General features: G+C 50.1%; 2 protein-coding genes across 2 annotated transcripts; one reads left to right on the top strand and one right to left on the bottom strand.

Annotated features, from left to right (window-relative positions):
- Window positions 1-3,357: 3,357 nt before the first annotated feature.
- On the top strand, window positions 3,358-55,809 carry VAPB (VAMP associated protein B and C). Its single transcript, XM_042930556.1, has 6 exons — window positions 3,358-3,552; window positions 32,072-32,224; window positions 45,603-45,706; window positions 49,046-49,126; window positions 51,029-51,205; window positions 54,151-55,809. Exons 1-6 carry the CDS (start codon window positions 3,495-3,497, stop codon window positions 54,307-54,309), a joined length of 732 nt encoding a protein of 243 aa, XP_042786490.1. The 5' UTR covers window positions 3,358-3,494; the 3' UTR covers window positions 54,310-55,809.
- Window positions 55,810-72,905: 17,096 nt separating this feature from the next.
- APCDD1L (APC down-regulated 1 like) lies at window positions 72,906-82,511 on the bottom strand. The gene is made up of 3 exons (XM_042930098.1): window positions 82,354-82,511; window positions 79,011-79,563; window positions 72,906-73,652 (listed from the first exon to the last, which is right to left on the bottom strand). The coding sequence occupies exons 1-3, from the start codon at window positions 82,509-82,511 to the stop codon at window positions 72,906-72,908; spliced, it is 1,458 nt and encodes a 485-aa protein (XP_042786032.1).
- Between the last annotated feature and the right edge of the window lie 39,385 nt (window positions 82,512-121,896).

Below are 121,896 nucleotides of genomic sequence, written 5' to 3'. Positions count from 1 at the left end.
AATCTCCCCGGTTTTCTGACTGTGACTGAAGCTAAGAGTTGAAAGAGCTAATCACTTCCTTTCTGGAATGGCTCCAGCGAACCTGGGTGCGGCTGGCCCCACCCCGCAGTCCTCTGTCCTCACTGCTACCTAAGTGGAGCCGCCACTCAGCTCTCCAAGGCCCTTCTTGGGGCGCCGTGTCACAATCACATGCAGCTGATAGTGTAATTAGCAAGGATATCAGCAATGATGTCACCATGTATATTGCTTGTAGATTCCTTGTAACACGCGCTGCATGCTAACCTAGCTCTCTGGAGAAACAACAACAACAACAACTCTGATTTGTAGTTCTTCCAGATTTCTGCGGTGCAAACACTCCCACCATGACTGATTTTAAGCAATTTATGGGATGTCACTGAACGGAGTTGAGAAGTGACGTGCACCGTTGGCTCTTACAAGCTGATATGAGCTCACTCCAGCCGGGCCCTGCTTGTCTCCCACATCCCACTGGCCCTGCCGTCCGGCAGGATGACGTGACCACATCAGACCCAGAATACCTTCTTGGAGGCTCTGTGTCCTGGGACCACTCTTGGCACCATGTAGTGTCAGTGAAGGTCCAGCCAGGAAAGCAGAAATTCCAAGGGTTATCTTGACAAAGGTAGTTTAGTGTCAGGGAACGGTTAATCAGGTAACGGAAAATGTAAAAGCCAGAAGACACTGGGGGTCACGAGGCTAGGAAAGTGAGTGGGGGGGGGGGTACTGTTTAGTGGGTGTGCAGGTCCAGTTTTGCAAGAGGAAGAATTCTGGAGATGGATGGTGGTGTGGCCTCACAACAATGTGAACGTATTCCCTATCGCCGAACGGCACGCTTAAAACAGTCAAGCTAGTAAATTCTATGTTACGTGTATCTTACAACAATGAAATGCATTTCTAATGTTGTCTGAGAATTTTCTAGAATCAGATGAAAGATACCCAACGGCAAATTCAGAAAACCCTGCGAATTCAAGCAGGATACATGCTCTACAGACTGAACATCCGTATCCTCCCCCAGTTCATAAGTTGAAACCTAATCCCCCAGGTGATGGTGTTAGGGGGTGGGGCCTGTGGGAGGAGCTGAAGTCGTGAGGGTGAAGCCCTGGTCAATAGGATTAGCATTTTTTCTAGAAGGAGCCCCAGAGAGCAGGAGAAATGTCGGGCTGTGAGCCAGGAAGTGGGCTCTCACCAGACAGGGAGTGGCTGCGCTTTGATCTTGGACTTCCCAGTCTCCAGAACTGTGAGAAGTCAATGTTATTTAAGGCATCCAGTCCATGCCATTTTGTCATAGCAGTCTGAATGGGCTAAGACAATAAATAAAAAGCTATATCATGGTAAAACTGCAGAACCCCAGAATAGGTGGAAAAACAGATCACCTTTGAGGGGACGATGGGGTTGTCATCTGGGATCTCAACAGTAACAGTGGTAGCCAGAAACCCGTGAATGATACCTTCCGGGGTGTTGAGAGAGACCTGTCGCTCAAAAGCCTGCCAACGGATGTTTCAAGAACAAGGGCAAAGTAAAGTCATTTTCAGATTAACAAAAACGGAGAGAGTTTGCCTCAACGAACTCTCCGTGAAACAGAATTTAAAGAATGTACTTCAGTCACAAGGAAGTGAAAGTGATCCTAGTTGTTAAGTTCCGAGATGCAAGAAGAAAAGATGAGCAAATTATTTTGAAAGAGAGAGAGAGAGAGAATACAAGCAGGGGAGGGCCAGAGAGAGAGGGAGAGAGAGAGAATCCCATGCGGGCTCTGTGCTGAGACCATGGAGCCTGATGCAAGGCTCGAACTCAGGAAGTGTGAGATCATGACCTGAGCCGAAACCAAGAGTTGGATGCTTAACCGATGGAGCCACCCAGACGCCCCTAAAACAATTTAGTAATGACTCATGGCATGAAAAGGAAAAAGTAAACCTGAAATACACCGTAATGAAGGCGTATAATTTGGGGGATGGGTGGTTAGAGTTAATGTGTCCCAAAGTCCTCAGATTTCAAGGGAGCATGGTAAAGGCATTTTAAAAATTGGACTTTCATAAATACCCATGTCACAGTTTCTAGGGTAATCAAGCAAACAGCAGAAATAGTGTGTAAGAGGAAGAAAAAGAGAAAGAGGAAAAAAAAAAAACAGCCCTAAAGAAGAAGGGAGAGGAAAAAGAAAAAAACAGGCATGTTTTTAGAAAGACATTTTAGAAATAGAAAGCACAAAATAAGACAGTAGAAATGAATCCCGATATATATTAGTAAATATAATAAGTGTAAATGGACCAAATGCTCTAGTTAAAAGACAAAGATTATCTTTTTAAAAACTTTTTTTTACAAAAAATTTCAAGTGTATGGAAAAATGGAAGGAATACTACAAAGAATACCACAGTAAAGCCAACTTTAACTATTTGCTGTTTGTTTCCTCTACATGTGTATACATATAGGAGACTAGTAAGAACACATATTTTATGTAGCGAACATTACATAAGGACATAATATTTAAATGGGCATTAATGTAGTGTCCACTTTGGAGGCTGAGCAGATCTGGGTTCCCAGCAATCTTTAATAGCATAGTTTATTTGCGTGGTTATCTTTCCAAAGGCTGTCCTTCCAACAGACTCTAGTTGGAGGGTAGGGACCAGGTCAATTTCTCTGATCCTTGTATTTGTAAATATTGGTGGCGTCTATTAAGAAAGGATGCAGCACTGTGCTTGTAACATGGTAAACATTTAATGGAGAGTAGTTTTCATTACATTCGATGCTGCTGTTATTGAAGGCGCTCAGCAGAGTGGCACAAAAGAAGCAAGCAATGGTGGTAGCTCACTGTATATTTATTGCCTGCCATGTGTCACAGCGCCTAGAACACACCATTCACTTATAAACATGTTTATAATAAGAATAAATAGTACTTTCATTATTATTCAAAGTCTCTACCAGTGCCTGGCACTACACAAGCAAGGGAAAAGTGGAAGTTTCTTCTTATGGAGTAAAGCACTTCACACAATGGCTGGCTCCCACGTGTCCCGAATAAACAACCTCCGGGATGACTGTTCTCAGGGCTGAGCGGCCCGGCCCGGCCCCGCCTCCAGACCTGCACGAGGCCCCGCCCCCTGCCTCCCGGTGGCCCCGCCCCGCGGCCAACGCCGCGCCTGCGCACAACCCCGGGAGGGGCCCCGCGCGCGCAGCTTCCCGCCGCCCGAGCGCGCGCAGGGCCGAACCGGCCAGCCCGCTGCGTGCCTGCGTGCGTGCGTCGCTGCGTGCGTGCGTGCGTGCCGTGCGCTCGCCGGGCACCGCGGCCTCGCCCTCGCCCTCCGCCCCTGCGCCTGCACCGCGTAGGCCGCCCCCCCCCCCCCCCCCCGCGCGCACCCCGTGGACGACCCCCGCCCGCATCCCGGCCGGCCCCCCCTTTCCAAATTTAAAGGGGGCGCAGCATTAAGGCCTCCCGCCTCAGGTGACCTCTTAGGGGTCTCCCCGCCAGAGGTGCCCCGCCGCTGAGGAACATGGCGAAGGTGGAGCAGGTCCTGAGCCTCGAGCCGCAGCACGAGCTCAAATTCCGAGGTAAGCCGGAGGCCCGCCATGTTCGGCCGCGGGCCCGGCCCCGCCGCCCCGCGCCCCCGCCCGCAGGCCCCGGCGGCGCGGCGGTGACGTGGGTCCCCGCGCGGCCCGCGGTCCCCGCCCCGCCCGACGGCGCGTCCGCCCCGCACACCGAGCCCGTCGGGCAGCCGGGGCCTCCCCGTGCACGCCGTCCGGTCAGGGGCTCTTCCGGCCGAGGGTCAGCTGTTTCCCCCCCCCCCCCCCCCCCACACACCCCTCCCGTGGGGCCGACCTGCCCGGGGTTCGCCCACCTGTCGCCGCCCCCGAGAGGCCCGCTCCGACGCCCCCCTTCCCCCGCCCCGCGGCGGACACCTGCAGCCGTTCCCCGTCACACCCCTGCTCCGCGTCTGCACGGCGCTCACACCATCTCCGAGGGCAGTTTTACGCACTCGTGTGCTGCGTTCCCACGCTAGAAGGGAAACTCCATGAGGACAGGACTTGGCCGTTTCTCCGCTGCGTGCCCGGCGCTCGTCGGGAGCCCGGGGGACGTCTGCTGCGCAAATGAACGAAAAGCCCCTCGGCGGTTCTGATGGGACGTGGCCCAGCTTGCCTGCCTCTGCCTTCCTCGTGCCCGGGGCTCACGTCCGTGCAGCGGGGGGTGGGGGGGGGGGTGGGGGGCAGGGGCGAGCCGGAGGAAGCCTAGTGCGCCACGTGTGCCTGTGGCCAACCGGGGCCCTTTGGATCGCCAGGCTTCACGCCGCCCGTGTGTTTTCTCCACTGCAGTGTAAGCGTCGTGGGGCAGAGGGGGCCGCGTCAGGCTTGCCCGTTCCTACTTTTCAGAGGTGTTGAGTAAACCGTGTGTGCTCGCTCCGTGCTGAGCCCCGGAGAGACCAGGAATGGACCGCAGACAGGTCCCCAGCTGTCATAGTGCTTACCTTCTCGCGAGGGGAGACGAAGCCGCAAAGCAAAACTCTTTTCAGGTAGTGCTGAGGTCTGGGAAGGAGATCCAGCGGGTGATACGGGGAGAGGACACCTTGTGCGGGGTGGCGAGGGCGCGGCTGGAGCTCAGGCGGAGTTTGTGGAGCCAATGCTGACCGGAGGCACCCTGCTTCCTGTGCGTTGGCAGGAGGTAGTTTAGGGTCACTCTGACTTACCCAGAGAGACCCTGTTGGCATGTGACACATGTGAACTCAGACTTCAGAGCTTAGACTCTTTTCTTGATTGATTGATTGATTGATTATTTATTATTTATTTATCTAGAGGGAGAGCACGCAGGGGAGGGGCAAAGAGAGAGAGAGAGAGAGAGCATTCCAAGCAGGCTTCGCACTGCCAGCGCAGAGCCCCACGTGGGGCTCGAACCCACAAACCATGAGATGACCTGAGTGGAAATCAAGAGTTGGACCCTTACCCAGCTGAGCCACCCCGGTGCCCCCCAGAGCTCACAGTCCTTCACGATTATGCTGTCTGACCCCTGGGAAATACTCCCGAACTGTGGCTGTCACTTTGCCTCCCAAAATAACAATCGGAAACGATTCTAAATGTGTAAAGAACCGAAGGGTTTCCGGCTGAAAGGAACATCAGACAAAAACAAAAAAGCCCCACGAACCCAACGTGGATGGCCCTTCGGTGACAGTGCTTCGGCTTGCGTGGTGGTCTCCCGGCCTCATTCTAGAGCAGCCAGGCTGGGAAGGGGACCCGAGTAGCTACAGTGAATGTGGAGGGCGACGGTTTCCACTTGAATTGTCCGAGGTTCTGTACCCCAGAAGCAGGGGCTGGCTACTCCTGAGTATTGGCCCTTTCATTCATCTTGTTCACACACGTTTACTGAGTGCCTGTTCCACGTGTCAGAAACCAGGGGAGATGAGTCACCTTCTCCCTCAACCCCTCACTCCAGGACTTAAGGGAAGGGGGCAGATGACAGAATCAACCAGGACAGTGCCATGATCTCAGGTGATCGTAGAGCTCCGAGAGCACCAGGGAGGTCCGCTCCTGAACAAGATGTCATTTGAGCTGAGTTGAAAGGTCAGCTGGAAGCAAACTAGAGGAAGAAATGGGTGGGGAGTGTGTCAGGCAGAGGGAATGCTATGTCTGGAGGCAGGAAGGCCGAGTGAGCCCCTTTGGGGTGCCACTGGTAGTTCTGAGTGACAGCAGCAAGTGGCATTCGCTGGGGTTGCGAGGCAAGGTAGGGCGTGAGGCTAGCTAGGAGACAGGAGTAAGGCTCAAGGCCTGTGCGCAGACACAGCCAGGATCCAAATTCAAATTCTGTTGCTTCTCCTTAGGTAGTCCCTTGATTGATTCCCACCCCCCCGAACCTGCCCCCGGTACATAACACTCCGGTAATGTTGTGTCATGGAAAGAGGCACTGATTTGAGAAAATTGAAGTTTTTGTTCTGGTTCTTTCACTTAAAGATGTTTGATATTGGGCTGGCAACTTCACTGCACGAAGTCTGGGGTGAACTCAGTCCGTGGGATGGAACTCACATCTACCTAGCCTCCCGTAGAAAGTTTTGTTGTTGCTTTGGAGTGATGTTATGGCTGTTCAGCAGCTTTGTAAATGCACAGTATTTTACAGAGCTTGGTGGTTGTATTTAGACAACTGGTTTCATCATTTCAACTTCTTTACCTGCGAGGTGTAGCTAGAGAAACAATGACCCTTCTGGCCCTAGGTTGGCCAAAGTCATGATGGCCAAAGTCACTGGATATTTGTGCTAGGAGAGTGGTCCAAGAAAAGTCAGGGTGTCAGATTGTTGAAAAAGCTGTTGGCTCATGACTTCAGAAAAGGCATCTGCAGGCATATGTAGATACTGCTTTATGAGATTGGTTTATTTGCTTTAAGCTGAGGGCTAAGACAATTTAGAATAGAGACTCTGTCCTCTGGCTTGCTGTATACAGTTCATTCATTCCAGGATGAGAATTGCCACTTTTAACAGATGTCTTCCAAGTTACTTAGGGTAGGACTCTGACTTCAGGTGGTTTACTTCGATGACTCAAACCTGCAAGCTCACTTAATAAGGCATTAATTAAAATGCCTAAAATAACACATTATCATCCAAAGGAAAACAGTTAATTATCTTTTATTTTTATTTTTTTAAAGTTTATTTTGAGAGCGACAAGGAGAGAGACCAGGCATGGGAGAGCAGGGGAGGGGCAGAGAGAGAGGGAGAGAGAGAATCCCAGGCTGTCAGCACAGAGCCCAATGTGGGGTTCACGCCCATGAACTGTGAGATCATGACCTAGGCGGAAACCAAGAGTTGGACGCTTAACTGACTGAGCCATCCAGGTGCCCTAAAAGTTAATTATCTTTTAAAGGAATAAAAGAATCATCTTTTATTTATTTTTTTAAAAATATCTTATTTATTTACTTAATTACCTTAGAGAGAACATGTGCACACATGTGCACGAGTGGGGAGGAGCAGAGAGAGGGAGAGAGAATCCCAAGCAGGCTCCGTACTGTCAGCACAGAGCCCAGTGTGGGGCTCGAACCCACAAACCATGAGATCATGACCTGAGCCGAAATTGGGAGTCTGACACCTAACCAGCTGAGCCACCCAGGTGCCCCAAGAGTCATCTTTTTTTTCTTTTTTTAAATTTTTCATGTTTAGTTTTGAGAGAGAGAGAGCGCAAGCAGAGGAGGGGCAGAGAGAGAGAGGGAGACACAGAATCCAAAGCAGGCTCAAGACTCTGAGCTGTCAACATAGAGTCTGATGCGGGGCTGGAACTCATGAACTGTGAGATTATGACCTGAGCCAAACTTGGAGGCTTTAAGCAACTGAGCCCCCCCAGGAACCATCTTTCAGATTCAGCCTTAGATGATATGGGATTATATATGTTTGAATCTTTTTCATTTTGGACATTTTTTTTCTTTCTTTTTCTTTCTTTTCTTTTTTTTTTTTTTTCCTTGAGTTTATTTTGAGAGGGGTGTGTGTGTGTGTGTAGGGGAGGGGCAGAGAGAGAGAATCCCAAGCAGGCTCCAAGTTGCCCGTGCAGAGCCTGATGTGGGGCTTGAACTCAAGAACTGTGAGATGATGACCTGAGCTAAAACCAAGAGTTGGACGCTGAACCGACTGAGCCATCCAGGAGCCCCACATCTCGGACATCTGTGTGATTATGTTGAAGTTAAGGATGTTACAGAGGAAAAGAACATAGACTTATGTGACTTGTTGTTCAGACTTCCAGAAAGTGCCGGGCTGCCGGTGTTAAGTATTAGAAGGAGAAGGACTGCAGGCTTCCTGGAAGAAGCGTGGCACCGTGACATCTGCCGTGTTGAAATAGTAGAGGCTCATTTGGGCTGGAGGACCTTTCTGAAAGAGTTGAGGGTCTTCGGAAACCTGTCAAGTGTGTGCTTTGCATCGTGGCTCTTTCTGTTGATCTCATTTCTTTCAAGGCCTAACTACTTTCCTGTGCGGCTCCCAACTCTGAGGTCCCACTCGTTGCCCAGCTCAGAGGCAGCTTTCTGAACAAGTCACTTTCAGGGCGTTTTGGTCTCTTATTTTCTTTCTGTTCTCTATCCCCTTCTATCGGATTCCGTCTGCGGTAAATAGTACGTCTTGTGTTTTTTTGGTCATTGTCCAGGACTCTTAATCCTTCTTCACATCCTAGCCCATGATACTGTCACATGAGAGTGGTCTGTTAACCGTCCTCATGGGTGATTAGTTAAGGTTTAAACCTTTACTCTGTGGATCTTTGCTTTAGTCTGAGACTAAACCCCTGGCCTTCAAGAAGTCTCGCTGTTGGTCAGTAGGGATGGTGCCAGTAGACTGGTTGGTTAATTACCACCTTGGGGAGAAAACAGGAACCTGGGCACAGTGGATGGAAGATAGGTTCGGGAGCCTGTCTTTTGTGTGAAGAAAGCATGCTGGGAATCACTAGTCCATCCCCTTAAGTTAATGTGTAATTCAATATTGTTTAGGAAGCCAAAAAATACAAAACCTTGTAGATATAGTCAGTTCGATGCAGTAATTATCTTTCAGATGCTAAGTACAACATTAGTTCTTTTGCTTTAGTATAGCACTGATTTCCTTAACATTTCTTGATCACGTAGAACAGACTGTGTTTTACAGCACAACAAAATGTCAGCAGTGTGCTTAAGATTCTTTATGGTCGTGGTTTCAATCCATCCTGAATAGATTATCTTCATTTATTTAATTATTAACCAGCTTGCTCATCAAAAGCAAGTGGCATTAAACTTACTAAGCTTTAATCAAACTTAAGTCTTCTTAGATTGTACTATTTACTTCTGACTTTATGTTCCTGGGGAAAAATGTGAACCAGAAGTTAACTTTCTTTTATTCGCTTACTTACCGTCTTCGTGGTTAACTCCTTAAGTGGAAAAAATGGGTAGACTTGGCCATGTCCTCGTATCTGGAAAATGGTGATAGTTCCTAGATGTGTGTGGTTGTAACTTGCATCATAGTTATCTTCATAATTACCTGGTAGCTTTGCATCTGTGTGTGGATTTATTAAAATAATTAGTCTGAGCTGATGCTTATTAAAGACATGAAATCTTAAACATTATTGTCACTGTCTGTTATTTATTACAATGGGATAGCGTCTTTTTTTCTAATGCTGAGGACAAAATACTGAGAACTTTGACCCTGCGATATGACCACTGCGTAGTTGAAAATTAGGGGAAGAGTCAAGGGAGTAAACTATGTTGGTTACTCCTGGTAACTCCATGCAAACCATAATAAACTGCACATAACTCCATGGATACTCCATGTAACTCCATGTAAACTATGTTGGTATTCCCCTGAGGCTCGGTTTTTAAAATCTGAAACTTGAATTTTTACATAAGGAATCATCTCCAAAGAGCGCCTCATCCACTCCCCATCTGTACTTGAAAAATTTGCCGTCTGAAGGCTGACCATGATTTGGAACAAATGAGCGCAGCTTTCAGCAAGGTGACAAGAAAGAGTGCTGAGTTCCATTAGTCAAGACAAGGTTGCCATAGAGTGTCTTTAATAAAATAAAATAAAAGCCTTCCGCGCAGTAATTTTGCAGCAGGGATTGTGTTAAAAACAAAGTTACATTATGCTTTCTAGGCTCGCTTCCTCGTTTTCTATCCTTTTAGGCCCCTTTCAGGCTGTCACCAGCATAGCGTATCTGCGCTTGCTTCGGCCCTTGCTCAGTGGCTGTGTGCCTTCTTTGAAGTTTCTACCTGACAGACCTGGGCTGCTGGCTTTACAAAAACAAGAGTCGTTTAAAGAAGCTTTGTTTATGGAAACAAAGTTACCGGACTTGACAGACATTTTAAGATTTTTTTTTTTTTTTTTTTAAATCAGCGGGGCATTAAAGTGTCTCTAGAATATCTGTTTTTCAAAATGTTAAATGCGTTAACAGAAGCTGTTGATGTTTAGATACAACTTAAAGTGCTTTAGCGTTTCTTGCCTTGCCTGGGAAAAAAAGTCATTGAGAAAATGGCACGGTTCCGTGGGAAGCACTCCTGAAGTGCTTTCTTTTCATAACGCTTGAGACAGAACTGTAAAGCTGTAGAAACACCACCTTAGAGTTTTCCTTTATCCTCTCAGAGGGTTATCATCAGTCTTTGACTAGTAGGTTGGTTTTCCTTTTCATCGGTGTCAGATAATGTCTTCATCGGACTCTGTGGTTTATGGGCATGTGTCCACGTCCGCGTGGGCAGCCGTGTTGCTGGTGGGTCCACATTGTTGCAGATAACCTGTGATAATGTTTGAGTTTGTATACGGTTGGCAGGTCAGTAGGCTCCTGCAGCGTCAGCCTATCTGGGAAGGGTGGTTAGGGAAATACACATTTGGGGGAGAGATAGAGACTGATGTTTGTGCCTTTTGGATTGTTCTCCAAGGCAACAATGGACCCCGGGACCATTTACCTCCATGTAAATTGCTCGTGATGCGGCTTGGAACCTTTACAACTCTGAGTCGCTTGGATTGTCTAAGGCTTGGAGAGTGCCAGAGAACGGCGGAACGGAAAGCTGAACCTAGCGAGCGTATTTACTTGTAAGGGGCTGAGTGGGCGACTCCCCCTGCTGCCCCTCTGGGTTGGGCGTGGAGTCAAAAGCAGTGGCCGTATGCGGATGTTCATTTGGAAGAGCAAAGGTGGGGGAAGGACGAACATTTCTGGAAGGTGGATGTTTAATTTCCAGGAAATAGTGCACAGAGTGTAAGGACTGTCCATAGATGCTTTCTGTTTTCTATCTTGTTTAACCCGCGCCACAGTCCCGTGAGGTCAGTTACTCGGTGGTTAGACAGCGGGCCCCTGAAGGAGGCTGCGGTGGTAAATGGTGGTGCAGGGATTTCACCCTGGCGTGCCTGGCGCTAAAGCCCGTTTCTTTTCGGTACGTCCCCGTCAGCTCTTTAGAACGAACTCATAAAGGGATTCGTTCCTGGGGGAGGAATGCAGAGGATTCATAACCGTTAAGGAAGTGTTAGTAGCTGTCAGGATAATTTCTTAAGAACGTTAATTAATTAAAAATTATTCTTCGTGGAGTTTTTTATGGAGGATTCTGGACCGTACTTTTTATTTAAAAAGTTCATGTCGATGACTGTGTAGCATTCTTTGGTTTACCTTGTGAATATTCACTTTTTATATCAGATCTCGATGGTACTTAATGATTCTGTGTATGTAGAAAACATTAGCTTTCGAGTAATTTGCAGCTGTGTTATTGAGTCTTTGGATGGTAGTGTGAAATGTGTGCGTGATAGGGAAGTCACAGGTTTGCAGTTTTGCGAAGTGGCTTCATAGAAGGTAAGATAGGAATATCTAACATAAATGACCCTTCAGGTGCCACCTTCGGCTCTGCTGGTGGGGCTATAAACCCTTTAGTCCCGATGCTCCTGCTAGGCCCCTGCCTTCAGCCGGAAGCGAAAAGGTAAGTTAATAGATAACCAGAGGTTTCTCGACTGCCAAAAGCGACTGCTTCACGGGGTATAGTAACAGAAAGTGCTGTTTTATTCTGTACGAGGTGTGCTTTGGGAAGCCTCGCTCCCCCGCGTGATGACCTACACGCAGACACGTCCAGCTGGAGAGGGTTTGGAGACCTGCACGGATATGATGATTGTGTGCGTAACAGACGATCGTCCAGTTGTGAATATTTTGGGTGTCTTCCTTTTCCACAGCTCATCCTTTGAGGTTTTCTTCATGGACAGACCACGCCTTCTTGTCTGGTGGAAGGAACAGAACATGGCTGGTGGAGGGTGGGTTCCACCACCACATAGTGAAAGCTTCCTGTGGACCAGGCATTGGGTCGGGGACTGAGGAGTCCTGGCTCACAAGGTTCCCAGCCTGTAGGTGGTAGAGGGCAGGGCAGACCCTGGAGACCGCGCACTTACGGGCCGTCTCCACCTGGGAGCTTAGACGAAGCTGTGCGGGTTCCTCTTTGGGGTTTCGATCTCACAGGGAAGGGGGCATCTGAGATTTGTGACTTGGTGGGCTCTTACTGTGTGCGAGGCATTTTTCTGTACCTGCTCATTCATGTAGTTCTTACAACAGCTTAGGAAGTGGAAACGGTTAGGATGTTCAGGTTCAGGAACCTGAATTAGGGGTGGAGCTGGGATTTGAACGAGATCTGCCCGCAAAGCCCGTGTCCTTTATCCTTATGTTGGCTGTATCTGTTCCCTTCGCGACCAGTGGGCGTGTGGCTGAGTAGGAAGGCCCTAGGTTTTCTTATTTATTATGTTGTTAGGAAGATGAAAGGGGGTCTGGAAGTAGGACAGTGGGCCTCGAGAAGGAGAATTGAAAGAGAAACGAGAGAAAAAGAAAGGAAAGGTGCTTCCTTGTAATCTCGGCCCTTAATGGCCTCCTTGCATGCTGACATGAAGCGCAGAGTTGTTCTGGAACCTTGGAGTGCCTGACTGACGTTAAACATACCTTTCTTCCAGTTCTCTTCTCCCCTAAGAACTCACGTTCTAACTCGATCACTTCTGACCGTGTCATTAATGTGTTAGCGTTAAAAATTGTGTCCTGGTATTATCACCGCATCTTCCCTTCTGCCACCCGTCGCCTACGTGGAGCCCTTTATTTTCTAGTGCCTGCGACCCCCGTATGATTGTCGCTTAGCTGCTACTATTTTCCTTCGGTTGCATCATTCAGCAGCTATGGTAGAGTAGAAAAAAGGGAAGGAAAGGAATGGTACCTGCCTGAGAAGTCAGTATCATCATCATCTCCGGTTTAGAAGTGAGAGGACCTAGGCCTGGACTCTGAAGAGGTGTAATTTGCACCAGAGTCTCTCAGCGGCACAACGTGTGTGTTTTGTATTACGAAGGGAGGCTTTGTTGCCTCTGGCGCTCTCACTTGGGAGACCCTCCGCTAATCTCACTGGCTTTGATTTCCTCTTCTGTCGGATGAGGGGGCTTGACCTGAACATCACTGGCTGTTCCATCCAGCTCTAGCCTTGAGAACGGGACATTCGAGTCTATTTTAGCTGAAGCAGAAAGATGGAAAGCCCCTTGAGGGCAGAAACTGGGGCTTGTGTCTCCCATAGAACCTACTAGTGCCTTAGTGGGCGCCCGGGTATTTAATTAACAAACCCTCTTGGTCCTGTTTAAAAGTTCAGTCAGTGTCAGGATTCTGTCAACCTTTCCTGAGTATTCTTAGACCTTTTCTCATCTAGCTTTTTTCTGCATCTCCTCAGATGGCACAGATTGTATATCATTTGCATATTTTATGTCTTACCCTTGGGTGCTTCATTTTCTAACTGCTTTATTTTCTCTTCTAGAATGCAAACTCCTGTAGGTTTTGTTTCTTTAGTTTTTCCAGCAATGACTAATAGAATATGCCTTCTTTTTTTCCAGGTACTTTTTAAGACCCTCACCTTTCCTTTTTTGTTTGTTTTTTTTGTTTTGTTTTGTTTTCTTCTTTTTTTTTTTTTATGGAGCAGTTTTAGATTCCCGGTAAAGGTAACAGGAAGGTACAGAGATTTTGTATATACCCTTTGTTCCCACAGGCATAGCCTCCTCCCCCGTTATCAACACCGCCCATGGGAGTAGCACATTTGTCACAATTTATGAACCTACACGGCTACATCATAATCACCGAAAGTCCATAGCTTGTATTATGGTTCACACTTTGGGTTTGGACAACGTATAATGATACGTATCTACCATAATAATATTATGAAGAGTAATTTCATTGCCCTAAAAATCCTGTTTTCAACCTACTCATCCCTCCTCTCTTCTCTCCAGCCCCTGGCAACTACTGATCTTTTTACTGTCTCCATAGTTTTATCTTTTTCAGAATATCGTGGAGTTGGAATCATAGAGTATGTAGCTTTTTAGATTGATTTCTCTCACTTAGTAATGAATATATTCTTTTCCTATGGTTTTCTTCCACTAACCCCAAAGAAAGGACACAACCCTGGACATGGTCATCTTTTTAGTATTCCGTAGGACCGTTTGAAATAGAAGCATACATAAGACTAGAAAGAGAGATTTGCTGAAAAACCAAAGGTTTGTCCTTGTGGAGGCTTATTTGAATTCTCATTCTGTTGGTTGAATTGATTTGTTGGCATATAAATGTATCCTGATGGACTGCTCTGAAAATCTAAGTCCATGCTTTTTGACCTTTTTAAAGTCAGACACTGCTTTACTAATTGGATGAAGGAAAGCCATGAATCACTCCTTAGAGAATCTGCAGGTGTATTCATTCAGAACTTCTCGTGTAATTTGGGGACAGAAGGATCGCAGTTCCCGTGGGTGTCTCGTTGACCTCCGGTGTCAGAGAATGGCGGAGGGGGAGAAACGTGCGAGGTGGTCTGGAGAAGTCCCGAGGAACTTCGTCAGTTCATTTGGGTCTTTTTATTTTCTCCTCTCGTTATTTTTTTAAACGAACGCGTCTGCTGCCTTTCTCCCGCAGAGATAGTTTCTGTCTTTCTTTACTGTCCGACGCTGAGCGCGGTGCTGGGTGCTGGCGGCTTAGTCATTTGCGGTGCGCACCTGAGCGTCGTCTCGTCCACCTCGGTCTCGGTTGCCCTCCCTTACTTGTTCCCCCTTCCCGTTCCTTCTTTTCCTCACAAGCTCCTGGATGTCGCGGTCCTGATGGCCGTTTCCCCGGCACCCGGGCGCCCCCCTGTTGCTGCCTCAGCACGCGCCCCTCTGCTCCCGAGCCCTGCTTCCGTCCCCAGCCTCGTCCCCGCGGGCTTCTCCCGCCCAGGGGCCCACTTTTGCCCGCTCCCCCTGGGGTCCTGCTGCGAAGGCTCAGGGCGACAGGCGTTCTCCGCCTCTTGTCGCTTTTCCTTCTCAGCGTCCCGCACCGTCCTCCCTCGTCCCCGCTGGGGAGGTCTTCCTTGGCACTTGCGGGCGACCCGGTGACCGCCAGAGGACCGCAGGCCTGACCCGAGCCCACACGCGGGGCCGCGGGGGCGGGGGGCGCAGTAGGTGCCGGGCCGCACCCCTCGCCCCCTCGTCGTTTTCTCTTCACGGCTCCTCGTCCCGCAGAGACCGCTGTGTGAGCGGGGCCCGCGTCCGCGCGGTTGACCAGTTCGGTGACTCAGGAAGCCCGCGACTCAGATCTGCCCCTTCTTCCTTGTTCCTCCGTGGCCGCCTCGCTTCCCCCGGGTGGCTGTCGTACCTCTTCGCTGGCCTTCCCGTCCGAGTCCTCCGTCTTATCTCCGTCCTGGTGACGCTTTCACGTGCGCAGGTCCGGCTCGTCTCTGGCTTGCCTGAAATCATCGAACGTCTCCCCGTCGTCCAAAGAGTGAAGCGTACGTTTTTTAACAAGACCCGGAAAATGGTCCGTGCCGGTCGCCCTTGGTCTCCGGCGTCTTCTCTCCTCCACTCGGGTGCCAGCCGTTCCTTCTCCCCGGTGCTGGGGCTCTGCAGAGGTTGTCTCCGCCACGCAGAATGGGTCCATTCCTCCCCCTGTGTCGCTGCTCCCTGCCACGTACCTCAGGGCTCGACACGGCGTCCGTCCTTGAGGTTGCTTTCCTGTCGCCCTCGCCACTCACGCTGTCCTGTGTCCTGTGCTCCCACACTTCCATAGTAAGGAGTGTTTGGTTTCTTGACCCCCTTCCTCGTTGGCTTACAAGCCCTTTGTGTTTCGTCCCCAGACGCCGGTGCCCTGCACGGTGCACGGCCCGGGGCAGGCTCTCCAGGCGTTCGTTGATGGTGTCTGGGCTTAAGAATATTGAGAAAGGGGAGCAGGGAGAGGAGAAGACTTTCTGCGGGGAAGGATGGGGAGGCCCACCCATCAGCCAGGCTAGCCGGGAGCAGCTGGGCCGTGTGGACCCCGTGCCCTCCGCTCAGAAATATTTAAGGTTTCCTACCGTGCTGGCCTTCCGTCCGTCTGCACGCTTCTCTTCCCACCCGTCCTCCCCGCCCTTTCAGAGTCAGAACTGCTCCCTCACCCTGTATCCCTTACCCGCTCCTTTCCCGTCGCAGATGGTATCTTGCTCGGTTAGCCAGCCCGTTCTGGTGTCTCACACTTGGCCTCTACTTACCTCCTGCCCGGTGCCTGCAGACGTGCTTCCGTTGCCCTTCCTGAAAAGAAGTCGCGGACCCCAGGTCTTCCCCTGCGTACGCGGACGCCCAGTCTTCCGTCACAACTAAACTTCTGGAAACACTGACTCTCGGTCACTGGCTTACGCCTTCACTTCCCTGTCGGTTCTCAGGCCTCACCGCTCCACTGAAACCTCCTGTGCTTCACCGGGTTTCTCTCTGCGACATTTATCTTTGACTTTTCCCGTGAACTGCCCACCTCTTCGTCGTTTCTTTTACCGGGTGTTGACATTACCCAGGCTCTGTCCTCGTCTTCTCCATTTAACCGTTTTCTTTCTGCTTTCTCATCAACAGCGCCTTCGGCTGTCCCTTCTGCACAGAAAACTTGCAAATTTGTATCTCCAAGCAGGTCTTTTGATCTCTGGGGTGTGCCTCCTGCCATCCCTGCCTGTCTGGTTGTCATGCAAGTGCCCAGACTCCACGTATCCCGCGCTCTGCGTGCAGAGTTCACCCACGTGTTCCCGTCCAGCGGGCCTTTCGCGTCTTGGGAATGGCCCCTACAGTCTGCTGGGTGATCCACAAGTCCCAAACTCCTGTCGCCCCGAGGCTCCACCTCGACACCCGCTCAAGCCGTCGTATTCAGCACCACGTGCCCCCCTTTGCTCCTTCGATCTCCGCTGCCACATCCTGAGGATAGGCCCCTTCCCTTCCGGATTATTCCTCCTGTCCCAGCTCCGTTCCTGATTCTCCCTGCTTCCCTCACCCTTCAAACTATCCTGTATACAGTTTTCAGAGTTATTTTTCTAAAATTGAAATTTGATCGTGTCATTTCTTTATTTTAAAGCGTTCATTGGCTCCCTAGATCACAGGGGTTAGTGTTCAGAATTCCTAGGCCACGATCAAAGCCTTTCAAAATTGGGCTTTCGTCTTCCTTTTCTTGAACAGTGTCAGCTTTTATTTTCCATGTTAACAACTATAGTATTTATATGCTGTTCAGAATAAGAAGCCCTCAGACACGCACACGCACACATGCGCTCACACTCATATACATAGTCAAATATGTGCAAATACATGCCTTCTTATTTCTGGTTTATACTAAGTGCTGTAGAGGCAATGGAAACTTTCAGAGCCCCTGTCAGAAAAGAGAAGTCCATGTTTTTCTTCACACTTACCTTCCTAGAATTATTTTTTTTTAATTTTTTATTAAAATTTTTTTTAATGTTTATTTATTTTTGAGAGAGAGAGACACACAGAGTCTATCTGTGGGGGAGGGAGAGAGAGAAGGGGAGACACAGAATCCAAAGAAGGCTCCAGGCCCCAAGCTTCCAGCACAGAGCCCAGCACAGGGCTCGAACTCATATACTGTGAGATCATGACCTGAGCTGAAGTTGGACATTCAAGCAACTGAGCCACCAGCCCCCCCCCCCCCCCCCCGGAATTATTTTAATATTCTTCCTTTCATTTCCTCATGCAGAGCTCATTGTCATACTTGCATAGGGTTAAGGTAATTAGTTTTTACAGTTTACTTTTACTTAAACTGTAAGGTTTTTATTGTATTTTTTATTTTTTTAAGTTTATTTATGTTGCGATTTAGAGAGAGATTGAGCGGGGGTGGGGGGTGGGGAGCGAGAGCGAGAGAGAGCGAGAGAATCCCGAGCTGGCTCTGTGCTGTCAGCAAAGAGTCCGGTGCGGGGACTCAGTTCCACGAATCATGAGACCAGGTCCTGAGCCGAGACTGAGAGCTGGAAGCTCAACTGACTGAACCACCCAGGTGCCCTGAACTGTAAACTTTTTAAAGAGCATGTGTCGGCTTCATCCACTTCCCTCGTGCCGCCTCGGCCGTGACCCTCCGTTTTCCTCCGTAAAGACCCCACTTCAGTCACTTCACACTGCTTTCACCAGGGCTTTCCTCCAGCCCCGAAAGCGTGTCGGTTCATCTTTTCAGACTCCAGCCCTTCCCTCGGCGTTCAGCCCCCCACTCTCCCCACCCTCCTGTGTTTCCGTAAAATGTTACGTGTTACCTTTAATATAGCATTCAGCGCAGTGAGTGGTGATATAAAACCCTTGAGTTAAAAGAGTGTGAACTCTGGGGCCAAACTGCTTGGATGTGAATCTCGGACCCTATGTCATATGGGTCATAAGATCTTTGGTAAAGTGTTTAACTTCCCTGTGCCTCGTATTCTTCACTATGGGTCATGTTAGGATTAAATGAGTTAATACAGGTGAAGTGTTTAAAATAGACCTGGCACATAGATACATTTATTTATTTATTTATAAATGTTTATTTTTGAGAGAGAGTGCGCGCGAGTGTTTTTGCAAGTGGGGGAGGGGCAGAGAGGGGGGACAGAGGATCGGAAGCAGGCTCTGCACTGACAGCAGCCAGCCCGATGTGGGGCTTGAACTCATGAACTGCGAGATCATGACCTGAGCCAAAGTTGGACGCTCGACTGAGCCACCCAGGTGCCCCTATTTATTCATTTTTCAGAAGATTTCCTATCTTAGTTTTTTAATATTATCTCTACCCACAACTCGGGGCTTGACTTACAACCCCGAGGTCCAAGAGTCGCATGCTCTACTGACGAGCCAGCCAGGCATCCCAGACCTGGCACGACTGAATGTTAACTGGTGCCTGATCATTTCTTCCCCCTCCCCCTGCAGATATATTGCCCTAGAGCCTCAGTCCCACATTCCTGTTTCCTAATTCTGGATGGGTCCTGGAATGGTCCTCCCAGCATGCTTCAGGTCTCCCCGGGCTTCGGGTAGGAGCAGCAGAGCCATGTCTGTGGCTGGGGGCTTAGCACAGCTGCCAGGTAGTTCATTCATCAGTTCCTGTTTGAATGCCTGTAACGTGCTAAGTATCGTTCTGGATACTTGAGAGACCAAGGTGAAAAACTGACAAACCCTTGCCTTAGTGAGCTCATCTTCCAGTAGGGACGAGGGGCACTAAATAAATACACAAACAGGAAATGTGTATAACTTGGTGCCAGATAATAGTAGCCGCTGAGTGGGGCAGTGGGAAGGGAGGTGTTGTGCACAGGTCAAAGGGGTTTGGCAGTGGGTTTTCTTTTCAAGAGGCTGACTGGAGGGGCGCCTGGGTTTAGTCGGTGAAACATCTGACTTTGGCTCAGGTCGTAATCTCATGGCTTGTGAGTTCGAGCCCCTTGTTGGGCTCTATGTTGACGGCTCGGAGCCTGGAGCCTGCTTCAGATTCTCTGTCTCCCTCTCTCTCTGCCCTTCCCTGATCATGCTCTGTCTCTCTCTCCTTCAAAAATAAATAAACATTAAAAAAATAAAAGAAAGAAAGAAACAGAAAGAGAAGGAAAGAAAGAGAGAGAGAAGGAAGGAAAGAAGGAAAGCAAGCAAGCAAGCAGTGACTGGAGAAGGCTGTGTTCCTGAGAAGGTGATATTTGAGCTGAGACCTGTTGGAAATCAGTGTGCAAGCCATACACACATCTGAGGGAAGAGCATTCCAGACAGGCAAGGGCAGGGGCAAGTGCAGGGCCCCAGAAGGCACCGAGCTTGGAGTTTTCAAGGAGCAGGAAGCTCAGGTGCCCGCAGAAAAGGAGTTCTCTAGTGGACAGTAGAGGAGGGGCTCAGAGAGGAAGGAGGAGCCCTCTGGTAGGCCAGCCACAGCAGGGATTTGGGATTTCGTTGTGAGTGCTCGAGACACCATGGAGGGTTCTGAGCAAGAGTCTGATCTCCTCTCCTCTCCTCTCCTCTCCTCTCCTCTCCTCTCCTCTCCTCTCCTCTCCTCTCCTCTCCTCTCCTCTCCTCTCCCCTCCCCTCCCCTCCCCTCCCCTCCCCTCCCCTCCCCTCTCCATTTATTTAATGTATTACGATTTTAAGTAATCTACACCCCACGCGGAGCTCGAACTTACAACCCCAAGATCAGGGGTTGCATGCTCTACTGTCTGAACCAGCAGGCTCCCCTGGAGTCTGTGTTTAAATGGCCACGGCGTGGGGTGGGGAGAGTGGGCTCTGAGAGACGGGAGGTGTGTGGGTGATGGTGTGTACGGAAGCCGTAAGGCTACTACAATAACCCAGGCCAGGTGTACAAGACGGACCGTGGCCAGGACCAGGGAGGGCGGCGGCCGTGGAGACAATGTGGTGACAGGTGCTCGCGTTCCAGATGTGCGTCGTAGGTAGACCTGGCTGATGGGTTTCGTGCAGAGTGGAGCGTGGAGGAGAGGGAACTAAGATCCCTGCTTTTGGCCCGAGTATTTTGGCGAGGGGTGGTTCCTTTTCCTGAGATGGGGCAGCAGTGGGTTTGGGGCAGGGGAGTGGGACTGCAGAGGGTGGTTGGTGCCTGATAAACTTCAGATGCTTGGCGCACCTGCAGGCCAACATCCAGGGAGAGGAGCGGGCTGTGGATAGAAATTCAGCAGTCCTTAGCTTATTGTCAGGATGTGGTATCGGAAGGAATCCTTGGTTTTCCAGTTGAGAGATTAGGTAAGCCTTTCCAAAAGAGGAGGCATTTGAGCGATACTTTGAAGGGTAAGTATGATTCCTAAAGGCAGAGAAAGGGCGAAGTAGATATTTGTTATCCAAGCCTCACAGCCTTTTCCCCCGGTCTCTGCTTGAATCTGTTTAAGAAGCTGCTGACCTGGTTGGTAATCTCTTTCCTGGGGTCTCCTCTTAGGTTCTCTGTTGAAAAGGAAACCAGAGCAGATGGCACACTGACTGACAGAGCACGTTCTGCTCTCTCAGTGTTCACCAACTGAAAATGCAAGGTGGACCGCGGGGGCGCAGAACGCCGCACAGGCTTTGCTTCACCCCTCCGTGTGTCTGCTGCCAACGGGGATGTGTTCGTTGTGGTGTGGAAGCCTTTCATGTGCTGTCGTCTTCGCTAAAGATTGGACACTTCGGGGGAGTTTTTACTTGTGTTGGTATCTTACCCACTCGACTTGAACTGTTAATTTACATTTTTTTTTAATGCTTATTTATTTTTGAGAGAGAGAAAGAGCACGAGCAGGGAAGGGGCAGGGAAAGAGGGAGACATAGAATCGGAAGCAGGGTCCAGGCTCTGAGCTGTCAGCACGGAGCCCGACGTGGGGCTCGAACCCACAAACTGTGAGATCGTGACCTGAGCTGAAGTTGGACGCTCAACCGACTGAGCCCCCCAGGCGCCCCTTGGACTTTTAATTTTTCACTTACTCGAATTAAAACCGCAACTACCACCATGAGAAATTGGGACCCCTTGTTCCCTTACCACTTGTGTCCCTCACTTGGGCATAATGTCTGTGTTTTCTTTTTTTCAAGTTTCTTTATTTTGAGAGAATGCTAGTGGGGGAGGGACAAGAGAGAGAATTCCAAATAGGCTCAGTACCATCAGCACAGAGCCCCATCCCACGAACCGTGAGATCACGACCTGAGCCGAAATCAAGAGTCAGATGCTCAACCGACTGAGCCACCCAAGGCGCCCCCATAATGTCTGTCTGGACTCCTATTGCTTTGTGTGAAAAAAATGAGTCACATTTCGCACTCTCCTGTTGAGGTAGAATTTTATTTGGAGTGGCATATTGCTTATCTTCTTATTTTTGAAATCACTGTAATCACAAATTTTGGTCTTCTGGTAGGAGAAAAGTGACTAGATGTTTGTTAGTCAATGCATAAAGATTGTGCTTTGAAAAAATTCAGTTAAATTAGACCATTAATGGTCTAAGACACTTTTAGAACTGATACATAAAATTCATACTAGTCGGGTGTGGTGTTATTACCTTAAAATACTCTTCAACTGTCTGCTCTTGTCTTAGTACTGAGTATAGATAGGATTATAAAGCTTCAGCCCTTATGTAATACTTTTAGCTCTTTTTCTATTTAGAAAAAAAAAGTGTTGCATTAACGGAAAGTAGTGATAGTACTTAATCTCTAGATGGGTCAAGGCTTCCAGTCTTCACAGTTCTAATCATAGATTTTGTCAACATTTTAGGTTTGCATCTTTGTCTTGAATTAATGAGACCACTGCTACATTAACCATATTTTTAAATGATAACCTTGATTTTTTTTAAGGTTTACTTATTTTGAGAGAGAGAGAGAGAGAGAGAGAGAGTGAGTGAGTGTGTGTGAGGGGCAGAGAGAGAGGGAGAGAGAATCCCAGGCAGGCTCTGTGCTGTGAGCGTGGAGCCTGATGCAGGGCTCGAACCCACAATCTGTGAGATAACGACCTGAGCCGAAATCAAGAGTCCGATGCTTAACTGCCTGAGCCACCCAGGCACCCCTAGCCTTGATTTTTATAAATGACACAAGAATGGCTGTTGATGTAGGTATTTCGGTTTTCAGCAACTCCACAATTCAGGATTCCAGTATTTTTATATATACAAGGCATTCTGGGCAAGAAGAAAATGATTTCAAACATCGCCTAGATCTGATGTAAACCAAAGGTAGCTTTCTTTATGTGGAGAAAAACTTAAATACAGAAAAACACAGATAATGTAGTAAACAGCCAAATACAGAACAGCAAAATGTTAATAGTCTGTTACAGTTGCTTTAAATCTTCCTTTCTTTAATAAGTAAACTTTACTAAGAATTTGAAGACACTCCTGCGCATTCATGCTCCTCTCTTTTCTTTATTCTCCAGAGGAGTTTGCTGTGAACCGCCTCCATTTTTGTCTGCGTGATTTTCCGTGGCCTCATGGCACAAGTATCACTGAGCGTGCTTTTGAGAACCATCTCCTGTTGAAATACAGGTCTGGTTCATTCTTCTCAGTTGGTGTATAGTATTCCTTCATAAGAATGTAGCGTATTTATTAATGAGTCCTTTGTGTAGTCTGAATAATAACTGGCTATCTTTTAACATCGGCTACAAAGAGTTTTCAGTTTCCTCAGCTGTTCCTTGCTGTCTAGCCGTATGTCTTTTTTGGGTAGCTTTCCTGAGTTTGATCTCAGGCCTTCCACAGTACTTTTCTCTATTGAATTCTCACACTATGGCAGACTGCCTTGTGGTCTCTTTTTCCCACCCATGGAGCTGGTGGCAGACTGACTTTTAGTTCTTTCTGCTCCAGAGGAGCTAGGAAGCTAGTGAGTTGAATAAACAGCCTGAAAGGTTGCTGGAGTCTGTTTCAGTCGGGCTGGCTTCTGGCGTGCCTTTGATGGCATCATTAGTATTCTTGGTGTTGATTTCTCTTGCTCTAATAACGGGTGTGATGTGTTTGTCTCCGGAGGATATTTTATTTTATTTACTTTATGAATGTAAAGGTTAATTTATTAATTTAGAACACTTTGCATTCTCAGGTTTCTTCAGGAAAGGGATGTGTCTATGCAGGGTTCTTTCTGTGTGGTTATTTCAAAATAAGACCTACACAATTAGGCTTTCTGTTGATATGTTGGAATCCAATATCTGCATTAAAAATATATTGGTTGCAAAGCTTTATTTTTGTTTCTGAAGCATTGATTTAATGCGAGAGCTAACAATTCAATCAAGAAAATAGATTAAAAAAACATTTTCTCCCAGTGTCCTTACTGTTGAATTCATAGTTATTTAAGAGCCTACCCTCTTTGAGTATCTGTTACTATGATATCTTTTTTTCATTTTTTTAGAGGGGGTGACTGTAAACAAAATTATCATAGAATAATAATGATGAAAACATTATTGACTCAAGTCAACATTTTTAATACCTTCAACCTGTATGTGAACAGCACAAATTCATCATGACTTCAGATCCCAGTTATGGAGTAGGCATCTGTTTATAGGAAACATGCCAGGATCAGAGTCGAGTTGCCCCTAAGGAAGTCTGGAGTTCATTCATGTTGTACACATTTATTGAACCCCTTTACTACTTGGGATGTCTGTTCTAGGCTCAGGGCATCCGGTGATGAATAGGACAGACACAGCTTCCTCTCACACGGGGGTTTACTCTAGGTAGGAAGCAGTCAGGAGAGGAACAAATGTAACCATCAGGTGACCGGGAACAGCACAGTCCTGTGCTGATGGTGAAAAGGGTGATAGTGCTGGGAAGGGAGCAGCATCCGTCTCGACCTTCATTCACCTGGAGCCTGGTTGTGCATACAGGGGAGGCATGCGTGCAGAGTAAACCTTTGCTTAAAATAGCTAGTCTCGGGGCACCTGCATGGCTCCATCGGTTAAATGCCTGACTCTTGATTTCAGCTCGGGTCTGTGGGTTCGAGCCCCACCTGGGGCTCTACACGGACAGTGTGGAGCCTGCTTGGAATTCTCTCTCTCTCACTCTTACTCTCTCTGCCCTGCTTGTGCGCTCTCGCTCTCCCTCTCTGAAATAAATAGATATACTTAAAACAAAGCTAGGGTCATGGTGTGACCGTTCATGCAGAAAATTTACTGAGTATTTTGCTCTGTGTCTGGAAGTATTCTAGATGCTGATCATCAGTAGTGAACAAGAGGGACAGAAATGTCTCTGTTTTCATGGAGTTTCCATTTTGGAAGGGGAAGACTTACATAAACGAGGGTAAAACCACGAGGATCCGTGCACTGCAGATGGTTGGGGAGAGCAGGAAGCAGCAGGGTGCTTTAAGGAAAATACACCGTCAGAGGGTAAAGTTTAAAGACCTCCATAAGATGTCCAACAGACTGTACTTTCGAGTGTCCATTTCTCCCCATTGTAATCTACTTTTCCCAGGCACAGAGTCCATTGTATCGAAACCTCAAGCATGATTTTATTGTCTTAACAAAATCTATCATCAGTCCTAGGCTTCTGGAGACGGATTATTACCTTCCCAGAAGGTAATCTTTTCAGAATGGAAGTGAAATATGGTAAGTTGTTTTGGAAGGGTTGAAGAAAGGAGAGATACAGCACCTAAATTGTGTTTGCAAAAATATAAAATAATACAGCTCTTTTTATGCAGAGTGAAAAAAAAGCTGTTTTGGAGCTAATAACTTTAAGTTTGTATCTGGAAAGCTGAGACTTGATAGATTATATATCAGTTTGGTATAGAAGTTATCTGGCAACACATACAGTTTGAATTTCAAAGTATTGTAGCTACATCAGGAACATATTACAAAGGAAGGATGTGTATTTCTAACGCCAGAATTTCATGAACTCCAGAAGAAGGAAGAAAAGCAGTTTATTTGCAAAGCAAAGCATCTTTCTTCGTGTATACGTGTGTGTGTATACACACTTTATTCATTTATGTGTATACATGTAACATACATAAATATTTCAAAGTCACGTTAATATTTCATATCAGAAATGTTGGGAGTGCTACCGAAAGTGAACTGATAGAAAGTCCAAGTCCAAATACTTTTTTCCTCTCTCTTGTTTGTTTGGTTTTTTTTTGGAAAAAATAAAAAAAACCTTTATTTTTTAAAGCAGTTTCAAGTTCACAGCAAATTTGAGCAGAAGATATAGAGTTTCCATATACCCCTGGCACCACAGGTACCCAGCCTGCTCAACTAGCGGCATCCAGCACACGAGTGATACATTTGTCAAAACTGATAAACTACATTGGCATGTCGTTATCACCCAAAGCCCGTAGTCTCCACCAGGGTCCGGGCTCGGTGTTGTACTTTCTGGGGGTTTTGACAAGTCTGTACACAGTGATAAGCATCTGCCCTTACAGTGTCACGGATGATAGTTTCACTGCCCTAACTAACCCGCTACTCCCTCTGTTCAGTCCTTCTCCCTGTTCCTGGCAACCGCTGATCTCTTAGTTTCCATATTGTTTCCATAGTTTCGCCTATTTGCTATATAATTGAAAACATACAGGATGAAGTCTTTATAGATTGGCTTCTTTAACTTAGCAATATGCATTTAAGATTCTTCCATGTGTGAATTTTGGTGTGATAGCTCGTTTTAGTGCTGAATACTATTCCATTGTCCGGACGGACTACGGTTTATCCACTCGCTTACTGGAAGACATCTTCATTCCTTCCAAGTTTGACAGTAGGAATAAAGCCGCTGTGAACATCTACGTGCAGGTTTTTGTGTGGACGTGAGTTTTTGACTCTTCCAGGGAAAACCAGGGCATGCAGTTGCTGGATTGTGTGGCAGGAATATGTTCGGTTTTTGTAAGAAACAGCCAAGCTGGCTCCCAAAGAGGCTGTACCGTTGTTGCATTCCCACCAGCAGTGAGTGAGAGTTGCTACTGTTCCACAGCCTGGCCGGCGCTTGGTGATGTCAGCGCTTTACCTTTCGGCCCTTCTCATAGGTGTGTGTGGATGTGTCACTGTTTGATCATTGTTGTAATTTGCAGTTTCTTTCTTTCTTTCTTGTAATTTGCTGTTCCTTAATGACATGTAGAACATGTTTTTATTTGTATGTGTTTTCCATTTGTTTGTCTTTCCATCTGTAGATCTTTGGTGTGTATCTGTTCAGATCTTCGGCCCGTTTCTCGTGTTGTTCGTTTTCTTGCTGAATTCCCAGAGTTCTTTGTATGTTTGGATGAAGTGTGTCTTCTGCACGTGTTTCCTCCTGGTCTGTGGCTTGCCCGTCTTCTTACTGTCTCGACACTGCCTGTTGCAAAGCAGGTACTTTTCCTTTTCACGAAGCCCGGCTCATCAGTGATTTCTCCCATGGGCTGTGCTTCTGCTGTTGTGTCTGAAAAGTCACCGTCAGACCCAAGGCCATCTAGAGTTTCTTCTGTGTTGTCTTCTTACAGTTTCTTGCGACGTCTGTATCTACAGATTGATCTATCCATCTATCCTTCTATCCATCTATATGTGTTCTAGTTGAATTGCCAAGTAAAAATGAAATGATACATTTACCCCTTAAAAAATTCCATGTCGCTCTTTACAGATGGGGTGATAAGATGTGCTGGAGGTTACACAGAGAAGTAAGGCCCAGATGGAGTTTTGAGTTCACTTGGAGCTTTCACTCTTACCTTATACGGTTGTTGGGACCTGAACTCTCAAGTTATCTTTTATAAAAATGGTATTTGCATTTCCTGAAAGGAAGAGTTTTATCGGTCGTTTTTTCTCTGGGTCTCTGAATGAACGAACGAACGAACGAACGATTACAGGAAAGAGGTGCAAATTCTTGTACTGTACATAGATTGGTAAAAGGTTTAAAGATTTAATGGAATACTTTTTCTACGAAATGCTCCTGTGTTTCCTGCTTGATAAGTTTATCCAGACATTTTTGATGAGATTTTCAAGTTAAAAAAAACTTGTTTGAAGTTTATTTCTGAGAGAGAGAGAGAGAGAGACAGAGAGAGCGAGCAGGGGAGGGGCAGAGAGAGGGAGAAAGAGAGTCCCAAGCTGGACTCGAACCCATGAACCCTGAGATCATGACCTGAGCCGAAACCAAGAGTTGGATGCTTAACCGTCTGAGCCACCCAGGTGCCCGATGAAATTTTCAATACTTGGAACCTGACCTCTTACTGTTGAGAAGTTTGCTGGATTGTGACCTCCTTTCCTTGACCTTTAAACAAGCGCTTTATAATTCCAAGGCTCCATTTTTGTAAGACTGAAAAATGAACTGTTTCTCCTTTCACTTTCGATGCCATGCATACTTCTGCTCGCAATGGATTCTTTGTCGTATTTGCATTCTAAGACAGGTGAGTTCCAGATCTCCTTACTGTCTGAGAATGTACACTTGGGAATGACTGTAAGTCACGCCTTGGTGGATGAAATCGTTTACACTGTGCCAGCTTCATCTAAATACCATTGAGAACGTGTCAGGGAGTCCATACTCCCTCGTGAGCATCGACAGACCCAAGACTTTTCACAGATGAATATACATAATATAGGATGTTAAGGTTATTATTCAAATTGTTAAAAAGGGAAAAAATGTTAAACATCATTCCTGTTTTCTCCCAAATTCTTATTGCTTCATTTATTTGACCTTCATCTCACATTTTAGATCCTTAGTTCCTAGTTTTATGTAAACATTATTTGAAATAAAGAATAGAAAACTGGAAAGAAAAATGATTAAAAGTATTTGCTGTGGTCCTAGAGATACCAAATCATTTTTCCATTTCTTGTAAGAAAAAAGTCTAACTTTGGAAGGAGATTTCATTTGTAAGCTTGACTCTGTACTTTATAAGCAATGTTTAAATTCGTTCGGTGATAAATGTGCATGTTGGGACAGTAAAATCCCAGTTTTTACATAATGCTTTAATGGAAATGGCAGTTTTATGAAATGAAAGTGACTAGGAAAAATCTGAATGATGCTCATAAGCCCTTACATCATTTTTATTGAGGTTTTTGTATATTCTAATTCATTAATACAGGGGAAAAGGAGATCACTAACATGGTTTATTTCCTATAATTACTCAAATTGAATATAATTTATTTTCAATAAAATTCTTAGAGTACATTGCCCAGGGTGGGGAGAGGAGGGCTGGCGTGGTTTTACAAAATGTCTGGATTTTTACTCGTGAGACTTCGCTGTTTTAACGATGTTGTTCACTCGCATGTATTTTTGGCATAGTTCCCTCTAGATTTCTACAGATAAAAACCTATGTAAGCCCAAGAAATCCCAAACACTTAAAGGCCCAAGATTGAGTGTTGAGAGAGAAATCTGGGTTATTTATTTTATCCTGCTTATTACTTACTATAAATAGGATTTGTCTTTTAATAAGACTACCTTTTATGTGATTCATATGGGTTGAAACATTTAATAAACTGGGGGAATTTCCAAAAATCATTTAGTGTTTGCAGTTAAATCTGGTTTATTTTGTGGGACACCTAGAAGAAAAGGTCAGTGTAAGGGATAAACAAATACTTAAATTTTGCTGCTCCCTCCCCCACCCCCAACTTCATGAGGTAGGGCGCACAGGAAGAGACGCTACAAACTGAGGTGGAAAGAGTAAATATTCTTAGTTTCATCACAGTGAAATTTTGCCGGCAGCCCTGTTTCTGCTCGGTATACTTCAGACCACCTTAGAAAAGTCTCTCTTTTTTTGGATGAGATCGTGGCCCGTTATGAATTCTTGGCATTCTGATGTGAAGATGCTCCCATGTTCTTGAGACAGAATTTTATTGGAACTAATAACTTTAAGCTTCTGTCCGGAAGATGTGAAGGCCTGATAGTTTTATAAGTCACCTTCAAATTGCCGGTGCCTACCGGCTCCCGGCCCCAGGCTTTATATTTGAAAGCTCACCCCTTTTCGGGTGTCTCTCTGTGTTGACCTGTGTCTTGTCTGTTTTCTCCTCCTTTGCCCCAGCGGCAGCGTCGGGGCGGGAGCCGTGCTCATGTGGAGGTTTTGTGATTGGCAGTCCTGGTAAAGGCCAGGGAATGTGCATATGTGGTGATTATGCCCATGTAGGGGTGTGTGTGTGTGTGTGTGTGTGTGTGTGTGTGTGTGTGTGTGTGTATTTAGTTGCTTTCTTAGACCCCAGAAAAGCAGAGTGGAGTTGATTAGCTTTTCTTTTTTCCTTTTGCCATTGCTGCAGTGATCTCCACTCTCGGGCAGGCAGAGAGGCCTATTTATGAGGGATAAGACTTTCTCCGTCTTCGTCATGAGTCAGATTGTGCGCTTTGTGGGGGGTGAGCCACAGAGAGCTGCTGCCTCCATAATCCCCCAAACACTGTCTCAGCACCAGGTTTCCTGTTTCTCCCTTGATGCCAAAAACTTGGTGCAAGGATGGAGCGTTGTCGGCATGTGGCTCCCTCTCACCGTAGCTGAAAATCTTAGGCCACAGGGTACCTGCCCTCTTGGGTAAGCTTTTAGTTTTCGGTAAGGAGATGACTGGGGCGTAGTGAGAGGGTCGTTTGTGATGGGGGTCAGGAGGGGAGTTGCACTAGCGAAGGTGTTTTTGCCCACACCTGGCTACAGCTGGTGCTTGACTTCCAGAGGGCCAAAGACATGGCTTATTGGAAAGGTAATCAAATGGAAGAATTCTCTTTCGGCCTTTCATTCTTGAAGGTGTGTCATTGCCCATGGAATGAGCGTAACTTCTAGTGTAAGTAACTACAGACAGTAGATGATCCAGGAGTGTAGTCGATTCTGCTGTAATGCAACATACTCATTCCTAAAAATCACCGCGCTATATAAAGTAGCACGATAAAAACGACACGGGTCACAAGAGGGAAGTGAGGTTGAGTGCACAGCATTCAAAAACTTTGTGGGTCACACACACACACGGATCGGAACCTAGTAAGTGAAGTAACATGGTTTTTCACACATTAAATGGGTGGGAAACACATTAATACTTAAGTAAACATGGCACTTCACCTCGAAAGAGACGTGGAGTTTGCCTCTGGAAGCAGCCGTAGGAAGACGTGGTGTTCGTGAGTCGCTGTTCGTTGGGTGGAGGAAGGACGGCAGGTGTAACACCAGGTTCGGGTGGGTGTGGCTGCCAGCCCACAGGTGAACTGAGGTAGCTGCTAGGGGGTCGAGGTGTAAGTAGGGGTGTATTTTATGTATTTCTAGGCAGCTTGGTTCAGCTGGCTGCAGTTTTCTGTGTTCGCATAGCATTTCTTGCAGACAAAATCATGCCTAAGCAAATGTGAAATTTGTTTTATGCTCAGATTGTCTCCCTAATATGCACATCAATCACATTGGAACAAATTCACGTTTTCAAAATAAGCTTTATAGCAGAACTGGCTGTAGTTTATTTGATTTTGGAATTGAGTCCCTTTTTCTTTCTTCCTTTCCATCATTATTGATTTCTTAATTTCTATTTAAGTTAAGCCCCTATCGAATTGATTTTTTATACCCTGAGCACTTTCGAAGGAGAGAAAGCAGCCTGAGATTGTAATTTTGCTAGCGCTTATCCACCAGGTAGTTTTCTCCTTGGTGGATATGCTCGCCTGCCTGCTTGTCTGTCTCTCTGTTTGTCTGTCTAGATAACGACCCTGAGACGTTTACTAGATGCCAGGCACAGTGCCTGGAAATGCAGAACATATTCTGTATTCTGGAATTGAGAACACTGGTAAGGTATCATCCTGAATCTTCAGGAGCTCAGAGTCTCACTGAGAATTTTTAAAGGCACAAGGTCTTGGTCGGGTCTCCGTAGGGAACAGATGGACCAACATTGTGTATTTCTTGGTTTTCGAGCATAGGGGCACACAGACCTTTCCACCCCATCGCCTAACTTCTCTGCAGGCACAGAGATGGGAGTCAAGAGCTTGCTTGGAAAAAACACAAAGATACCCTTCATTTACATGGCGAAAAGGTGGCAATTTAAAAAAGGGTTGAAAAGGACCGAAGAGGTGTCGGAGTCAACCCTCCCACTAGACTCCTTAGTAAACCTAGTGGTCAGGTGTCCATGGTGGAGTGGTGAGTGGTAAATGGGAAGAAAACAGGCTTCAGAGTCATGTGAATGGTAAGATCCCCTTTGGTAGTTCCCCTCTCTGTACGTGTGTGTGTACTGTTTGTATCAGCATAGATGATGTGAAAAGATCTCCCATATTAGTTACCTCGGGGGACAAGGGAAAGCTTATTAACTTCCTCTTTATACATCTTTTATTGTTTGTCTTGTTTTAAGAAGCATGTTTTACTTTTTTAATTAAAAAATCTAATAAAGTAGAAAATGAATAAATAATAATAATAGAGAATATCCTCAGGGCACTGAGCTTTGTTTCAATCTTCCCAGTAGCCCGAGTAGTTATAAACTGAACGTGACGTTTTAGGTGTGGGCTGCCTGGCAGGACTCTGAACTCGCTGTAGCCTAAGACGCCGTGAACTTTCCTGGCAGCGACACCATATTGTTAGGGGGTTCTGTGTTTATGGACCATTAACACCTCACGGTCTTTCCTACATCTGCTACCCTTGGCACGCTCTGCCCTTGATAATCATTTTGGACTCCAGTCTGGTCCTTCACATTCTCCTCATTAGAGTTCATCTTATTATCGTGGAAATCAGTATTTAACACAGGTTGGTTAAGAACCGGCCTTGGATTCAGGCTGCCTCGTCCGGATTCTGACCACTTACCGCTAACTGGCCTGAGCGCCTAGACGGGAAATGCGCGTTCCTGAGCCTCCGTTTTCTCGTCCGTAAAGCTGCAGTGACCGTAGCGTTGTGTGATTTCAAGGAGAGCCTGGATGCTAGCACGCTTCCCTAGGTTGCCTGGTGGCGTGGTGACAACGTGCTGGATTTCAGATGCTCCTGCTGGTGCGTTGGCCTCAGTTCCTTTCTCCCATCCAAGAGGGTGAGCTGGTTTGGGGTCTTGAATCTTCCCTTGCCCCGTTCCATAGCCCTTCCCAGCCCGCAGCATAAATCGGTCAGTCTTCTGAACTTCCCTCACAAGATCTCCAATGTGGCTCTGTCTCATCCCACAGGTCCCTTCACCGATGTCGTCACCACCAACCTGAAGCTTGGCAACCCAACAGACCGAAACGTGTGTTTTAAAGTGAAGACCACGGCACCACGTAGGTACTGTGTGAGACCCAACAGTGGGATCATCGATGCAGGGGCCTCGATTAATGTATCTGGTAAGTCCTGAGGCCGGAGGCCAGTAGGGTGGCCTGAAAAGTCCCCCTGAAGCCAGCGGGAGTTCTTAAAAGTTTGCCCTTGGTCTAGCAAAACCGGGCGATAGCCGTCTCCCTCCACCGTCCACCCTCTGATTGAAGAGCTTAGTGGGTCCCACTCACCTGTTGGTTTTTCCACAATTAACGCCTCTTTGCTTTCGTGCTTACAGCCTTCTGCGCCTCAGTGGTTAGAGCAGAATTAAAGTGGTAACTTCGGACTTTACTTCAGTATGAGTTTGGTCTCCACTCCCTTGCAATTCAATCTGCCCTTCGGCAATAAATAAAAAAGGGCTCGACAAACTTAATTTTACTTTGTGGGAGAACGCTAAATGGAGTTATTTTCTTATTTAGGCCGAATGGTTTCTGACATTAGGCTCATGTCATTCCCGATGATCGGTAACTGCACTTTACCGATTGTGAAAAGCTCGGGGAGATGAGAGCCGAGGAGACGGGAATATATTCAAGGGCGTAAGTTTTGTGCGTGTCTGATGGGTGTTTCTTTTCCTGTCTGAGGATGCGTATCTTTTCCAAAGTCCAACTTCTGCAAAGATGCCGGTGAAGTGCCCGGGTTGAGAATTAAGGACTTGGGAGCGATGGATTTGAGTATAAATGTCTCTTAGGAATGGAATAAACTTGCAGTGAGCGCATCACAACTTCTGGATCCAGCGTGCCTTCTGTCTTTGCGGCGGGGCTGGCGGGGGGTGGTTATCTTGTACGTTTCAGGAGACTGCGTGTCACCGAGGCTTCTGCATCATTAGAGGCTGCTGCTCGTTTGAAACGGGTACCTGACTGGCTTTTTCCACAACAGATTTTGATTGTGATGCATTTGGCTATTCATTTGATACCTAAAAGAAAACAGTTCGCCTCTTTGGAAAGATATAAGGTGTTTCGTTATCCGATCATTTCTGCAAACCCTCATTCCCCACATCCTTTGGTCTTTCTCATTATGGTGCTCCAACGCCAGCTATCTCCCTGTGTGCTTCTCTCTGAGGCTGCAAGACCTGGTCTGGACTCTTGAATTGGGTTGTTATCCAGGAAGTCAGGAGGGTGAGAGCCAGGTTTTATCGAGGGTCTCCTTTGTGCTGGGCCAGCACACACATTATCTCACGTAGTTTCTGTTGTCTGCCCTGTGAGGAATGCATCGTTACCTGCCTTGTACTGAGAAAGAGACCAGTGGCTGTAGGCTCATGAAGCTAGCAAGGGACAGAGCCAAGGTGTGGATCATTCTGTCTGGCTCTGCAGCCCAGACTGGACTTGAGCACGCTGGGGAAAGGAAGGGGTCTGAGATGTTGGCATTTCTGTACCCCTTGGATCCATATGGTTTCGGTTGGTCTGTTGAAATCAAGGGTAGCTGAAATCTTTTATTCCTTTTTATTGACTTACTCTTTTCCTCTTCGTTTCTTTGCCCATATCAGATTTGAGCCAGGTTGTCAGTAGATGAGAATTACCAATTTTCACAGTAAATAAGGGGGCAGCAACATGGTTTCTCAATAAAATAGCCTCAACGGGTGGTTGTACAGCGTAGGTGTGCTTTCCAGTATTAAATATAAGAGTGTGTGTGTGTGTGTGTGTGTGTGTGTGTGTATTTCAGAAAGAGTCCTCCTTCCCCCATCACAGGAATGTTTTTTAGAGTGATAACCCTGGGCATTTGTTTTGATTTATAATTACCTGCTTAAGGAAAACCCAAGATTCTGTGGTCGTGGGCTTTCTCTTGCACACAAGAAGGTAAGGTATGGAGAGTGGGTGTGATTATCTAGCGTCATGTGGGTGATTAGTGGCACAGCTGGTGTTCGAAACCAGCCTCGCTCCTGATGCAGTGACGCTTCTGTGATAGGCAGCTGCCTCCACAGCGTCGTCATGGGTTCTCAACATGGAATGTATCTGGGGGGACGTTATTGAGTCCTGAAATACCCATGTGTCTGCAGGCCTTACTCCTAGATGAATCAAGATGATGTCCGCACACGAGAAAGGGCTCCCTTGTTTTTGTTCGGTGTGTGTTTATTCAGTGCTTGAGGTGCCCGTGGGTGAAAGCAGATGCCATTGCATTTCTGGGTCGGCGTCTCCAGTTGGCAAAGGAGGCTTGTGCCGTTCGCTGCAGTTTTATGTGTTGAGGGGCCATTGTGTCATCTATTACACCTTCGTATCTTGATGTGAAAAGCCCTGGGCTCCTCCGAGGTCCTCTTAAAATGCAGCTATATGATGACACCTCGGTGAGTACCTAGAGTTTCTGGGCTCCTTTGGGAGAGGAACCATCCTCAGGACCAGAAAGACACCTGCAGACAGGCAGCGCAGAGTGTCCGAAGGCCAGCCTTCCCTTTTCCCCAGGTGTGCGCGTGGCCGGGCTTGGTGCCACCCGCTCTCCTCAAAGCTCACTAGATTTGGGAGCTGGGAACCTGAGCAGGAAGCGTGGTGGTGCTGTTTAACCTGTTGGCTGATCTTTGGCTGCTCCACTCCTGTCTCTAGCTGGTAATTTTCTCATTTGTAAAGCGGAAGGAGTAGCATCTATCTCACAGAGTATTTCCCAGGGCTGTGTTAACTGATTGCGTGGTGCGAGAGTGTGATGGCATCATCTTCCCCCTAGTTTTGACGAAAACTGGCTGGTTTTTGTTGAAGGGGGATTGTACCTATTCGAATGATACCTTTCTAGAAATAGATTCATTCCATACATTTTATTAATCAATGGAGTTTTTCTGATTTTCAGAAGAGAGACGTGGTTTTTTTCTTTCTATGGTACGCAGTTGTCTTCTAGTGAAATCTCAGATACAGTCTCTAGAAAGGTGGTCATCACATCAGCTTCAAACATCACTACCAGTATTGCCCTGTACCACACGGAGTGTCACAGCACGCCTGGAGAGGACATGCCTAGTGCAAGATTTCTCTCCCATTTCTGAAAACTCTTGGGATGCGCTCTCAGGGAAGGTTATAAATCATTCTTTGAGAGAGTGGGGCGGGAAGGAAAGAGGAGGAGGAGGAGGATGTCCACCCAGGTAGCTGGCCAGAGGGAGCGAGGTTTTGAAGGCACACAAATCGGGGTTGTATCGGGGGAGGAGGCGAGACTTTGTAGTTGTCAGATGTCTTCCCAACACACCCCGTGAAGCTCTTCTCGGCTTTCAGGTAGGCTTGATACTCAAGGGAGCTTACGCTGCGCATCAGAAGTCCGCACTCTGACCTATCACGTTATTGTCTTCAGAAGATGGCAGATTACTTATTGAGTCCTGAAAAAATAACAGTTCTGTTTTATAAACCTAGGTGGGAAAGTAATGGTTGGAAACAGGCATGACAAATGTTCTGGAATGTGTTGGAAACACACATAACAAATGCGTGGATTTCTCCAAGGGATGATTTGCGGTCTGGTCACCTGGGTCTAGGGTGGGAGTCCTCTTCTTTGTCCTTTCTGTAGATGCTCGTCTCGGCCCATTCTTCTCGCGGCCCGTTCTGGGATCTGTGCCTGCTGGACGAGGCAGTGTGGCAGGTGAGGGGTGCGGAGGGCTTTCTGTTGGCGTGAATTGGCCCCGAAGGCCGTGGTTCTGGCCCTCGCTCCTCGACACACACCGTCTACTGGAGATGGTTTTGAATTATTCAGATCTGGACCTCAGCAAAATAGCTACACTTAAATGGAGATTGCAGAAGAGGAGATTGGATTTTTTCCCCCCCTGAGATTTTAAATGCAAGGAAAATAGAACTTTTTGAATTAATGAATTGTTTGAAGCAGTGGGGGGTCTCCCCATTTGTTCTAGCTTTACAAAATTAAATCTATTTTCTGAACTGTCTGGTGGGAAAATATTTTTAAGGGAGATAATTTCTGAAAATGTCTTTGTGGTAAGCTGTTAGTGGTTGTGAATTTTTTTTTTTCATACTGCAGTTTAATAATGAGGGAGTTTTCCATTAATATTCCAAAGCATGTTTGCCAGCGGATACAGCAGGTGAAGTGGTAAAATTATGGGCCCATCAAAAATACTTATGCTTCCTGTAATATGATATTAAGTTTAATATTTTTATAACCTTCACTGAATTCTAATTCCACTAAAGTAGCGAGCATGCTTCCATTTGCAGTTCAATTATGCACATTGGTTGCCTTTGTACCAAGCAAATTAGAAATGCAAAATATCTGTGGTGGGGGGGGGGGCGTTGGAAAGAGTCATTAAAGATACCAATATTTAGGTACAGATACACTTTACTAAGTGTACCCTGGGAATTGAAAATGGATTAAAGACAAACAAATTTAGTGTCTGCATCTGTATTTTAAATTAAAATTCAAAGAATTAAGGAGCAGTATTCACTCCTGACATACAGCCCTTTTCAGCACTTATTTCAATCACATTTTAAAGCATAAAGTTCTTCCAGTAAAATCCTAAGGAGAGAGAATGAATATCAGCAACTCTTCTTGGATGGAAACATTGGTCAATTAATGTAATTGGGTAGTATTGCCATTGATAATTAATCCTTTTAAGGTTTTGCTGACTCAGTTTAACGGAGCTGCTTGCTTGCCCTGGACCCGTCAACCTTGGGCTGCGGCTTTTAGGTGATTAGCACCAGCGTATAAGCGCACTGCCCTTAGAGAGAGAAGTCAGCCATTCATCTGTCAAGTGCTGATAGTAGGAGCTAAATTTGGGGGGTTTGGGCATCTTAACAGCAGCATTCTTCTTCGTTTGATCATTTGCTTTGGAAGTCTCTGATAAGCGAACTCTTTTATAAATGGTTTTCATGAACCAAGTTTATTGCTCTCAGATAAGAACAGCTCACATTTATACTTAAAAGATGTCTTTAATCTTTTTCACCAGATGAGAGATTCTGGTGTTTTACAAAAGGAAATTAACAAAAATTCAGCCTGATTATGTTTTTTAAGATTTGTTTTTCAAAGTTTACTGTACTATTTAAGTTTCTTAAGAAGAATCCTGTGTTTCTCTTTTTAGGAGTATGACACGATTTATTTGTTCTTTACATTTTCAAAGAGCAGGATCAAGAGGACCTATCAGGGACACTGAGTCTGCCTCACTTCGTGGAAGGCAGCTTCAGCTTTCTGCAGAGTCACTGAGGAGCCAAAAATTAATGAGCAGCCAAAAGTAACGTTCTTTTTACTCATGATAGTTTCTTGGGTATTTATACCCCTGAGCGCCTCATCTCGACTCTCTTGTTTACTCTTGCTTTAAACTCGCCGTTAGCCTTGTCCTCGTGTTCAGCCCATCACAGGCTGGAATGAGGTCAGAGGGCTTTGGGAAGTGGCCACAGGGAAGGGCTGGACGGGAATACCACAAAGAGCAAGTGGGGGAGAGGATTTGGAAACCACAGCCGGGATCTGGGATCACTTAAGCTTCAGGGCAGACCGTTCTCCGTATTTCAGTTAATCCATCTCAGGAGCCCTTGTAGGTCTTTCTCAGATTGTATATAATGGGTGTTCATAATCCCCAGAGGAATCACGAAAAGGCTATGTTGTATTCCATCGTAAAGTATTATAGGAGACAGGAAAGTATGTTGGCGTTTGTAAAACCATGTGTATTTTCAAGGATATTTGTAAAAAAGAGTGAACGAGCCCTGTGTTTTGGCCAGTGCCTGCATCTGACACATCTCATCTTCTAGTGACGCCGAGGTACATTTGTACTAGTCTCTGCACAAATAAATTAACGAGACAATGGGAGTTTGTTATCTGAGATGCGCTGTGCTGAATTGGAAAATCCTGTAGAGAACACAGAGACAATTCAGTGTTAACTTATTTATAAATGGATAAAATTATTTATCTGCTAGATTCCTAGTTCCATCAATAGTTCCATCCTATCTGTGGATAGGCAGAGTCCCAGAAAGCAGTTATGGTTTCAAGACTTTGAGAATCCTAACAGAAGGATACATTTACTCATGATAAGGGTGCTTAAGTCTCTTAAGCTGATCGTGAGCTCTGACTTGTTTCTGATTAGCTTAGAAAAGCAGAGCGGTGACCACTTTACTACGCCACAAATGCGGTTTGGGAGAGAATAGCCTTGTTTGTGTACAGGTGATACGAAAGGAGGGAGAGAGGGAGAAGGAGAGGCGATGGGGAGATTGGGAACTATGTCCCAACCCATGGGTACGAGGGTGACTGGCTCCGGGAGGTAGGAGAGAAGGGAAGCCAGACGGTTGAGGGTTGAAAAGGGCTTTCTCTCTTTGTGCTGCCCCAGTGAAGTTTCTAGAGGGAACGTGATTCAGGTGTGCTTTGAATGTTGCAAGGGAAGAAGGTGCACACCCGGAGCGTGAGACACCAGAACAGGGAGTCCTGCTCCCGGTCTAATTGGGTAGAAGGGCAGACGCATGGGAAGGAGCTTAGGCATCTTCATGTCAACAATGTCCACTGGTAGAATAAGGTTCCCAAATAAGAATGAGGGTGTGAGATAGCATTCTGGTGGCAGCCCCAATGTTAGGCGATGTATTGAACATGCGTTCTCGGGGTGTGGTCCCTGGGCCGGCAGAATCAGTACCATGTTGGAAACAGAATCAGTACTATGTTGGATTCGCGGCCCCACCCCAGGTCCGTTGAATCAGAAGCTCTGGAGGTGGGGTCCTGCCACCTGTGTTGTAACAAGAACTCCAGGTGATTCTGATGTATGCTGAACCTTGAGACCCCCTCATGGCCAAGTCAGATTAGTGGGTTCAGCCCTGGCAGGTTGGTATATTGAGGTGTGAGTAGGGCAGGAAGACCCAGAGAGACATGCCAGGTGCAGCCAACGTGATAAGAAGAGGCTGGGGTCATGACAGAGCACCCTGTGTGGGTGTGGGCACATGGCCAACACACGTGCACCCATGTTGTGGGTTCAGACCAGGAAATCTGAGGAGACCGGGAGGAGTTGAACTGCTTGTCTCTTAGTTGGGAGAGAGGGTTGTTCTGTAGGAGGGTTTTGCTCTGAGGAATATGGTGAGGGTGAGTAGGGTGTGTAGGGGGGAGACTACATTTGTAGGGTTATAGGGGCTGTGCAGGGTGACTTGATTTGGAAGAGAAACTGGGAGGAAGGGAGAAGATCTCTTAGGTGGAGAAATCTAGATGTCCGTGGAGGCCTGAGCTGAGATTTGGTCACATAAATGAGGAGAGAGACATCTTGATGGTAGGATGATGAGGTCAGGGGTGCCTGGGTGGCTTAGGCGGTTGAGCGTCTGACTCTTGGTATCAGGTCAGGTCATGATCGCAGTGACGATGGAGCCTGCTTGGGATTCATTCATTCTCTCTCTCTCTCTCTCTCTCTCTCTCTCTCTCTTTCTCTCTTTCTGTCCGTCTCTGCCCCTCTTCCCCGCTTGCACTCTTCTCTCTCTAAAGTAAAAAAGAAAAAAGAAAAGATTCTGAGATTAAAAAATAATAAAGCGTGTGCCGTGGTGCTTGCAAGACTTTCATTCGCTTGCTCTGTTCGCACCGCGATGCGGACGAAAGTGAATGTGTAACTTGCCTGGCTTCTCCTGGGAAGCTTTTGTCCTGTGCTCAGTCAGCTCGTCACTTCTCTGAGGGGTGTGTGTGGTAAGTGGCATATATTCTGCATTTCTTCTCTTCTGAAGAAGGTCTGATCTTACTGACCCTCTCTTTTATGACCCCCGAAGGCCCTTTCCTAGCAGGACCCTGCTTTTGCCATCTGTGACACGGCCGACATTGTTTCATAAAGCGTTAATGTTGGTGAATGGTGAGCGGTCTCCTGGTAACCGGCTTCTTTTTAATGTAGTATCAGCACATACATTTTAAAAGTAGGATAGATGGTTCGTTTAAGAGGGTTTTATCATCAGTGTCTCCGATATTCAAGTGAAATAAATTAACTTAATGGGAAGCTCTTTTATAGCCTGTCACGGAAAAAAGTACATAATTTCTGTCACCATTTGCATGTATGGAGCTGAAAGAACAAACGATTAACAACATTTATTCTGTCATGTTCTCATAAAGTTCCAGCTAATAGGGAGTAGCAAACTGAACTGGGCAGGACATGGTGGTAGCTGAGAAATACAGACTTTCTGGCGTGAGTTGGGGGCAGCGGTGGACAGGCTGTGCGTTCTGGGCACAGCGAGGGTTTACGAAGCTTCTGGAGGTCTGGGTGGACACTTGCTGTCCTCTCCAGCTGCTGATCGCGAGCCCGCGAGGAAAGGAGAGCTGGTCGGTGGCAGGTGGAAGGGGGACCGTTGCCGGGGGAGAGGGGCTGAGCGCCGCTTGGACCCCGAGTCTCCTGGAGGCCCGCCAGCAGGCCGTGGTTTTCACTCACGGTGTCGCGTTTTCAGCTCGCCGGCCTCGCTAGCGCGTGGGGCACGCGTGTTTCCATTTCACGAGTCCCGCCCTTCGGAGGGGTCATCTGGCCTGCCGCCTGCGGCTGTCTCCCTGTGCTCTTTCGAGGCGATTTGCTTACCGCCCGTCCCCGCTGCTCTTGTCACGTTCGTGTTGAACTCGGGTCCGAACGTCAGGGATACCTTGTAGCGCTTCTTTCAGACCGCACCGCGGCGGCTCGGGAGGCGGGATGTTCTCTAGGCCTGCGGTTGTGCTGGTGACGTCTGTGACGTCTGAGGGTGGCGGGGGATCTCCGCACCCTTCTGCAGGGGTGGAGCGAGCAGCCGCGAGGAGGTTTGGTTAGCGGAGCACGGGGGGCCCCGGACCCCTTCCCGTGGTGGGTGTGCTCGCGTGGGCGCTCCCGTCTCCACCCAAGGCCTGGGTACATGCTGGAGCTCACGGCTCGGTGTGTGGGAAGTGACTTTCTCTTTTATGTACTTACTTGTAAGCAATCTCTACACCCAGCCTGGGGCTCGAACTCACAACCTGGAGGTCAGGACTCGCACGCTCCGCCTGCTGAGCCAGCCAGGCGCCCGGGTTGCTTCTCTCTTTTAAACCACACTTTCTCCCAAGAGGCACGACACAAAGCTGCCGGTGCCTCACTTGAATGATTTAGCCAGATCATTTTCCTGCTGGAGGGGCACGTGAGGCAGCTTGTGTAGAATACTAGCACTCAGCCTTTTGGTCTCAAGACTCTTTTATACTCCTGGGAACTGAAGACCCAAAGAACTTTTTCATTTGTGGGTTGTATCGGTATTTATCATATTATACGTTGAAGTGAGACGTTTTAAGCGTACTCATTCATTTAATAACATCAGTGAGTCACTTACACGCTAAGAGTGACATAGTCAATGAAAAATAACTTCAAAAATTTAGCGAAAAGCCTGGCATTATTTGGCATGTTTTGTAACTCTCCTTCATGTCTGGCTCGGTAGAGGACGGGCTGAACTCTCCCATCTGCTTTTGCAGTTAGTGTGTTACAGCGTGTTGTTGTGGTGAATGTATGTGAAGAGAAACCACTCTACACACATCTGTGGTTCAGGAAGGGAGGAGTATCTTCAGCAGCCTTTCCAGATAATTCTGGACATTGTACTTCTAATACTACACCAAAACTTGACAAGGGGCACTTTTCTTCAAGTTTGGTGTAGTGTGGAATCGGAAGCCATGTCCGTGAGCTACTTGAACTTTGTTTCACTGAAATGTGTTGGTCTCTCCTTGCACTTGGAATGGGCTTCTGAATACTGAATATCAGCGGAGTCACGCAGATCTTCCAAATGCTGACAGACTTCATGACACAGCGTCAAAAAATTGCCGATCTCATCAGAAAAGTCTTGAAGTGTTTGGGAAACTGAGCTCTTGATGGCAGATACCAGCTTTCCAAGAGTCTCATCTTTGGTACAAAGCTTGGATTTTCTCGTTGGCGCCAACTATTAAAAGTCGTTTTCTTGAAGGGACAGGCGCACTTCGTTTTCGAGACGATGTCTGCCGTCCAGCCAGGTCTGCGTGGCCGTGGTTTTTCTGTCGGTTGTTCTTTCGAGTAAGTGGCGTTCCGTGACAAAGTCCTAGCTCCGCTCACGACCCAACAGCTGTACGGCCGCTTTCCTGGGACAGCGGGTGCTGCGCGCGCATTCGCATTTCATCGCGCCGAGCGTTCGGATGTGTCGTCGGGGGTCGAGGTTTAGTAAAATTAGTGATGGTTACGGCTTCGTCCAGGATATTAATAAGGGAAAATGGCCTTTAAAAAACCCTGCCGGTGTGCAGGACACCTGACACGGAGACCCCGCCCCGTGCTGCTTCTGCTCTGCTTTTGGCCCGGCCGGCCCTGCGGATCTCAGCATCTCCGCACCGGCACGGGGACGGACATCTTGGGATTACCACGACCACGCCGTTGATCTGCTGGATCACCTCGTGGGGGGGGGGGGGGGGGGCTTCGGTCTGTGGAAGTGCTTTGAGCAGTCGGGTGTGGAATCTGACTCCGGAAGCGAGGCCAGTGTTGGCGTGCCGGCTCCATCGTCAGTCTGCCGGCCGTGGGGTCCGAGGGAGACCGGTCAGCCTTCCTCAGCCCTTGTCTGGGGGGAAGCGCGGGCTTCTTGGGTGGGTTGTCGCGAGGACCGGATGGGAGAAGTAATGCAAGCGCGCCTTCTGCGGTGCCCGGTAGGGAGTAGGCACCCGCGCGGCCGTCTTTCTTTCCTTCCTGGGACCTTGTGACGCCACCGGAGCGGTGGGGGCGGGGAGGTGGAAAGGTCGGCCTTGCCCTAGCGCAGGCCTAGAATCCGCATGCGGGTCTCTTGGCTCTTGCTTCTCACTTGCCCTGTTTCCAGGACTGGGGACAAGAAGGAAAGGGAACAGCAGGTCTCTCCGAGGCGGTTTGTGGGCGGAAGGGACCCGTCTGTCCGTTGTGTACGTGTGACCCACTGGAGCTTGGACTCAAAGGCCAGCTTCTCTGAGAGGAGCAGTGTCTTCTGGGTGCGGTCGTCTCCTGAGCGCTGCGGGCTCTTTACAGAGCATTCTGGTTCAGCCTCATCGGTCTCCGTGCTGGAGGGTGATGGGGGGCCGTTCGTTCACAGCCGAGAAAGTGCCGTCTCAAGGGCGAGGCAGTTTTTGCTCCTGGAGCCTGTGAGCTGCTGGAAGTCTGAGTGTGGTCTAGGACACACTTCTCTCCCTTCCTGTCCTGACACAATAGCAAAGCGTGACTTTGTCACAGCCACGTGACACCGGAAATTCTCAAAACCTGATTCACGTCACTTTTTAACAATGCACATCTGACAGTAGTTTGCAGCCTGACCCAGCTTCAAAAAAGGTTGACAGCCCCCGTCCAACAAGGATGACGGTACCTGTGCAGACATTGGCTCCTTAGTTGATAATGTGGGTTTTCCTCATTGTGGTCTTGGGGGTGCAAAAAGCATGATGGGAACTGAACTTTGAAGAGAAGAGTCTGTGCTGTTGACCCGTTGGTCTGGTCACTTGTCCCTTAGGTTAAATGTCAAGCCCACGTGTGGACTGGCCCCCCAGGTCTGTCCTCAGGAGAGCCCTTGCCAGCTCAGTGGTGCCAGGGTGGGAGTTAGCCGCGTCCGGGCCCAAAGCCACCAGCGAGGACCGCTCTTTCGCGAGGGAACCGTGCGCCTACACCTCAGTGGCCTGTGTTTTAAGTGACCTTTTGTTCTCCCCGCTGATGGTCATGCTGAATTTGGGGTACTCGGGACAACTTTGTTGGCTCTAGACTTGATGTCGTGTGTGCGTAAGCCCTGACTTTTAAGAAGGTTTGCACGTTTATCGATTTTTGTCCTGAAGAAGTTTCCCGGTAACGCCTCCTGTCGCTCAGAGCACTCAGATGGGTGATGCGGGCCGCGGGACCGCCCGGGTGACCGCCCGTGCTGTCAGACTGCAGTGGACTTTCTGTGTCCCCGAGAGGGAGGGGACTCTGCCTCCGCAGCCTGAATGGCCGAGCTGTTTGCGTTTCTCCTCTCCGTCGCGGTCCTTCGCGAGGTGCGTGGCGGTGCTCCTGGGGTGCAGGGTGTGCGTCTGCCTCATGTTGGAGCGACCGGTGTGGCCGAAGGGGGTGCTGGCTTGCACTTGGCCCCTCGGAGAAGTTGTGCTGCTTCCTGGCACCGTGGCTTTGAGGAAGTCGCTTCCGTGTGTTGCTCTTCCTTTGTAAGCTAGGGTGGAGGACGCGGGCCCCCTCTCGGCTGCAGGGGCGGTTGGTCATGGCACCTCAGAGGGGGGCTCAGAGGCAGGAGGACACCGGGGAGCGTCGCGCGGCAGAGGTGCCGGTGGAGAACGACGGCGGCTGGCGCCCTTAGTGGGTGGGGACTCGGTCGCTGGCGGAGGCCCGCCCGCTCTGAGCGTCCGCCCCTTCGTGCTGTGACCTCGGGCGAGTCGGGTAACCTTTCTGTGCTTCGGTTTTTTCGCCTGCAACGGGCATTAAAACAACTTCCGGAGCGGTGCCTACCTCGCACAGACTAAATGAGCTAATAGTAGACCTGAAGTACAGCCCGGGTTCCTGCGCGTGGGAGATGCCGAGTCCACGTCGGCTCTTAGCGGGGTCCGGATGCCTTTTCCTGCGTGTGAAGAGGTTGTGTGTCGGAGAACTTAGCCAGGTGTGTGCTTTGGCCAGAGCCTTGTAGCAGATGCTGTATTTTAAAGCCGCTACTATTTGGGGCGCCTGGGTGGCTCGGTCGGTTGAGCATCCGACTTCATCTCAGGTCACGATCTCACGGCTCATGGGTTCGAGCCCCGCGTCGGGCTCTGTGCCGTCAGAGCCTGTTTGGGAGTCTGCGTCTCCCCCCCCCCCCCCCCCCCCCCGCTCACGTTCTGTCTCTCTGTCTCTCAAAAATAAACATAAAAGAAAAATTAAAACAAAAATAAAGCCGCCACCATTTAACGAGGAGGGTGGGTTCTAAGGAAGCCAGTGGGAACGGGAAGGGGCCTCCTCAGTGCAGTGGGTGTGACGTAGCCAAGGGAGCCTTTCTGGGAGGCCCCTCCAGGTTTGGGGAGAAAATGTGGGGTGCACCCAGGTGGTGTTTGCCCCTCGCTGTGAGTGTGCGGGCCGTGAACATTTCCTGACGTCCTATCGGCCAGATCGTATTTGCAGCGCTACCTTGAATGCCTTATACGGGAAATGGGGCAGAGAAAAGCTAAAACTGAACAGTCACTTAAATGTCTTGGATTATCGTTTCACTTCCTGAAGAGATGGTTTGGGCGTGTTCCCCGGAGCACCACCGGCAGGTGCCGTTTCCGCCGGTTCACCTGTCCCGCAAGGGCCGTGGCGGACGCGGCGCCAGGCGCACGGTGGGGAAAGGGCGGCGGACTGGGGGTCGGGAGGCCCGAATCCCCCGCCCGAGTCGGCTGTGCCGCTACCCGCCGCGTGGCGTGGGGCGAGGCCCCCGGCCTTTCTGGATCTCAGGCTTGAGCCCAGAAGAGCCGAGAAGACGCCGGTCGTCTTGCCCTGCTAAGCTCACCTGGGTGTCGGGAGGCTCGGCGAGAGCCCTGGTAAGCTGCTGTACGACCGGAATGCGGGTTTGAACGTGACAAATGGCTGCTGCTAACCGAGCTCTGACCCTCCTAATGAAATATTTTCTTTCCCAGTGATGTTACAGCCTTTCGATTATGATCCCAATGAGAAAAGTAAACACAAGTTTATGGTTCAGTCTATGTTTGCTCCAACTGACACTTCTGATATGGAAGCAGTAGTAAGTACCGAATGCTTCTTACTTGTTTTCTTTTGTTTTCAGTAATGCAAAGAAAATGATGAGGTGCAGAATTTTGGGTGCATGCATTTCAAAATGTGTCAACATTGCTTTTAAAGGGGAGTGTTGTTTTCAAGGAGGTTTGTACTTTGACTGCCTTTCCAGGTTTTCTCAAACTTTGATTTTCACCTTTTATGGAACTTTCCAGAATACTCTTCTGACTTTCACATCCGTTAGCTTCAGCACTTCCTTGCTCTGATGGATGGTGTCTTGAATGTTTGAGGACTCCCTCCCCTTTATGTGTCTCCCCTCCCATCCCCCACAGAAAAGGATACCTCTCATTATACGGGACATTTCTTACCGTGTCCTCCCCATCACTCCCCCAAGAACCCAGAGGGACGTGAGAGAGTGGGATGCTAAATGTCCTCTGATGCTTAAGGGTTGAGTTTTTGCTTGTTTCTGGTAAGCATGGATTCCCCCCCTGCCTCCCTTGTTTCCCTCATTTCATTTTCCTCTGCTTCAATACGTGTTAAACTCTGTCTCTAATTTTGGTAAAAATAAGATGGCTTTGTTTTTATAAAACAAAGAAGTGATACTATATTACTGGGTTTTCTGAAAAGATTATAATGGGAATTCTCCTGAAAATAGGCTCCTTACGCATTTAAATGAATCAGCAGGCATTCTGGTGCCATGGGAATCATGTGTGGATAACCTCCTGGGCCACCGCCCCAGCTGGGCCGGACTGGCCAGTCCTCACGGATGGGAGAGAAGGGCAGGGTTCTCTCAACGTTTCCATCACTTTCCAGCTCGCCAGCCCAGGCTAGGAGACCGGTCACCCGAGGTGTGCCTGCAGACGTGAGACTGCGGTGGCTCACACGGCACTGTGGTTTTTCTCTTCCAAAATTCTGTGCCGAGGGCTTTTTACGCACAGCTTCCCGCCTCGTCCCAGTGTCACCGCTCGGCCTTTTCGGTCAGTCTTAGAAAAGCATTACTGGCCATCCTGGTGGATGTTCACGTTTGGGGCAGGAAATAAAGGGGAAGCCAGATACTTTGAGGTTCGAGAGAGATTGGTGACAATAGGCGATCTTCCCCTTTTCCTAAGAATGATTGTTGAGGCATTCACTACTTTCTCTTCTGTTTCCCAGAACGTGATGTGTCACTTCACGTTGATTTGTGTGAGCGAGGAAATTCGTGGCAGATGGGACGCTGGGGACTCCAAGAGTGTGTTCTGCTTGGCTTTGGCTGCATGGCTCAGAGACCAGAGCGTGGGCTTGGGCGTCTGTGGTGTAGAGCTGAGTCCTGCCTTTTCCTACCGTTGTGGCCGCGGGCAGTTTTCATTAACTCTCCCTAGGGTCTGGTCACCTGTAAAGTGGGGCTAAAAACCCAACTGACCCCGTTGCCGTGGGACCCAGCGTGCTGTGTGTCTCCGCCACCGGGCACGGAGTCTAGAGTTGCCGTGTCTGAGGGCCGTCGTAGGCCAGGCCCCCGTTTCGCTCCCTTTAGGATGATTTCTATAAGACTTAAAAATTCTTCTAGGGAATGTCCATCGTAGGAAGCCGTGGAAATACACACGTAAGCAAAACTAAAACCAAAAGTAACTAAAACTAAAAGATTTGCTTATGCTCGACCTAACCACTGTTTTTGAGAGCCTTGTGCCATTTCTTTAAACTATTTCTTTGTGTGTGTTTTGATGTACAGGAAGTAGAAAAAATTATATCGTGACTACTCATATAAACTTTGCCCAGATTTACCATCTAACACTTGGCCACATTTGCTTCATTTCTGTTGTAAACTCTTTTTTCGCTGAACCGCTTGGTTGTAAGATGCAGGCTTCACGACTCTTCGGTCGTGCGTGCTTCAGGGCGGGGACAGTCTCTGGCGTAGCCACAGCACTGTCCCCCTGGCTGAGAAAATTGGCGTTAATTCAGTCGTATTATCTAGCAGAAGGACCCTGATGCAGCATTTTCCAGTTACTCCAGACAGGCCTGGAGTTGTTCTTAGTCTAGTAGAGTACTCTCAACCTTTTTTGTTTTCGTGGCTTTGAAGTTTTTAGAGTCCAGGCCAGTTAGCTTGTTGTACGCCCCACATTCTGGACTTGTTCGGTTATTTCCTCACGATCACATTCAGGTTAAATGCGTTTTGGCAAGAATATTCCGTAAGTAACATCCTGTACGCACCGTACCAGGAGGCACGGAGTGCTGGCTCGTCCCTCTATTGGTGATGCTAAGTTGGATCACTTGGTTGCGATGGCGAGGTGACTGCCAGCGTCCCCGCGTCCAAGCGCAGTTGCCCCTTGGGGAATAGGTACTCTGTGATACCCTTGAGTAATCAGGTACTTGGAGACCATGTGAACGTCCTGCTCGCCAGCAGTCTCGCCCTCACCCGGTGGTTGCAGCGTCCAGCGGTGATCCTTGCTTGATGCTCTTTTGACACACACACACACGCACACAGACGTGTGCTCGTGTGTGCGTACAGAGGAACAAACTTAAGATCTTGTTTCTGGCTTCTTCACTTAATGTTCGGTGCGAGCAAACACTCTCTGGTATCATTTGAATGGCGTGCGGTTCCACTGAATGGACCTGCCCCGATGCATCTGGCCGCTCTGATGTTTGGCGCGTTGCTGGCTCTTGCGACCACTGTTGCTCTGGCTGCCTCCTGCATGGTCCCGGGTGAGGGGGGAGTAGTGTAAACGTCCTGCCGTGCTGGCCTGCACTTCTCAGCATGCCCTGGGATTCCCGTCCTCGCTGCCAGGAGGAGGGGGATCGAGCCAGGAGCACATCATGCCAGAGCATGGATTTGATTTAGCCGGCAAGGTGTTCCCACCAGCAGGCTGGAGGGAGTGGGGGGCCACCCGGACACTGGCTTGCTAGCTGTGCCCCGTTGGCAGTGGGCAGCGTGGTTCTAAGTCCACTCCCAGGTAGTGTACGTTGCCTCTCTCTACGAAGGGTGTATCCCGCAAAGTCCATTTTATCTTCCTGAGGAGAGCCAAAGTTGCCTCCGGTCATTCGGACGTAATTTAGACAATTCCTCTTCCTTCGGTGATGGTCAGTCGTCTCTGTTCCACGCGCTTCCCATAGAGCAGCAGCAGGGAGGAGCATTGGTTGGTGTGGAGGGATCGGGCGGCGGGACTGGGCTTGTGAAGCGTGATAAGCGTTCGGGGAAAGCTGTGTGTTTAATCTTGTCGTTAGAACTACTGAAATCTCTGCAGACCTAAGTTCCTTATTCGATACACATCAGGGCTTCCTCATTGAGCGTGTTTTTCTGAAATTGTCAGTTATAGGAAGAAAATCATTCCTCCGGCAGCTTTGTAATATCTTGATTATTAAATTTAAATTGTTTTAGTGGAAGGAGGCAAAACCGGAAGACCTTATGGATTCAAAACTTAGATGTGTGTTTGAATTGCCAGCAGAAAATGATAAACCAGTAAGTATGTTTACGGTTAACAATAATTGAATGTTGCAAGCTGATGCTTATTTGCATACCATCTCCTACAAAACCAAGATTTAAGTTGGCAAATTATTTTCCTTCCTCTGACGTGTGATGAAAAAAATAAGCTGAAGTCAACAAGTAAGCGGGCCTCCAGGAAATCAGCCTTTGAGAGGCTTGCAGAAAGACACCTAATTGAAACAATTTTTTTTTTTCTTAAAAAGTGCAACCTGTTGGCCGTTGCAATGTCCTAAATCCTAAAGCACTTCTTTGACTTGGCAAAGCTATAGGTTGCTGTAAAACAGTGGGTGAGTCTGAAACAGGGAATAATTTGCCGTTGATCATGGTGCTTGACGGACAGGCTCTCGGGTTCTGTTCCACAGACCTCCGTCGCGGGTCTCCCTGTCCGTCCGCTCTTTCCCCTTCCCCCTCCTGCCTCTTTAGGGTTTCTCAACCTCAGCACTATTAACATCGGGGTGGGTCCTCCTCTGCTGGGGGCCCATCCTGGCCCTTGTAGGCTGTTCAGCAGCACCCCTGGCCTCTGCTCACTAGATGCGAGTAGTCCCCCCTCTCGTGTGACAACCAAAGGTGTCTCCAGACGTTGCCCGTTGTGCATGGGTGGGGGCGGAATCATCGCCTCCATTGGGAGTCACCCCCCCCCCCCCCCCCGTGTTGCCGGAGGGGGTCGCTGAAAGGACCGGCTTCCTCCAAGCTGTCGACTGGCTTTTCTCTGGGAGGTCAAGGGACAAGCCTGTCATGGCCCTTGCCTGTGGCCAGTTGAAGAGAAGACTGTATCCGAAGTGCTAATTTGGACCTTCCTTCAACCTAGTCAGAAAAGCTTCAGTTGTATTAAAAGCACTGTTCGAAACACACAGAATATTCAACTGCCCTGGCTGTTAATAGCTGGAGTTGGGAAATCGAAGCGCTCACATTGTTAACATCGTCCACAGCAGCGTCCAGGGATGCTGTTGATAACGTGTCACCACTGCTTAGTATTTTCTTCCTGCTCAGTGACTGACCACTGCCGTTATCCTCTTTCTCGGATGGGTAGTGGGCTGTTTTGTTGTTGCTTTTTCCTCTTCCCGCTGCACATCCCGGTAAGGTCGGCATCGCTGTTCGGCTCCCGGCCCTGTGCCGAGCCAGCTTTGTGGAGGCGGGGGTGGGGGGGCGCCCTGGCAGGAACCCCTCCTCTCCTCTGGAAGACGAGGGGTCGAGCCCGAGGGTGCGACAGGGAGAGCCAGTCGTTTTCCGGGGGCCGCACGGAGCCCTCAGCACGCTGGTCCCCGCCTGTTCTATTTTCCCCGGCACACCTGAACATCCCCGCCCCGGGCACTCTCCGGAGGCCGTCGTGACCGTCTTGGCCGGGACGTGGGGGACGCGCACGTCCCTGGATTGGCGTATCACAGACGCCGAGCTCGTTTCACCTGCAACGCAGCTTCAGAGTTCTGAGTTCGTGACATAAATCGCCCTCGGTGTCACGTTCTCCTTGGCCTCCCCCGTCCCCCCTCCACCGTCCCAGCCCATCCTGGGGATGTTCAGGGCTTCCTGGTGACAGTAACTCGTGGCCAGGAACCCCTGAGCTTGTACGATTACGATACGCTACTGTTTGCATGGCGGGGATTTGCTAGTGCGGTATGCACGGCCCTTTTCCTCTTTCTTTGAAGTATTAGTCTCAGCCGAACTTCATTATTTGCCCTCATCCATAATTTCTGGGGCCCCGTTGCTTTAGATTATTAAGATACTAGATAAAGTGATCCATTTTTAAAATAAATGTGGCATTTTACAGTGTGGATGAAACGCTACCACGTGTGGTGTTTGCTGAGAACTACTTTACTTTGCATAAAAAAGTCCTTTATTACATAGTTGGTGACACTTGGGCTTTCATTTATTTCTGAACAGCATGATGTAGAAATAAATAAAATCATACCCACAACCGCATCCAAGACAGAAACCCCGACGGTGTCTAAAGCTCTGAGCTCCTCTTTGGATGACACTGAGGTTAAGAAGGTCATGGAGGAGTGTAAGAGGCTGCAAGGTGAAGTTCAGAGGCTGCGGGAGGAGAACAAGCAATTCAAGGTAATGGCTTTTTCTTCTTTTTTCTTGTCTTTTCTTGTCTTTTCTTGTCTTTTCTTTTCTTTCTTTTTTGTTTTTTTAAAGAGTTTATAAGTCTTTTAAGTAATCTCCACACCCAACATGGGGCTCGAACTCAACGACCCCAAGACCAAGAGTCGCATGCTGTACCGACTGAGCCAGCCAGGTGCCCCAGTGGTATTTTATTCCTGACAATCTGCAGAAAACAAGGGCTTTCCTCCTGTGGTCTTGGGTGGTGAAGTTGATGAATCCCTGAATTTGTAGAGTTGTTTTGTATTTGCACATTCTTTCGTCAGGGAGAGATGTCTGTGGCTTTCATCAGGTTCTCAAAAGAGCTCTGAACAACCAACCCCCTGCCCTGTAATTAACCAGCGTCCCTTGAGCAGAAGTTTCTCAGCTATTCAAATTCTTGTTCCCTTGTACTTTGTGTGTTATAATTTATTTGATCTTCTAAACCCTTTGGTGAAGTGTAGGGATTATCATCATCCCCACTTTACAGATGAGGAAACTGAGGAACAGAGAGGTTAAGTGACTTGCCTGAGATCACACGGTCAGTGAGATGAGAAGCCGGGCTGTGTGCCCCAGAGTCCCCATCTTTCCCATTCTCCCGCTTCAGCCTGCAGACTCTTGTCCTCGTGTTGAGAAACAAAGCCTCTGTCATCCTCCCACTAGTATAAATTGAAGATAAATTCTGAGATTAAAAACAAAACCGCAGTGGGTATCCTGACTTCACATTTTCAAATCCTACTCCACCCCCACTGGATGAGAGCCCTTTTTTAGGAGGGTAAATACTGACCTGTACTCTGTTTTAACACAGGCGTCACTCTGGATTTTGGAGATTCTACGTGGGTCTGGGCAGTAGGGTCTCAACAAACTACTAATGTGGTGAGGAGCTCGGAGACAGGAAGTTGTCACGGCAGACAGGTGGAGCCCACAGAAGGAGACCCCCGAGTCTCCGGCGGGCGGATGCTGACGGAGGGGTCGGCACTGGCGTTAGAGGGTCGGGCTGCACGGGTGGGGGAGGGGGGAGGCAGGGCGTACCTCATTTGGCCCCGGAGCCCTCACGTGTTGTGGTAGTGAGCGCTCACACTTGACCCGCTCTGAGTCTGTGGTGGTCACGGCGTCTCCTGGGCCTCCACTCACAGAACGTGTCTGAGGCCCCTTCTGGCTTTAAGAGTATGTGTGTTTCAGACGGGGTCTTGGGTCTTGAAGAGGTTTCTGAGCATCTGATCCTAGGAACTTCTGTTGCAGCTTAAGTATGAGGCCGGCCTGTTGTCTTCTTCTCGGTCCTGCTGCCCAACCAGGCCCTGGACTGTCGCTCTTTAACTACCGTGGCACCAGATGCACATGAGAAATTCAGCTCAGTTGACTTTTCCTTCTTTCATGCTGACAGTGTAGTACATATAGGAGAACTGACAGTGTCTGGAAAATGGCATCATCTTCTTTCTTTGCAGGAATCTTGATGTGCCTCATTCAGTAACTTTTAGTATGGAGTAAATTATGAAGCTGACACTTTACTTTTTGGCTAAAAATCTAAGATCTGCCTGAAGCTTCTCCTTGAGTGTATTTCTCTTCAGAAACGTTTAAAGTGATAAATAGGTAGAAATAGCTTGTATATAAACCCAATAAAATAAATGCTGTATTTTGCTGTGCCCATTTTTTTTTTTGAAGTTAATCGAATAACGCCGCTCATTCATCACTGTGCAGTGGTGTTGGCCATGCCCCGTGAGCAGAACATCTTCACAATACTAGCAGACCAGTCTTGACGCTAGAAGATTCTTTATCCTGCCAAACACCGATTTCTTGTTTTGTGTCCTTTCCCTCTGTCGTTTGGCCAACACATCTCTCGAGGCCCTCCCCTGTACCCGGCACTGCGGGTGCATACGTGAGCTGTCCCTGCCGTGGAGGAGCTCCCCGTTGACCGGGGTCGCTGGGGAGACACGGACACGGGTCCCGGAGACCCGACTGATGAGTGGTCCCGCAGAGATGGCCCCAAGTGCCTGGAGAGTCAGCTTGGCGGGCTGGCTGCCTGTTGTCTCCAGGACCTACGAGTCTGGGGATGAGCAGACGGGGTCGTTAGCCGGAGGCACGCCGGGGACCACGTAGAGAGACGCATGCCCTGTTGAGGAATGTGCACTGGGCCTTGGGATCAGTGAAGAAAGAAAGGGTTTCTATTCTGTGCATATCTACGTAGTTGAGGGAAAAGTGTGGCCGAATGTCTGTAGAGATGTGAAAAAGGATGTCGCTCCTTTGGCGGGAATTCCTTGCTTTAAGTCGAAAATATTTGAGATGCATTGATCAAACTGTGTCACATTTTAATATTATTCCAGATACCATTGTTTTCTATCCAGCAGTCTCCATGTAACTCATCAACTACAGACCTCTGCACTGGAAGCCTTGTGGGCCCCCTACCTGTGTAGCTTCTTGTGATTTTTTAGATTTGTGCTTCGGGAAATGCCTGTCGTTCACACATTGATGACCTGAGCAGGGAAGACTGCTCATCAGAGGAAGAAGGACAGAGAGGGTTGGGGTCGGGTGTAGAAGGGTGGCCCGGAGACGCGGCCAGGACGGTGGGTGGTCCCAGGTCTCAGATGTGCCTGGCGGACCCCGTCGGGAGCTTTTTCTCTGTAAGTCACGGGGAACCGAGGCCCTGCTTTAGATGTGTGGTATAAAAAGGTGCACTGGCAGCCTCGTGTAGGTGGGTAGAAGGAAAGAGGGGCCGGCTGCTGGCAGCGTTTTCTCCCTGGCCTCAAGCCAGTGCCTTCTTCTCTGTGGGATTCAGTTTCTCCCTTTGAAAAGTGAGGAGGCTGGACCACACCACGTGATCCAAGTCTGTGCTTAAAAGCCCACCCTGCTCTGCTAAACTGTACAGCTGACTTCTGCTTCTGGGGCCTTGGGTTGTCTTTGAAAATGTGCATTTGCTTCCGTAGGAAGAAGACGGACTTCGCATGAGGAAGACGGTGCAGAGCCACAGCCCCGTCCCCGCGTCAGCCACGGCTGGGAAGGAGGAGGGCCTCAGCGCCCGGCTCCTTGCTCTCGTGGTTTTGTTCTTCATTGTCGGTGTGATCATAGGGAAGATCGCCTTGTAGACGCGGCAGGCGGAGGGTGGCACACTGCGTTGACGGGCCCGCCATTCTGTGGGGTTTGAATTTATCATAACCATGTGTCAAAAGAAGTTAATGTATGATGACATCTCACAGGTCTTGCCTTTAAATTACCCCCTCCCCACGCGTGCGCACGCGTGCACATACACACACGCACACACACACACACACACACACAAATTATAAAGTAACAATCTTTTAGAAAGTTAAAAATGTATAGTAAGTGATCGGGGGAACATAATGATCTTTGTGAATGACAAGGGAAACCGTGATTAAACCATGATGGCATGTTGGAAGTGTCATTTTAAACATTTGTAGCCTTGGTACGTGTGGCTGGACTGATTACCTCTCTTAGAACGAGACAGTCTTCCTGCCGGTTGGTGCTGGCCCTCAGGGGAGCCGGAGCCCGGTGCGGTGGGGGTGGGGAGGGCCGTCCCCTCCCCAGAGCAACCCCCCACCCGCCCCCTCGCTCCCCGGGCTGCTTCTCCACGTTCTGCCCTGGCCGTCGGTTCCCTGGGACTGACGAACAGGGTCAGAAGCCAGAAGAACTGTGCTGTGGCAGCGTCAGATCTGCCCGTCGGGAGCGGGAGGCGGACGGTGACCGACTGACCCACCACTTTGGAAATTAAAGTCAATGCTTTGTTCTCTTAAAGGGACCAAGCTGAATTACTGTTGGTTCATGTAGTGAGATGGAATTGTTCTTCAGAGATGTGTAACGCATATTTAACTTATTTAATGTATTTCCTCTCATGTTTCCTTATTGCCACGAGATCATGATTAATGCTGTGGCCTCCAAATCACCTGTGCTGCCGGAGGGCTGCGGGCCCCTCCCCCCCCGAGGCTCTGGGCTCTGCGCGTCGATGCAGGCGGGGGTGCTGTGAACGTTGGGGAACAGCTGCCACGAAGCGTTTCTCTGTGTAGACGAACGACAGCCGTCACCGAGAGGGAATTTTTCTTAGTATCCGCGGTCAACTCTGTCACCCTTTCTGATGGAGAAGAGTAGCCGACGTTCTTTCTTGTTCCTTCGTTGTCCCTCAGCCACCACTTACACTTCCAGCACGTGCGCCCCGAGTCTGGTCCTGACCTTTCCCGCGTGGCCCTGGCCCGAAATGGGGCGGCAGGGTGGTGGCGGAGAGGGAGCCAGCTGGGTGGGGGCCGGGAGAGGGGCCACAGGCTCTTCAGATAGTCGTCAAGTAGTTATTGAGAGTTTGACTGTAAATTAATTTTATGCCATAAAAGACCAATCCAATTCTGTTCGACTATGTAGCATCTCAAAAAGAAAAAAAATTAAAATAAAGCCCCAGAATTAAGAGTTCTTTTGTCATTTTGTCACCTTTGCTGTAGAGGGGAAGTTATTATTTTTGTGATCCTCGTTATTATTTTGTTATTGGAAGGTTGGCTTTAAAATGAGCCCTATCAATGAAAATACATGTTTAATGATTTAAATATAGATATAGCTATATACGTGTGTGTGTGTGTGTGTGCGTGTGTGTGTGTGTGTGTGTGTGCGCACGCGTGGCGTTGGCTTCAACTGAAAGTATAAAAATAAAACTGTTGAAAATCTTAAGCAACTGGTCACCCTCGCCCTTCCATTACCTTGCCCTCCGGGAGGAAAAGAACTCTCCTTTGGGTCAAGGAGCCAGGCAGGAAAGACGAGTGAAAGGCAGGCTGAATGCGGCTCCAGGGAGTGGGTGGGTTTGAAAAGACAGATCCGTCAAAAGGAAGAAGGTCGTTAGAAGTCATTCGCTTGAGTCACATTGCTCCTGAACTTGGCTGGGGCGCAAGGGCCTTGGCTGTGGCTCCGGGGGTCTGGTCAGGGACCTCAAGCCTGGCAGCTGGATGCCTGTAGGCTGAGTAAGTAAGTAGCTTCTGTCTTCACGAGAAGTTCCTGTGCGTCCCGAGTGCTCACGGTGAACACGGAGTGGCCCTGCTTCTCAGCCACACACCTGTTGGTCAGACCGCGTTGAGAGCGCCCGACGTGGAGGGCCGCCCGAGTGGAAGTTAGTGTCCAGTCTTCTCTCGTGCGTGCGGATCCGGGGGCTTCCGGAACAGAATGAGACGCTTCCTGCCGTGAGTTTTCTGTAAGCGGACTCCAGTCTGTCCAGGTGCGGGAGCTGCAGCCAACCACTCTTCGTGGCTGGCAGCCCCCGATGGCCTTGACGGGAAGTGACCAGCAGAGTCTCCAGCTGTTCCTGTTTCTCTAGAGCAGAGGGCTGCAGACTCGTTCTCGAAGGGCGTGGCTGTGCGTTCCCACAAAACCTCACTCACAGGAACGGCTGGTGGGATTTGGCCGGTGAGGCTGGAGTCTGCCCGTGCCCATCCTGGGGCGAGTGAGTTCTTGAAAAGAGTGCCTCGGATTTCCTTTCTGTTTTGGGTCTTGCAAAGCGATTTAGTGTCTCATGTATATGTAGGAGCCAGCATTCAGCTTCTCAAAGATGAGGGCATTTTGCTCACAGCTGAAAATCTGAATTTGAGATCCAGAGTTGTCTTCTTTCTGACTAATCATCCTGTAAAATCTCTTTCTTCTTTGGAGGTTAAGATTTGGTGAGCGCATGTTAGTTTATGGAACTTTCTGAGCAGAAGAAGGGAACTCCCCGGGGAGAGACGGAGGGTGATGGTGGGCAGACTGGATGTCCTGGAACCATGCAGTTGGTGAAGGGCGTGTCAGGAGAGGGTGAGTGTGTGGGGGGCAAGCACTGCCAAGGGTCTGGGACCGTTGCGGGAGCCACAGACAGTCAAGATCTGGAACCTGGAGGAGTACGCACCTTTTGAGTGTCTTTTGCTCAGATGAGAATGACAGAAGAGAAGGAATGAGAGGAAAGGCAAAGAGGTGGATGTGTGTTCCCCTGACGTGGGTCTGTCCTGCCCCAAGAGGAGGTAATCAGAACAAACTGGCCTGGCGCGGGCAGGGCTGATGCCGGCCGGGGTGCCAGCCCGGAAGCAAGCCACCCCTCCCCTCCCCCCCCCCCCCCCCCCCCCCCCCCGCCTGCCCTCGGGCACCGCTTTCCAGCCCCTCTGGGAGCGGTGCCCTCATAGGGACCTGCCACCAAGCCCACAAATACATAAGCAATGTAAGCAATAAGAGAGTCCTCTAAATTTTTATTGATTGAATTTTTAAATTGATAATTTAAGCTCTCTCCACACAGTACCAAAATACCTCTTGAAGACAGCAGGCTGTGTTATTTGTAGGTATGAGGACCCGGCTTTAATTTTTTTCCTTCTCCTAGTTTGCATGTTTCGTTTCCCTCCCTAGTCTTCTAAATTGCTGGCACCAGCAGTAATAAATACTGATAAAATCAAAATTGATTTTTACCAGTGGACAGTTTATGCCTAGAGAGACGGCTTATACCTACATAACACAGAAGGGGGAAAAATGAGGAACCTCCAGTGATCCGTGAAAACCTAAACGCTTTCAAACAAATCCCAGGAACAGAATTGCTATCGAAAGATATCAGCGCGGACTTGCAGGCTGTGTTGAGTCAGATATAACTGAATGCAGTGATGGCTCAGAGCTAAATAGCCTTTCAAATTAATTTGAAAACAAACTCGTGTGTGTGTGTGTGTGCGCGCGCGTGTGTGCGTGTGTGTGTAGCATATGTACCATATGTAAGTAGCTTAACATTTTTCAAATGGTGCCTATATTTTTTGCACTCACAAATCTTTATATTTGCAAACTCAGAATCCATGCCAAAATGCAACAGCGTTTGTCATTTTCAGCCCCTTTCTCTAAAGAACTGGACCATTTACAAGTTTCTGGTTACGGTTTGTGGAATTCTTGGTTTGAAAAGGAAAAAACGAGAGAGATGGGACCTGGGCGTCAGTCACCTTGAACCCTTGAGTAACGCCCCTCTCCCAGCCCTTCTCAGGTGAAGAGGCCGCTGCGCCCCCTGCTGGCGATGGCAGCTCACTGAGGGCGGCCTCCCGGCCCCTTTCTGTTGAGTCCGGCCGGCTGGAGGCGGACCGACTCAAAACTCTGGAGTTGTCAGAAGCGAGCACTCTGGGCAGCCCTGTCTCGGTTAAGCTTGGGTGTGTTTGCCGCTGGCTGGAAGCGAATGCTTCCAAAGACCAGCAGAAACGGACTCGTATTTAGAAAGCCCCCCGAACAGTGGACGGATGTCCCTGGTCCCCGTGCACAGATCTGGCGCGGCCTGCGATTACTCTCCGGTACCCGAAGGGCAGCTCGGAGACCACACGTGCCGCACGTAAAGTGGGGTCCCTCAGGGTGGCCCTGGCCTGATTGGATCTGTAGGTGGCTTCCCCCTCCCCTCCCCTCTTTGTAGCCTTCCTCAGAGCCGCTTTGATAGGGGCCTTTTAGAGAAAGTTGCCACTGTTGCGACGCTCCCTCCGCTCGGTACATTCCGCCACGGAGCCGAATCCTCCCGACTGCTGTGACCCAGGGGGCACGGGGGCTCTGTTGTGCACACGAGGAAATGGAACCTCCGAGAGGTTGAGTCGAGCGAGTGCTTAGATCCTCCCATTTGGCACCAAGGCTGCCTCTGAGCGGGTCCCACTCGGAGCAGTCGTGTTGCAAGGCTGCTGAGCGAGCTCTCCCTGCCCCGGCCGCTCCGACCGGCCGCGCACCTCGATGTGTTCGCCTCCGTAGCTTGTGCGCTCATTCTGAAGACGAAGCGAGCTTCGCCGAGATGCGTTTTATTTTTCCTTTTGAAACTAAACACACTTCAGGCGGTGCAGAAATGCGCGTGTTTCCATTTTCTCATCGCCTGAAGATCTCTGCCTGATGCTCCTGGGGAATGAATTTGGGGGCCGTAGAAAGAAAATTGCCCGTCTGTCTCGGCGAGGCAGTGGCGAGGATGCTTTTCTGCGGAGGCTTTACATAACTTGTAAATTAAATGCGGAGCGAGGGCAGTTCATTAAAACTGGCATCCCGGAAGTGGCCCGCCGGGGTTTGAAAACCGCCGAGCTGCCAGGCTCAGACCTCTCCCCGAGTCAGCGCTGCCCTTCTCCGGGAAGTCACGGAAGGGAGCGAGTCACAGCAGACCCTGATGGGGGGGGGGGGGTGGGCAGCAGCCCAGAGGCAGGCCCGGAAGGCTGTGAGCATGCGTCTCCAGCGAGACCCCCAGCCGGCTCACCCCTGCACCCGAGTCCCGTCCACGGGGCTCAGACTCCCCGGGTGTTACCTGGGGTGGACAAGGCCTCCCGCCCCTTGCCGGGGGGGATCCAGACCTCCCTCCGTGGGGGTGTTCAGCTACATCGGTGCCGCTGAAAAACAAGGTTTCGTTTTACTCGCTTTCATTACACAAACATCCAGGAGACACGAACGCACACGAACGGTTGCGTCTGATAGTTAGAAGGGAACCCGTGGAGGCAGGTGAGACGTGGTCTCGAGTCATACAGTCACTTCCGATGTTTTCCCTAATGGAATTAATTCATCACAGAATGTCTGCATCGACTCTGTAGAAGAAGCAGAAAAAGCCAGCAACCAAAATACAGCTATTACCTAACTTGCCGTAGATATTTGCAATTACGATACCTTGGAATGTTGCCACAATATGGATTGCTTTGATTAAAAGATGTCAGTTGAATAAAACAGTACCCTGGGATAATAGTTTTCTGCTGCTAGATAAATGCTGATGTTTATTTTGAAACCAGGAAACATTGATCCTGTGACAATGCCCTATTAGAATTACTTTATTATATAGCACAGGGTTGACGTATATTTAATCATTTGGCTAATGGACGTGGGTGCAGGACTGACGGACACTCACTGCATCTTGACGAGCGGCAGGAGCCCAGCCCGGCCTCTGCAGGCCCGGCTGCCGCCCCAGCCTTTCATTTGACTCCCACCCAACGCCTTGGCCCGCCGCAGCCAAACAGGTTGCCTTTGACTTCGCGTTTCCCTTCAGTGCACACCGGCTAGGGTAGACACAGCAGATATCTCAGCACGGTTTCATTACGGCTAACAAGGATGCATCGCTTTTTGTGATTTAAAAACGAATGTAGATTAGCATGCATGTTTCTCAACGTCGTCTCCGTGGTCTTCCATGCGATACGAACAAGGTCTGGTTCTTTTTTGAAGAGCCGGATGCCTGCATTCCCATCTTTCTTTTGTTATCTTAGAAGTAAACTCCACTCAGCTGTTACCCTCTCCCGCGGCATTCATAGAAGGATATTTTTTCCCATTGACTCTTTTACTTGGATTCAAAGGTCAGAATTTATTGTCTGCGATACTGAGACCATGTGTACAAGAGCCGCCCGCTTCCAACAGTCACTCATCTGGCAACCACTTACCCGTTTACCTTGTGTGTGTTAGATACTGTAGGAGATGCGGAGGAGGTAATCAATGGGAGCGATTTGTTTTTGTGTGTTCCGTTTGTAAGCAGCCTCGGTAAGGTGCCGCAAGCTTCTGTATACACGCAAGACGGCAAAATGCATTTGGCTCTCGTTTCTGCGGCTCGCATTTCCTTTCTTAAAGAATTTATAAACTGCTGCCATTTGAAACTTCCTCTGAGAAACTCAGAGTGGTCTGTTTAAAGGTCCCCCTCACCTTCCCCTCTCCTCTGTGAGCAAAGAGTCATTTCGATGGCACATGCCGTCCCTGGTCTGCCTTACGTCTTTCTCTCCGCGGTATGTGGCGTGTGTTTTTGCCCTGACTTCGATGTACAGGAACGTCTTGGGAATCGAGTATTTTAAGCGACGTCTTAGAATGCTTTCGTGTTCTTAACGTTTCTTTTCTGTATTTTAAGTTGTTATTTCCTGTTTTGACATAGAATCCATTTTAAAAGTTTGTGCAGGAAAGGCCTCTTTCCCATCGTACGTTTTGGTTATCTGATATGTAATAAATTCATGGTTTTATGGCTGACTTTACGTTTCCCGGAGGGAAGGAGATGTATTTCTGCAGCGGCCTGATCGAAGGAGCCATTCACAGCATGTTCTTACATGTTCCGTGTCAGCCTGATGAGACCTGTCCGGCCGAGGCATAAACTTTTGTACTAGCTGTCTCCGCATTCTGTTCAATAAATTCTGTGCTCTGAATATATTTAAAGGATGCTTCAGTGTAAAATTATTTTGAATGGATGGCTTAAGAGCATTCGGATATGCTTTAGAGAACACACTAGAGCCCGTCGCTTTATTCTTTCACCGACTCTTAGGAACATAAAATCCGTGTAAATGGAAAATCATAGATACTTTGCGTGACGGGAGCCGACTTAAGGGGTGACTTAGGTCAACTTCCTCATTTTACTGATGAGGAAACTGGTCCAGGGAGACTCAGTATGGGGGCCAGGCACGCATTCCTGCACTTTCCTGGGGGAGCGGGGTGGGGGGCATTTGTCACTGATGGTATATACAGAGTCCTGGCTGGTGTAGATGGCTTCCAAGTCTGCGAGGTGGGGCGACTTCTGTCTTTCACAGTGGTGGACGGTTCTCCATCTGACGGTATTTTTAAGACGCTAACGAGGACATTTTAACTTCTCTCGGGAGAGTGACACACGCAGACTGTAAGACTTCACGCAAGTCCAAAAGATACCACAGAGTCCCCCCTGAGGCCCGAACCCACTGCCCTTCTCCAGAGACTCCTGGAGTTTCCAGTTTCTTGTTTGACCCTTTCCAGAGATCGCCCCTGCCCGTGTGTCTGTGTGCACATACCCTGTGCGTTACACTACCTGCCCTGCCGTGTCTGTTGCTTTTTGACTTTGTCATCTGTTCGACATCATGTTGTGTCCACACGCATTTTCTTAACGGCTCTCTCGTTTCCCTCTGTGATGTGCCCGGAATTAACTTACTTGGCCAGCCCTCTGTGGAGGTGCCCTTAAGTAGTTTCTAGTCTTGCTGCTACAAACACGGCTATGGCAACACCCCTTTGCGTGAGCAAGGGTAGCTTGGGACGGGTCTGGAAGAGGAACGTTTGAGTCAGAGGGGGCTCTCGTTTTAAAGTCTGCGACTTCCACGTCGTCTTCCAAGGAGGATGCCCCGGCTCGTGGTCCCGGCACTGCCCGCCTCCCCCTGCCACCAGCACGTCGCGATGTCTGATGTTTCGATCCTTGCTCGTCTGGAAAAGGCGCACGGTTTCTTAGTTTCGGCCCACATTTCTTTGCACGAGGCTGAGCTGCCTCTCCTACGTGTAAAGGCCCTTTGAACACGCTCGTGAAGATCTGGGGTGGTGGAAATTCAAAGGAAGTAAAGGCTTACCGTGCAAAGGGCCAGTCGTAGAAGAGCAAAAATGAAGATTCTAAAGGCTTACATGTGTGAGGGTGGAAGCAGAAACGTACAGTATTTTACTAATGGGAAAATCACTTGCTGCAGAGTGCATAGGAACGGATTGGGCAGCGGGAGATAATCCTTTATTGCCAACTAATGGAGCTCCCATTTGTGACCTCTCCTAGCGGCGTCACAGTTGTGTTAGTCTAAATGAGCTTCTCTCCCTGCTTCCCAGGGGTCCTTTTCACACATGGCACAAATGAGGCACATTTCAGCAGCCCAGACCGTGGGCGGTCCTGTAAGGGGCTCAAAACGGTGGTCACCCTTAGACGGTTAGATCCAGGCTGTGGCAGAGAGGTGTGTTCCAGCCAAAAGTCGCAGGAGCCGTTCTGGCATATTCTCTCTCTCACTAGTATCCCATCCCATCACTAGTGCGTCAGGAGACACATCTGCCACGGGGGAAGTTGCCAGGGTCCTGGGATGGGGGAGACCCAGCCAACCCCCCAGAAACGGAACCCCCCCCCCCCCCCCCGCCTCGGGAGCTGCGCTTAGAGCTGAGGCTTGTCTGAGTCCGAGTAGAACTTCTGTTTCTGTGTTCTTAGCAGCGTTTGACAAGCAAAATCACTTCAAAGAAGAAAAGCAAAAACTTGGAGAAACACAACATTCGTGTTATGGACTTTTTGAAAAATGTGCCTTTAATGCTACTGCAAAAATGTTAGGAAAATGTGTATAGAAGGCAGGAGGCTTTTGAAAGTCAAGGCAAGACCCATTGTTATATTTCAACCTCCCGCCCCCCCTGCAGTCACATTGTCCAAGGTCCTAAATGTGACTCCTAAGCACAGAAAGTAATGATAAAACCATCAAAGAGGAGGGGCTGGCAGCTCAGGGCTGGTGCTTTGGGCATTTTCTCCGGTGTTTCCCTCAGTCTCAGACACTGAGGATGAGTCTGATTTGTACAAACGCAACTGCTGTCCCCCCCCCCCCCCCCCCCCCCCCCCCAGCTCAGAGCCCGGAACCTGCTTCGGATGCTGTGTCTCCCTCCTCCTCTGCCCCTCCCCCGCTTGCACTCTGTCTCCGTCTCTCAAACATAAATAAACGTTAAAAGAAATTTTTTTAAAGTCTGCTTCTTGGTTTGTCTCTCCCTCCCTCCCCGCCCTCTGCTCATTGGTTTTGTTTCTTCAGTTCGACGCGGGAGTGAAATCCTGTGGTATTTGTCTTTCTCTGCCATTCTGCTTGGCATTATACTCTCTAGCTCCATCCCTGTCATTGAACCTGGCGCGATTCCCTTCTTTTTTATGGCTGCGTAATGTTCCCTCGTTTTACACCACATCTCCCTTACCCCTTCATCAGTCAGCACACGCTTGGGCTGTTTTCGTGACTTGGTGCTTGTAGACGCCGCGGCCGTGAACACAGGGGAGCACGTACCTCTTTGAATCAGTGTCTTGGTAAATACCCAGTAGTGGGATTGTTGGAGCACAGGGTCGTTCTGGTTTTAACTTTCTGAGCAACCCGCCTACTTGCCAGAGCGGCTGCACCCGGTGTGGGCGGGTCCCACTTCTCCACACCCTCACCGACACCTGTCGTTTCTTGTGCTCCCGAGTCTAGCCATTCTGCCAGGTGTGAGGTGACAGCTCATCGTGGGTTTGGCTTGCATCTCCCCGGTGATGCGCGATGCTGAGCATCTTTTCACGCGTCGTGCGTTTCGCGGTGCTCTTACCTTGTACCAAAGCCCGTCCCGTGTATAGTGTCGCATGCAAAGCAGTTCTCACAGGCTCGCAACGAAAGCCGGTAACCCTCATGGCCCTGCTTCCCGCTTGTCCAGGCAGCAATCTTATTAGCATTTGTATTTCTCTTCTTTTTAACTTTTTTTTAATGTATGTTTATTTTTGAGACAGAGGGAGACAGAGCACGAGCGGGGGAGGGGCAGAGAGAGAGGGAGACACAGAATCCGAAGCGGGCTCCAGGCCCCGAGCTGTCAGCACCGAGCCCGACGCGGGGCTCGAACTCACCGACCACGAGATCACGACCTGAGCTGAAGTCAGACGCTCAACTGACTGAGCCACCCAGGCGCCCCTAGCATTTGTATTTCTTAATCATGGGGCTATATTACTTTTTCTTGAGTTTTCCTTCTAAGGAAGGTAAGGATTAGTTCCAATATAACCTTTCTCTCCACCCCCGTCTGAAACACAGTCTCTTTCCCTCCCTCTCATAGTGTTATGTCACAGTTTTTGGCTCTGTCGGTATCCTTTTGCTTGATAAAGATTTAAATGTTGTTCACAGCAAGGTATTGTCCGTTCTATGATTATATTTCCCATTTACTTATTTATTTATTTATTTATTTACTTATACTTTATTTATTTATTTAATTTAAATCCACATTAGCTAACATATAGTGTAGTAATGGATTCAGGAGTAGAATTTAGTGGTTCATCCCTTCCATACGACGCCCAGTGCTCATCCCAACAAGCGCCCTCCTGAATGCCCATCCCCCGTCTAGCCCATCCCCCCACCCACCTTCCCTCCGGCACCCCTCAGTTTGTTCTCTGTGTTTAAAAGTCTCTTATGGGGGCGCCTGGGTGGCTTAGTCGGTTAGGCGCCCGACTTCGGCTCAGGTCATGATCTCTCTGACCCTCCCCCGTTCATGCTCTGTCTCTCTCTGTCTCAAAAATAAATAAACGTTAAAAAAATAAAAGCAAAAGTCTCTTACGGTTTGCCTCCCTCTCTGTTTTTATCTTATTTTCCCTTCCCTTCCCCTGTGTTCATCTGTTGTGTTTCTTAAATTCCACATATGAGTAAAATCCTATGATACTTGTTTGTGGCTGGCTGACTTATTTCACTTAGCATAATACACTCTAGTACCATCCACATTGCTGCAAATGGCAAGATTTCATCCTTTTTGATCACCAAATAGTATTCCATTGTATGTATAAACCACATCTTCTTTATCTATTCATCAGTGATGGCCATTTGGGCTCTTTCCATAATCTCGCTATTGTCGATAGTATTTTTTTATGTTTATTTATTTATTTATTTTGAGAGGGAGAGAGAGAGCAGGGGAGGGGTAGAGAGAGAAGGAGAGAGAAAATGCCAAGCAGGCTCCGAGCTGTCAGCACAGAGCCCGGTGCGGGGCTCGATCTCATGAACTGTGAGATCATGACCTGAGCTGAAACCAAGAGTCGGAAGCTTAACCGACTGAGCCACCTAGGTGCCCCCATATTTCCCTTTTATATATAACCTTTATCCCCCTTCCCAAGTTACTAAGTCCCAGTGTTTTGTTTGCTTAGTTTCCTTCCTTCCTTCCTCTCCCTCTCTCTCTTTCTCTCTCTCTGTCTCTTTCTCTCTCTCTCTTCATCTCTTTCTTTCTCTCTCTCTTTTCCTTCCTTCCTTCCTTCCTTCCTTCCTTCCTTCCTTCCTTCCTCTCCCTCTCTCTTTTTCTGTCTCTTTCTCTCTCTCTCTCTTTGTCTCTCTCTCTCTTTGTCTCTCTCTTTCTTTCTTTCTCTCTCTCTCTCTTCCTTCCTTCCTTTCTCTACGCCCAGTGTGGAGACCAATATGGGGCTTAAACTCACAACCCTGAGGTAAAGACCTGAGCTGAGATCAAGAGTTAAACACTTAACCAACTGAGCCACTTAGTTTCTTTTTTTTTTTTTAAATGTTTATTTATTATTGAGAGACAGAGAGACACAGAGCGTGAGCAGGGGAGGGTTAGACAGAGGGGAGAGACACAGAATCCGAAGCAGGCTCCAGGCTCTGAGCTGTCAGCACAGAGCCGCATGCAGGGCTCGAACTCACAAACTGCGAGATCATGACCTGAGCCGAAGTCGATTGCCCAACCGACTGAGCCACCCAGGCGCCCCTCTTAGTTTCTTATATATCTTTATAATTAATTCAGCCCCAGACTCTGACAGAAGTGTAAGAGCATTCACATGTCAGGTACTGTGTAATTTTTTTTTAATGTTTATTTTTGAGAGAGAGCACAAGCAGGGGAGAGGCAGAGAGAGAGAAAGAGAGACAGAATCTGAAGTAGGCTTCAGGATCTAAGCTGTCAGCACAGAGCCCGATGTGGGGCTTGAACACATGAACTGTGACATCATGACTTGAGCCAAAGTCAGATGCTTAACCAACTGAGCCACCCAGGTGCCCAGGTACTCTGTGATTTTTATGTATTTTCTCAGAAAAGTCCCGCCTGGAGCCCTCCATTCTCTTGTTGCTCTCTGGACTGATTGGTCTCTAGACCTGCTGCACAGCTCTCATCCCAGGAAGTCCCTTCCTTCACCGTCATCTTCCTTTGTTCTCTTTTGGGTTGATCCCGTTTTCCAGATCTCTAGCTTCCTCTTTCTTGTTTTACATCCTTATTGTGGTGGAGCACATCCTTAAGCTGGTTTCTGAGAAAGGAGTATGGGAGATAACTTTTCTGAGAACTTTACATATCTGAAAATGGTCCATTCTGCCCTCACACTTGAGTGATAGTTGTACTGGGTATAAAAATCAAGGTCAGAAATCATTTGGAGGGTTTTGAGAACGTTGTTTGCTGATTGCCGGCTTCCAGTGTTGCCCTTAAGAAGTCTAATACCATTTTAACTCCTGATCCATTTTTTTTTTTTAAATTTCTGGGGAAATTATTCAACTTTAATTTCCAACTTTCTCTTGATTTTTATTTGCTATTGTATTTATAATTTTCAAGAGTCTTTCCTTTCTAATTACTATTGTTTGCTTATAACAGCCTGCTCTTGCTAGATATATGTGTTCTTTTCACTGAGGATATTATAGTTACTTTTTTCTTGTTCTGTGAATAAGAGGGACTAGATAATGGCGATGGTCTTTAAAAGGTTAGCATTGTTTTCACTGAGGGTGGTATAGTTCTTTTTGTTGTTGTTCTGTCCCCTGCATTATCTGCTTCATACTAGTCACTTTGGACCAGGTTTTATTCTCTGTCATTTTGGAGACTTTCCTTAAATGTCTGGTGATCCTTGACTGTCCTTTAATATATTTACGAGTTAAACACCAAAAGGCTGATGGGAAGCTGCATTTGTGTAGGCGGGCTTTGCCGAATGGTAGGTATCCATGCAGGCTTACTGGGCAGGGACCTCACAGATACCTCCCCGGGGAACTTCTGGCTCTGGAATCTTCCTGTCTCCTGCCTGGCAGCAGAAGACTGACCTCTCAAGGAAAAAAAAACAAAAACAAAAACTGTGAAACCCAACAGTTTAATGTGTAGACTTTTATTTGCTACCTCTGCTTTTAGCATGACATCTTGCCCTGGAGAGTCTCTAAGTCCAGACATCCCCTGATAACACTTCAGGTTTCATACAGGGGTTAGGAAGAGAATCTGGGGCTAGACCTCCTTTGTAGACTTTGAAATAGTCCTGTTTTCAGCCCCAGGGCTCTTTTGCTTCTGAGGTTCCTTGGGCCACCACTTGCTAAGACTTTGGGGGCACGAGTGGACTTGCTTCTGACCCCTCCCCCTCAACTGGCCTGGCAGCCCACCTTTTCTCTGCTCTCTGTCACCTGCTGTCAATATGTTGCCCATCAGACCTCCAGACTCCAGAAGGTTGCTGCCATCTCTCGTTGACTGTGTTCTCTTCTCCTTTTCCATGTGTCCATGTGATCTTGTGCCTTTTTGTTCTCTTTCTGTAATTTATTGGGATTTCAGAAGGAGGTAGATGTGAAGGTATGTGTTCTGCCTGGCCCATGTTGGGTGCTCAGTACGTACATGCAGTTCTTAATAAACTGACGGTTGATTTTTTTTTATGTTTATTTTTGAGACAGAAAGAGAGAGAGCAGGGGAGGGGCAGAGAGAGAGAGAGAGAGAGAGAATCCTCTGACAGTGCAGAGCCTGATGTGGGGTTCGAACTCACGAATCTGTGAGATCATGACCTGAGCCAAAGTTGGGCACTTAACAGACTGAGCCACCCAGGTGCTCCCTGACAGTTGATTTTAACAGAAGTAATGACCACCTAAGGTTTTTTTATTAATTATTATTCTCCTGGGGGATTAAAAAAATACCAAGTGTAGGAGTGAGAGTAGGGGGTTATTAATAACCCTTAGGAAGTAAATACAACATCACTTGAAGAAGACCCATCCTCACTGAGGTTTTTGTTGAAAGCCATTCCTCTTAGAATGTGTCCCTGCTTCCTCTTGAAGCTCTCACCAGGAATGGTCTTTCCACACGTCTCAGCTCATTCTCCTGGCGAGGGAACTGAACCAGGGGCTCCACAGCTAAGGGTGGAGAGTCTTAGGTGCCTGCATGATGCTGAGCATCTGTGACATCTCTGTGACTATGTGTGAGACCTGAGGGGGGCTCCCAGGGGACCCCATCCCATGTCAGGCTGTGTGGCCCCCCCTATTCTGGGATAGCAGTTGGCCCCACCTGGGTAGGAAAAAACAGATTTCCTCAAATTTGCAGTTCTGGGCTCTTATTTACTTATTTATATTATTTATTTTTAAAATTTTTTTAATGTTTTTATTTTAGAGAGAGAGAGCAGAGGAGAGGGGCAGAAGGAAAGGGGGAGAGAATCTCACGCAGGCTCTGTGCTCAGCTTGAAGGCCGACATGGGGCTCAATCCCACGACCCTGGGATCATGACCTGAGCCAAAATCAAGAGTCAGATGCTCAACCGAATGAGCCTCCCATGTGCCTTCTCTGCCCATCTTATTAAAAAAATATAGCAACATGAAAATTCGGAACCAGATTTAGGGGATGTGGTTCGTCGGTTTGGAGCCTCCAATCAGCACCCAGAGCGTTGATTCATTCAACCAGTGTTTACTGAGCTCCTACTATGTGCCCACGCACCTTCCCCACCCTGGGCACGTGGTGGGGGGCCAGACAGACAAGGGCCTGCTATTCTAAACAAGAGAGGCCGACAAGAACTAAGGAAACAAAGCAAAGGCTCCTTACAGTGAAGGGTAAGGCGGTAGGACATTCCAGGCAGCGGGAGGGGTGAGAAGACCCTGACAGGTGGGGGCCCAGGTCGGCCCTGGGCCCTCACGTCCACCCAGCGGGGTGTGTGGGAGGAGGAAACCGGTCACTTAGGACCATCCGGCACGGATTACAGGTCTCCAGCTGCTGCCAGGCTCCCCCCGCAGTGAAGCAGAACCTGCTCCCCGGCCGCCGATGGCCGGGAGGCGGCCTGGGCCGCGGCCCCGATGCGGCCCTGATGCGCTTCTCTGCCTCCTCTGCGTCAGGAGCCGCCACCCCCGCCCTGCCCCCTGCAGCCTCCCTCTCGCCTGAGTCACCCAGGCCCCCCGAGACCGGCCGAGTGCGGGCGGCAGAGCCCGCATCACTGTGAGCTGTTCTTTCCCAGGCCGGTAGCACCGCTGGGAGATTAAACACATTCGCTTAGAGAAGGCAAAGAAATAGCTTCTTCTGATAACCAGCATCTGGTAGTTAATGGGCCTCTGAGAGCTGTATACAATTTAAACTTTTTATTAAAAAAAAAAAAAAAAGCTCATTTACTCTCCTGGGAGCTTGCACTATGAAATTATAAACTGCATGGGTTTTTTTTTTTCCCCTTTTAAACGTGACTGAACATAGAATGGAGAACATTAATTTTGTGTTGTTTTGTTTTGAGCTAGAACTATAGGTTTTACTTTCCCCTCCGTTGATTAAAGCCATCCTGGGTTCTATGTGGAGGGTATTATAAGGAGCCAAGGAAGGAGCCAGAAGGCTGGAGTCTGTGGGCTCCTCCCCAGCCCCCTCGGGCCGCCCGGATGACCCCTCCTTATTTCAGCCCAGAGTCTGGGAAGCACGGCCTCTTGCCCAGGAGAAAAGGCCTGTGGTCTTTCTCTCCGGCCATGATATTTTCTACCAGCATCAGCCGCTCCAGAACCAAGCGGCCCTGGGAGAGAGGGCATCTCAGTCCAGTCCAGAGAGCCTCCCGTTAGAAGTGGCTCATGCTGTGCCCCACAGAGCAGCTCTGACTTGCTTTCCCCAAATACAGTCAAGGAATCCCACCCCTGTGAGGGACTGGAACCCCGGAAGGACACCCCAAGACAGAGACTTAGCCCTCGGGTTCTGGGGAGCAGCTGGGCAAGGCCCCTTCTCCGGCCTGTGCCTTCAGCATCCCCCCCGAGCAAGATACAGTCACCCACCCCTCACCTAGCCTGTTGCCCGCCCCCCCCCACCCCCCCACCATGAGGGACGCTATGCCTGGAGTGTGTCTGTGGCCTCTTCGCAGGTCTTGGTGTGGGGATTAAGCAGGACCGTCAACGTTTGTTTACTCGGCTGTATTTACTGAGGTCGCTAGCACGTGGCAGGCACTGCCGAAGCTGCTGGAAAAGACGGCAGAGACCCTCCCCATTCCCACGGAGCTCACAGCTGCGGTAGAGGAGGCAGAGAATAAACATGAATGCAAGAGGTCATTTCTGACGGTGATCCGTACGCATTATAAGGAAGAGATGGCATGATGGAACGGAGGCCGCTGTTCGGGGTTACTGATGGTTGGCCTCCCTAAGCAGGAGACTAGAAAAAGCCAAGCTTCTGAGGATGGAGGTGGGGGTGGGGGGCAGGGAGGGAAAGAGAAACGGCAATGACACATGCAAAGGCCCGGAGGTAGGGCACGGTTTATTGTGATCGAGAGACAGAAGGAAGGCCCGTGCAGCCAGGATGTGGGCATGCACAGCCAGACCTTGCGGACATCAGTGGCCGAGGAACTGGGACTTTATTCTGAGCGCGCTGGAAGCTCCTGGAGAGTTTTTAACAGGGCAGGGCGGTAGCCTGAACCAAAGTAGCATGACAGAGAGCCAGAGTTCACCTCCACTGCTTTTATTCTCTTTCACACATTCTCTGGGAGACACTCACTTCGCTTCCTTTCTTTAGAACCATAATCCCCTTGGTTGACTTTAATAACCAGCAGGAACATTTTTCAGGCTGTTTAATTTTATTAAAAGATTCAAATTTGATGATAAATGGTGTCATGGTTGCCTCAAGCCTCGGATACAAGACTTGCTCAGCCATGGACACATTATCGCCACCCACCCCCCTCCCCACGGGGAACCGCAGCCCCCCACCCCGAGCAGTCTGAGACCGTAAATAATCTTAATTACTTTTTGTACTTCGGTAAATACACCAGGAACTCTTCTAGTTTTGCGAGACCTACAGAGAATATTAACTTGGTGGGGTTCTTTTCTTTTGTATTTTTGTTGTTGCTGTTGTTGTTGTTGAAGAAGAATGGGTAGATAAGTCAGAGCAATTTCAGCGGGCTAATGGAACCCCACACAATCTCACGGAAGACAGGGGCTTGCTCTGAAAGCATCATTAGCCTCACAGACAATTGTTGTTCAAGATCTGTGATAAGAGCCAGAGATAGGAATCGGGGGGAGGAAGGAGGGGGCGTATCACAGGCACAGAGTCCGGAAACCCTTGAGCCCACCAGGATGCTAGTTAATTTCGCAGTAGACAGACGAGGCCCTGGGAACACAGGCAGGGGCCTTGTGTCCTCCCCCCACCTTGATGACAGCCCCCCCCCCAGGCAGAGGAGGACATCACTCGGCGAGCAAGCTGCCTCCTTCTCCAGAAGTTGCCACGTAGCCCGGTGACCCTGACCTCTCCCTGGGATGGTCCCCAAAACACACTCGGAGGTTCCTCTCCCTCCTTGTCAGTTAAGCACAGGGAGCCTTGAGAACAGAGGACGCCTGTGCGGGGCTAATTACAGAGCAGGCCGGTGTTACCGCGATCATTAGTATTAATTACTCTCAAAGGCTGGAAACCGGGTTCCTCCAAAGACCTGCCCCCAGCAGCCAGCCTGGTGCGGGCGCGGGAGGCGCTCCTCTGGGCCCCGGGGAGCGCTGGCCCCGGAGGGCTGCGCAGTGCGGCCGGCTCGAGGCCCCGGCTGGCAGACCCAGGGGCAAGTGCAGGCAAGCGCCAGCAGTCAGAGCCGAGGCGCCCCCAAGGAGACCGGCCCTCCTCCAGAAAGCTGCGACGTACCCGAAAGCCCGAAGCAGCATCTTGAATTCACGGCTGCGGTTTGAGTTTGTCTCGCTAAATTCGGATTAATCGTCTTTAGCCCACAAGCCGCGGGCCCCGCCGAGCAGCCCCGGCCCCGTGCGGAATGTCGCTCCCGGTCCCCCAAAAGGCCGAGGACGGGACAAGGGGTGCTGTCCTCCACCCGCCCGGGAAACCCCGGAGCGAGCGCTCAGAAACGCGGGGCGCTTGCCGCGGCGGCGCCCAGGTTCGTGGTCAGCGCTCGCGTCGAATTGCCCGCCGTGGTGTCCTCGGCTTTGCAGGTGCGCCTGGATTCGGGTGCTCACCCCCCCCCCCCCCCCGCCTCGCCCCGGGGGGCAGCGGGGCCGCGTCGCTCTCCACGGCGGAGACACAGCCGAGCGGGGGACGGGCACCTCCTCACCGATGGATGGAGGGGTCTGCGCCCCGAGGGAGTCCGCCGGGGCGGCGAGGGGCCAGAGGAGCGGCCTGCAGGTCACACGTTAATTTCATAGCCACTCGAGGAGGGCCAGCCCTAGAGCAAGGGGCAGGGCGGGGAGAGGGGCCGCTCGGGGACATGGCCCCGCGCCCCTGAGGTCGGGCTTCCGCAGCAGGGGCCCGGACACCCCGTCGCAGAGCACCAGGGGCGCCTGGTAGGACGTGGGGCGCTTCTCCGGGGAGTCGGGACTCGACCCGTCCGTGGGCCTTTGTCCAATGAAGAGCAGGCTTTGCCCGAGGGGGTCTAGCTCCATCTTGAAAAGCTCGTACTCCACGTGGGGGAGCCTGATGCCCAGCGGCAGGCACCCGTTGGTGGCTGTGACGTCGCGCTCGGTCCCCAAGGACCAGGCCCCCGGGCCCCCGCAGCTGCTCGGCTCCGAGAAGTTGAGCATGGCCGTGGTGACCTGGTCCATGGGAGTCACCCGGGCCCGCGTGACCTGAAACACCAGCTCGGTGCCCCCGAGGACCTTGTTGGACGGCGTGCCCCTGGTGTAACGGCCGGCTGCGTAGACGGTGAAGGTGGGCTGACGGCAGGCGGGGTCCGAGAAATGGTGGTAATACCCTTCCCAGGAGCGGTTGTGCCCGTGGAAGGTGAAGAGCCTGGTGAGGAACAGCACGGCGGGGCGCACCTCGCACCCGGGGCTGACCCAGCGGCCGCCCAGGCGCAGGGGCAGGGCCACCTGGGGGGGCAGCACGGGCGGGTGGTGCTCGTTGGAGCCGGCGATGAGGCTGCACGCGGGGCAGGGGCGAGCGTGGTGCTGGCAGAAGGCAAGGAGAACGGTGAGTGTCCGACGTGGACGGGGCGTCGGGGCGCACCCTGCACCGGGGCATCGCGGGCCCCGCCCGTCACTCCCTGCCTCCCGTGCCAACGGCCACTTTGCCCTCCTGGGACCTCCGTAAGCTCCGCCCCCTCCTGGGCCTCCGCACCTGCTGCCCCTCCCCCCCCCCCCCCCCCCCCCCCGCGGTGTTGGCCTGGCTGGCTGCTCCTTGTCCCCCCGAGTCTCTCGGCTCCGGGAGGCCTTAGCGACACTTTTCCAGATGGCACACCTCTTCTCTCCACCCCTCCCCCTCCCTTCGCTGGAGGGTAGGTCCCGAGAGCCCGGAGGCCCGCGGCTACTCTGTTCCCAGCTCCCTGCACAGGGCCGGGCTCACAGCAGCCACATAACGCGTGGGTGAATGAGCCAGAAAGAGTGGAGGTGCCTTACGCCCTGGGATTTGGAGGTTTCCTGTCCCACACCCCGCCTGCTTGGTCCTGAGATTCGGCCATTGGAGTTTGTGGCCTTTCTCCTGGCTCACTGTTAACCCCCTCCCTCCCCCCATCACTTTTAGGAGCTTCCTAAGTGCCAGGCGTTGTGCAGGGCCCAGCTCGGGCAACCGCCACGTGTTCTGGCCGAAGCTGCTGGAGCTCCGGGAGCCCACGGCCCAGCCCGGACGTGGCGGAGACGGGCTGGACCGTGCCGTCTGGAGCCTCTTCCCCGTCCCTTCCAGACTGAAAACTTCACCCTCCTCGGAGCCGCACCCTCTCCACCTCGGGGTGGAGAAGAGGCGCTCTTTTTGCTTCAAAAACGTCCCCCGGGAAGGTGGGCATCGTTCTCTCCCTCCCTTAGAAAGCACATGTGGCGACAGGGAGTCAGGGCCACGAAAATACTCCTGCCCGTTGCTCAGAGTCTCACCGAGGAGACCGTGGAACAGAGACGGTCCCTGCTTTACAGAGTCCCCGAGCTGGGCTTGCAGTAAAACCCGTCAACAGGAAACGGATGCCAAATCCACGTGTGGGGAAGGACTCAGGCTGCATTTTGGAGGAAAGAGGCTCAGTTGAGGCCAAAAAGGAACCAGATATAGACATCCTGGTGTGGGGTTTTTTGTGCATTTGTTTTCATTTTGTTTTGTTTTGTTTTGGAAGGGAGCTGTTGCCCAGAATTTGATCCAGAGCATCATTCTCAAAGGTAAATGTCCTGGGAGCGACCGCTTGTCAAAGCAAGGCTTGACACTGGGGACTGGCAGACATCCCAGGAGGGAACCTCAGGCCAGGGGCACGGGCAGGACAGGCCAGGGAAAAGAGGGGGCACTTTGAGAGCCCAGCTGGGAAGTCAGCTCCATTTTTTTTCTTTTTTCTCTTGCAAACACACACACAATTTGCACAGATTGCTGCTGGGTGAGTTTTATGCCACACAAGCGGCATTCGGGAGTTCTCGTTTAGAAAGAAAATATTGGATGATTAAGAACAGGGGTTTTTGTGTTTGTTTTTAGTTTTTTGCTTTTTTCGTTTTCAGATCTGCCACATGAGCAGCTTTTATTTTATTTTATTTTATTTTATTTATTTATTTTTTTTTTTTTTAATTTTTTAACGTTTATTTATTTTTGAGACAGAGAGAGATAGAGCATGAACAGGGGAGGGGCAGAGAGAGAGGGAGACACAGAATCGGAAGCAGGCTCCAGGCTCTGAGCCATCAGCCCAGAGCCCGATGCGGGGCTCGAACTCACGGACTCACAGACCGTGAGATCGTGACCTGAGCTGAAGTCGGACGCTCAACCGACTGAGCCACCCAGGCGCCCCTATTTTATTTTATTTAAAAAAAATTTTTTTTTAACGTTTATTTTATTTTTGAGACAGAGAGAGACAGAGCATGAACGGGGGAGGGGCAGAGAGAGAGGGAGACACAGAATCGGAAGCAGGCTCCAGGCTCCGAGCCATCAGCCCAGAGCCTGACGCGGGGCTCGAACTCACGGACCGCGAGATCGTGACCTGGCTGAAGTCGGACGCTTAACCGACTGAGCCACCCAGGCGCCCCTAGCAGCTTTTATTATTTGTGTCTGTGAGGGACCTCAACTTGCCTCGATTTCCATAATATGGAAACCTGCATTATTTTTGGCTTGGGGGATGTTGACGTGAGGGCAGAGGACGGGAAGGCACTTTGAAATGCCAGCGAATGGCTGCAGAAATGTGACGGACAGAAATGAGCAAGCTGGGTATTTAGCTGCCGGGCCGGTTAATTGGAACGCTGGCTGATAAGGGTCGAATTTAGGCGTTTTAACCCACATTCGGACTGTTGTCACACTGATGGGGATTGACAGGGCAGGATGCATTACATCAAAATAACACCAGGGCTGTTCTCCCCCGCTCTTCCCCCGCTCCCTTCAAATCTTCTGCAGACAGGACACTGGGGATGCTGTTTGGTAATTTGGGGCAACTGGTGTTCTGCATAACAAATCGAGAGGTAGTGAGCCTTTCAGGTGGGAGAGGAGAGAGGAGAGAGAACAGGCATTTCCTCCTCTGCTGCGCTTGAAGGGGAAGAGAAATGAAAAACCTTTGTGGCGTCATCCTGCAGAGGTCTGGAGTGGCACGTGTTAATACACAAGGCCCCAGCCAGCAGAATTCACGCTTGTGCGGAAGCCAAACTCTTACTGGTTCAAACCTGTTACATAAAGTTATCTCTCAAACAGCACATAACAGTTTCTAATTAACCCCCAGAGGTGACAGCAGGCTTAGATGATTTTGGTCGAGTGTTGGCTGATTGATTAGGATTCTACATCCAGGCAATGAATTTGGGGATCAAATTGGTTTTAAATTAACTTCTAAAAATGTTATGTTTACCATCTGGTTTGGGTCCTGGGCAAAGCTTGGGCCCCAGAGAGCATAAGGTAACGACTAATTCGTTCCTTGGGGGTTTATCTGCAGCATTTTCTTCTCTGAAATGATCTTTTTTTTTTTTTTTTTCCCAGGGAGGGGGCAGTTGGTGAGCGGATATCTAATTTAATGTCTGTGCATCTGGCACTGCTTGCCTGTGCCCACATTCCTGATCTGTTTCTCAGTCACCGTTCAGGTTGTATTGGCCACGCTGGCTGGTCAGGCAGCAGGACGGCAGGAGTCTGCGGCCCCAGAGTCCTGCCTGGGGAGACCTGAAAATTGTCATCTTCTGTGCCCCGGGGGTCCGTCCTCTCTGTATTCAGAGCCGTTTGCCCTCCTAATGAGGTAGTGGGCACCAGTAATCACCCCACTGCCAGAGCCTTCTCCTCTCCAAGTAGGATTAACGTCAGACCAGCCTAGAACATTGGCTGCCAAAAAGGGAATAATTTTGAGATCACGAAAAGAACTCGGGCTGATTTTCTGATTATGAGAACTTCTCACGCTTCTCTGCTGTCCGGATCCTGGCTTGGGAGGAGGTGGTGGGAGAGGAGAGGAGGGCAGCTGGGCTCATCCCTAGTGCCCTCCTTTGGGGTACTTTGGCAAGCAGCTGCTCCCAGAGATGAGACACTGCCCATCTGCTTTCGTTCCGTGAGTGTTGAGTACACAGTAGGCACTCAATACATGCTGAATGATGCGAGCATTGCCTAAGAGCTCAGAGAGCACTTGGTGGCGGACCTCCTGAACTCATCCATCCAATCTATTTGTTCCCAGTTTGGGTTTTTTTTTTAAATGCTTATTTATTTATTTTGAGAGACAGAGAGTGGGTATGTAGGAGTGGGGAGAGGCAGAGGGAGAGGGGGAGACAGAGAGAATCTCAAGCAGGTTCCGAGCTGTCAGCGCAGAACCTGACACGGGGCTCGATCTCATGAAGGGTGAGATCATGGCCTGAGCCAAAATCAAGAGTCGGTCGCTTAATTGACTGAGCCACCCAGGCGGCCCTGTTCTCACTTTTGAAAGATATTCCTTGGGGACCTTGTACTGACATTCTCACCATGGCATCCTACCTTGACTTCGCTTTCAATAAACCCTAATAAAAGTGAACTTTTCTGTAATTGTGAGTGTAGGCAGCAAACCCCTGTACCCCGGGACCTCTGACTTTGTTGCCGGCCTCCTGGTAACCGTGTTGCAGATCCTGGGAACATCGTTTACACCCAATTAGGGAGAATAAAGAATTCGTGTTCTTAGTATTCCCGTGTTACAAATTAATGCTTTAAGGCTTGGGCAACTATTTTAGTAGAATCGGTTTCTGTTTAAATTCTTTTGTATTTTATTTTATGCTTCTACAAACACTTTTCTGAGGAGGGGTCCTTAGGCCTCACCAGCCCCACTGGAGAAGTCACGAGCCTCCCCGCGCCTTGCTGGCCAGGCTCTGCGTTCCCTGCCGAGAGTCCATTCTGCAAATGAAACTCAGATTCTTTCTGCCCGTGTGCTCAGCAGGCAAGAAAGGGCGACCGGGATCTGCCCCAAATGGGGGCGGTTTGTTTGTGGCCGCTTCATTTAAAAATGTACGTTAAGCACCTCGAGTGAAATTCACGCTGGAGTTGGGGCGGGGGAGGCGGGTCTCACAGGGCAGGTCCCTTGGTACTGCCATCTCCTGCCCAGAGTGGGGGGGTGGGGGGGTGTCCACGGGCCATCTGGGAGCAGAACCCCAGGCAGAACCCCAGGCCCCACCCCGGACCCACAGAACCTGACGTTCTGCATTCAGACCTGAGGTTCTGCATTCTCAGAAGGTGCCCAGACGATGCCGTCTCAAGTCGGCGTCGTGAGAACAGTCAGCCTCAGAACGGCTGCTGCCCCTGACTTGAGTATGAACATCTCTGGCTCTAGGCCAACAGGGAGGTCCACGCCGAGCTTTAGAGCGCTGCCCTCCACAGGCTGTGCGGCTGTCCAGCAGAGCCCTGGAGAAGGGCTGACCTCTCCCTGGTTCCTTCACTAGCATTTAGTGGCCCCGACGGTTCGCCAGACCCTGGGCCACGTGTGGCGACACTGGAGAGTGGGACCCCACCCTTGCGGAACGTCTACTTCTAGAGGAGAAGGAGGCGGGTAACAAGTAAACCATGTAGCCCAGGGCAAGCTGAGCGCTGGAAAGTGTGCAGAGTGGGGATTGGAGGGCACATCTGATCTGAGAACTGAGAGAGGCCTGCCCAAGCCCACATGGCCAGCAGGGCAGAAGGGGACCCTCTGGGACCCGCAAGAAAGATGTCAGGAGGGTCCGACACAGACAGGCTGAAGAGCGGATCTTTTGGAAGAAGCCAGCCCCGTAAAGACCCGAGTAAAGGTGTCTCAGGCAGAGGGAGCAGCATGTGCAGATGTCCTGAGGCACGCAGGCCAGAGTGGGGGTGCGGAGAGGGTCCTAGGCAGGGAGCGGACCATAGAGGCCCTGCTGGGTTGGGGCTCAGTGCCCGCCCTTCCAGGGCCCCGGACTCACCAGGGCGCTCTGAAGCGGGCGCTGGTAGCCCGTGGGCCGGTAGTGCCTCCTTTCCACTGGGTCGGTGTGGACGTCCCCCAGGTATAGCTCGTCCACCAGCCGGGGCCCGGCCCGGGGCTGCAGCTGCACGCGGCGCTGCGTGCGGACCAGGCTGAGCTCGTGCATGGTGAAGCCCAGCGCCTCCGTGCAGTCCCGCTTGGCCCGGGCGCTCAGCAGCTCGTACAGCGCCCCGGGCAGCCAGGCCCGGGCCGGGGGCAGCCGCTGGGCACAGTCCTGGCCCGCCCAGGTCTGGTTGAGGCTCCTCGTGACGTCGAGCAGCGCACGGCGGCTGTGGAAGACGATGCCCACCTTGTGTAGGTGGTAGTCGGCCTCGGTGGCACCCCGGGTGACCCAGGAGGCCCGGCGCAGGCGGACCTTGCCCTTGATGAGCAAGGAGTGGGCGGGCTCCCGGCAGAAGGGGTCCCTGTAGTAGAACTGGTAGCCTCGGAAGAGACGGTTGGGGTAGAAGGTGTAGGAGCGGGTGAGGAACTCGGGCCCCGGGCGCACCTCGCAGCTGTCGGACAGAGACGGGGTCGGACAGAGCCGTGAGAACCAGCGCGTTGAGCCGAGCGCCTCCCTCTGGGCTGGGCTCCTGCAGCCTCAGTTTCCCTGCGTGGTCTCAGCCCCACCCTGCAGCCCAGCGGCCCCGCCACGTCGTGCCCTGCGGCCTCCTTCAGCGGACACCCTCCCTTGCGGCACGGGTCCCGGTGGGTCCTGTGGATCCCTACTGGCCCAAGAAGTGTGCCGGCCTTGCAGCCAGAGGGCCCGGGCTCCAATCTCGTTTCCGTCCCTCAGTGGCTGCGGGCAATGCCCCGCTGCTTCCTCTGTGATGTGGAGGCATCAGACTCACCGTCAGGGCCTCCGGGAAGCCTGAAGCACGGTGACAGTGCCTGGGGGGTGCTTGGGAAACAGAGGTTCCCTTGCAGCATTTGGGGAGCCCTGTGCTGTGAGCTGCAGGAGGCCGTGGCCTGTCCGTCCTTCCCCCACTGGGTCCCCGGCACCTGGCCCGGAGCCTGGCACCCCACGGCCCCTCCCTGGGGCCTCACTCAGTGAATCGTGACCGATGGGCACTTACATTCGGTCTCCCCTTCGCTAGGTTGAGTCCCCTGACCGAGTGTAATCCGTGTCTGTGGCACGTTTGTCGGTCTAAACCAGGGGTCACCGAACTTTTTCTGGGAAGGGTCAGATAATAAATATTTGTGGGTTTTGTGTGTGTGTGTGTGTGTGTGTGTGTGTGTGTGTGTGTGTGTGTGTGGGCCAGGCGGTCTCTAGAGCGAAAGCAGCCAGAGACCATAAGGAAACGGGGTCGGGGAGGAGGCATGATCGTGTGCCAGTAAAACTTTGTTCACCAAGAACAGGGGGTGGCCGTCCCCCGCGGCTCTTCTGCTGGTGGTGAAAACTAGCACGGGGTGGCCTTGAGCACAGAGGGCACCCAAATGGCTCCTAGACCCACCGCCGCACCCTGGATTCGCGGTTCAGACTTTGCCGCGGAGGGTTCAGATGGGGCGGACGTTGGATGAGTTCCGGGGGGAACGAAAGAGCAGGCACGTACCCCCTTCGCATGGCTCACACCATCTATACTCTTATTTTTGCAAGAGTTTTCAGACCAAGGCTGATGGCGCAAAGGAAACATGTTCTTACCCAGCACGCAAACAGTTCCCTTTTCCTTTCTTTCAGTCTTTCTGATTACGTGAAGGAGAAAGTCCCTGTTGGAGCTAACGTGTCTTTAACGCCAACCTCCCTTTTCTCCCAGAGAGAACAGACTCTGAGGCAGGCGACGAATCCAGTGAGAATTTAATTATGTTGTCTTGTTTTCATTGACTTTCTTTTTACAGTTGCCTCCTATTTATGGCAGGTGGCTGTGCTCTCCCTATCCACAGTGAGATTACGCTTCCGTTAAAAATAATTATAGTGCGTGGTAAATGTGTGCAGTTTACTGTATACCAATTATACCTCAATAAAGCTGTAAAAAGAAATGAATATATTTAGGTAAACAAAAGCAAGCTGGTTTAAAGAAAAATGGTAAGGAGATGCCAGTACAGGAGGTAGTTAAAAACAGAGAGGGGTGACTCATCCACCTGAGCGTGGGCCACAGCCCTGTCCTCACCTGCATCCCAGACGGGGCCGGAGGTGGGAGATTTGCCTAATGGGGTGCAGCAGGCCACAGCGGATACCTCAGTGGTTCCCGGACTCTGGATTGTTCCCTGCACTGCCCCCAGGAAGCAGCAAAGCCTGTCTAGAGGGCACGAAGAGGAACTTTCTAGGAAGAAAGTTCTAGAACTTTCTGGAAGAAAGTTCTAGAACTTTCTAGAAGAACTGTCCTGGAATGCCGTTGTCTCAGGGCAGAAGCAGCCTGCAACCAGTTCTGATGTTCCCCACACCCCAGTTCTATCTCAGAGTGACCCGGGCCGGTGGCGCCTGGACCTCACCTGGGTCTTGGAGTCGGGGCCGGGGCCGAGCCTGGGAGTGCATCCAAAGTGGCTTTACGGAGCTCATGTCCCCTCCCTCCGCCCAGAGTGCTAACAGATGTTTGGCCGTCGGGTTTCTCCCTGACCCCACGAGGTGCATGGGGGACATGGAGTGTCCAGTCCCTGACCCCGGAGCAGGACTGGCCCAAAAAGGGATGGCGGGGGAGGCAGGGATGTATTAGGTGGGGAGGAGGCCACTGCCTTCTCCCTCACCCAGGAGGGAGGACTGCAGGGTTCACGCCCCACTGATGAGGGCGGGGCACAAAGCCGGTTGCCCCAGAGCAGCAGACAGGGCCTCTGAAACGCCAGGCGACACGGTCAAGGTAGAGAATTCAACAGACCCGCGGGACGCCTGGGCCCTCTCTCGCCTGCTGCTTCCTGCCTCAGGACTCTCAGCTGAATCTTACCACCTCTGAGAAGCCTTCCCTGACCACTCTCAAGAGAGCCCTCCCAGATCCCTGGCTATCACATCCTTGGTCTCGTCTCCTTCGTTACGGAGCTTAGTGCCGTCTCAAGTTTACGTCCCTGATTTCTGTGTTAGCCGCGTTCAGGCTTGTTCCCGCCGTGGCTCCCCCAGACCTCGCGCGTAGGTGGCACTCAGTGAGGACTGCCTACCAGGCGCTCACGTGGGTTTCATTCACGCTGGGACGGGATGCCCAGCACGGCCCTGCCTACCAGGTTTGCTCTGTGGAGGGGGGCGGGCAAAGCCACGCGTTTGACAGCTGGTGAGCCTCTCGGACCACTGGACGAGCCGCGCCGCGTGGATGCTGAGGCTCAGGGAGGGTGAGGTCTCCCTGCCGGGGGCCTGCGATCAGGGAAAAATCTCAGGGTCTTACCCAGTGGAGACCCAGGGCCCATCGAGGCGTGGGGGCAGCAGTGCCGTGACGGGTGCTCTGTTGGGCAGGGGCCGTTGGCAGCGAGGCTCCCAGTGTAGGTGGCTGTCCCCTCCCGTCCCAGTCGCCTCTGCCGTGTGGGCTGCAAAGCAGACGGACATGCGTTAGTGGTCCCGACTCCCTGCAGAGACTCTGCCCGCCCTGCCCGCCTCCCCGACCCATCCTGGGCCACAGCAGAGAGCCAGGCACAGTCTGGCTTTGGCCTCTCCCCAGGGTGCCCAGCTCCCCCTCAGCCGCACCCAAATCAGGGTGCCTAGAATCGGCCTCTGGACCCATCGTCTCCTGCATCTCAGACGTGACCGCCACGGAGTACTAGCCTCCTGGAGGGGGATTACCCCAGGTCCCAGCGCTGGAAAGTCTCTGAGAGTTGCTGCGACACAGCAGACTCCCAGGAGCCCAGATCTTCCAAAGACGGGTGCCGCCCGGTCCACCGAAGAGCCCAGGTTCTCCTTGACCTCTGCCCCACGGAGCAGGCCAGAACGGCCACCTGCCTGTCGAGGCCACTTGCACAACGGGCCCTCCTTGGTTGGTGGGGCCCGTGTGTCGTCCGTCTGGGCGTCACGGGCCCCCCCGCCGGCACCTGGCACATAGCGGGCGTGTGCAGGCCTGTGGCGGGTGCCCGGGCTGATGCGTCCGGCTGACGGCGGGGCCGGGGAAGAATCGGAGGCCTAGGCAGGACGGCCGTGAGCCGCGGGGGCCTCAGATCCTCCCGAGGGACCCCCACATGTGCTCATCTTATGGAGACAAGCCAGGCTTGGCCACGGGGCTGTTCAAAATCCCTCCTGCTTGCTGTCCTGAGGCGAGCGCCCCGGGGCCTTCGGCTGCTGAAGGGCAGCGGTTTCTCCAGAAACCGTCATCTCCACTCAGAGGGCCGGGCTTGACACAACGCAGATGGTGGGATGTGTGGGAAGCTGGGCGGTGAGCAGCGTCCAACTATTACGGCAACGGGCCGTGTCCGGGGGCGGCCGGCCTCGACCCACTGGCCGGCTCCCGCGGCAGGGCTTTCCAACGGCACTTCCTCCCACCGAGCCTGGGGCCCACGCGATGGGGGGCCAGCGGGGGACCCGGGCCCTGACGGCCCAGGGGCCCCAGGAAGGCTCGATGGTGGAGTGGAAAAGCAGACGAAAGGTACATCCCGCCCCCTTCTCCTCTGCACACCACACCTTCCTGGCACCCCCCCAGGGCAGGCCTGGGGAGGCCTGGGGGTCCCACACCAGCCCCTTTGCAGCCGTCCGATGGGGCGCGTGACCCCCAAACTCTCTGCGCCTCTGCAGCGTCTCAGGAAAATGAGGCAGAGCAGAGTCCTCCCTTCCTGGAGGCCCCGGGGTCTCATTTGGAGACCCTTGGGATCCCCCGAGATCAGCTGAGAAAGCAGAGGTGACGCCCTGGTGACCACAGTCATGGCAGCCACAGTTTCTGTGAACCGAGTGTCACCCCCCGCGGGTTTTATTCGCTGCCTGACTTTCGTGACGGCCCTCGGAGGCGGGCGTCAGCATCAGCCTCCTCTTATGGGCAGAGAGACAGGCTGGGTGAGCTGGGCTTGGCTTGCACAGGGGCACGTGCTGCCCAAATGTGACAAAACCCATGTGGTCAGACTCTGGCTGGCTGGTTTCACTATTGGCCGTCTTGCATCACAGGCAAGGAGAAAGGGGCTGTTTTCAAGACTCGGTGGGATGAATTTGCTGGATGGATGGATGGATGGATGGATGGATGGATGGATGGATGGGTGGATGAAAATGCTGATGCCCCACTGCGTCCTTGCTATATTCCCAGTGTGTCCTATAGCTGATTTATGGGTTTTAACCCACTAAATAGGAGGAATGAAAACAACCACCCTACCAACTGGGGCTGACATGGCCCCCCATGGACACATGGGGCTGCTGGAGGGCTCTCAGGCCATACCAAGGGGAGTCTTGAAGAAGAGGCTCGTGGGGAGTTCCGTATTAACTGGGGCACATCTCGTTTCTCGCGGGGCGTGGGTGGGCGGGCACTGGAATTGGGCCACGTTGCCAGCGTGACCCTATCAGGAATCCTGAGCCAGGGTTCACATCCGAGTCAGCACCTCCAACCTCCTCCTGCTCCCACGAGCGGCCTCATCGGGGGACACCGGGGCCCCTGGATTCAGTCCTGCGGTTAATGCAAACATCAGCAGCGTGAGCAAACCCTGTCTGACAGTGCTGATTTGGAGACTGCGTGGAAGCAGAGGGAAGAAAAGAACCGAAGGGGTCGGTGTTACCCGCCTGGCCGGAAAATCGAGCTTATGTCTCAGAGCAAATCAGCGGACGGGCCCTGAAGGTTATGTTGGCATTGTCTCCACCAAGCTCTGTTTCTGGAAGAAATGTTTTCTGTTCAAAAGAAAACAAGCCTTTCCGCCCTGTACTCTCTGAAGGTACCGAGAAGAGATGGCCCTTGATGTTAAATTCTGTCCCCAGTCCTCAGAGGGCACATTCCCGCTGAGCGTGTTTTAGTCTGTCCTGTTTTCCTAGGAGAAATTAGGATCTAGGGAAGCCATGAAGTCCCAACTGTGTTCGGAGCAGACACACGCAAAACACGACACACAAACCGGAGACCTTCGTGGCGAACGCACCAGAGTGGCGCATAAAACGTCGCCTCTTGGCCGTTTGCAAAGCTTCAATTTAAAGGTCGCAAACATGAAATCAACCAGTCACCGATGAATATATGGAGGGCTTTCTGTTGCAGCTTTTGAGGTAGCTTTTTGTTTTTTTTCTCCCCCGACCTCGTCTGCCCCCCCCCCCCCCCCCACCAAAAAGTCTTAGCGAAAGGAACAGCTGAACGCAGATGGTGCCGTGGGTCGGTTGCACAACTTTTCGCGGGGACCTGATAGACCGAGTTCAATGCATGGGCCAAATTGATTTTTATCAACCATGGGTTTTTAATTAACAGTGGTGTCCACTTACCGCCATCCATTATTTACTGTTTACCCACTAATTAAAAATTATGCTGCCTTCGCACTCGTAAGAGCAGGGACATTTGAAATTAGATAGCATCGTTCAAATTACCTGCAGAATTACATCCAGAGCGCCCGATTGCTCAGACCAAGCTACCGGGGTTTAAAATATGATCTGCTCCGAGCTGATGTGCTGTCGTGAGTCAGAATGCCAGAAACAGCCTACAGAGGCCAACACCGTACAGAGCCTGCCGGGGGCCTTAAGGGGGGCAGGAGGCTCGCTAAGCCTCTTCTGAACACACGTCTGCAGACCAGCTGCTCTGTCTGCATTATGGTGGTGAGTCCTTCCAGCAGTCCCAGGGGAAGCAGCCCGTCAGTGTGCTGTACCCGCCGGTCACATCTACAGACCCAGTGGTATAATCCGCGCGACGACCCGTGACGTAGGTTCTGCCGATGCCCCCGTTTTGCAGATGAGGAAACAGGTTCGGAGATGGTGTCACTTACCCCAGGCAGATGCTTCCTTCCCAATTAAAAAAAAATAAATAGATTTTGGCGAAATACACCTAACATAAAACTCATCACTTTATTATTCTTTTTAAGTTTATTTATTTTAAGAGAGAGTGAGTGGGGGAGAGGAGCAGACAGAGAGGGAGAGAGAGAGAATCCCAAGCAGTCTCCCCACTGTCGGCTCCATGCCCAACCACAGGGTTCAAACTCACACACCGTGAGATCGTGACCTGAGCCGAAACCAAGAGGCAGACACTTAACTGACTGAGCCACCCAAACGTCCCTAAAACTCACCATTTTAGCCATTTCAATTTTTTTTTAACGTTTATTTATCTTTGAAGGAGAGAGAGCGAGTGGCGGAGGGGCAGAGAGAGAGGGAGACACAGAATCCGAAGCGGGCTCTAGGCCCCGAGCTGTCAGCACAGAGCCCGACGTGGGGCTCGAACTCACAGACCGTGAGATCATGACCTGAGCCGAAGTCGGACGCTCAACCGACTGAGCCACCCAGGCGCCCCTGAAGCTCATCATTTTAGCCGTTTCAAAGTGTACAAGTAAAATCCAGTGGCATTTAGGTCAGTCACCATGCTGTGCAACCATTGCTGCTGTCTAGTTCCAGAATGTTCTTATCACCCCAAAAGGAGGCCCTGTACACGTCAGTGAGGACTCTTCATTCCCTCCTCTCAAACCCTGGCAACCACTAATCTGCTTTCTGTCTCCACGGATTTGCCTATTTTGGGTATTTCATAGAAATGCTGTTAACAATCTGTGCCCTTTTCTCATCCGGTCTTCAGAGGACGTGGTTATATCCTCATTGTGCGGATGAAAATGAAGGCTTAGAGAACTTTCACACCCAGCTCCCCCGTCCGTGTTTTCTTTAAAGAGCACGATAAGAGTGGGCCTGAATGAAAAGGGGTTTGTAGCCAGACAAGTATCAGGTCTTCAGAGATCCTTCTTTTGGGGGCAAAAAGCAACAGAAAAGCAGTCTTTCTTCCTGTCCTAATTGGCTTGTTCTGAGGTTCTGGGAGGTGAGTCAGCTGATTCTGGGTGCGGCTGTGAACATTTCTTACCCTCATGGTTGTGCGCAGATTTTAGAGGGTGTTAAAAAGCAGCCACGGGGCGCCTGGGTGGCTCAGTTGGTTAAGCGTCCGACTTCGGCTCAGGTCGTGATCTCACGGTCCGTGAGTTCGAGCCCCGCGTCGGGCTCTGTGCTGACAGCTCAGCGCCCGGAGCCTGTTTCAGATTCTGTGTCTCCCTCTTTCTCTGACCCTCCCCTGTTCATGCTCTCTCTCTGTCTCAAAAATAAATAAATGTTAAAATAATAATAATAATAATAATTAAAAAAAAAAAAAAAAAAGCAGCCACAGTTACCGTAGCAAACCCATGCTGTGCGGTCCGCATTGTCGAGGACAAGACCGAATTTTAAAAGGGGGTTGGTCTGTGCTTGATTTTACAATATTAAGAAATGCTCAAAGTAAATAACATTTAATAAGTAAATGCATAAATGACTCACAGACAGCCCGAGGGAGGTGCACAAAACGAAGGGGGACAGGCGTGAGGTTAACTCATCACGGCACCTCAGAAATGCAAAAGGACAGTGGCTGTGTGTCCTCGAGCTGCTCTGACAAGGGACCACAAACGGGGAGACCTACCCAACACAACTTTATTCTGTCAGACCCTCAGACCACAAGTCTGCAGTCAAGGTGTGGGCAGGGCTATGCTCTGTCCGGAGGCTGGAGGGGAGGATCCTTCGGGCATCTTCTGGCCTCAGGTGGCTCCAGCCGTCCCTTGGCTTGTAGACACATCGCTTCAGTTTTCACCTCCATCTACACGTGGGCTTCTCTCCTGTCTTTCCAGTGTCATCCTACAGATGCCACCGTATTTCTCTTTTGGGCGTTCCTAGCAAAGAGGAGGGATGCAACTTTCCTGCCTCGGGGCTGTTGTACATGCTGTTCCTTAGCCAGAGCACTGTTCCATGTGCTTTGTGCTGGGTTCTCCCTCTGCAGTGAGGTCTGAGAGCACATGGCAATCCCCGGCAGGCTGATATCAAACACCCTCTTCTCCTCTTTTCCATTCCCCCTTTGTTTTGTGTGGTACTCGCTGCGCCTGGCAACTATTTACCTGCTTTCTGTTTTTTATTTACTTTTATTTGTTGACTTTTCAATTTGAAATAATTTCAGCCTCACAAAAATGTTGCAAAAGCAGTAGAAAGTGCTAGCATACCCTTCCCCTAGTTCCCCAAATGTTAATATCACGCACAGACATAGTTCTTGATCAAAACCAGGACGTTAATATTGATAACAATGTCAGTAACTAATCTACAAACCCTATGCACACTTCACTGACTGTCCCATCAGTGTCTCCTTTTTGGTCCAGGATCCGGTTCAGGATCACCCATCACATTTATTTTTCACGCCTCTTGTGTCCTTTCATCAGAGACACTTCTTTGGTCTTTGTCTTTCACGACCTTGCTGATTCTGAAGAGCGCTGGCCAGTATTTCATAACGTGTTTCTCAGTTGAGGGTTGTCTGAAGTTTCTTCATGATTAAATTCAGCCTATGTAGTTTTGGCCGGAATGCCATAGAGGTGATGTTGTGTGACTGCCAGCGCAACACCCCAGGAGACACCTGGTGTCACGTCAATTTGTCCCAATACCGGTGATGCTCACTCTGATTATTTGTTTAAGGAGCTGACCGCCAGGTTTCTTCACTGTTAAATTACTACTTTTCTCTTTGTAGTTAATAATTATTGTATGGGCATATACTTAGAGATAATGTAAATATCTTGTTTTTCATTATACTTTAACCTCCACTAATTTCAGCATCCATTGATGACCACTGATGATTCTTGCCTACAGCAATTATTACTGTAGTGTTTTCCAAATGGATATTTTCTAGTTCCACCAAAGCTTCTGAGTTTATTGATTGGAATCGTGCTGTATGGAAGCACTGTCTGTTCTCCCATTTACCTCTTTATTCAGTTGTTGTTTGTATTAATATGAACCCGGATATATTGATTTTGTAGGTTACAATCCATTGCTATCATTATTCATGTTGTTGCTGAATTGTCCCTGATTTGGTCATTGGGAGATCCTTCAACTTAGCTCTTGCGTAACTTTCTATATGCCCTGGTCATTTTTGTGAGCACTTCCTCATTTTCTGGCACCGGAAGATCTTCCAGGCTCATTTTGTACTTTCCTTGCCCTTGCCCTGGAATCAACCATTTTTTCAAGGAGTCCTGGTTCTTTTTTTTTTTTTTTTTTTTTATGGATGGTGTTTAGAAACCAAGATCTGGACTCTGGGTGTGCTCACTGTTGCTGGGGTGTCACACAAGTTTCCTCAATTTTCTTTTCTTTTCCTTCCTTCTTTCTTTCTTTCTTTCTTTCTTTCTTTCTTTCTTTCTTTGTATTCTTTCCTTCCTTCCCTCCTTCCTTCCTTCCTCCTCTTTTTCTTTATTTCTTTTTCTTTTCTTTTTCCTTCCTTCCTTCCTTCTCTTTTTCTTTATTTCTTTTTCCTTTCTCCTTCCTTCCTTCCTTCCCCTTCCTTCCTTCCTTTCTTTCTTTCTTTTTCTTTCTTTTCTTTCTTCTTTCCTTCCTTCTCTCCTTCCCTTTTTCTTTATTCCTTTTTTTCCTTCCTTCCTTCCTTCCTTCCTTCCTTCCTTCCTTCCTTCCTTCCCCTTCCTCCCTCTCTTTCTTCTCCTCATTTTTCTTTATTTTTCTTTCCTTCTTTCCCTTTCTTTCTTTCTTTCTTTCTTTCTTTCTTTCTTTCTTTCTCTTTCTTCTTTCCTTCCTTCCCTCCTTCATTCCTTCTCTTTTTCTTTGTTTCTTTTTTCTCCTTCCTTCCTTCCTTCCTTCTTTCCTTCCCCTTCCTCCCTCTCTTTCTTTCTTCTCATTTTTCTTTCCTTCTTTCCCTTTCCTCTTTCTCTTTCTTTGTTTCTTTGTTTCTTTCTTTTGTCTTTCCACCTTCCTTCCCTTCTCTCCTTTCTTCCTTCCTATCTCTTACTGTCTGGTTTGTCCACTACATGAGAACAGGTCTTTATCTCTCTTGCTTACTGCTGATTCTTCAACACCTAGGGCAATGCCTGATGGATACTCAATTCATATTTGTTGTCAAGACTTGAAAGGACTTAGAACAATGCCTGCCCATAGTAAATGCTCAATAAATGCTAGCTATAATTGCTCCTTTAGTTGAATGAATGAATGACTTGTGCACCATAACACTGATGCACATGAGCTCCCTGTTGACACTTCTCCCACACTTTGGGGTTTTCCCTCCTAAAAATCAGCTGGTGATTTCCATTACATGTGTGGCTGTTACGATCAGGCTTGAACTGGAAGCAGAGAAAGAGAAGGATTATGGTTGTTGGGATCCCTAACAATGTGGCTAAAGGTGCAAGGGTGGTGGATAAGGGAGTTCCCAGTAGGCTGGGGGTCTTGGGTGATCCAAACAAGTAGAGAAGAAAGAGAATTAGGTGGAGAGACATTTAAGTGTGAGCATCAAATCCTGCTGAGAGCTTCGAGGACAGGCTGGATCCAGCATCAAAACCTGAGGCCAGGTGCTTTGCTTTAAATCCTTTGATGTTGTTGTTATTATGTGTGTGTGTGTGTGTGTTTCAATGTTTATGTTTTGAGAGAGTAGGTGAGAGAAAGAGAGAGAGAGGGAGGGCCAGAGAGAGAGGGAGAGAGAGAGAATCCCAAGCAGGCTCTGCACTTGTCACCATGCAGCCTGACACAGGGCTTGAACCCACGATTGTGAGATCAGGACCTGATCCAAGATCAAGAGTTGGGCACTTAACCCACTGAGCCACCCAGGTGCCCCAAAGCCTTTGTTGAACCTTGGAACCTACCCCAGCCAAACCAGGACCCCGATGCGGTTGTATACCCCCAGGAAAGGCTCTACCTGGCTCCGTGGCACTACTCAGTAGAAAGAGAATACGAGCCACGAATGTTAGCCATGCATGTGATTTTACATTGTCTAGTAGCCACATTGAAAAGGCTAAAAAGTAACAGCTAAATTAATGTTAATGATATTTTATTCAGCCCCGAATATTGTGTCTTAACATGTAATAAGTATGAAAACTATTAATGAGATAGATGCTTTTTTTCCATAGAAGTCTTGGAAATCAGCTGTGTATTGACACTCATAAAACAACTCAGTTTAGAACTAGCTGCATTTCGGGGGCTCAGGGGCCACATGTGGCTGGTGGCTGCCATATGGGTGGCCTCGCTCTGGCTCAAGAGTGGAGTGTGTTTTACCTTTGCTTGTACTGGACGCTTTCAAGCTGGTTTCTGAAGACCACTAACGTTTTTTTCTGGGAGAAAAGGGGAGGCCCCGTGAGTGGAGCTTTAGCTCCCCCCCCTCCCCTGCCGCTTTAGCCCACGTAGCCCCTGGTTTATATATTGGGATGCTAATTAAGATCTGCTTTGGATAAAAGTGTTCTCTTGCTGAAAAAAAAAAAAAAAAAAGAAAAGAAAAGAAAAAAGAAAATCGGAAACCCTCTGGTTTATTTCAAAATCCTCAGCTTGAGGTAATTCACCTGGAATGTTTGGACTTGGAAGCTTATGCACATTTTCAGTAAAAATCCCCGCCCCCCAAAATAAGCCCTCCTGATTAGAGGTGGCCGCTTTTTCCAAACGGACATGTGCTGGTGTGCAATGGTACCCAGCGGCTGCTTCGCCAACAAGCTTCAGAAACCGGCTGTTGCAATGACAGCCATCACTGTGCTGCTACAGGAAAAGACGTGCTTTCCAATGAAGTCATCACACAAAAGGCACGCAGACTTTCCATTCAAACTCCCCCGAGAAGGTTACGGATTGTCATGCTGGGACGGTACCAGCAAATCGCAGAAATATGAAGACAAACGCTGAATGCTAAGGAGTCAAAACTTCCCCTCTGGTGTGGACGGTGGGGTCTTCGGATCCCTCATATGTCCCTCATTTGGCCATAATTGAAACTCATCCTCCCTCCAATCTGAGGCCTTTGTGTTCAAGGCCGAGTGTTGGGGATGGGGAGTTGGGGCGGGGGGAGTGGAGATGGGCTTTGTGCTCTTGGGAAACTCAGAAACGGCGTGCCCTAGAAAAAGGACAGGCCGCTGCCCACTCCCTGCAGCGCCCGGGACTTTGAAGCGTGCCCTCCTCTGCTTGCTGAGCTCAGGGATTTGAAAGTCACCCTGAGGAATCCTGGAGGGACTGGGGGACTGGAGAAGCAGGTTCCGAGCTGGCGGGAAGGAAGAGGGCATCAGAGTCAGATGTCAGTGTGTTGAAGGGCTAGTGGAGGGCACACATGGGTCTGTTACTGTTCACTCCGTTCCCCACGAAAAGTCCTGGGGGCGGCCTGGACCATGGTGTCGGTGGAAAAGGTGGGTCTCACTTGGTGCCACCTGGAGGGGGCGATTGTTTTACGTTTGTGTTTCCGAAATTGAAAACATTTTGTAACGGGGAGCGGCTGGTCTCGCAGACGTTTCCCCGCCCCCCACCCCCCACCCCACAGCTTGTGTCTAGCATTTCCTGCTGAGGGAAAAGGAAATGTACAGCTCCGGGGATGGGGAAGGAATGGGGGGTTTGGGAAATGAGTCTGGCCCACCAGGCCCGGCTGGTCAGCCAGTGTTTTTTGTTTGTTTGTTTAGGAATGTTCCAGTACAAAAAACGGTTCCCATCAAAACTCTCCCTCGGCCCCATGATCATGCTAATTACTCCTCGTTCTGGCTGGGGCTTCCCCCCAGATGAAAACTGGAAAATTCCAGCCAAAGCCCAGCTGTTTCCAAGTAGTCAAGGCATTAGGGTGATTGATGGAAGTTTTTGCCTTTTCACCCAGATGTTCTGGTGTCTTAGAGACAAGGCCTCGTCAGCTCGACTCCAGTGCCCGTGTTCCCAGATCTGCATGTTGGTCCTTAGATGTTCCTAAATTATACCAAGTCCAGCGGGACATCCTGGTGCCTGCCGTAGGGGTACAGTTACCAGTCAGCATTTGCTCAACAGAACGTGTGTCCCATTGGACCGAATCTTTGTTCGTCCTCTCGGCGGAAGCCTGAAGCTTTCATCGTTCCACACAACAGGAGTTGGGTAAGATGATCACAAGGTTTTGACACATTCAATGAGAAGGAAGACGTGTGTGTAATCGCAGGGAAGACTCTGGAAGAAAGCAAAGCAAAAAGGCATCTTCGAGCGGCACCTTGAGGAGCTTAACTCTTCACGGGGCCTTGGGAGATGGTTCTCCACCAGCTCTTGCGTGGAGGGGCCAAGAACGTTCTCGTCCCACAGAAACATTTAGGTCTTAAAGAGAGAAGGATGGAGGCCAATGGTTTCCGTTGAGTGTCTTTGGGTTTGAGAACTGCCGGGAGACGTGGGGGGTCACGGGGAGCAACCCGTCGTTGGGGGAAGTGTACCACTTGCTGGGCTGTTCTTGGGAGTCTCCACAAGGGGGCCCTCTTGAGCTTTGGTTGGGGCGGTTGGGCGCCCCGGGTGAAACCCGGCACCACCTCCAGCGTCGGGCCTCCAGCCTGGGGCCACCAAGGCTCCCTGGTCCACCTGGACTTCCGTAAAGAGGGAGCCCATGGAAGGCCAGCTCTGGGCCCCAAGTTTTCTCCCACAGGGCATCATTTCTACTCCCACAGAGAACGTATTTGGAGACCAAAGGGCACAAGTAATGGGGTCACCCAGCCTTGCCTTCTTTCAGAGAAGTTTGCAGCACGGAACAAAAACTCCAACTGGAACCACAAGAAAGGGCATCTAGGAGGCTTCATAAACAACAAAACAAAACATCCTGGCTCCTTGAGTCTTTCCCTAAAGACACATATTGGGGGGGCGGGAGGGGGGGGGCTTTGGGTCAGCTACGACAGGAAGCACGGAGATTTTAAATGCAGGAAAATTATTGTAATTTAACAAATCAATTTTTCTTACATTGCGTTGAGATTAAGTTCGTGGTCTCTTCCATACATCGAAAATAACGAATTTCCCCAGAGTGCAGTTTTGTGGGAAAACCTCCATCATGTTTCGAAAAACCCATTTTGTTAGGAGTTACCAGATTTTATTTTAAGAGAAATGGTAATATTTAATTAGGGCATTATTTTACCGTCCAGAAAATTAATGTGCTTTCAGAGTTTCAGGAGTAAGGCCCTGCTGTAAGTCCGAACCCTATTTTTAAATTACCATACAAATAGAATCCCAAAGACGCAAATATTGGCTTAAGTGTTGCAGACGAGGTCCAGGAAAATGCGTTGGCTTCCTAAATGTTAAATAAACAGGCTTGTAATTCTTGCCTTCCCCTGCGACCCCGGGCGGGGGGCAGTCGCACGCTGGGGAGGCACCCAGGCTCACAGAGGGGACACAGCGGTGCAGATTGGATAGACACAGAGGATTCATCATCTATGTCCCTGGTACCATCCCGGGAATGAGCCCACATTTCTGTAAAGCTCCAGAGTCTGCAAAGCCCACGTTCACGTCTCTGCCCGGTCGCGCTAAAGCCTTTGCGATGGGAACTTGATCACCCCATCTTACAGACGGGGAAACAGAGGCTCAGGAAAGGAGCGTCTGAGAGTGTCAGGCTTCGGTCACATAAGTCGGTGGGTGGAAAGGCCCAATCTCCAAACCAGGTCTGTTCCCTGTAAATTCCAGTCTCCTTCCACCTACACACAGCCCCTAGTGTTTGCTCGACATTTATCGAGCACCTACTGTGTGCCTGGCACCAGGTGGAAAGATGCTTCTACAAGGGCTCAGGGTACCGCTCCAGGGCAACAGAACCTTGGAGATGTTCTGTGCGATGCTGACCCAGTTTGCCGAAGGGAAGAACAAGGAGGGGCCGCCAGGAGGGGCCTTGCCGCCTACGTGCTCCTTGAGAGGAGCTGCTTGACAGGTGGACGAGAGCCATCACGGGCACTCGGGCAGAGGCTGTGAAGGTGGCAGGGAGGTGTGAAACAGCAGACAGTGTGGAGGAGACGTAATTAGTCCCTGTGACGGGCGGGCACAGGGCGAGGGTTGTCATGGGACAGGGAGGGGGGCAGGAGGCACCAGCAGCTACGCAGGAGGCCCTGTTCGTCCCTTCAGGGGTCTGGAGTGTTCTTCAAACAGACGGAGCCATGCGGGGGCTGAGAGCGGGTGGGCGTTTTGAAAGGCAGGGCTGTGCCTACGTGGGTGACACTGGCCGTGATTCCGGGGGAACATGATGGACAGCTCACGTCTGACTGGTTACATGTCTGTTTTGATTTGGTTCAATAACTGACACATCACGCCTGGGATTTTGTTGGTATGAGGCTAAAGCATACAGGGATAGGTTGGGTTTTTTTTTAAACTAAGTGAAAATGAGTTACTTTAGAGAGAGAGAGAGAGAGAGAGAGAGCAATCCAATTATAGGACAGTAGTGATCAGATATGGCCGAATTGCCATGGTGGCCATTGGGGACCAACGCTCTAAGGCCTCCTGATTTCTGTGAAGGATGATCTAGTGATGGGTGTTGGGTGGGGGTGGGGAAGGAAGGGCTTGAACCTGTGAGAGACCCCCTCGAATCCCAGCCACGGAGGTGAGGTGGGGGCAGGCGTGTTGAAGGGCAAAGCCAGCCCGGCGCCGTTGAGATGTGGGGTGAGGGCGGGAGCAGAGGTGGCTTGGCTGTGTGGGTTCTCATCCCAGAGACCGGGTGGGGGGGTGTTGGGTACCACTCCGTCGCCCAGATGGAGAACTGGGGAGTTTTGTCTCTGGGGTTTGCTGTTTGAGGAGCTTCTGGGGCATCCGGGAGGAGGCAGCCGTGAAGGGCTCACTGGGGCCACCCATCCGGGGACGATGCACACGTGGGGGTGAGGGCAGAGGCCGGAAGTCGGGCAGAGGCAGAATCCCAAGAAAAGCAGCCCCAAGGGACGGGCCAGGGAGGGCCGAGGAGGGCCACTCGGAGGGGATCAGAAGTGCTGGGAGCCTGTTGTTTACAAGTAGGGTTGCCGATAAAACAGAAGGTGCACACTGAAATTTGATTTCCAGAAAAATCCATTGGTATCAGTGTATCTCCAATACCGCATGGATGAGCGTAGGCGTTTGGAGAAGAGAGACGAAACCAGAGGGGTAGGGAGATTGTGTTTTATGGCTTAATTATTATTTTTATATAAGATCTTTTATGCCATACACAGGGCAAGCAAAAAATGAACCAGAAGATACAGAAAAACATGAAGGTGATATAAAAGCTTAGCCACGATTGCCTCACCCACAGTGAATTGCCGTTAACCTGCTGGTACACATTACCCTGCAGATTCTAGAGTCTGGGATGCAGAGAGAGACAGCACAGGGGCTCTGGTGCCCTTTGAACTTGCATCTGCAACAATGCTTGGCTCTCGGTAGGCACACAGTGCATTTCTGTCGAATGAATGGATAAATCTTTCTCGACTTTTTTTTTCTTTTATACACACATACACGCATTTATTCCGTTATTGTTTACAAAAGTGGGATCATTTTATGCATTTTACTTGAAATGTGTGTTTTTGTCTTGATCATAGATTTTGGAGACCTGTGGGGGAAGGTTGGCCTTTTAGGACCGGTGGGGGGGCGGCGGGGGGACTAAGGATTATTCAGTCTTCAAGGGAGGAACCAGGGGAAATGATAAAGTAGCACCAGCAGGAGAAATAGTAACCGTGGGGAGCAGGTTCCCTAATCAAGGAGAGTCCGATAAAAACAGGCTAACCTCTTCAAACAAAGGCAATACAGGGCTTGCAGTGGAATTTTCAAAATGTATGAAAAAGGTGTAAAATGGAAAGCGAAAGTTGCTTTCTACCCTGAAGCCCTGCTTGCTTTCTCCCACGTGCATCATTTTAAGTTACTCGTGTGTCCTCCCAGTAAATGGTTTCATGCCGATCTCTGCATATAAATGCATATGGTTTTTATTTGGCTGTTAAAATTTCTTTTTTATGGACGCGATCTTTCTATACACTTTGTTCTGCATTTTGCTTTCTACACTTAAACTATCAGGGATAGCCTTCGACCTTAGATGTGTCTCTTTGTGGCAACCAAAAACAGTATTCCGTATAGAGATGAATCTTCATTTACCGAACCAGTCCTCGCAGATGGTCATTCAGACCGTGGTCAGTTTCTCTGGCTGGTTTTGTTTGTTGCTGTTACTACGTTCGGCAATATGTTGGACACCCTGGTAACATCTTAACGTATTTTGGTGGACATTTTGTACGTATCCTTTGGAAAAATCCCTAACAAAGAGATTTAACATTTTGTTGTACATTTAACATTTTGATAGATTTGACCAAATTGTCCTCCAAAAATGCTGTTTCAGTTTAGCCTCCCCCAGATGGTATACGAGAGTATTTGTGTCCTTTTACCTTTTAATTTTTTTTTAATGTCTATTGATTTTTGACAGAGAGAGAGAGAGAGAGAGAGAGAGACAGAGCATGAGCAGTGGAGGGGCAGAGAGGGAGACACAGAATCGGAAGCAGGCTCCAGGCTCTGAGCTGTCAGCACAGAGCCCGACGCGGGGCTCGAACTCACAGTGTGTCCTTTTACCTTTTGACCACACTGGATATTATCACATTTTTCACTTTCTGCTATCTAACATATGAACAGTGGAAGAGAAATTACAAGCTAATGAGAGTTTGTGGCTAAGCACACATTTCTGTGCCTATAAGTAAGCAAGGGACACAAGTTAATAAGCAGACACTCCACCACCTTGGATTCATACGCTTCTGTTTATTTTCACTGATCCCACCCTGGGTCGGACCACCACCATTTCTCACCTAAAAGACTGACAGTTGCCTCTCACTGTTTCCCCAGCATCCACTCTGTCCCCCCGCCCCCGCCCCCGTAATCCTTTCTCCATGAAACAGTAACTGTGATCTTTAACAGATGAAAATCAGCATCCTGTTTCTACAGGGTGGCTCTCTGAATATTCAGAGGACACCTTCACTATGCACAACTAGATTTGATGTAAAGTATAATTTTGCAGACAGTAGGGCAGCCTCTGAGTTCCCTGGCCCCAAGAATGAGCTGAAGTGGGAGCCGTGGAGACCCTCCTGGGGGCAAATGTCATTGTCAGCACTGTTAGTGGTCAAGAACCAGGTTGCTGGGAGAAACAAATATGAATGTTCTCTTGAGAAAAGCATGATCATTTTTTTCCCCCAAGATTTTCCATGGATTAAGACCAAACAAATATGAGTTCTCAGCTAAAGATCACCAAATACACAAGTAAACTATGGGAGTAAGAGTTAGCAGAAACAAAATCTTACATCCCAAGAGCATCAGATATTGGAATTACTATCACAGAAAAAAGAAAAGCATATATGAAATGTTTAATAAAGTTTGGAATTAAAAAAAAATGAACATTTAGCAAATAATCATTTCAGTAAAATACATCACCTAAACTTAAATTTGGAAAATAATGAAGTTGATGCCCTTGTTATTACACTGTATAAAAATAGTTTCAAAACTGCTGTTGGAAGAAAACATACTTTTGCTTCAGTTCTGATGTTAGGCTGTTTACATTTTAACTTCTAATGTGCCTTGTCATTGAGACTGTACTTGATCACAAAAACCAAGTGCTTATTACAGGTGCATCTGTATCAGCAATTAAAGAATAAATAAGTAAAGGTGATACTGTAGGAGAAGCTGAAGCTCATATAACCTGCACCGGAAATCTGTTCATTAGCTTGCTTCCCAAAGAACAGAAGAACTCAGTCTGAATATGATCTATTACTGATGGATTTCAGCCACAAATACACCAAGTACTATTTTCTCACACGGCAATATGCTAGGTAGTGCTGGAGATACCAAGTTATGGCAGAGTTCCTGCGCTTAGGGTCTTTATCAAAATAAATAATCTTTACTAAGCAAAAAGAAAGAAAAAAGAATAACAAACATGAGCCTATAAGAAACGACCAAGCAGATTTGGAAAAAGAATAAAATACAACAATAAGAAATAAAAAAAAAAAATTATTAATATGAAAACTTAGTGTCTGGACCAAGGAGCAGGTTAGACACAGTTGAAAAGGGCATTAGTGAACTGGAAAATAGATGTAAAGAAATTACCCAAAATTCGGGAAAGGAAGAGAGGGGGCTGAAAACTAAGAGAGAGGGGTTGGAAGGCATAGCAGTTAATATTGAGAAAGTCCGATATCTCCTAGAAGGAGAGAAAAGGAAGGGTAGTGGAGAAGCAACAGATGAAGAAACAATGACTGATAATTTTATGGAGGCAATGAAAGACCCCCAAACACTGGTGCCAGGAAGAACAGTGAGCACCAGACAAGATTAATAAAAATAAATTAACCCTTGGACCTGCAGAACACTAAAGGTAAAGAGAGAGAGACAGAGACAGAGACAGAGAAAGGAGCCATTGGCTTAGAATTGTGTACCCGGCCAAATAATCTTTCAAGAACAAGGATTAAGCAAAGGCATTTTCAGGTAATCACTACTGAGTGGGGCACCGAGAGGACGACTATACTAATGACTTTTTATACAAGGGAATCGAAGAAGGAATGTTTGGCTTTTAAGACGATTTCATGAGCCAAGAATTTGAGAGTGTTGTACATCGAAACAACAACAACAGCAACAACAACAACAACTGAAGTAATAATCTCTGATTTTGTGGGGTCAAAACAAAAAAAGACATGACTAAAATATTGGAAAATAGGAATATGTGATTTTGGAGAGGAATGTTTAGGTTCGTGTTCCAAATTCTTTGTGTTCTCAGGAAAAGGGTGAAGCTATAAGCAAAGGGTGAAGATATAAACGTGTTCTAATTTCAGAGGTAGTCACGAAAGTTATAAAAGTATTGTATAAACTTCCAAATCAGAGGAAAGGAAAAAAACTAATGGGAACAAACACAACCCAACTGATCTTTTGAATATATCGGTGTCACGTACATGATACACAAATATAGATCATACATACATATATATACACACATACATATACATGAATATATATGACAAGAAAGGAGGAAGAAAGCATAAAAGCATAATTTGTAGAAAATAAGCAGGTGATAGAAACAAATGTGATTTACTTGCCACTTAGAAGACAGTATCGAAGTGGATTTTCAGGACTCCCGCTATATGTTATTTACATACTCAAAGCGTACGAATACAAAAAGGTCGAAAGTAAAGTGATCGAAAGCCACTCATTTACTAATACTAAGTGAAAGGAGACTGATGTCAGATAAAGTAGGATACACCATAAAAAGCATTATCAAGGATAGAGGTCACTCCATAAATGGTCCAATTTGCCAGAAAGATATCATAAAATAGCATCAAAATATACAAAGCAAAAATTGCTGTTGACATAGGGAGCTATTGACAAACCCATCACCCTGATGAAAGATTATAACAAAATGTTTTCAATAATTTATAGGTCAAGCAAAGTTAGTAATGACACAGAAGATTTAAAAACACAATGAACAAGTCGAATTCATTTTATATGTGTGTTGTATAAGCACAAAACCGTGCTCAGCCATGAAAGAATGTACTTTCTTTCCAAGCACACATACAATACTTACAAAAACTGACCCTGTGCTAAGTCATAGATTACGTCTCAACAAATTCAGAGAATTGGTATTGTACAGGCCACATTACTGATCACAATGCAACTAAATTAAAAGTCATAAATAAAAACATTTTAAGAGATTCTATGTGTTTGGAAGTTAAAAACACTTCTAAAACACTAACACTCAGGCATTAATGAAGAAATCAAAATAAATAAAAAACAGAACTTACAGCTGAGTAAAAGTTGAAAATAGTACATATCAAAACTTGTAGAATGCACAGAAAGCAAGACTTTGAGGTAAGCTTATACACTTATAAACATATTTAAAAGAAGAAGGATGGGGTGCCTGGGTGGCTCAGTCGGTTAGGCGTCCGACTTCAGCTCAGGTCACGATCTCGCGGTCCGTGAGTTCGAGCCCCGCATCGGGCTCTGGGCTGATGGCTCAGAGCCTGGAACCTGCTTCCGATTCTGTGTCTCCCTCTCTCTCTGCCCCTCCCCCGTTCATGCTCTGTCTCTCTCTGTCTCAAAAATAAATAAACTTAAAAAAAAAAATTAAAAAAAAAAGAAGAAGAAGGCTGAAAATTAAAGATACTTATCCGACTTAAAAAGTTAGAGCAAGATGCCTGGGTGAGTCAGTTGGTTGGGCATCGAACTCTTGGTTTTGGCTCGGGTCATGATCTCGAGGTTCGTGAGTTCAAGCCCCACATTGGGCTCCGTGCTAAAAGTGTGGAGCCTGCTTGAGATTCTCTCTCTCCCCCTCTCTCTCTCTCTGCCCCTCCCCTGCTCTTTCTCTCTCTCTCTCTCTGTCTCTCAAAAATAAATAAATAAACTTAAAAATAATTTTTTTAAAAGTTAGAACAAGAAAAAGAGTAAGCCCAAATAAGGGCAAAGGAAGGAGGTAATAAGGGAAAAAAACAAACAAACAGATATTAAGGAAAAAACACAGAATAAACAAGGCCCAAATTGATTCTCTGAAATCCTTAATAAATGAGATAAATCTCTGTTAAAACTAAAGAAAAGAACTGTGGGTGGGTGGGCGAGAAGAGAAAAAAATCAGGAATGAGAGGGGGCAGAACTACGGATCGAGCAGAGGTATTTTTTTTTAAAGAAGCTTATGATTCGATATATGTAACTGCTGCCTAAGTAGTTTCATAGCTGAGAAACTGAGCAGTAATTTGAAAACTCCCACCCCGCCAATAAACAGAAAACAAAACAGAACACAAAACGAAAAAGAAGCACACAAACACAAAAACCCCAGGCCAGAGTGTTTTTACAGGAGTTCCACTAAACTTTAAAGAAACCGTTCATTCCAATTTTACATAAACTCTTGCAAAAAGTAGAAAATGAGGGAGCATCTCTCTCCTCCTATGTGAGGCCTTTTTACCAAGGGCAGGGCCTGAAGTTCCTCCAATTTGGGAGATCTCCCTGACAGCAACTCGTGCGGACGTATGCAAAAGTGAAATAAAAGTAAATCTTGATTTAGAAGGAGAAAAATATCACAAGAAATGACAAATGTGAGGCCGTTGAAAGATGTCAGAAACACAACACGCGGGAGAACAGCACACCCTCCTTATCGGTCAGCTGCTCAACCCTTCTGCAGCCACTTTGCCAACGTTTTTGGGGTTGAGGACTCTTCGATCACCTCTTCATGTGACAAGGATTTTGTACTTCCGTTTTCTTTGGCGAGAGTAGAAAGGCCATTCAGGCTTTCTTCTGCCCTCGTTGACTAAAAATATCTTTCTTTGGTTATTGATCATTTAGAACCCTTTTTTTTTTTTTTTTTTTTGGTTCACAAGCTCACTGTTCTATGTCCTACATTTCGTAGGGTGTTATCAACGTTTGGGAAATCTCTACCAAATTTCCTTCCCATATGAGCCAAATGATGCGAAGTAACTTTCCGTTTGCTAGCTCTGACCCCCTATGTTTCACGCCTTGTCTCTCCACCACCCGCATGATTTAGGTGACTGGTGCCCGAGGACAAATCCAAATGCACCTTCCTTCATGACCGTAGCCCCTACTACCCACCCAGGGGCAAGAATACTCCTGAAGCCAGCCCCACACCAGCTCGGGTGGCAATAACTTAACAATACAGGGACGTGGCTGCAAAGCATGTGAATATATCCCACGAAGTAAAAGGATTCCCAACTCAACCTCTCCTTAAACTGGATCCCCCAAATGCCTGTGCTCACCCCAACACTTTACAGCAAGAGGCAGAGATGGAAGGGAGTCAGGGTGGAAAGAGCGAGCAGGGAGCAGGAAGAGACTCTCTCCTAACTGGATAATGTTAAATGGCTTCCATTTTCAATGTCTGTGGAAGCTGATCTCCATTTGAACACGTTGCTAGGGTTCCGCCCCCCACCTCCAGGTGTTGGAAGGGACCCTCACAAGAGAAAGACCGGGAAGCCTTTTGAAGACAGTGTGAGGAAGGGAAATTAAGGACAGAGTGAGAAAGGAAAGTTATAGGGCAATCTCTTTATGGACAAGGTTGCAAAAGTCCCAAATAAAATATTAGCAAATGGAATGCAGTGGCATATAAAAGGATCATGCATCGTGTCCATGTTGGGTCGATCCCCATAATGCAAACACGTTTCATATTAGAAAAATCTATAAATGTCATTCACCACATTCACAGATTAAAAGAGGAGAACCATACGATCTGCTACTCATAGATGCAGAAAAGGCATTTGATAAAATTGTACACCCATTGATAATTTAAAAAAATCTTATCAAAAGAGAAATAATTTTGAAATGTCCTGATGCTGATTAAGGGCAGTAGTAAAACCTGTACATTAAAGGGTATATTTTTTTAAGTTTATTTATTTCTGAGATACAGAGTGCAAGCGGAGGAGGGGCAGAGAGAGAGGGAGACACAGAATCCGAAGCAGGCTCCAGGCTCCGAGCTGTCAGCACGGAGCCCGACACGGGGCTCGAACTCACGAACCGTAAGATCATGACCTGAACCGAAGTCGGACACTTAGCCAACTGAGCCACCCAGGTGCCCCTAAATGATATTTCTTCATAGTGAAATACTGAACTTTTGAGATCAGGAATAAGAAAAGACACCACCATCACAGTGGATGCCAGTTAGTTTCAATGCTTACTGTAGGTCCTAGCAGTAAGGGAAAAAAGGCATAAGGATTAGAAAAGAAATAAAAATATCACTATTTGTAGAAGATAGACTTATCTTTGTACAGAACTCAACATCTACAGAAAAATGGCTGGAAATAATAAGAGTGTTTAGCAAGATGGCTGGATAAAAGAAATCAATGTAAAAAAATCAATTACATTCTGTAACAGCAACAAATAGTTGGGGGAAAAAATACCATTTACAATAGTAGTAAAAAGTATAAGGTACCTAGGAATAAATCTCATGAAAGTAAGCAAGACATATTTGGAGAAAACTACAAAAATGTATTAAAAGACAAGATATGAGAAATGAAGTGATATATTAATGGATCGAGAGATGTCTGTTCTCTTCTGATGCACAGACACAATGGATTCCAGTCAAAAATCCCAACAGGCTTTTTTTTTTTTTTTTTTAGGCTCTTGACAAGATGGCTATAAAATTTACACTGAAGAAATAGGATATGGGGGCCTGTTGTATCAGAGATCAAGATTTATTGAAAACTTGAATAATTATAACATTGTATATTCTGTGAAGAGATCAATTGACCGGTAGAGTCGAGAACTCAGATACTGGCTCATGAAATTTATAAGCTTGATATACGCGACGGGATTGCTGATCAGTGGGGAAGAGACGTCTTTTCAAAAAACAGGACCAGGACAACTGGTTTCCACACAGCAAATAAGGAGATTGGAGTCCTGCCTCACACCATACCCCCAAGCCAATTTCCAGTGGATAAAAGACTTAAATATAAATGCAACATGCTAAAACCTTGAGGACAAAATGTAAAAGAATATGTTTAGGACCTCAAGGTAGCAAAGGATTTCTTAAACAAAATGCAAAGAAAGACAAGCGGACAATATTACATAAAAATTAGGAACTTGTGTTGCTCAAAAGACACCATGCAGAGCATGAGAAGAAAAGCCACAAACCAGGAGACGCTAATTTGCAACACAATAACCAGCAAAGGATTAATATACAGAATATGTAAAGAAGTCCTACAAATCTTAAGGAGAAGAAACAATACGGTAGAAACACAGACACAAAACACAAGCCAGTATTTCACAGGAGAGGAGACACAATAGTAAATAAAGCTATGTGGAAACGTGCTCAAACCCATTAATAGTCAGGGCCATGCAAATTACGATGCAACGAAGTAACATTTTATACTCATTAGATTAGCAAAAATTACAAAATCCATAAACAGCAAGTGCAGGTGAAGATTGGTGGGGACCCTGTCAGTGGGAGCGTAAATTGGGATAATTACTTTGTAAAGCAGCTCTTGTAACTGAGTTTTATGAAAGTTGACCCTCTGAGAGTAGCAGCTTACAAGCATTTCCTGTGAGTCACAGTTGGAAGTGTGTCTAACTTCAACGCCCACTATGTATGCTGCCCACGCACGCGCACACACACGCACGTGCACAGGACAGAAGCAGCAGTTTGGCGGAACAATACTGGCTCTAAGAGATGACCGCTCTATAAACGTTAAAAAAAATTTTTTTTTTTTAAATTAAACGTTAAAAAAAAATTTTTAAAAATGGGGCGCCTGGGTGGCTCAGTCGGTTAAGCGTCCGACTTCAGCTCAGGTCACGATCTCGCGGTCCGTGAGTTCGAGCCCCGCGTCGGGCTCTGGGCTGACGGCTCAGAGCCTGGAGCCTGCTTCCGATTCTGTGTCTCCCTCTCTCTCTCACCCTCCCCCGTTCATGCTGTGTCTCTCTCTGTCTCAAAAATAAATAAACGTTAAAAAAAAAAAAGAGATGACCGCTCTGTAGCATTCTCTTCTCTTTCGTTGAATAAAACCCACTGGGTTGGGCCCCACGAAATCGCCAGTAATCGCCACTCAGATCGTGGAACTCTCGCGCTCGTGTTACCCGGTGACGAGTGCAGGAAGGTTTGTGACACGCTCGCCTGTGATAGTCCGAAACTGGAAACAAATGGGATGTTTGTAGACCAAAGAACAGAAGAGTAACCTGTAGCAGCCTTACCCATTGGAACATTATAGAGCAGTGAAAAATGGATATAAACTGTGGCCACATCCAACAGCACCCCCACATGGTGGAAACAGAACACGGAGTGACGTAAGTGGGCGCAGAAGAATGGATACAGTGAGCAGTAACACAGAGCTCAAGAACAAGCCCGGCTTAAAATGTACATTCGGGGCGCACGTGCCCTGAAGAGGCAAGGACGGATAAACACAAGGAAGGGAAGGGAAGCCGACAGGTGGAGAAAGACTCTGGCGAGGTTCCGGGTCATCGTGCGAGAGACGGGTTCACAGGTGCTCATTTTATGTTACATTTCAGAGGACACGGAGTTTTGCTGTTATCAAGTATTAGGTCATAGAAACGTGCATACGATCAAGTTGCTCCCCTGTTTAATACTCTTCCCATTTGTAAGTCCTAAGAAATCCGATCTTGGCCTGGGATTCCCCTCGTCATTTTCTCCTGGTGCCAGGCACACTATCGCACCCGCGGTGATGGGCTGAATGCTTGTACCCTCCGCAATGTCAGTTGTTGAAGCCCTGCTCCCCCAGTGTGATGGCATTTGGATGTGGGGCGTTTGGGAGATAATAACAGGTTTAGATGTAGTCATGGGCGTGGGGTCCCCACGCTGGCATTAGTTCCCTTACAAGAATAAGCAAGACCCCCAGGCACAGCAAGAAGGTAAACCAGGAGGCGGGGGGGGGGGGGGGGGGGGGGGCTCACCAGACTGAGAATTTGCTAGTACCTGGATCTTGGGCCTCTGAGGTCCCCAAACTGAGAACCACATGTTCAAGCCTCTCTGTCTGTGGTATTTGCTGTAGCAGCCTGAAATGACTGAGGCACCCAGCGTGTAACCACCCCAGGGCCTTTGAACTTGGCACTGTCCCAGGGATGCTCTTTTTGGACCTTCTGGCTCCTTCTCATCCTTCGGCTCCCTCTTTGGTAGGAGCTTCGCATGACCCTATCTTGAGTTGGGCCTTCGGGAGCCCCCTAGAGCCTGTTGTGCCGCCCTTCCCTCCTCCCCCCTCCCCCCAACCTACAGGGAACAATGGCAACCCTGGCCACCACCTTCCCAGCACTGACCACTGTCAGTGCAGGTCAGGGCATTTGCTGACCACAGGCCCCTGCAGCTGACTGTGAGCCTAGGGAGGGCCGGGATGCCTCTGTCTTGCTCACCTTGTCGTCCGCCAAGCCTGTTGCCGTATCTGCCAGAGTCTCACAGCAAACACTGGCCGCCAGAAGCGGCTACATGATTTGCAGGGCTCAGCGCATGTTGAAAAAGCAGGGCCCATGTTCAGAAACTGAAGAATTTCAGGAGAGCGATAGCAAAGCATTAAACCCAGTGCAAGGCCCCTCTCAGCCTGGGGCCCTGGATGAAGGCCCAGGCCACGTGCCCACAAGGCCGGCCCTCTTGCAGATAAATGTGGGAAAGAGCTGGAACCTGCATACAACAGCACAGGGCCTCGGGGTTTCACTGAGTGACCTGTGAACCGCATTAACCCCCCGCTGAAGGCGTGCTTCTGCTAGGGGACCAGGCAGGGGCCTCACTGCTCCCTGACCCCCGGCATACACCTGTCCCTTAAAGGCAAGGGCCATGGCCGCAGTGCCCCGCGGCTGGAGCCCAGGCTGGGCCGGACAAAGCTAGCCTGGAATCCAGCTCCTGTGGCTTGGGGTGAGATGCTGGTGCCTCACCCCAGGAAGCCTCGATTTCCTCATCTGTCCCACGGGTTCAGAGCTTGCTGAGGGGGACACGCAGGTGAAGCGCTCTGCGTGGTGTCCCACGCGTAGGGAAGAGCTCTGCCCGCGTCTGTGGTCCCGTTGCGGCACCGAGGGAGGAGCGCGTGGGTCCACCGCTCTGGGCCGTGGTGGGACCCCCCCCCCCCCCCCCCCCCCCCCGCCCCCCTCTCCCGGCCCAGGCACAGCAGGTGCTGCCTCCGTGCACACAGCCGGCTCCGCGGGGGCAGGACCCCCAGCTCAAAGGTCACTGCTCGCCTGCCCGTGGGCACCTGGCCCCCTCCCCACACCTCCGTTTCCGCATCCTCAGCCCGGGGCTAACGCAGCCCCATCACTCATTTCTGGAGCCGGGAGTGAGGACCACATGACGGGGGGGGGGGGGGGGGGGGGGGGGGGGGGGGGGGCGGGTGGAGCCGCTCACTCTTTACGACTATTTTTAGGAGCAGATGAGGGCAAGGGGCATTTCTATCCAGTCCCGCTTCCCCCAGGGTTAATGGGTTCAGGTTGGTTTTCCGAATCCTGAAAAGAAGTTTTAGTCTGTGCAATTAGCTTTCATTTCGCAGTAACCTGCGCCCAGCCCCGGGTCAGGCGTGGGAGGGCCGTGAATAGGAGCAAAACGGGGAAGTGGCGCCAGAGGGGTTCCCAGCCCGGCCCGGGAGCCGGACCCCGGGGGCAACAGTGGCTGGGGGGTGGGCGGGCCGGGGGGCCGTGCCGCGTGCGCTCCACGCATCGGAGCTGTGGGCTCGTGTGAGGTCCTGCCCGCAGGTGCGCGCGGGGACAGACGTGGCTCACGCGTGCTCACGGATGAGACGCGATGGCAAATCGTGACACGTCCAAGGAGATCGGGAGGGTTCCCCTGAAAGGACTCGCAAGGAGGGCTCCCCGAGACGGGGGCCCGGGGAGGTGCCTTTGGGGCGTGACACGCGGGCATGAGCTGGGGGCTCCCCAGCTGGGCTGAGGGACCAGCATGTGCAGAGACCCCGGCGGGAAAGGGGAGGGCGGGGCCGGGGGGCGGCGGTGGCCCCGGGATCAGGCCCGGAGGCTCGGGGCAGTTTGGACCTTATCCAGAGGCCCCAGAAGCCCCTGCAGGGCGCTGGGAGCAGAGGCAGCGGAGGAAGCCTGAAGCTCAGCGCGGTAGAGGGGGCGGAGGGGGGGCAGGAGGAGACCTCTCAGGGGTTTCCCGGTGGGCCGGGCAAGGATGGGGGAGGCCTGGGCCTCGCACGGAGGAAAGGGGGCGTTGTTAGTAAGACTCTGATCTATGCTCAAGTGAAAAAAAAAAAAAAAAAGGTTTCCCAAACTCTGAAAAAAAAAAGTCACCATTCAAATTTGCGTGTGTGCAGTACAATGTCTGAGCTCAGGGACCTGGTCAGGAGGTCCCTCTGCAGAGCGACCCTGCGGGAGAGGCTCTGAGAGGGGCAGCTGCAGGGGTGGGCTGGGAGAGGGCTCAGGGGGCCCTTGGAGCCAAGAGCCCTGGAGGCAGACCAGGTTTTGGGGGGACGGTGATTGGGTGTTTAGGGAGTCGAGCTGAGGTGTCTGGGGACTCCCACTGTGCCCGAGGAGTGGAGGCCCGAGGGGCAGGTCCGGGCCAGAGTCTGGCCTGGGGGCTGACTTCTCCCCGGGTCTCCAGGGAGGCCTGGGGCCCTGGCCGGGACTCCCCCTGCTCGGGGGGTGAGCTGCCCCAGGAGAGCCCGAGGCATCGATCAGGAAGGACGCCTCTGGGCTTCACGAGGCTCAAGGCCGGGAAATGCGGGCATCCACGTGAGCGGGAGGGGCCACGGCCAAGACCCTCAGAGGCGATGTGGCCGATCTGCGTGGTGTGGCCAGCGTGACTGAGGAGCTGAGATTTTGAACGATGAATACACTTGAAATTTAGCAGAGTTCCGGATTTACAGGAAAGTTGGGGAGATGGGACAGAGTCCTCCCGAACCCCATCCTCAATTTCCCGGCTATCAACCTCTCACGCTGCCCAGCACATTCGTCACCACTGCTGACGAACTGATGTCGCACCATCGTTATTTACTGACAGTCATGCTTGATTCAGATTTCCTAGGTTTTTACCCAAGGTCCCTCTTTTGAGAAACTAGATCTTTTAAATTTGAAAGCGGAAATTCAACTCAGTTACTGGGAAACTTACGTTTTGGAACCACATGGGTAAGTGCATGTCTGTTTCAACCATAGATTCAAACCTAAATACAGATTCAGCATGTCCTTCCTTCCTTCCTTCCTTCCTCCTTCCTCCCTCACTTCCTTCCTTCCTTCCTTCCTTCCTTCCTTCCTTCCTCCCTCCCTCCCTCCCTTCCTTCCTTCCTTCCTTCCTCACTTCCCTCCTTCCTTTCTTCCTTCCTTCCTCCCTTCCTTCCTTCCTTCCTTCCTTCCTTCCTTCCTCCTTCCTTCCTTCCTCCTTCCTTCCTTCCTTCCTTCCTTCCTTCCTTCCTTCCTTCCTTCCTCCTTCCTCCCTCACTTCCTTCCTTCCTCCCTCCCTTCCTTCCTCCCTCACTTCCTTCCTTCCTTCCTTCCTTCCTTCCTTCCTTCCTTCCTCCTTCCTCCCTCACGTCCTTCCTTCCTTCCTCCCTCCCTCCCTCCCTCCCTCCCTTCCGTCCTTCCTTCCTTCCTTCCTCCTTCCTCCCTCACTTCCCTCCTTCCTTCCTTCCTTCTTCCTTCCTTCCTTCCTCCTTCCTCCCTTACTTCCTTCCTTTCTTCCTTCCTTCCTTTCTCCCTTCCTTCCTTCCTTCCTTCCTTCCTTCCTCACTTCTCCCCTTCCTTCCTTCCTTCCTTCCTTCCTTCCTTCCTTCCTTCCTCCTTCCTCCCTCACTTCCTTCCTTCCTCCCTCCCTTCCTTCCTCCCTCACTTCCTTCCTTCCTTCCTTCCTTCCTTCCTTCCTTCCTTCCTCACTTCCTTCCTTCCTCCCTTCCCCCCCTTCCTTCCTTCTTTCTTTCTTTCTTTCTTTCTCTCTCTCTCTCTCTCTCTCTCTCTCTCTCTCTCTCTTCTCTCCCTCCCCTCCCTCCCTCCCTTCGTTTCTAGAGCGTGAGCTTGGGGAGGGGCAGAGGGAGAGAGAAAGAGAATCTCAAGCAAGCTCCACACTCAGCACAGAGCCTGACTCCGGGCTCGGTCCCACGATCCTGGGATCATGACCTGAGTCAAAATCAAGAGTTGGACCCCCCACTGACTGAGCCACCCAGGTGCCCCAAGATTAAGTGTCTCTGATGGAAATTTTCTGTCCGAAATGGGATGTACTTTAAGTGTAAAAATACACTGCAGACTTTGAAACTTACTGTGGAAAAAGAATGGGAACTATCTCCATAATTTTAAAATGTGGATTACATGCCAAAATCATAATACTTCAGATATATTGGGTTAAAGAAAATAGAAAGATAACTAAACATTAATTGAAATATGTAATTACATAACTTCATTTCATTCATTTTACCTTTTAACAAGGTGGCTACTAGGCCGTTTAAAATTGCACGAGTGGCCAGCCTCCAGGGCCACTGACCAGCCCTGCCTTAAGAGGCAGGAGCCAGGGCACCTGGGTGGCTTAGTCGGTTAAGCTTCCGACTTCGGCTCAGGTCACGATCTCACGGTCCGTGGGTTCGAGCCCCGCATTGGGCTCTGTGCTGACAGCTCCGAGCCTGGAGCCTGCTTTGGATTCTGTGTCTCCTTCTCTCTCTGCCCCTCCCCTGCTCTCGCTCTCTCTCTGTCTTCCAAAAATAAGTAAACGTTAAGGGGCAGGAGCCTGCAAGGGACAGAGGAGCAAATTCAGGGAGCAGAGAACAGATGAGGGGAGCAGGGTGGGCTGAACCTGTCGCTGGTGGCCTCCGGAAGGGAGGGGGGAGGAGGAAGAAGGCAGGGTGAGTTCAGAAGGAGTCCCGTGGAGGCGGCAGGGGTGGAGTCAGTTTGGGGAACCGGTGGAGGGGGCCGGGGGGGCCTGACAAGGTGTGCCGAGGATTTCAGGGACTTGCCAGAGAATCGAACGAGAGAAGGCAGAGAACGTGTGGGTCACTGGAAGTGGACAGCATGGGTGAGATCTGGTGATATGGATCCCTCCCAACTGCTTGCGTCTGGTGGTGCTGGTGGGAGAGCAGATGTAAGGGCAGGCGTAAGAGCAGCCTGGGTGGAGACTGGAGGAGGTGGGTGTGATCCAGAGGCCGTGGCTCCGCGTCCAGCTCGCATCCATCTGAACACTCCACTCCACAGAGGAGGAACCTGGACCCGCTCGCGACCTGCCCTTAGACGCCACATGCTGGCGGCTTCCACCATGGAAACGGATGCTCTCCCGGTTCTGGAAACTGGAAGTCCCAGACCAAGGTGTAGGTGGGGTTGGTTCGTTTGCAGCTTCTCTCCTGGGCTTCTCTCTGTGTTTTCACATGCCTTCCGAGTCTCCCCTTTTCATGAGAATGCCGGTCACGGTGGAGTCAGGACCCAGCCCAGTGACCTCAGTTTAACTCCATCACCTCTGAAAGGTCACAGTCAGAGGTAGTGGGTTGGGGTTAAGACTTCAAGTATGAATTTGGAGGGGGGGGCAGAACACGGTTCAACCCATAACACATACCCCAGCTCGCAGGATTGGGTCCTGCCTCTATTAATATATTCTCATTATTAAAAAATAATCCAGTGTAGGGAAACAACAGCCTCTCAACATCCTTGCCCCTTCCTGGAGGCAACTGTTGTTATTAGTTTGTGTATCTTTCCACAGCTTTTTAAATGAAGGAATATAAATAAATATGTGTTCTTGGGTTGGGGGGGGCAGGCTGTGTTTAAAATAAAATTTAAATCCTGTTACGGTGAAAAACCTGGCTAATGAAAATTATGTTTCAAAACAGACGGAGGCATTCTTTGTGCTAAATATGGTGTTCTTTGTCTCATTTGCAATGGAAACGTCCCTTGTTTAAAAAAAAATACATTATTAAGAGGCCTTACAATACAAACTACATTTTCCAATTCAATAGCGTACAAGGTCAGCCAAGCAAAGACAATGTAAACTAGCTTCAGAAGTGTCTTGCTCAATAATGAAATTTGTTCAGAGGGGCCGGCATTATAATCAGAGCCTCGTGTCGGCTGGCTGTGTGCAGCTGAAGTGTTAGCCTCTAAAATGAGCCCCTTCGGTGGCTGGGAACCTAGCCTATTAGAGGGTGTTGAGTGCAGTCCCAAATATCACATTTCCTGATTAACAAGGATATAATTTCTTGGAGTTAAAAAAAAAAAGAGGGAGGCACCCAGGTGGCTCAGTCGGTTAAGCATGTGACTCTTGATTTTGGCTCAGGTCATGATCTCATGGTTGTGAGTTCAAGCCCCCCCGCATCAGGCTCTGTGCTGACAGTGTGGAGCCTGCTTGGGATTTAACTCTCTGCCTCTCTCTGCCCCTCTTCTGCTCACTCGCTCTCTCGCTCTCAAAATAAATAAATAAACTTAAAAAAAAAAAAAAGACTAAAAATAAGGAGGCCGTTAACATCCTTGGTCTTCTTGAATTGGCCTCTGAAAAAAGAACAGTCGCCTGTTACTGGTCCGGGGGGGGCTGACAGGGACACACTTGACCAGGAAGAGGGTCTTATTTTTTTTTAATTTTCTAAAAATGTTTATTTTGAGAGAGAGAGGGAGAGAGACAGAGAGAGAGAGAGAGAGAGAGCAGGGAAGGGGCAGAGAGAGAGGGAGACACGGAATCCGAAGCAGGCTCCGGGCTCTGAGCCATTAGCACAGAGCCTGACGCGGGGCTCGAACCCACGAACCGCGAGATCGTGACCTGAGCCGAAGTCGGACACTTACAGGAAAAGAGTCTTAAGGAGAACTTTTAGAAGAGCACGTGCAAACTGGCCACCTGACCTCTGTCCTGGTCTGGGCACCGGCCGAACAGGCACCCCCATCCCTGATAAACTTGGTCTCCCACTGAATAACAGCGTCTTTGACTGCAGACCCTAAGCCAGTGCTGCTTCTAGAACATTCTGCCGCCTCCGTCAGGCCAAAGCACCTTGTCCTTGGAGCTCCGCCCTTGGTGGTCACCTCCTGGTGGATGTCATGTTGCCTCGCTGAGGCCGTGGGCTCTGCCCTCACATCCCCCCGCCCCCCTTCCCTGGAGTCTTGTCTCCACCGTGTGTCCCTCTGGGTGTCCGTCCGGTCCCCACCTTGGGCCCGGAGCCCTCTCTCCCTCACTTCCTACACCAACTGCGCTGACGGGGATGCGGCTGTGACTGACGCCGGCTGGAAGTTGGTTTCTACTCCGCAGGCCCGGCTGCCTGCCTCACGCCTCGGTGTGACCGTCGCCCGTGTGTCCGGCCTAATGGACTCCGAGCGTGTCTGCATCTCCAACCGGGGCAGGGAGGTGGGAGGAGGGACAGGCGTGCCCGTCCTGGTAGTCACACACACCACGGAGCCGGTGGCCCGCCAGCTGCGAGGGAGGCTGGACGACGCTGGGCCAGCAGAAGGGACTCGGGAACGGTGGGAGAGGAGGGGAAGGGGTACTGGGGGGGGGCTCCCCGCCGACCACACCCATGCCCCCCCGCCCCGATTTCTCACTCTTGCCCACCGCCTGCCCTCCCTGAGCCACCAGCTCGGTGTTTGGTTTCATAAACATCATGCACCGACCCACCTTCCTTGCCCAGCAGCTGCTGGAGAGAAGCCCCCCGACGTGCAGGGGACCAAGCCGCTCCTAGACAGCTGCTTCCCTTCCCCTCGGCGTCCCTTTCAAACCTTCCTCATCTCCCAGAGCCGCTGGCCCGACTCTGGGGGTGACATCCCCGTCTCCGCATCCCACCTCCCTCAAGAAGAGTCCCCTCCCCCCGCCTTGCACCCCTCCCCCCAGCTCCTCCCCCCAAGCTCCGCCCCCTCTCCTTCTCCAGAACCTTCTGCGTCCTTTCAGAAGTACTGACCCTTCTCAGAAATACTCAGGCCTGCTCAGCTCTGTCACCCGCCCTGGCCTCACCCACCGCCTGGCCACACCAGAATGCTTCCATTTAATCTCCCAACAGGTATTCTGTGTGGGCCTACTATGCACCAGGCCTTTTGGCATCTGATAGTTTTAGCTTTTTCTTTTTGTTTTTAATTTTTTTTTTTTAATGTTTATTTATTTTTGAGAGAGACAGAGACAGAATGCGAGTGGGTTAGGGGCAGAGAGAGAGGGAGACACAGAATCCGAAGCAGGCTCCAGGCTCCGAGCTGTCAGCATGGAGCCCGACACGGGGCTCGAACTCACGAGCTGTGAGATCATGACCTGAGCCGAGGTCAGATGCTCAACCGACTGAGCCACCCAGGTGCCCCATAGTTTTAGCTTTTAAAGAAAGACGACATCTAGTTAAAAAACAACAACAGAAAACAAGCCTCGGTGACCATGCAGGCTGTCGGAGGGAGCCTGTTACGAGCTTGCTCTGCTGAGCCGAGTCTATCACCCCTGGGTGCCCCACTGGCCCTGGATGGAGCCCAAGCTCCTGGGCGGGGCTGGGGGCCTCTGCGACCTGTCCCCTTCCATCTGACTGCCTCCTACCACCGAGGTGAGCCAGGAATGACGACAGAGCGCCCTTCCTCGTGTCCTCTTGGCCAACTCCCACTTGTCCCCCCGGGACCTCACCAAAACTCCTGTGCTCAGGGAGCCCTTCTCTGAGTCTCCGAGGGGGGGCAGCCCATGCTCTTAGAGAGTCTACCACCTGCATTAGGATTTTGTGACTGCTGTCATTCACACATCCACATGACTGCTGTCATGTCACCCTTCTGCAGCCACCTCCACGGTCTCTGTGAAGGAGGGGCGGTGGCTACGTTCAGCAGACAGGTGCCTTCTGCGAGTGCTAACATAGCTAAGAACATCCTTGCTCTCGGATAACTTGAGCACCATATGGCCCATCCGGATTCTTGATCTCCTCCACCTCCGACCCGATCCATTTGGGCTACAGCTAGCCCCTAAGGCTAGTAAGGAATTTGGACAACGAGTTAGAAAAAGGTGACCCTCCGGGCAGGCACAGTCCCCACCAGGGCCCTTGGCTGGGCTTGTGGAACACAGATATCATTTCGGTCCGGTAGAGCGGACAACCCACCCGATAGTTCATGGTGGTCCAACCACCACAGTCTTCCCCAGAGTCTATCATCCTCCTGATAGCAGAGCACGCATCTGGGAGTCATCTCGTCACCCCGCATCGTGGGTTGAATTGTGCTCCCCGGAAAGAGACGTTCAAGTCCTAACTCCCAGTACCCGTGAATATGATCTTGGAAATCGGGTTTTTGCAGAGGTGGTCAAGTTAAGATGATGACCTACTGGATGAGGGGGGGCCCTAGTCCAATAACCGGTGTTCTGAGAAGACGGAAACTGGGACACAGACCCAGAAGACGTAGGGAACCATGCCGTGTAAAGACGGGGATAGAGACTGGAATGAGGTGACCAAAAGCCGGGGAACACCCAGACCCACCAGAAACTGGAAGAGGCAAGGAAGGAATCTCTTTGGAGCCTTTGGAGGGAGCACGGCCCTGCCGATTCGTTGACTTTCCAGCCTCCAGAACTGGGAAAGAATACATGTCTGTTGTTTTAAGCCCCAGTTGGCGGTACCTTGGTCTGGCAGCCCCAGGACACTCTCACGGCATCCGCATCCGGTCCACTGACGAGTCCTAGTGTTCTGCCTCCGCATGTATTTAGAGATAGTTCTGCTCTGTCCATCTCCGCCAGTGCAGCCCAGCCTTCCCCGCTGCCTCCCAGAGACCCATTCTCCGTCCAGCAGCCGGACAGCCTTTTTGAGCCTCTAAATTTGCCATTGGACTTGACCACAACCTTGTCCAAGACCTTCTACCACCGCACGAGCTGGCCTGCCCTCCCTTCTGTCCTGTCTCCATCACCCTCTCCTCCTCCAGCTGTTCAGATTTCCCTCCCGTTCCCTAAACCGACCAAAGTGACTTCTGTCTCTGGGCCTCTGCACCTGCTGAGTCCCCAACTCTGGGTCCCTTCATCCTAGATCTTTCCATGGCCGGCTTCTTTTCATTTCATCTTTTTGGAGCGAGCTCCAAAGTGGCCTCCTCCCAGGTTCACGGGCAGCCCTGCCCCTGGTGGGTCACACCACCCCCTGGCTTCTCTTCTTGTCACAGAGACGTCACCATCAGTCATTTCCTCGTTTATTTCTTTCCTTATTGCCTGCTCCCCCCTCCCCGCCCCAAGCCCCGCACGGAACTAGAATGTGAGCCCGGTGAGGGCCACACCCGTTTTGTTTACTGTTGCGTCACCCCCTCCCCCAGGGTGTAGGACAGGTGTCTGGCACACAGTAGGCACCGCCTGAATGCCTGCTGAAGAACTGAAAACTTGAACAAAGAAATACACCATTGAGTTGAAGTTACATGAAGTTGCATGAAGGGAGAGAAGTGTGTCTTTGTACTGAAGCGGGATAAAAAAAAGAAAAGAACTTTCCGAGCAAATTAATCTACGTAAACAGGGTGAACCCTGTGTTTCGCCCTGTCAGTAATGAACTGCAGAAGCCCTGGCCTCAGGCTCCCGGGAGGATCGCTCTGGAGACGGATATGTAAATTCCAGGCGAATCTGTGTCCTTGGTGAAGCCCTTAGAGGGTTTGGGGGGGCTCAGGCCCCAGCCTGTCCTCCCTGGGCCCCCGTCAGCAATCATGAATGCTCTGGATAGGAACGGACTTAGCTCCTCACATATACCTGGGGGGCTCCAATGGGAAGTCAGGCGGTCCCTAAGCACCGTTAACAGCAGAACACAGTTTCTGAATTGTCCCTAAGCAGGTGCTTACCAGCCCTGAATGCTCGGAGTGGGGTTTGCCAGGAGAATGATGGTGCTGCACAGAGTTACCCTGTCTGAGATTTCAGTGGTTACTTTAAAGACTATCTATCCATCCATCTACCTATCTATCTCTCATCTATTTTGAGAGACAGCAAGCTGGGGAGGGACAGAGAGAGAGAGGGAGAGAGAGAATCCCAAGCAGGCTCCGTGCTCAGCACGGGGTCCGAAGCGGGACCTGAGCCGAAACCGAGAGCTGGACACCCAGGGGCCCCTCAGTGGCTCCTTTAAATGGATCCGTTGCAAAAGGCCGACGAAGACGCAAAAGCGTGGTAAGACCGGGGAGGAAAAAACAAGGCCGAAGGTCCGCCGTTGTAAGATGCCAGGCACCCCTGCTCACTGGCAAGTTGGTTTTCATCGCAGTCACTGGGGGCTGCTGGGAAGGAAGTTGGAGCCCAACAGATCTGGTTAAAGCTGACGGGCTAAACAGTAGACTTAAGTTTCCAACTATCTAGAAACCACACCCAACCACCAAAAACACATGTTAAAACAACTCTAATTGTATATTTCAAAGAACAAGCAATTTAGTTTCACTGCGGTCGCTGGTGATTCCAAGCTAAATACATCCGTGTCTTGCTCTCCGTTTTTAGGCATGTTTTTTCGGGAAGAGTGGGGTTGGGTGTGAGCTATTGTTTTTCTTCCCCTTCTCTGCATAATTTAGTATTAAGGCTGGGGGACGGCAGCCCAGATTTTGCAGTGCACACTGAGCTCTGGGGAGAGCTAACGATGGAGACCAGAGCATGCACACCATCCAGCTAACTGCTCAGAGAGCACGGTCTCAAAATGGACATTGGAGGCACCGGGTGGGTGCTTTGGTTGTAGGCAACAGAAGCCGCGCCTGACTCAGCAAACCGAGAGGGAACTCCTTAGAAGAGCGTGGGTGAGCACTGACCTCAGCGGTGCCCTGCACCCGGCTGGTGGGAACTATCCTACGGTGCCCCTAGGACACCCCGCGTGGGCAGGGTGCACCCAAGCTTCCGGTCACTTGCACGGAGATTCTAGGTCCCGGAGCCGGCACCCTATCTGCCCAGCCTGACACTCCTCCCCCAGCTGGAGGGGAGGCACCTTGACTGCCAAGTCCTCCAGGATGAGAGTCAACGGGGGAATTTTGCTGTGAGCAGAAGGAGGCGTTTGTCCGTTACATTCTGCGTCGGGCAAAGAGGACTTGAGAAGGGGGGTGGGCGGGGGATGCCTCAGGGCCAAGGAATCAACGCAGCGAATCTCCCCGGTGTTGGTGAGGACCGCACCTTCCCTGGTTCTCCCGTGTGGTGAGAAGTGGGTCCCTCAGCCCCTGGGCTGCCCATGCAGAGACTGTTTGCACCTCTGGTCTGCCAGGGAGCAGTGAGGCTCCCTGGGCTCACAGGGTCCGGCATCTCGCGCGCTCTGGATGGCTCCTGAACAACCACCAACCCACAGGCTCCGGTCTGTCCAGGCCTCTGCCCCTGAGAAGCCTCCTAACCCCGTGGCCTCCATTCACTTGGGGGTCCAATGACAATGACAGAGGCACCTGGGTGGTTAAGCATCTGACTTTGGCTCGGGTCGTGATCTCGAGGTTCGAGAGTTCGAGCCCCACATCGGGCTCTGTTGTCGGCGAGGAGCCCGCTTCAGATCCCCTGTCTCCCCCTCTCTCTGCCCCTCCCCCACTAGGGCGCGCATGCTCTCTCTCTCTCTTTCTCTCTCTCTCTCAAAAATAAATAAACATTGAAAAAATGGCAATGACAGCAATACCCGAATCACAAAGTGGCTGTGAAGAAATAACGTAATGTCCCCTAAAGTGCTTAATGAGAGCAGGTGCCCGGTGGATGTTAGCTGTTGCTGATACTGATACATCCGGAGCCATGGCCTGGCCTCAGTCACCCTACACGGACTCTAGTCCCCTGTCCTGTAGCCCCGTGTGCCCCTAAAGCTTCTCTAGGCCTGGGACCCGACACCAGGCCCCCACCCTGCAGCTGGGGCAGGCTGAGCAAACCCCAGCCTTCATGACTTCTCCAACCAGACTTTCCGGTGGGGGTCCTGGCAAACCTGGGGGACTGTGGCCCTGGGAGGCTGCAAACCCAGCCCAGATGGAATTGATCCTGAAGGAAATACACAAAGAGAAATCACCCATAATCACACCTCCCAGAGATAACCACTCACTCGCCTATCTTCGTCTAGTTCATTTTTAAAGAATAAGGATGCCCCCGTCCACCCCCACCAGTGAAAATAAACCTGAGAGCAAATGTATAGATACCGGGTTTCTGTTCTAACGTTTTATCAAAAATATCTTTCCGTACCGTTCAATGTGGTTTTCTGACATATGATTTTTTTGTGGGCGCGTAATTCCCTCCAAATTTATTCAAGTCTTTGCCTCGTGTTGGAATATTTAGGTTTTGGTCTCCCGGCCTCCCTTCCCTCCTTGGGTCCCTGGGTCCAGCTTGACCCCGTCCCACCTCTCAGCTGCAGACCGGTGACATGACTTCCAGATTCTCCACTTCCCAGAAACACCCGCTGCCGTCCCACCCACGGGTGGGTCCTTCGGATGCAACACAAGGTGTCATGGGCAGATTTGCAGCCCCCCCCAGATATGTTCGAACCCTAACCCCCAGTATCTTGGCATGTGACCTTATTTAGAGATAGGGTCATTACACACGTAAATAGTTAAGAGGAAGTCATACCGGAGGAGGGGTGCCCTACGCCAAGACGACTGGGCTCCTTCCAAGAAGGGGTGAAGAGGGACAGACACGCAGGAGGCAGCCACGTGACGGCGTGGGCAGACACTGGAGGGCTGCATCTAAAGTCAGGGGAGGCCACAGATTGCCAGCCAACACCAGAAGCCATGAGGGGCAAGACGGGATCCTGTCCTGCGGGTTTCAGAGGGAGCGTGGCCCTGCTCCCACCGGGATTTCAGATTTCCAGAAGCCCGAGGCAGTGACTTCCCGTTGTTTTGAGTCACCCAGTCGGCAGTACTTTGTACGGCAGCCGTGGGACGCGACGCAGACTTCCCAAATCCTCTGCCTGAAACACACCGCATCAGACCACCCACCACGGTGGGCCCTTCGGCTACCTGGTCGGGCAGAGGCCAAGCCCCCTCGCACCTGTGGAGGCAGGAAGCTGGGCTTCTGACCCCCTCCCCGTCCTCTGTGCCCCCGGCCAACCGTTTCTGACCCTTCCTCTCTGGCCGTGCTGCTGTTGTCCCCGGAGGCCTCGCAGCTGTCCCCGAGACGCAGTGTCCCTTGGTCTCTGGATGGGAACCCGCAGGGCAGCGTCCTGTCCCCGTCTAATGGTGTGAGTGACCCAGCAAGCGCCTGTTCTGTGCCTGGCGCTGTGCTGACTTTTCCACCCACAGAGTCTCCTGGCAGCAACCCCGTGGTGTAGACGTTATCTGGCAAAGGAGGAGACCGAGGCAAGAAGGAGGAGTAATTAGCGAACGGAGGCGCAGCCGCTGGGGTCTGAATGTGGGAAGCTGTTTCCAGGACCCAGTCTACACCGCAGTCCTCGCTGACGGACAGTTGGGGTCCTTCCCGCTCCAACAGCTTTCTGATCGGCACGTAATCGGGGATCTAGGAAGCTGTCCGGCCGGCTTGCCTGCAGTCTCTGTATGTGCTCCCCACGTGGGGCCACGCACGGAGACCAGGGCCCCGATGCCTCGGGCGAGTACGTCTCCCGGTGCCCAGACCTCACACGGGCTCGTGGAGGAAGGCAGCAGGGCAGGGAGGCCCCTGCCTGGGCTTGGAGCTGGACCCTCACTGGCGGGGCGTGGTTGGTTAAGGCATGAAGTTCCGTGGCCCACGAGTCTGGGCCCTGGGCTTCCCGCCGGATGACCCTGGGCGCGTGATCTTGCTTCTGTCTTCCGTGACATGTGCCCATCACACAGGGAGGTCACAAGAATGAGGCAAAGCGAGCGGTGTGCTTGGCACGGCCCCCTGAGCTATGCCCTTCTCCCCAAGGAAAGTCGGTCTTGCTCTCCCACACATACACTCAACATGTGGTCATTTATGGTAAGAACATCTGGCCATCTATCCGTCCCTCTGGGGAAAAATGCACGTTTAGCTTATAGCCTATGAATGTGCCCTTGCACATGTTCCAATGGAGTAGAAGCGAAAAGGCTGAGGAATTGGCAAGTTCCCTTTTAGGAAGCATGCGTGGACAAGTGGAAGGCTGCAAGAAACGGCAACATACACAGGAGACCGTTTGTTTTCTCTATGTAAAGAGCACTCACAAATCAACAAGAAGAAAAGATGTTTTCCAAAAGGTCAATATAAAAACGGGCAAAGGATATGACCGGACAGTAGTTCACAGGAAAATCAATTCAAGGGGTCCATGAAAATCCAAACAGACGGTCCTCTTTGCTCGTCATTAGAGGAATGCAAATCCAAACAAGCAAGCATCGCCACTGGCAAGATTTTTGAAGAATGATAATGACGAGGCCTGGCAAGGTTGGGAACTGGTGCTGTCCGAGGCCATCTGTGGGGAGCGCTAACTGGTGCAACCCATCTGGAAGGAAGGCTAGTGAAAGAAGTTAACACACACATTTTGCCACGGCAATTCCACCGTTAAGAACTTACACCCAGATGCACGGGTGAAGGGGAGGCTGGGGGAAGACCAGTGCGGCAAACAGAAGGGACGGCACGTGTGTGCGAGGAGACCGTGGTAGAAGGGACTTCCTTGTGACTGCGTCACGACGGTGGCTGGCGGCCACCGTCTTCTCCGAGGCGGAAGAAAGCTTGTCTGGGAAATGTGTGGGGACGAGGGGTTCCGATGGGGACTGACGAGCACCAGAAGGAGAGGAGAGAGCACAGAGTCGCAAGGAAGAGGGGTGAGTGGAGAACGCGCTGAGCTGGACAGAGGGTCTGGCTGCGACTGAGTCCCATGCACGCTTTCCTACAGCCTATATCGTGACAGGATATGAGCATTTTCAATCTCAGAATGCACCCCCCCCCCGGAAGTGGCTGACAGCCTCGATTAGATGAGGGGGCGAGAAATGAGGGCCGAGGAGCCAGAGTAATGACCGAGGGCTGGAGGCTGGGGAGGCTGGGTTTCCCACCCCTGCTTCT

Source organism: Panthera leo, chromosome A3 (assembly GCF_018350215.1).
Source record: "Panthera leo isolate Ple1 chromosome A3, P.leo_Ple1_pat1.1, whole genome shotgun sequence".
Taxonomy (NCBI): Eukaryota; Metazoa; Chordata; class Mammalia; order Carnivora; family Felidae; genus Panthera; species Panthera leo.
Note: the sequence above shows the minus strand (reverse complement) of the source record. Positions and strands in the feature narration are given on the sequence as shown.

What these genes read in the sequence shown, in the direction of transcription:
- APCDD1L (XM_042930098.1), bottom strand. Translation starts at nt 82,511, where the DNA reads ATGTCCGTCTGCTTTGCAGCCCACACGGCAGAGGCGACTGGGACGGGA. An exon ending in GGGCCCTGGGTCTCCACTGG is followed by an intron (nt 79,564 to 82,353) that starts GTAAGACCCTGA and finishes TCTGTCCGACAG; the next exon opens with CTGCGAGGTGCGCCCGGGGC. An exon ending in GCCCGCTTCAGAGCGCCCTG is followed by an intron (nt 73,653 to 79,010) that starts GTGAGTCCGGGG and finishes GCCTTCTGCCAG; the next exon opens with CACCACGCTCGCCCCTGCCC.
- VAPB (XM_042930556.1), top strand. Translation starts at nt 3,495, where the DNA reads ATGGCGAAGGTGGAGCAGGTCCTGAGCCTCGAGCCGCAGCACGAGCTC. An exon ending in CTTCTGATATGGAAGCAGTA is followed by an intron (nt 45,707 to 49,045) that starts GTAAGTACCGAA and finishes AAATTGTTTTAG; the next exon opens with TGGAAGGAGGCAAAACCGGA. An exon ending in CAGCAGAAAATGATAAACCA is followed by an intron (nt 49,127 to 51,028) that starts GTAAGTATGTTT and finishes ATTTCTGAACAG; the next exon opens with CATGATGTAGAAATAAATAA.